We start from the raw sequence: 144,179 nt of genomic DNA on the forward strand, positions 1-144,179 counted from the left end.
TCATATTTTCAAGCTCTGACTCATCTCAGGTTAATTTGCATATGCTTCAAATCGGGTTTTTTTCCACAATAAAAGCACACAGAGCTATGGGGAATAAGTATTGCGGATGTGCTAGGGGCCATCTAGCATCCCATGTCCTCAGCTCTATACCCAAAATCCCGGTGACAGGTTCCCTTTAAGTTTTATTCACTCTGTTGTACAAGCCATGCTAAGACCTCATCAAATGTTATATAATAAGGTAATACCAACGGAAAAAGACTTTGCAACTAGTGTTAATAAAAGAAATGTTATTTTTGCACAGTGCTTAAGACCAGACCTACCTTCCTGACCAGAGGCATTTTCTGTTTTTCTTAGTACTTGCGTCTTCGAAATGTTCAAATTTAGAGTTTTGTATTCAGTTATTAAATTTTTTTTTGTTGAGGAGAAATACACAAGGCTTTTCTGGTATTTTATATTTTATATTGTTTTACGATAAATTTCATACCAGGGAAAATGTAAAAAAAAAAAGAAAAAGGTAAAAGTACCGGTAAGTCTCTTTTTCACACTTTTCTATCAATGGCACTAAGTGCAACTTAAATATTTCTTAAACGATCCCTTTTCCATCACTGTTCTATTGATATAGGGTATATATAATTTTTGGTTGGGAGTGGGTGGGGCAAGAAGCTGCAGTGTGGGCAAGTGGTGGAGTTGGCTTTATTATTATTATCATTTTTCATTTTACACTTTGTATCCCCCCCCCATAAGGTCATAGAAGATCTTTGGGGAGAGGCATTTTAATATTATGTTTTTTACTTATTACTTACAGTCAGGTCCATAAATATTGGGACATCGACACAATTCTAACATTTTTGGCTCTATACACCACCACAATTGATTTAAAAGATGTGCTTTAACTGCAGACTGTCAGCTTTAATTTGAGGGTATTTACATCCAAATCAGGTGAACGGTGTAGGAATTACAACAGTTTGCATATGTGCCTCCCACTTGTTAAGGGGCCAAAAGTAATGGGACAGAATAATAATCATAAATCAAACTTTCACTTTTTAATACTTGGTTGCAAATCCTTTGCAGTCAATTACAGCCTGAAGTCTGGAGCACATAGACATCACCAGACGCTGGGTTTCATCCCTGGTGATGCTCTGCCAGGCCTCTACTGCAACTGTCTTCAGTTCCTGCTTGTTTTTGCGGCATTTTCCCTTCAGTTTTGTCTTCAGCAAGTGAAATGCATGCTCAATCGGATTCAGGTCAGGTGATTGACTTGGCCATTGCATAACATTCCACTTCTTTCCCTTAAAAAACTCTTTGGTTGCTTTTGCAGTATGCTTTGGGTCATTGTCCATTTGCACTGTGAAGCACCATCCAATGAGTTCTGAAGCATTTGGCTAAATATGAGCAGATAATATTGTCCGAAACACTTCAGAATTCATTCTACTGCTTTTGTCAGCAGTCACATCATCAATAAATACAAGAGAATCAGTTCCATTGGCAGCCATACATGCCCACACCATGACACTACCACCACCATGCTTCCCTGATGAGGTGGTATGCTTAGGATCATGAGCAGTTCCTTTCCTTCTCCATACTCTTCTCTTCCCATCACTCTGGTACAAGTTGATTTTGGTCTCATCTGTCCATAGGATGTAGTTCCAGAACTGTAAAGGCTTTTTTAGATGTTGTTTGGTAAACTCTAATCTGGCCTTCCTGTTTTTGAGGCTCACCAATGGTTTACATCTTGTGGTGAACCCTCTGCATTCTCTCTGGTAAAGTCTTCTCTTGATTGTTGACTTTGACACACATGCACCTACCTCCTGGAGAGTGTTCTTGATCTGGCCAACTGCTGTGAAGAGTGTTTTCTTCACCAGGGAAAGAATTCTTCGGTCATCCACCACAGTTTTCCGTGGTCTTCCGGGTCTTTTGGTGTTGCTGAGCTCACCGGTGCGTTCCTTCTTTTCAAGAATGTTCCAAACAGTTGTTTTGGCCACGCCTAATGTTTGTGCTATCTCTCTGATGTTTTTTTTTTTTTTTTTTAGCCTTATGATGGCTTGCTTCACTGATAGTGACAGTTCTTTGGATCTCATCTTGAGAGTTGACAGCAACAGATTCCAAATGCAAATAGCACACTTGAAATGAACTCTGGACCTTTTATCTGCTCATTGTAATTGGGATAATGAGGGAATAACACACACCTGGCCTTGGAACACCCGAGAAGCCAATTGTACCATTACTTTTGGTCCCTTAACAAGTGGGAGGCACACATGTAAACTGTTGTAATTCCTACACCGTTCACCTGTTTTGGATGTAAATACCCTCAAATTAAAGCTGACAGTCTGCAGTTAAAGCACATCTTGTTTGTTTCATTTCAAATCCATTGTGGTGGTGTATAGAGCCAAAAATGTTAGAATTATGTCGATGTCCCAATATTTATGGACCTGACTGTATTTCTTTATTTCCCCTGTAACTGGGGCTGACATTTAAGCGTCACTTAGAGGGCAATACAGCCCTCCGATGTTGTAACAAGGCTGTTGAGCTTAGAAACCCACAGCTTCTGCAATTATCTGGCCCCCAGAGATGAAGTGATTGCTAGGACTGGAGCAGGAAACGGTATTTACGCTGTCTATTCTGCATACATCACTGGGGAAGGTAGGGATGGTAAAAAAAACTCTGCCTTCCATTTGGAGAGCCCTGCTCCTGCAGCTGCTGGACCTCTGCAGAGCTGCTAACTCTGTAAGGACTTCAGAAAAGTATTTGAGTGAAATGCGGACCGCCTGGGTGTATAAACGCTATGGGCGATCTGCGGCTGGTTAAAGGGGTATTCCGTTAGAACAGATAATTCACTATCCACTGGATGGGTGCTGACTGTGTTATTTTTTTTATTTTATTTTTTTTACAAAAATCTACTTTGACCATTCCAAGGAATACCAGGAGCAACAAAATTTTTCCTTTAGTCCTGCTGCATTGTAATTTAATACCAAATAAATACCAATGGCTTATTGGTTATGTTGTTAGGTTATCCTTTAAATGATCATTTTCTGCTGGTATTGTTGCTTGGATGAAATAATTTACCGGTAACGTTATCCTCTCTTGCCCTTTGCTTCAGATCTAATGGCTCGTATTGATGTTTGGTCATGGGGCCAAGCACACACCTATTTATTCAAGGATAACTCCTTTCTGTCTATAAATGAAATCAATGAGAACGATTTAGCAGGCCAGAATAATGATACCCAGGTTAATATTTATAGAAAGGAACATGCAAGGAGTGGTTGTTCTGATTTTGTTCTAATAGTCATAGATAGATCAGTTTATCAGCAACACTCGCTGCTAGAATTGTGGCTATTTCTATTACTAGATCATTACATTACCCGTGAGATAAGGTTCATTTGTTTAAGTAACTGTAGTTTCACTAAAGGGCCCTTTACACGGGCCGAGAATCTTAAAGATAATCGCTAACGAGCGTTCATAGGCGAAACGCTCATTCATCAGGTAATCCGGTCGTTTGTGCGGACAAAAAAACGTTGTTTTCCGGTGGCAGATCGTGATGTGTAAACATGATCTGCTGTGGGCAAACAACGAGTCAGTATAGGGAAGAGCAATTGCATTAGCGATTGCTCCTCCCCATACTCTGGAGGAGATCGCTGCATGTAAATACTGCTGTCTCCTTCACCAGTGAGCAGCAGATTGTCGAGAACGTTCGTAAATGTGCCACTGATTACCAATGAATGGGCAAACACTTGCTCATTGGATGTAAGAATCGTTGATGTGGACACCCATATCCTCATTTCTCGACAGCAGATTCCCCTGTGTAAGGGGAAGAGCAATAGCACTAGCAATCACCCCTCTCCATACAGCGATGATTGCTGCTCATAATCAGGCAATTATCGGGAAGTCGCCTTTACTTGTTACACATACTATATCTAGCCATGATTTGTATGGGTTTGTAAATTTGTGTGCATTTTAAAGCGGTTTTCTGAGATTTTTGAACGTCAGAGGATAGGTCATCCTCATCTTATGAGCTGTTTGTGAAGGCAACGGTGCTCACAGTAGTGCCACAGCCTTCCTGCAGCTTTGCCTAGGCCAGTGGCGTCACATTCATTGACCACATGGCCAAGGCTCAACTCAGCCTCATTGAAGTGAATGGGACTGAGCTCGGTACTAAGATCAGCCACTATACAATGTACAGCACTGTGCTGGGTGACCTGAGAAAAAGCAGTCTTGCTACTGCGAGTGCCCCTGCCTTCTCAAACAGCTGATTGGTGGGGGTCCTGGGTGTCAGACACCCACCGATCAGATGCTTTGTATAAAAGTCTCGAAAAAAAACCTTTATGCCATTGAATGGTTTTAAGGACATTTTATACAATTGAAATGGTCATCAACATACAAAACCTCGGCCTAAACCAATAAACCAGGCATGGCCAACCCGCGGCTCTCCAGCTGTTGTAAAACTACAACTCCCACCATGCCCTGCTGTAGGCTGATAGCTGTACATTGTCCGGGCATGATGGGAGTTGTAGTTTTTCAACAGCTGGAGAGCCTCAGGTTGGCCATCCCTGCAATTAAGGGTATAGGATCAAATATTGCAAGATGCAACACCTATAAGAAGAACCTAATACACAAGACTATAATAAACATAATTCATTTTTATTCACAAAATATATCATAAAAATAATTTAAAAAGTGGTAATACACAAGCAGTATAAATAGAGGGACTAACTCCACACAGACTATATCATAATCCATAATAATTTGTCTCTGGTGAGACCTTTACTCATTTATTATGACACATGTATGACTGTAACATAGTCTTCACTGCTTGTGTATTGCCAATATTTAAATTACTTTTATGATGTATTTTCTGGATAAAGATTAATTGTTTTTATTATAGTATTTTATAGTCTTTTAGGTGGACCTGGACAATTTTCGTTTTTGCATTTTCCTCCCCACCTTCCAAGAGCCATAAGTTTTTTAACTTTCAGTTCACATAGCCATATGTGTTTTTTTGTTTGTTTTTTGTGCTACAATCTGTTTTTTTTTTGGCATGATTTGGAAAACTGGAAAAAATTTTTATGGGGTACAAAAGAAAAAAGAATCACCACTCTGCCATGGTTTTTGGGGGTTTGTTTGTACTGTGTTCACTGAGCGCTAAAATGACATGACAGCCTTATTCTGTGGGTACATAAAACTCTTTTTTTTATTACTTTTATTCAAATTTTTTTGGGGGGGGGGAGGCAGGCGATCAAAAAGTGGCAAATAACACATTTTTATTTTTTTACTTGATGGCATCCACTGTGCAGGAAAAATATTTTTATATTTAAATAGTTTGGATATTTTCAGACGTGGTGATACAATTATGTTTTTTATTGTTTAGTTTTATATATCAAAATTGGAAAGGGGGTGATCTGAGTTTTTAATACTTTTAAAAATAATTTGTCCCCTCAGGGACTGTACAATAGACTGCCATAGAAAACTATGGCAGTCTATGAGATTTTTATTGGCTACACGCATGGCTTAACAGACAGCTTACTATGACAGTGCGAACGCTACCTTCTCTTCAGTGTTTACCTGCTCGCTGTCGCAACATCAGCGGCGAGCAGTGTAATTACAACTATAGCATCCCCATTCACTTCTATGGGATGGCTTCTGCCTGTTCAAGTGAATAGGACAGAGCCGCTTTCTCTTCAAACAGCTGATCATGGGGGTGCTGAATGTTCGATTCGCCATATTCTGACACATATAACTGTTTATATTTCTGTCTACAGAGTTACATGAACATTCTTTTTTATGGGGAAATCTTAAAGAGGTTGTCCAAAAAATTTTATTCTACAGTTTTCAAATCAGCACCTGGATCTGGATCTTTTGTGATTGCATGGAATTAAAAATGTATGATAGATACTGAGTTATTCAATAAAATCTATCTGTATAGCATCACCTGCTGTTTTCTCTTTTTCTAATTTCTCTGTCCTTCTCACTGAGATGGAAGCACACGCTCAGTTCCAGCCTTCAACTGCCACCAGTAGCAGCAGACAGGATATGCTCGCTGAGAAAGGACATGTCCCCTAAGCTGGAACAATGAATGGGGAGATCTCTGAATCCATGTCAGGCACAGGACTATTTCTAGCTTTGTTAGAAAGAGGTTGTCATGTACTAGATTGTGATTTGATGGGGTAACCCCTTTAAGTTTTTATTGATACCATTTTGGGGGTATGTATAACTTTGTTACCACTTATTACATTTTTTGGGAAGCAAAGAAACTGAAAGATATTGATTTGAGCATTTGGATTTGTTTCCATTATGGTGCTCACTGTCGACTTTAATATGTGCTATAAAGACTTTTATATTGTGATAGTTTGGTCATTTTTGGACGGGGCAATAACAATGATGTTTATTTTTTCGGTTTAATTTTATTTGTCAAATTGGTAAAAGGAGGTTATTTGAATTTTTAATGCTTTATATATTTTTTCTTTATTTGTTTACTTCATTTTTATTCCCCCAAGGTGACTTAAACAATGCAGTTGTTAGGTAGCTTGTACCATATACTGCAATAGTTTACCACTGAATTTTATGGTAAAATTACTGTGCTCCTATTAAGCCTTGTCGCATGAAGGGCTTTCCTATGGCAGGCCTAGGAGCATTAACACGCCTTCCAGCTGCTATAGTAACCAAACTGCTGACACTATTTTGTCGCGGGTGCTGTTCGGTCACCATGAGCAGCCAGCTTCAGGTGAATGATATCATGGTGGCAATTGACCACAGTAGCTGAATCGATAAATGTATGGAAGATGTTTCACAACCAGTTTAAGAGATCGGGAATGTCCAAGTCAGGAAAGGTAGGGGACCATGACACCAATTCAATAGACAGGTACTCTACCAATGTAGAGTGTACATTTCTGTATAAGTCTCGTTCAGCAGCAGTAAGTGAATATGAATATTTGATAATGAAGCTCTTGGCTTGAAGATATGCAAATGGTAAAAAGGAAAGGGCAGGGTACTTTTCCAGCAATGGCGGGTTTGTACTGATTTCATAATAAATTATAAATTGGTACAGTTGAGCAGAGATCGTGTATGCATCAGGTAGAAAGATGGGAATTGGGCAGCCTTATGAAAAGTTCAGTTGCCTCTAAGTCTGGGAGTAGGATTTGATTTAATGCAGTGTATTTATGAAATGAGGTGTACTGTGCCCAGTCTCATATCATTCTCAGTTGGGTCCCTAGCTAGAGCGATCTTATATCAATTAACTTTAGGCTACATCTGGGTTTGTTTGAGTAGTACTGAGCCAGAGCAACTGGACTTGTATTTTCACTTGAAGACATTACTCATGGAGGTAAGGTCTTGATTTCAATTTGCATGACTGAAGCTATTAGGTATGATTAAACTACAAAGGGACAGCATTGTAGGTGACCAACAGTAGATGATGCACTCATCTGCCACTTGCAATGCTGTTCTAACTCCTCTCCCAAAGCTGTTTTTTTTTTTTAACATCTAATGGCTTGAGTCATTAAAATTGAAATCAATATCTTAGCTCCATGAGGTCCTTGACCTCATGATGATTATGATAAACAGACTATACAGACTGAAGCATGAGTCATCAGTATTTATTGCTTGAAAGTTTTTGTGCAAGTCTTTCTAATTGAGAAAGCCAGTCGGACGACGACCAAAATGTTTTAAGAGAAAATATAAGTCCAGTTGTTCTGATTGATTACTACCGATATATTATGACCTGGATTATTGAAAACTTTCCCAGACAAAGTTGATTTTCTTCTCATCTCTGTGATGGAGATAAAGTGGCAATGCTTTTAAAATATACAACAATTTGTAAAGAAGTTTCCCTTGCGTCCTAACCAGCAGCACAATAATGGGGTATTTCTGTCCCTATGTGCTAGTAGGACAGATGGAATTTTTAATTTAATTAAAATAATTACTTACTAGAGACCCCTGAGCCTACATAAGGATACCTAGCCCCTTCTACCATGTATTTTTTTTCTGTCCTGTGTGGATTTAGACAAGGTTTTCTTTGTTTGCAGATTTATTGTCAGGTCTTCTTCTTCCAGTGTCTGTTATGAACTTTCCTCTAATGAGAAATATATCTCCATTCCCAAGATCTTTTAGGATGTCCTGAGATCTGTTTAGCCTAAAGAGATCAGAAAAGTTGAGATTTTATTACTTATTACGTAAATTCTATCCTGGGTAGATAGTTTAATTATGGCTGCCATTAGACTGCCTTACTTTGTTCAGAACTCAGGTCCACCCAATTTTGTTAGAGACTCGTTTAGAGAAGTGGCCACCTCTGAAGCTGATAACTCTGATCCTGTTGGATCAGATATTTGCATGTAGCATGGATCTCGCACTGCATGTTGAATTTACGATTCCCAGAAGAGACTGCTCTGTGGCAGTCAATTTGACTTCCACCACACAAGAGGGCCCATACTTCTTGTTAATTTCCCGTTATTGTGCTGCTGGTTAGGACGTAAGGGAATCATTGATTTCTAATGTTACTCTGTTTTCTCTTAGTCCTAACAGCAGCACAAGCTTGCCTCCCTAAGTATGTTATTTCTTTATAATAAACACATGGTAGGAGGGGCTAGGTATCCTTATATAGGCTCAGGGGTCTATAATTAGTAATTCCATCTACCCTACTCTACACAGGGACAGAAATACTCTACTATTGTGCTGCTGTTAGGACTAAAGGAAAACAGATTAACATAAGAAATCAATTATTTACCCTGCCAAAAAGGTCAAACATTATCCCTTTTATGCAGCGAGCAAGGTCTCAAGGGTTCTCATATATATTGATACATTAGCCAAATATAAACTGACAGGAGACATGGAGATAGGAGTAATCGTCATACCTAAATAAGTAAGTTCAACTGTCACGCTGACGGTCCATGCTCACTGCCGTCTTGCTGTTCTGGGCTGGTGCATTTGTCACTCTAACTCTCCCTGTGTGAATTGGGACTAGTGCTCAGTGAACTTTCCTTCAGCACTGTAGGAGTTAATCCTTCCCTCCTGCCTCTGTCCTGGTGCTGGTTAAGTTGCTGATCAACCTCACCTGAGCTTTAAGGTTTTCTAGTTGCTAGTAACCAGCTAAGGTGATCTCTTGTCTGAATTTCCATGTACTGTACCTGTTTGCTGATTCTGTTTCTTGCTGCCTGCCCTGTCCTTGGAACTGTGACCTGGACTACGTATGTACTCTGCCTGCCCCGATCTTGGAATTGTTATTTGGAATACGCAAGTACTCAGCCTGCCCTGATTTTGGACTGTGTTCAGATTACGATTTTTGCCTGAGTCCTTAGTGCTTTGCATCGGTGTCTCTGACCCCCGTGGGATAGCCTTCAATCACACCAAGACTATTTCAGGAGGTAGAGGCCTGCTTGGTTCCAGGCTGTGAAATCTAGATCCCTCATAGCGGTTAAAGGGTGAATACCAGCAAACTGCCAGGACGACACCTTTAGGTTTAGCCCAAAATCAAACTGGTTCACATCCACTGTCCTTTACACCAACATGAAGGGCAGCAAGAGTGGACTATCAATAAGACTTTGTGTTGAAATGCATAGGCCTTTTTGTTGTTTGTATCAATAAAACTGTGGATTTTATTTCCTTAATCTCAGGGCTGGATTTTTCAACTTTGGTTTACAAATTATCTTGGATCAAACCTCTGGAAGTTTTCACAGCACAAGGGCAGTATATCCTTAGGCTGAGTTTGATTCATTTGGTGTTTCAAATATGCAAGGGTGTCCTTACAGACTAGTATGTTTTTTATCCCCAAAGAGCTTTATTGGGCCCTTCAACTAGGGCTGCAGCTATCGACTATTTTTCTAATCGAGTATTCTATCGATTAATCCAAACAAAAAACAAAAAACAAATTAAAAGAACGTTTTTCTTTATAAACACTCATCAGCCCCCCGTGCCATCAGCTGCCCCCCCATGCCATCTGGTTCCCCTCTAGTGCCATCAGCTTCCCCCCCAGTGCCACCGGCTGCCCCCCAGTGCCATCAACTTCCCCCCTAGTGCCATCAGCTGCCCCCCTAGTGCCATCATGCCATCAGCTTCCTCCCCAGTGCCATCAGCTGCCCCCCAGTGCCACCTGCTTGCCCCCAGTGCTACCAGCTTGCCCCCAGTGCCACCAGATTTCCCCCCAGTGCCACCAGCTGCCGCCTAGTGCCACCAGCTCCCCCTCCTAGCCATGTCCCCAGCACCAGTACTTACCTTTCCTGTAGGGGTGCTGCTCCACAGCTCCTCCATCTTTTTCTCCGTGCGCTGCACTGTCATCCTGACGTCAGACAGTGTCGGGTCATAGTGCGCGCTTACGTGCTCTATGACCTGATGATGTGTCAGGATACAGTACAGTACAGCGCGGTGCAGGCCGGCGGGTGACCACGGAGCGGTGAGTAATAGCAAGCGCTTCACTCCACTTCGTGGTCACATGACACAAACTAATCCTCAATGCAAAAAATTAGCATAGAGGATTTTTTTGTGTCGAATAATCGTTTCAGCACTACCTTCAACATTAGGGCTTCACACTTCTACGCATGCAAAATTCAATGTATGTCCAGAGAGAGCTTCTATTTTCTGAAGGTCAATTAAAATAGCTCAGATTAGAGAGCATTAGCAAAATGTCATCTACGAATGCCCTGACTTTAGATCCCAATTTCCTGCCACTGTGATAAACATGCTACATGATGAAGTAGTGGGTCGATGGTTATATAAAAAAAAAAGGGGGATAAAGAGGACAAACCTGGCATGTACCTCTGAAGAGATCATTTGGGAGAATGTGTAGTGTCCCACTACGTAAAGGTGGGCACTACTAAGGGTTATGTTGCTCCCACCTCCTGTGGGAGAATGGTATTTTGTATTGCATTGTAATGCCATGTTAATTCCTGTGTACTAGGCCTGTCAGGGGTGTAGTTTCTCCTCCCAAGCTGTAGAGGGAGCTAGGGAACCCCCTAGTATATATAGTTAGGCCCAGACAGGAAGGAGTTAGTGCGGTATAGTCCAGGAGGTTAGTGAGTACAGTCTAGCCTGCCTGAGGGTTCCTGAGTAAAAGAAGCTCAGAAGTTGCACCAGGAGAAAAGTCTGCCTCCTGAGAAACCAAGTTCCTACAAAAGTACAGTGCAGAGCCAAGTTTATTCCAGCCAAACAGAGAGCTGAAGGGCAGAAGGAGATATTTAAAGCAAGGAGACATATACGAGAGGAAGTTTTCCCTAACCCAGGATAAAGCCAGCAATAGGGCATACGGGCCTTGGAGAAAGACAGACAGGATTCTGAGGAAAAGTGCAGCCTGATCTGTAAGTGTTTAACCCTCTGAGTATCTTGCAAAGAACATTGCCTGCAATTTGATGTAAAGCCTGCCTGTCACCATCTTATACATGTGGAACTGACCAAAGACTGTAAATAGTTAACCTGTTCAGTAAAAAGAAGTTTTGGTTCACTGCAACGTGTGTTCCTCACTTATTACTGCAAGAAATCGGTGTGCCACCGTTACCGGCACTGGCGTCACGAACCTTAAGGGATCTTGCCACAGGCACACTAAACCTACAACACCTAGGGCACCTCACCTACCACCTGGCCTGGTCCCTATACACAGAGAGTGCCCCAGAGGATCCATGTGCCACCCTCTCCATCACTGCTGTACGCTTGCCCAGGGTATATAAAAACTGTGAGTACCAAGAGCAACCCTCGTTTTGCCTATTAACCGTGACCTCACATTCGCTCACCCTGCAGGGCTGCGTACTGCAAATGTCCATGCCATCAAAAGTTAATACTGTTAGCTTCTTTGAGTGACTACTATATGTACCAAGTACAGTAAAAAGCAAGACAAAGTTTCGCCAGGACAAGGAGGCATAGTGAAAAGGCAAACAGACCTTGTCAAAGACCTTCTCTGTGTCCAAACTGAGAAGCATAGTGGGAAGCCAAGACCTGTCAAGGGCCAAAGCCATGACTGTTGTTAAGGAAGCCCTGTTGAGAATTATTAAAAATTGAGGGTAAAACCAACTGCATTCTGGTCACCAGAATCTTGGATAAGAGCTTAAAGTTCTGATTTAGAAGTGGTGGTAAGACAGGGGGTACTATAGGGTCACTGCTAGGCTTAAGAATTGATACCATGTGATCATCTGCAAAATCTGGTGGCATTATTTCCTTATATGCTAGTTTATACAATTTACTGAAGATAAGATTTAAGGAGAGCAGCTTGTAATATTTGTTAGACAAACATGTACCATGTGGAAAGGACTTTTATAGCTCGTCTAACCTCCTTCTTACGTTATGTCTCCAAGTTCTCACACAGATCATCTGTTTGGCTAGGCAGAGGGAGTGATCCCAAGAAATAATCAACGACAATCATATCCAATGGGGTGGCATTATATAGTAACTCATAGTATTTGTAGAGGGCATCAGCTATATTCCTATTGTTAAGGTATAGAATGTTGCTGTCAGTGCCCTTTAATGCTAGTATAGTATGTTGTAATTTAATTGGATGGGTAAGTTGAGCAAGCAAAGAACCAACCATGTTCCCCAATGATAATACATGTTTTGTAAGGCTGTACAATGCCACCGTGCATGGCCCTGCAAGAATGCATTAAAGAGGTTGTCTCACGTCAACAAATGGCATTTATGACGTAGACAAAGTTAATACAAGCCACTTACTAATGTAATGTGATTGTCCTTATTGCTTCCTTTGCTGGCTGGATTCTTTTTTCCATCACCTTATACACTGCTTGTTTCCAGGGGTTACAAGCACCCTACAATCCAGCAGCACTTGCCGTGCTTGCACACTATAGGAAAAAGTACTGTCCTCTCTAATGGCCAGGACCAGGGAAGCATGCATAGGCATGCATGTGCAGTAGCTTTCATCTCGGCCACCTCATATCTGTGCTGCAGTGTTGGCCTTGGACCTTTGACCCCTGGAAACAAGCAGTGTTTAATGCGATGGAAAAATGAGTCCAGCCTGATAAGGAGTCAATATGGACAATCACAATATATTAGTAAGTGCATTGTATTAACCGTCTCTGCATAATAAGTACCATTTGCTGAAAAGAGACAACCCCTTTAAAGAGTTTCTGTCACCCCACAAAACTCTTTTTTTTTTTTTTGGATAGTTATATTCCTTATAGCGCGATATAGGAGAATATAATAGTCTTACTTACTTTCATGCGGCCGATTCTTTAGAAAACGAAGTTTTATAATATGTAAATCAGGGCTCTACCAGCAAGTAGGGCGTCTACTTGCTGGTAGCCGCAGCAGAAAACCGCCCCCCTCGCCGTGTTGATTGACAGGGCCAGCCGGGATCTCCTCCTCCGGCCAGCCCTGTCAGTATTTGAAAAATCGCGCGCCTCTGGTCATTCGGCGCAGGCGCTCTGAGATGAGGAGGCTCGTCTCCTCAGCACTCCCTCAGTGCGCCTGCGCCGATGACGTCTTCTCTTTCGGTGATGTCATCGGCGCAGGCGCACTGAGGGAGTTCTGAGGAGACGAGCCTCCTCATCTCAGAGCGCCTGCGCCGAATGACCAGAGGCGCGCGATTTTTGAAATGCCGACAGGGCTGGCCGGAGGAGGAGATCCCGGCTGGCCCTGTCAATCAACACGGCGAGGGGGCGGTTTTCTGCTGCGGCTACCAGCAAGTAGACGCCCTACTTGCTGGTAGAGCCCTGATTTACATATTATAAAACTTCGTTTTCTAAAGAATCGGCCGCATGAAAGTAAGTAAGACTATTATATTCTCCTATATCGCGCTATAAGGAATATAACTATCCAAAAAAAAAAAAAGGAGTTTTGTGGGGTGACAGAAGCCCTTTAAGTAAAGGTTGTATTAGACAGCCTGATTCTGCCGGCGATTGTTGGGAAGGAAGCAATCCCTCCTGGCAATCACCTGCTCGCTTGCGGAGCAGACCACTGCTATTACACGCAGCAGTCTCCTCCTCAGTATGGGGAGGAGTGATCATTATGCCATCGCACTTCCCTATTCTGAATCATTGTTTGGCGGTGGCAGATCGTTATTAGACATGACGATCTGCCGCCTGCGAACAATAATTTTTAAACCTATTAAAAGATTTGACAGTATTAGGCCTCATGCACATGACCGCTGGATCCGCAATTGCTGAGATGCGGAACGGAGTCACTGAACGGAACACCGGAAGCACCACGGAGTGCTTCCGTGGTGTTTCTTTCTGTTGTTCCGCACCGCAAATAAATATGCACGGATGTTGCCCGAATTGCTGTCCCCAATGCACGGAACGGCCGCACAACGGCCGTGTGCATGCGGCCTTACACTGCCAGATGATCGCTTACAAGCGTTAGTAGTAACGCTCATTAGTGATCTGGCAGAAAATCTGCCCTTCTAATACAGGCTTAAGGAGTGTGCATCCTCATATCAACGTTTGTTTTCCTTTGATGGATTATCTAAGTGTATTTTCTGGGTGGTTAAAAGGTCACCATGAAGTGCTTGGAAATCAGTTGTGTTTGTGTAGGGTTTCTTTGCGATGAGCAACATAGCTGATTATTTGTCACATAATCACCTTGGAAGACGCCCAAAGGAGAGGAACATTTTGCACATGATCAATATTGTCGTCAATATAACTTCCCCAGTGTGTTTTCAAATAGTTCTGTCAAGACAAGAGGAAGGTGGAGATTCTCCAAATTCTACTCCTCTAGGCGACTGGGAGTAGATTCGAATCTAAGGCTATAGGAGACAAGAATGGGTTGTATCCTTACATCCTGAACAGTGGCAAACAAGGGAGTTAAAGCAAGTAGATAATCAATCAATACATGAATAACTGCACAGGCAAATAGTAGATATACTCCCTGTCATCCAGGTGAAGAACAGCTTACACTCTTAAAAGCACTGAAACTCCAGGTCATGGAATATTCAACCATCATCAACAAATATGCAAAAAAGATATACTGTATATGGCAACCATCTGCTATGTTGCCAATATTTGCATTTTCTGACAGCACACAACATTCAGTGTATAAAAATACAACTTAGTAAGTCATACACACTAACAGCTTCATGCAACTTTGCAGCAAACAGTGATTATATGCAAAAACAGCACAAAATTTGAAATTAGCTACTAAAATGCAAAGGAATGTGCCAACCAACTTTTGTATACAAATTTGGGGAATTATATAGGTTTACAAGTTTCCATCCCCTATACAAAATGTGGGGATCATTTACTATTCTGAAATACACCTAAATTAGTTGTATTTGAGTCACAGATAGTGGCGCAACGGTTAGTTGTGCCACTATTTGCGACTTTTCCCCGCTCATGCCAGGTCTAAAATTGCTGGCGGGGAAGGGGATGGGCTGGCAGGCCCTTCTCATTTATCATTTTCTATGCATGTTGGTGTAGAAAATGGTCTAAATGTAAGACAGCTTGAAAGCTGTCTTACATTTAGTATTGTGGCGAAAATAACCTCGCCACAGGGTTTTGGAGGGGCCTGTTTGCCAGCCTCTTGCCTCAGGATAAGGCCTCTTTCACACGACCGTTGTGTGCACCCGTGGCCGTTGTGCCGTTTTCCGTTTTTTTTCGCGGACCCCATGACTTTCAATGGGTCCGTGGAAAAAACGGAAAATGCACCGTTTTGCAGCCGCATCCGAGATCCGTGTTTCCTGGCCGTGAAAAAAATATGACCTGTCCTATTTTTTTCACGGCCAACGGTTCACGGACCCATTCAAGTCAATGGGTCCGTGAAAGAACACGGATGCACACAAGATTGGCATCCGTGTCCGTGATCCGTGGCCGTAGGTTAGTTTTTATACAGACGGATCCGAAGATCCGTCTGCATAAAAGCTTTTTCATAGCTGAGTTTTCACTTCGTGAAAACTCAGAACCGACAGTATATTCTAACACAGAAGCGTTCCCATGGTGATGGGGACGCTTCTAGTTAGAATACACTACAAACTGTGTACAAGACTGCCCCCTGCTGCCTGGCAGCACCCTATCTCTTACAGGGGGCCGTGATCAGCACAATTAACCCCTTCAGGTGCGGCACCTGAATGGGTTAATTGTACTCTCATATCCCCTGTAAGAGATCAGGGCTGCCAGGCAGCAGGGGGCAGACCCTCCCCAGTTTGAATATCATTGGTGGCCAGTGCGGCCCCCCCCCCCTCTATTGTAATTATTCGTTGGTGGCACAGTGTGCGCCCCCCCCCCCCCCTCTATTGTAATAATTCGTTGGTGGCACAGTGTGCGCCCCCCCCCCCTCTCTCCCTCTATTGTAATAAATCGTTGGTGGCACAGTGTGCGCCCCCCCCCCCTCTCTCCCTCTATTGTAATAATTCGTTGGTGGCACAGTGTGCGCCCCCCATCGGCCCCCCCTCCCTCTATAGCATTAACAACATTGGTGGCCAGTGTGCGGCCTCCCATCTTCCCCCCCCCCCCATCATTGGTGGCAGCGGAGTTCCGATCGGAGTCCCAGTTTAATCGCTGGGGCTCCGATCGGTAACCATGGCAACCAGGACTGTTGCCATGGTTACTTAGCAATAGTACAATAGTAGAAGATTCATACTTACCTGCTGCTGGCTGCTGCTGCGATGTTCGTGTCCGGCCGGGAGCTCCACCTACTGGTAAGTGACAGGGTCTGTGCGGCGCATTGCTAAATGAACTGTCACTTACCAGTAGGAGGAGCTCCCGGCCGGACACGCACATCGCAGCTCCCAGGTAAGTATTAATCTTTTACTATTGTACTATTGCTAGAACTCCGCTGCCACCAATGATGGGGGGGGGGGGGGAAGATGGGAGGCCGCACACTGGCCACCAATGTTGTTAATGCTATAGAGGGAGGGGGGGCCGATGGGGGGCGCACACTGTGCCACCAACGATTTATTACAATAGAGGGAGGAAGGGGGGGGGGGCGGGGTGGCGCACACTGTGCCACCAACGAATTATTACAATAGAGGGAGGAAGGGAGGGGGCCGCACTGGCCACCAATGATATTCAAACTGGGGAGGGGGGGGGTCTGCCCCCTGCTGCCTGGCAGCCCTGATCTCTTACAGGGGTATATGATAGTACAATTAACCCCTTCAGGTGCGGCACCTGAGGGGTTAATTGTGCTGATCATGGCCCCCTGTAAGAGATCGGATACTGCTAGGCAGCAGGGGGCAGTCATGTAAACAGTTTGTAGTATATTCTAACTAGAAGCGTCCCCATCACCATGGGAACGCCTCTGTGTTAGAATATACTGTCGGAAATGAGGTTTCACGATCTAACTCATATCCGACAGTATATTCTAACATAGAGGCGTTCCCATGGTGATGGGGACGCTTCAAGTTAAAATATACCATCGGATTGGAGAAAACTCCGATCCGATGGTATAAAAGGGACTCCAGACTTTACATTGAAAGTCAATGGGGACGGATCCGTTTGAAATGGCACCATATTGTGTCAACATCAAACGGATCCGTCCCCATTGACTTGCATTGTAATTCAGGACGGATCCGTTTGGCTCCGCACGGCCAGGCGGACACCAAAACGACTTTTTTTTCATGTCCGTGGATCCTCCAAAAATCAAGGAAGACCCACGGACGAAAAAACGGTCACGGATCACGGAAAAACGGGACCCCGTTTTGCGGACCGTGAAAATATACTGTCGTGTGCAATAAGCCTTATGGCCCATATACTAACTTTGAAGGAGAAGACAGACCGGCCGCACAGCTTAAATCTGTGGAACTGTTTTGAGCAGGAAAGCCATGCTTGCGGTCGGCCAAATGTGACTTCCACCCCTGCTCGGATCTGGGTGATTTTTGGATATGTTGTTCACCCAGATCAGAGCTATCCATGGATGTATACATTATGGGGATATGTGGGGTTTTGAGGTGTTTTCTGTGTTTTGGGAAAAATTTGTGTTTTCTGCCTGTGAGTGATTAAGTTAGCTCATTATGTTTGGTAATTGTATCACAGGCAGAGCCCAATGTGTTTTGGTAATTGTATTTTATTAATTACGTCACAGACCATGCCATTGTGTTAGTTAATTGCGTCAAAAACAATGCCAGTGTGTTTGTTAATTGCGTCACAGACAATGCCATTGTGGTTGTTGAATAGGGTTAGTTTTGTGTTTAAACTGTACAGGATTGGCTGCTATGTCATGTCCTCAGTATGTCATGTGTATATAAGTCAATGCTGTGTGTTCAATAAAGAGTTCCTGTTTTACCTTCAACATAGAGCCTCGTCTCATGTGTGTGGGGATTGCTATACGTGTATACTCCCCTGGCTATTACTCCTAGCTCTTGTAAGAGCTGTTCCTGTTCCTGGTTCCTGTGGTGGTATCGGTGTCGAGCGCAGTGCTTGGAGTCCTCAGGAGGCACTGGGAGCATCCATCAACGGAGGTACGCAGTTGGGGTGTCAGGAGATCCTTTACATTGGTGGAAAGCAGCGGGATCGTTCCCATAGCCAGAAGGACAGCTACAGGAGACACCATTCCATGGATTTTTACAATTTGAGGGCAACGCATGTCCTAGTACAGCGAGACACTAGGACATGCGGGACAAGAGACTCTCCACGGAAGACCAGTGGTTGCAGAAGCGAGTAGCCCTGCGGATGCCCTTCCTGGGAGAGCAGCCCCGGGAGGAATGGGTAAAGAAATTGGAACACCTAGCATGGCAGGAGCTGTGGCTGGAAGATGCCTACCAGGCGCTTTGGTGGTATGGGGCACAGTACCCACCCAGGACAGCTGAGCATGACAAGCCAGAGGGAGAGGATTTTGATGGTCCTGGCTTGTTATGGGAGACTTTTTCAGAGCTGGAGTTTGGGAGCCCTACACAAGCCCGGTTCCGTGATCTCTTGGAATGGAGGGAGAGCAGGTATGACTGGGATGACACTCATGAGATTGAGCAGGACCTGGTCCATCTGGTTACCCGGGAGATAGAACTGGAACAGGGCTATCAGCAGCTGTTCCACTCCTGTGAGAAGGCTCAGCAGGAGATCAGAGTGACAGACCCAGAGCCAGACCTCTTCAGCTGGGAAGATATTGTGGAGGTTTACTGGGAAGAACCCCCGGTGGCCGGTGGAGATGGGACCGAGGTCTCTCCACCAGTCCTGCAGGGAATTGGGAGCCCAGTCTCCATTCCCCAGCGGCAGGCTGAGTTACAGGGGGCAGAGACAGTAGGTCCTGTCCCCCAGCGTCAGAGTGTCCAGCAGGGAATAGAGAGCCCAGTCTCCTTTCCCCAGCAGCAGGACACTGTATTGGGAGCGGAGACGGTCGGTCACCCTCCCAGCGGCTGGGAGTATGTATGGGAGAGGAGCTCGTTACCCCCTCTCCCCAGTGGCAGCTTAACGCACCAGGGGGAGACAGTAAGCCCCACAACAGTGCAGATGGGACCGTGGTCTCTGCACTTACAGCACAGGGGGTAGGGACAGTCGGTCCTGTCCCCCAGCAACAGGGCTGTTTAGCCAAAGGGGAGACAGTCGGTCTCCCCCTCCAGCAGCAGAGCTGGGTATCCAAAGGGGAGACAGTCGGTCTCCCCCTCCAACAACCAGGCTCCAACCAGGCTTCTTCCGTGGTAGCGCTGGCACCAGGGCAAAGTACCGCTGATCCCTGCCCACAAAGCAACCTCCACTCCAAGCCAGGGAGCAACACAGAGACCGGGAGTACCAGTTACCAACATAACCTTGGTGGACTCACTGGACAGAGACAGGCTACCAAATTCAACAGGTCCAGTATTTGGTTGTGGGTGGACTGCCAGACTAACTCAGATACCGACCGGCGTTAGGTCAGGTATCTGGTTAGTCTTCCCTGGGAGGGGGAGATGTGTGGCGAAAATAACCTCGCCACTGGGTTTTGGAGGGGCCTGTTTGCCAGCCTCTTGCCTCAGGATTATGGCCCATATACTAACTTTGAAGGAGAAGACAGACCGGCCGCACAGCTTAAATCTGTGGAACTGTTTTGGGCAGGAAAGCCATGCTTGCGGTCGGCCAAATGTGACTTCCATGGAAGTCGGGAACCCCTGCTCGGATCTAGGTGATTTTTGGATATGTTGTTCACCCAGATCAGCGCTATCCATGGATGTATACATTATGGGGATATGTGGGGTTTTGAGGTGTTTTGGGAAAAATTTGTGTTTTCTGCCTGTGAGTAATTAAGTTAGCTCATTATGTTTGGTAATTGTATCACAGGCAGAGCCCAATGTGTTTTAGTAATTGTATTTTGTTAATTACGTCACAGACCATGCCATTGTGTTATTTAATTGCGTCAAAGACAATGCCAGTGTGTTTGTTAATTGCGTCACAGACAATGCCATTGTGGTTGTTGAATAGGGTTAGTTTTGTGTTTAAACTGTAAAGGATTGGCTGCTATGTCATGTCCTCAGTATGTCATGTGTAGATAAGTCAATGCTGTGTGTTCAATAAAGAGTTCCTGTTTTACCTTCAACATAGAGCCTCGTCTCATGTGTGTGGGGATTGCTATACGTGTATACTCCCCTGGCTATTACTCCTAGCTCTTGTAAGAGCTGTTCCTGTTCCTGGTTCCTGTGGTGGTATCGGTGTCGAGCGGAGTGCTTGGAGGCACTGGGAGCATCCATCAACGGAGGTACGCAGTTGGGGTGTCAGGAGATCCTTTACAAATATCAATTGGTTTTTATTGAAAGTTTTGCAGTTTACACGGATAAAAAGGTAAGGAACAGTGCAAAACAAGTAAACCAAAAACAAAGCAAAAGTAACACCTTATATCATGCCGCTCACACATAAAGCATATCAGCTACAGCTCCATCTGGTAGAGGAGTAGCATATTTGCAAGATAACCGTGGTAACCATTGGTTGTGGGCTTTTATCCTGGATCACAAGGATGGTGCATAAGACAGTTCACATTGCATATGGAAGTTAAGCAACTGGGCAACTTCGAGATAGTGGGCATATGAGGGAGTTTCTGGCTATGACTCTCCAGGGGGCAGTGAGGATTTGGGAAACCACCCATCTAAATTCAAGAGGGATAACCTCTATGCCTATACTTAATATAGCTAGTTCTGGGGTCAGTGGTATGATCAGGCCTGTTACCTCCTTAATCAGACCTGAGACACTTCTCCATAAAGCTGTTACAGATGGGCAGTACCACCACATCTGAGAAGGGGAACCCCTGCTTCCACATAGGTGCCAGCATAGGGGAGAATATGTGAGAGAAGTGTGCTATTCAATCCGGGGTCAAGTACGACCTCATTTGTATTTTTCTATTCTGCTCAGAGTTACTGTCAAATGTAGAGTAGTTAGCCATCTTTCCAATGGGAATCAACTACCTAGTTCTTGTTCACATATGATCATAACTAGAGATGAGCGAATCGAATCCCACGAAGTGGAATTTGATCCGAATTTCAGGATAAATTAGATTCGCCTCGAAGCCGAATTTCCTCGTGCTTTGTGTAAGCGAATCTATTTAACCTGAAATAGTGTAAAAAACAAAACAAATCATACTTACCTCCTCAACTTGCTTGCGGCAGGCCACCAGCAACCATCTTGATTGAAGATCTCGGCCGAAATCCAGTGCGCGGTGAGGTATGACGTCACCACTCCGGCCGACGTGATGACGTGATCTAGCAAGATTTTGCGTCACCTCTTCAAGCAAGATGGGGATGCAAATGGAGACGGTAAGTTTGATTTATTTATTTCTTTATGTTAAAAACAGTGTAAAATTACTCTCAGATGCCGCGATTATGTATGAACGTGCCATCTGAGGGAGATAATGATGGGGTCAGCGCTATCGCAGCTTCCTGTCATTGCACCCACTACTTACAAAAAAATGCACTTCGTGACAAAGTCATTCGTCACAGAGCGAATTTTTTGGTGAAATTCGGTGAATCAGCCGAATCGAACTTTTAGAAAATTCGCTCATATCTAATCATAAATATGGGTTTAATTGTAATCTCAGACGGTAGAATCCCTGAGTAGATTATAGATAAAATAGAGGTTTAAGGGACGCTGTCCCCGAAAAGTGAGTTCAGTTTACAGGACCTTTGAGAAGGGGTGGACAGATAATGTTTGATCTGAAGGTACTGGAAAAAGACCTTATTAGGGAGGTCAAACATAGAGTGGAGAGACTCAAAGTCAAGGAGATTCTCATCTTTATAGAGGTGACCTATGGTTAAAATACCCTTTTCTACCCAGATGGAGAGAGAGAGATTAGGGATTAGATATTGCAACACTGAGATTGGGAGGTCTATCCCCCGCAGGTCCAGACATTTGCTAGTCTGTAAGAGGTGTTTCCATGCAAAGATGGAGTCATGCATTGTGTCCAAAATGGGAGGGGTATTCGGATTACCTAATACATGAGCCGCTAGGAATGTTTTCAGGGATTTCCTTTTCACAAAATGTTCCTTAATCTGGATCATAAGCGCTTTCAGATTTTTGGGTGGATCCCAGTCCAACACAGCACGGATCTTCTCTGGATCCATACGAAAGCCTGAAGATGAGAGTAAGTAACCCAGGAATTGCACTTTCTGAACTGCAAATACACACTTCTCACCCCTTGCTATTATGGGCAGGTGCTTCAATCTTTTGATGCACCCTAATCAATAAATTTAAAGGGGTTCTGCAGTTTTTTAAACTGACGATCTATCCTCTGGATAGATCATCAGCATCTGATCGGTGGGGGTCCAACACCCGATACCCTCGACGATCAGCTGTTTGAGAAGGCAGCGGCGCTGGCAGTAGCGCCGCGGCCTTCTTGCTGTTTACTGCAGGCCCAGTGACGTCACGACTAGTATCAATGGCCTGGGTGGGGCTAAGCTCTGTTCACTTGAATGGCGTTTAGCCGTGCCCAGGCCAGTGATGCTAGTCGTGACGTCACTGGGCCTGCAGTAAACAGCGAGAAGGCTGCGGCACTACTGCCAGCGCCGCTGCCTTCTCAAACAGCTGATCGGCAGGGGTCCCTGGTGTCGGACCCCCACCGATCAGATGCTGATGATCTATCCAGAGGATAGATCATCAGTTTAAAAAACTACAAAACCCCTTTAATCAAAGAATAACATAGACACTCATCCACTTGGGACCACTTGGAGACCTTATTTATAAACACAATTTATTAGACAATAAAACACTAAAATCAATGAAATATATAAAAATGTATAAAAATTATATATATATATATATATATATACAGTACAGACCAAAAGTTTGGACACACCTTTTCATTCAAAGAGTTTTCTTTATTTTCATGACTATGAAAATTGTAGATTCACACTGAAGGCATCAAAACTATGAATTAACACATGTGGAATTATATACATAACAAACAAGTGTGAAACAACTGAAAATATGTCATATTCTAGGTTCTTCAAAGTAGCCACCTTTTGCTTTAATTACTGCTTTGCACAGTCTTGGCGTTCTCTTGATGAGCTTCAAGAGGTAGTCCCCTGAAATGGTTTTCTCTTCACAGGTGTGCCCTGTCAGGTTTAATAAGTGGGATTTCTTGCCTTATAAATGGGGTTGGAACCATCAGTGGCGTTGAGGAGAAGTCAGGTGGATACACAGCGGATAGTCCTACTGAATAGACTGCTAGAATTTGTATTATGGCAAGAAAAAAGCAGCTAAGTAAAGAAAAACGAGTGGCCATCATTACTTTAAGAAATGAAGGTCAGTCAGTCAGCCGAAAAATTGGGAAAACTTTGAAAGTAAGGGCTATTTGACCATGAAGGAGAGTGATGGGGTGCTGTGCCAGATGACCTGGCCTCCACAGTCACCGGACCTGAACCCAATCAAGATGGTTTGGGGTGAGCTGGACCGCAGAGTGAAGGCAAAAGGGCCAACAAGTGCTAAGCATCTCTGGGAACTCCTTCAAGACTGTTGGAAGACCATTTCAGGGGACAATTTCTTGAAGCTCATCAAGAGAATGCCAAGAGTGTGCAAAGCAGTAATCAAAGCAAAAGGTGGCTACTTTGAAGAACCTAGAATATGACATATTTTCAGTTGTTTCACACTTGTTTGTTATGTATATAATTCCACATGTGTTCATTCATAGTTTTGATGCCTTCATAGTCATGAAAATAAAGAAAATTCTTTGAATGAGAAGGTGTGTCCAAACTTTTGGTCTGCACTATATATATATATATATATATATATATATATATATATATTTAATAAAAACAATAGTAGAAGAAAGGGATACCCTGCAAGGATAATGATCCCAATAGATTATCATCTGATTGGCTTCAAATTGGTAAATCATACAATACTCTGAGATTTCTCAGATGATATTGACTTTGAATTGCCTCTCAGATGATATTAGGGGTCAATATTCAATCTAAAATACGCTACTGGATATATATAATCAATATCAATAGAGAGTGTAAATAAAATGTTGCTTGTTTCCCCTCTTGTAAACTTTCCTTCTACAGCAGGTACATATCCAAAAATTAAAAATATATCCTTTAGAGATATATGAATAACGCCAACTTTTCACAATTGTCCACTTTAGCATCCAGATATAAGTTGCTGCTTATTAGGAAATGGACTGCTTTTTAATGACAGTAGTATACTGCAGTTGATATGGTATTAAAGTTCTGAAATGTCCATTGTATTATAAGTAGTTGTTATTAGTTATAAAGTCTATTGTAATCAGACTTTATTTTGGGTGAGGTATAAACAAAGTTCCGATTGCTGTTTCTGGAATAAGTACTGCTTGTATGTATTTCAATTCACCTACAGTTCATAGTGCCATATATTATATCTTATCCATAGTTTGTACTCACTGTTAGATGAGGCAAGGATCCCCTTGTGGCGTCCCACGTGGTGGTTAATATAGTGTGCTTAGCTTAATTAGTACACTGTTTGGCACAAAAGATAGAAACTGATACACATAACTCTGTAGTTTAAGGATTTAGCGGTGTATGCTCGGCGTCCCATGTGTCCCAGGGAGCTGCGTTTCTGTGAAGCGCTTCCCCAATCTTTAGGTAGAGAATTGTATATCAGATCCATAATTAGTCTTAATAATGTCCATAATTCATAAGTGGACCTTGCAAGTGTATTCTAAACGCCAGACGCGTTTCGGAGTATGTCCTTACTCCTTCATCAGTGGCTACACTCGCTTAGAATATGTGGCAGATTTATATCCTTGGCCCTTAGTTTAGTTGAAAAAAGTGGAATGGATTTAAAGGGAACCTGTCACCGGGATTTTGTGTATAGAGCTGAGGACATGGGTTGCTAGATGGCCACTATAGAGGAATCAAAATACCATAGAATACTGTATATTAAAATTCATTCTATCCTTCCCCTAGAGATGGGAGATTAAAGAGACTAATTATTGATGAAAAAGTAGGGAGACACTTTTACAGTGACCTCCATATTACTCCCTATATCCATTATGTCCCATGACTCATCTCAGGGACAGGACTCATATCAGGTTAATTTACATATGTATCAAATCAGTTTTTTTACACAATAAAAGCACATAGAGCTATGGAGACTGGGTATTATGGATGTGCTAGAAGCCATCTAGCAACCCATGTCCTCAGCTCTATACACAAAATCCCGGTGACAGGTTCCCTTTAAGGATACAGATTACTTTGTCGTATAGCAATGTGGTTCTTATGCAGTTTCATGCATTTTTTTCATGTATTCATGTGTTTTATAGTCTATAGTATTTTAGTTAGCTTAGTTAGCTATAACATGCATCTGACATGGTTTTTTACATAATAATATTTGCTAACCTTAAAAAACTAAAGAAAAATAAATAAAAAAGAAAAATAAAGTCAAAAATATATAATCAGTGTCAAAAATACATTCAGTGGGACATAATGGATATAGGGAGTAATATGGAAGTCACTGTAAAAGTGTCTCCCTACTTTTTCATCAATAATTAGTCTCTTTAATCTCCCATCTCTAGGTGGATAGAATGAATTTTAATATATTCTATGGTATTTTGATTCCTCTATAGTGTAAATTCTGATTCCTCTGTAATATATAAATGGATAGGGAAAATGTCTGGAAAAATGTGAAGGGGTATGTTGACCCCTGTAATCTATTTATTATGCTGGAATAAAACACGCTTGGAGAAACTGATTGTATTCAAGTGATGTGTTCAAGCAGTGTTCAAGCATTCGATTTATTCTCTCTTAGGATCTGCAACACATGATCCTGCTGAGTCTCCATGTCTGGAAAATAAATTAGTATGTCAACCAGATACACAACAACAAACCTCTTTACCAGGCGGCTGATAATGTCATTTAGTGATGTGGGAGGGAACACCACACCGACAACAGGAGGGAAGGTAAAAGGAACTAGGCCTCAAAGCTAGGGAAAGGGAAACGGTCACCACCGATGGAAACCCTAATCCTATCCCTGACTCCTATTCGTATGAACGGACCTTGAGGGTAGGAATGTTCATACACAGGAACCTAAGACCCTGGAGAACCTGAATAGCCCTGGAGTAGAGACTGGGCTTGAGATGGCCAGTTCCTTCCAATATGAAAGAACCAGCGTCTCCCTGAGGCCTAGAAACAAAAGACAGAGGGAAAACAACAAAATATGAAAGGGAAGTAACAGTTAACTTCTGAAGTAAATGGACGAGCAGGAACTTAGAAGAGGACCACACACCAGCACTTCCAATACAAAACTGAAGCTATCAACCGCATAGCATGATGGGTGAAGCCAGACTAAATAGAGGAGTTGTAATGACCGCTAAGCTACACCTGAGACAAGAGGTGTGGTCATACCAGCAACAACACTGAAAACAAGTGATACTAAAGAGGCTGTCAGATCACATCACGTGCAGCCAGTCTCTTAGATCTTCGCAATGATTTTTTCTAAAATGGCTTAACATGCCTGCATGCAGCCAATCAGCAGCCAGCCCTGTGATGTCACAGCCCTATAAATATGTCAGCCATATTGGAGTCAGACATTTTCCATCTTTCTGAGTGCAGGCACAGATGTGAGAAGGCGCTAGGGACAGTAATTGAAAAAACCTGATTGTCAAAAGAAAACCTGAAAAAAACTATTTATAAGTGCAGGGTAAGGGTAGGAAGGAATTATTGCACAGCATCTTAGTGCAGGGAGAGACGTCAGAAGGCGATAGGGACAGTGCTAGAAACGCGATTTACAAGTGTTGGGAAAGATTATTTGGCGATCCAAATAGCCATTACACAGCTCTGTCATTCCAGCAATTTGTTCTTGGAGTACAAGTGCTATGTTAAAAAGCCTTTAGTGGTTTATATTTGTGGAAAAAGAAAAATATATTCTCAGTTCACTTCTGCAGTTATATGCGGTGAAAGCGTTTAGTGGTGTAATTCAGTACAAACAGAAAAATATATACGCAGTTCACTGTTGCGGTTATTTGTGGTGAAAGCAATTACTGGCCTATTTCAGTACAGAAAAAAATATATATACGCACTCCACTGTTGCAGTTATTTGTGGTTAAAGTGATTACTGGCATATTTCAGTACAGAAATCAAAATATATACGCACTCCACTGTTGCAGTTATTTGTGGTGAAAGCGATTACTGACCTATTTCAGTACAAAAAGAAAATATATACGCAGTGGCATATTTCTGTACAAACAGAAAAATATATACGCAGTTCACTTCTGCAGCTATATGTGGTGAAAGCGTTTAGTGGCCTATTTCATTACAAAAATTAAAATATATACGCAGTTCACTTCTGCAGTTATATGTGGTGAAAGCGTTTAGTGGCTTATTTCATTACAAAAATATAAATATATACGCAGTTCACTTCTGCAGTTATATGTGGTGAAAGTGTATAGTGGCGTATTTCAGTACAAAAAGAATTATATATACGCACTTCACTGTTACAGTTATCTGTGATAAAAGCGTTTAGTGACGTATTTCAATACAAACAGAAAAATATATACGCAGATCACTTCTGCAGCTATATGTGGTGAAAGCGTTTAGTGGCATATTTCATTACAAAAAGAAAAATATATACGCAGTTCACTTCTGCAGTTTTATGTGGTGAAAGCGTTTAGTGGCCTATTTCAGTACAAAAAGAATAATATATACGCACTTCACTGTTGCAGTTATTTTTGATGAAAGCGTTTAGTGGCCTATTTCAGTACGGAAAGAAAAATATACACTGCTCAAAAAAATAAAGGGAACACTTAAACAACACAATGTAACTCCAAGTCAATCACACTTCTGTGAAATCAAACTGTCCACTTAGGAAGCAACACTGAGTGACAATCAATTTTGCATGCTGTTGTGCAAATGGGATAGACAACAGGTGGAAATTATAGGCAATTAGCAAGACACCTCCAATAAAGGAGTGGTTCTGCAGGTGGTGACCACAGACCATTTCTCAGTTCCTATGCTTCCTGGCTGATGTTTTGGTCACTTTTGAATGCTGGCGGTGCTTTCACTCTAGTGGTAGCATGAGACGGAGTCTACAACCCACACAAGTGGCTCAGGTAGTGCAGCTTATCCAGGATGGCACATCAATGTGAGCTGTGGCAAGAAGGTTTGCTGTGTCTGTCAGCGTAGTGTCCAAAGCCTGGAGGCGCTACCAGGAGACAGGCCAGTACATCAGGAGACGTGGAGGAGGCCGTAGGAGGGCAACAACCCAGCTACCTCCGCCTTTGTGCAAGGAGGAACAGGAGGAGCACTGCCAGAGCCCTGCAAAATGACCTCCAGCAGGCCACAAATGTGCATGTGTCTGCTCAAACGGTCAGAAACAGACTCCATGAGGGTGATATGAGGGCCCGACGTCCACAGGTGGGGGTTGTGCTTACAGCCCAACACCGTGCAGGACGTTTGGCATTTGCCAGAGAACACCAAGATTGGCAAATTCGCCACTGGCGCCCTGTGCTCTTCACAGATGAAAGCAGGTTCACACTGAGCACATGTGACAGACATGACAGAGTCTGGAGACGCCGTGGAGAACGTTCTGCTGCCTGCAACATCCTCCAGCATGACCGATTTGGCATTGGGTCAGTAATGGTGTGGGGTGGCATTTCTTTGGAGGGCCGCACAGCCCTCCATGTGCTCGCCAGAGGTAGCCTGACTGCCATTAGGTACCGAGATGAGATCCTCAGACCTTTTGTGAGACCATATGCTGGTGCGGTTTGCCCTGGGTTCCTCCTAATGCAAGACAATGCTAGACCTCATGTGGCTGGAGTGTGTCAGCAGTTCCTGCAAGACGAAGGCATTGATGCTATGGACTGGCCCGCCCGTTCCCCAGACCTGAATCCAATTGAGCACATCTGGGACATCATGTCTTGCTCTATCCACCAACGTCACGTTGCACCACGTTGCACCACAGACTGTCCAGGAGTTGGCAGATGCTTTAGTCCAGGTCTGGGAGGATATTCCTCAGGAGACCGTCCGCCACCTCATCAGGAGCATGCACAGGCGTTGTAGGGAGGTCATACAGGCACGTGGAGGCCACACACACTACTGAGCCTCATTTTGACTTGTTTTAAGGACATTACATCAAAGTTGGATCAGCCTGTAGTGTGTTTTTCCACTTTAATTTTGAGTGTGACTCCAAATCCAGACCTCCATGGGTTGAAAAATTTGATTTCCATTTTTTTAATTTTGTGTGATTTTGTTGTCAGCACATTCAACTATGTAAAGAACAAAGTATTTCGGAAGAATATTTAATTAATTCAGATCTAGGATGTGTTATTTTTGTGTTCCCTTTATTTTTTTGAGCAGTGTATAAGCACTTCACTGTTGCAGTTATTTGTGGTGAAAGCGATTATTGGCATATTTCAGTACAGAAATAAAAATATATACGCACTCCACGCAGTTATTTGTGGTGAAAGCAATTGCTGTCCTATTTGAGTACAAAAAGAAAATGTATACACAGTTCACTTCTGCAGTCATATGTGGTGAAAGCGTTTAGTGGCGGATTTCAGTACAAAAAGAATAATATATACACACTTCACTGTTGCAGTTATTTGCGGTAAAAGCTTTTAGTGACGTATTTCAGTACAAAAATAAAAATATATACGCAGTTCACTTCTGCAGTTTTATGTGGTGAAAGATTTTAGTGCCTTATTTCAGTACAAACAGAAAAATATATACGCAGTTCACTTCTGTAGTTATATGCAGTGAAAGCGTTTTGTGGCATATTTCAGTACAAACAGAAATATATATACGCAGTTCACTTCTGCAGCTATATGTGGTGAAACCGTTTAGTGGCCTATTTCATAAAAAAAATAAAAATATGTACGCAGTTCACTTCTGCAGTTATATGTGGTAAAAGCGTTTAGTGGCGTATTTCAGTACAAAAAGAATAATATATACGCACGTCACTGTTGCAGTTATTTTTATTGAAAGCTTTTAGTGGCCTATTTCAGTACGGAAAGAAAAATATATACGCACTTCACTGTTGCAGTTATTTGTGGTGAAAGCAATTACTGGTCTATTACAGTACAGAAATAAAAATATATACGCACTCCACTGTTTCAGTTATTTGTGTTTAAAGCGATTATTGGCCTATTTCATTACAAAAAGAAAAATATATACGCACTCCACTTTTGCAGTTATTTGTGGTGAAAGCATTTAGTGGTTTATTTCAGTACAAAAAGAAAAATATATATGCAGTTCACTTCTCCAGTTATATGTGATGAAATATTTTAGTGGCGTATTTCAGTACAAACAGAAAAATATATACGCAATTCACTTCTGCAGCTATATGTTGTGAAAGCGTTTAGTGGTGTATTTCAGTACAAACAGAAAAATATATACGCAGTTCACTTCTGCAGCTATATTTGGTAAAAGCGTTTAGTGGCCTATTTCATTACAAAAAGAAAAATATATACGCAGTTCACTTCTGCAGTTATATGTGGTGAAATTGTTGAGTGTCGTATTTTAGCACAAAAAGAATGATATATACGCACTTCACTGTTGCAGTTATTTGTGGTGAAAGCAATTACTGGCCTATTTCAGTACAGAAATATCAATATATACGCACTCCACTGTTGCAGTTATTGGTGATGAAAGCGATTACTGGCCTATTTTAGTGCAAAAAGAAAAATATATACGCAGTTCACTTCTGCAGCAATATCTGGTTAAATTGTTTAGTGGCCTATTTCATTCCAAAAAGAAAGATATATACGCAGTTCACTTCTGCAGTTATATGTGGTGAAACCGTTTAGTGGCATTTTTCAATACAAAAAGAATAATATATACACACTTCACTGTTGCAGATTTTTGCGGTAAAAGCTTTTAGTGATGTATCTCAGTACAAAAAAATATATATATATACGCAGTTCACTTCTGCAGTTATATGTGATGAAATATTTTAGTGGAGTATTTCAGTACAAACAGAAAAATATATACGCAGTTCACTTCTGCAGCTATATTTTGTAAAAGCGTTTAGTGGCATATTTCATTACAAAAAGAAAAATATATACGCAGTTCACTTCTGCAGTTATATGTGGTGAAATCGTTTAGTGTCCTATTTGAGTACAAAAAGAATAATATATACGCACTTCACTGTTGCAGTTATTTTTGTTGAAAGCGTTTAGTGACCTATTTCAGTACGTAAAGAAAAATATATACACACTTCACTGTTGCAGTTATTTGTGGTGAAAGCAATTACTGCCCTATTTCAGTACAGAAATATCAATATATACGCACTCCACTGTTGCAGTTATTGGTGATGAAAGCGATTACTGGCCTATTTCAGTGCAAAAAGAAAAAGATATACGAATTTCACTGTTGCAGTTATTTGTGGTAAAAGCGTTTAGTGGCCTATTTCAGTACAGAAATAAAAATATATATGTACTCCACTGTTGCAGTTATTTGTGGTGAAAGCGATTACTGGCCTATTTCAGTACAAACAGAAAAATATATACGCAGTTCACTTCTGCAGCAATATCTGGTTAAATTGTTTAGTGGCCTATTTCATTCCAAAAAGAAAGATATATACGCAGTTCACTTCTGCAGTTATATGTGGTGAAACCGTTTAGTGGCGTATTTCAATACAAAAGGAATAATATATAAACACTTCACTGTTGCAGATTTTTGCGGTAAAAGCTTTTAGTGATGTATCTCAGTACAAAAATAAAAATATATACGCAGTTCACTTCTGCAGTTATATGTGATGAAATATTTTAGTGGTGTATTTCAGTACAAACAGAAAAATACATACGCAGTTCACTTCTGCAGCTATATTTGGTAAAAGCGTTTAGTGGCCTATTTCATTACAAAAAGAAAAATATATACGCAGTTCACTTCTGCAGTTATATGTGGTGAAATTGTTGAGTGTCGTATTTCAGCACAAAAAGAATGATATATACGCACTTCACTGTTGCAGTTATTTGTGGTGAAAGCAATTACTGGCCTATTTCAGTACAGAAATATCAATATATACGCAATCCACTGTTGCCGTTATTTGTGGTGAAAGCGATTACTGTTATATTTCAGTACAGAAATACAAATATATACGCACTACACTGTTGCATTTATTTGTGGTGAAAGAAATTACTGACCTATTTCAATACAATTTAAGAAAAATATATACACAGTTCACTTCTGCAGTAATATGTGTTGAAAGCGTTTAGTGGCCTATTTCAGTACAGAAATAAAAATATATACACTGTTGCAGTTATTTGTGGTGAAATAGATTACTGGCCTATTTCAGTACAGAAAGAAAAAGATATACGCAATTCACTGTTGCATTTATTTTGATTGAAAGCATTTAGTGGCCTATTTCAGTACAGAAATACAAATATATATGCACTTTACTGTTCCAGTTATTTGTGGTGAAAGCGATTACTGGCCAATTTCAGTACAGAAATAAAAATATATACGCACTCCACTGTTGCAGTTATTTGTGTTGAAAGCGATTACTGGCCTATTTCAGTACATTGAGGAGGACATTATTGACGTGCAGACACTACTCGATGATGATGGAGCCGATCGCACTTGGGAGCCGGGTGAAGAAGGGGCTTTGTCATCATCAGTAGAAGAGGGTGGAAGCTTGCCCAGCCAGCAAGTCGCTAGCGTGGCCGGGAGTAAGCAGGGTGGCAGCAGTGGGAGTGTTCCTGATGCTCCTGCTCCTTCCACTCCTCATCAGTCATTCTGTCAGCAGTCGATCACCGAAACGATTGCCAAGAGACAACAGTATGTGTGCACGCATCCAGCGGCGCAAAAGCTGAACGTGTTCCTGTCCAAGTTGCTGGTGCTGCAGTCCCTCCCTTTCCAAGTGGTGGACTCTGCACCTTTCAGAGAACTGATGGCTTGTGCCGAGCCGAGGTGTAGAGTCCCATTTCTTTGCAAAAAAGGCAGTACCAGCCCTGCACAAATTTGTAGAACAGAAGGTGGGCCAGTCCTTGAACCTGTCGTTGTCTGCCGAAGTGCACGGCAGCGCCGACGTGTGGAACTGTAACTATGGCCAGGGACAATACATGTCCTTTACGGCCCACTGGGTGAATGTGGTTCCTGAACAGCCACACCATCAACTTGGCCAGTTGACGCCGCTTCCGCTTCCAAGTTCTCACGCTGTTGTTCCTGCGACAATGCCTGCCTCTGCCTCCTCATCCTCAACCATGTCCTCAGCCTCCACTGCAGGAACAAGTCAAAGTGCCCCTCCAGCATATCACATGTGCAAGGCACGGCGGTGTCACGCTGTTCTGCACCTGGTTTGCCTTGGCGAACGGAGTCACACAGGGAAGGAACTGCTCTGTGTGATTACTCAAGAAATCGAATCGTGGCTTTCTCCACGAATAATAAAAGTACCATGGTCCGACAACGGGAAGAACATGGTGTTGGCACTGCGTAAAGGAAGGCTGAGCCATGCGCCCTGTATGGCACACGTGTTCAGTCTGGTTGTCAAGTGGTTCCTGAAGTCTTCCACCCACCTGCAAGACATCCTAAAAATGGCCAGGAAACTTTGCATGCACTTCAGCCACTCGTACACCACAAAGCACACCCTCCTTGAGCTGCAGCGGCAGAACAACATCCCCCAACATAGGCTGATATGCGACGTTTCCACCCGTTGGAATTCCACCCTCCATATGTTGGACCGACCATATGAAGAGAAAAAGGCCATCAACGATTTCTTGATGATGCAAGCGGATAGGAGTACTCCCCTGTGTAACTTCAATGTCAGCCAGTGGCAGCCCATGCGTGACACCTACCGTTTGCTCAGATTAGATAGGATTTCAACCCACCAATGCCTAATGCATCTGATTAGATCATCCATGCTACCTCACCCAAACCTTGAAAAAAGAGACCTGTTTCTTCTGGCTACCTGCCTCAGCTACTGATGCTGCCAGCTGCCTGATGCCACATATCTGATGCCAAGTGCTCCTTCTTTCACACACCTTCGTCAGTGGGTACTGGAATTGCCACCCACCGCCCCACTCTGTCGCCGGGTCACTTTTTGGTCTCTTAATGGTGCTGCTGCCATATCCACACTATGTCACTTTGCCACTCTGCGGTATCCTGATGCTGCTGCTGCCATACCCACACTATGTCACCTTGCAACTCTGTGGTATCCTGATGCTGCCGCGACATACACACTATGTCACCTTGACACTCTGCGGTATCCTCCTGATGCTGCTGCTGCCAACTCCAGACTCAGACTTCTCTTGATGCTGCTGCTTCTGCCGCCACCTCTAGGCTCGGTCATTGTACCACTCGGTGACCACCTCCTGATGTTGCTGCTGCTGCCACCTCCAGACTCGGTCATTCTGCCACTCGGTGGCCTCCTCCTGATGCTGCTGCTTCCATCTCCAGACTCAGTCATCGTGCCACTCGGTGGCCAACTCATATTGCTGTCAACTCCAGACTCGGTCATTGTGCCACTCGGTGGCCTCCTCATACTGCCTGCCAACTCCAGACTCGGTCACTGTGCCACTCGATGGCCTTCTCCTGATGCTGCTGCCGCCACCTCCAGACTCAGTCATTGTGCTACTTGGTGGCCTCCTAATAATGCTGCCAACTACAGACTCTGTCATTTTGCCACTCGGTGGCTGCCGCCACCTCCAGACTCGGTTATTGTGCCATTCAGTGGCCTTCTGCTGATGCTGTTGCTGCCACCTCCAGACTCGGTCATTGTGCCACTTGGTAGCTTTCTCCTGATGCAGCTGCTGCTGCCGCCACCTCCAGACTCGGTCATTGTGCCACTCGGTGGCCTTTTCCTGATGCTGCTGCTGCCGCCACCTCCAGACTCGGTCATTGTGCCACTCGGTGGCCTCCTTATACTACAGACTTGGTCATTTCTCCACTCGGTGGCCTTCTCCTGATGCTGTCAACTCCATACTCTGAGGTAGTGAGCCAAAAAAGGGGGACTGGTGGGTAGGGATACCCTCCAAATCCCGCCTCTTTTTTAGTAAACCCTTTTGGGCGCCAGTAGTGGTGGATTTAAAAATGGTGGATTTATGTTGGGCTGCTCAAGTGTGTAATAGGTTTTCGTTCGCGTTATGTTTGTAGAAGTGGGGATGGTATAGTGATGTGTATAGGGATATCAAATGTATAAGAAAAAAATGTATATATATACATACATGTACGTAAAAAAATCTGCATAAAAAGAGCAAGTGATAGTACACACATATAAATTCTGCTGAGAGAATAAAAAGATTGTACATAAAAGTGGGATCACTGCATACAGTCTCTATTGCCTAAGAGACTGTGTTCTGCAGCGTCGTACACAGTATGATGTGGTACAGTTAGACAGAACAATGGGTAAAAAGGTTCATACACTCACTAGGCCTCAATGCTACAAATAGATACTTGGCCAACAACACAGTCATGACACCAACCCAAAAATAATTCATCCTAAGATCCATAGAATTCATACTAGATCACAACTATTTTACATACAAAGACAACTTCTACATCCAAACCAAAGGAACAGCCATGGGCACTAAATTTGCACCCTCATATGCAAACTTATTCATGGGGGCTTTTGAGGGCCAACATGGTCTACTAGAGCACCCCAACATCAAATTTTACAAGAGATACATAGATGACATCATCTTCATCTGGCAAGGAAACAATAATGACCTAAAAACATTCGTACAGACCCTCAATCAAAACACTTGGAACATTAAACTCACACTAGAATCAGACCCGACTAACGCAGTTTTCCTAGACCTCCACCTCAACAGTGAAAACAACATTATCTCCACTAGCACACACTTCAAAAACTTAGACGCCAATAGCTTCCTTGATTTCAACAGTTGTCACTACTAGGGATGAGCGAACCCGAACTGTACATTTTCGTAAAAGTCCGGGTTCGGTGTTCAGCGCTTTCTTGGTGCTTTTTGAAAGGCTGCAAAGCAGCCAATAGACAAGCGTCATACTACTTGCCCCAAGAGGCCATCACAGCCAGCCATGGCTGTGATTTGCCAGTGCAGCATGTGACCCAGCCTCTATTTAAGCTGGAGTCACGTAGCGCCGCACGTCACTCTGCTCTGATCAGTGTAGGGAGAGGATGCAGCTGCTGCTGTTAGGGCGAGATTAGGCAGGGATTTATTTACTGAAGTGATCGATATACAGCTGTGTATCATACAACCTCTGCTATTCAATTGCTCACTGTTTTAAGGCTGCCCAGAGAGTTTTTCAGTCACTTTTTTCTTGGGTGATCGGCGGCCATTTTGTGTCTTGTGGTGCGCCAGCACAAGCTGCCACCAAGTCCATTTTTAACCATCAATAGTGTTTTTTTTTTTTTTTGCTATATCCTACATCAGGGGCTTGGCTGTGCTTGCTATTTTATTGAGGGGTAAAATACAATTGCCAAAATAGCAGTACCCTAAATTTGGTGTTTCAGCTGTGGCTAGCCAATTGTAATACTGTCTGCTGTCTGCCGAAGCACAGTTTTTGTTCTGGGTTGAATACAATTCCCAACTTAGCAATTCCCTAAATTAGTGGTTTCTGCTCTATCAGGCCAAGGTTAAATCTATCCATAAAAGGGTATATTAGATTGAAGGTGCGGATAGGGTCATCCTCAATAACTTTACATGCTACCGTGCATTTCCAAGTCTAATTCTGTCCGTAAAAGGGATACCTGTCATCCAGCGCCTAAATACTAGGCCTACAATTTATATTCAGCTAAATCTGTCGTTATTGCTGTGCCTGTATTAGTGTAATACGGTACCTAAATAGATAGCCAGATAGTGTTAGGTGCCTGTAAAAAAAGGCCTGAATTTGAATTCAATACATTGGGCCAAATATTTTTTTTCTTATTGTGGTGAACGGTAACAATGAGGAAAACATCTAGTAAGGGACGCGGACGCGGACAAGGTCGTGGTGGTGTCAGTGGACCCTCTGGTGCTGGGAGAGGACGTGGCCGTTCTGCCACAGCCACACGTCCTAGTGAACCAACTACCTCAGGTCCCAGTAGCCACCAGAATTTACAGCGATATTTGGTGGGGCCCAATGCCGTTCTAAGGATGGTAAGGCCTGAGCAGGTTCAGGCATTAGTCAATTGGGTGGCCGACAGTGGATCCAGCACGTTCACATTATCTCCCACCCAGTCTTCTGCAGAAAGCGCACAGATGGGGCATGAAAACCAAGCCCATCAGTCTGTCACATCACCCCCATGCATATCAGAGAAACTGTCTGAGCCTCAAGTTATGCAGCAGTCTCTTATGCTGTTTGAAGACTCTGCTGGCAGGGTTTCCCAAGGGCATCCACCTAGCCCTTCCGCAGGGGTGGAAGAGATAGAATGCACTAACGCACAACCACTTATGTTTCCTGATGAGGACATGGGAATACCACCTCAGCACGTCTCTGATGATGACGAAACACAGGTGCCAACTGCTGCGTCTTTCTGCAGTGTGCAGACTGAACAGGAGGTCAGGGAGGAAGACTGGGTGGAAGACAATGCAGGGGATGATGAGGTCCTAGACCCCACATGGAATGAAGGTCGTGCCACTGACTTTCAGAATTCGGAGGAAGAGGCAGTGGTGAGACCGAGCCAACAGCGTAGCAAAAGAGGGAGCAGTGTGCAAAAGCAGAACACCCGCCGCCAAGAGAGTCCGCCTGCTACTGGCCACTGCCATCTGGGACCGAGCACCCCAAAGGCAGCTTCAAGGAGTTCCCTGGCGGGGCAGTTCTTCAAACAATGTGCTGACCACAAGACCCGAGTGGTTTGCACGCTGTGCCATCAGAGCCTGAAGCGAGGCATTAACGTTCTTAACCTTAGCACAACCTGACCAGGCACCTGCATGCAAAGCATGAACTGCAGTCGAGTAAACACCTTAAAAACAAGGAACTCACTCAGGCTCCCCCTGCTACCTCTTCTGCTGCTGCCGCCACCTTGGCCTCTTCCTCCGCCTCTGGAGGAACGTTGGCACCTGCCGCCCAGCAAACAGAGGATGTACTACCAACACCACCACCTCCGTCACCAAGCATCTCAACCATGTCACACGGCAGCGTTCAGCTCTCCATCTCACAAACATTTGAGAGAAAGCGTAAATTCCCACCTAGCCACCCTCGATCCCTGGCCCTGAATGCCAGCATTTCTAAACTACTGGCCTATGAAATGCTGTCATTCAGGCTGGTGGACACAGACAGCTTCAAACAGCTCATGTCGCTTGCTGTCCCACAGTATGTTGTTCCCAGCCGCCACTACTTCTCCAAGAGAGCCGTGCCTTCCCTGCACAACCAAGTATCCGATAAAATCAAGTGTGCACTGCGCAACGCCATCTGTGGCAAGGTCCACCTAACCACAGATACGTGGACCAGTAAGCACGGCCAGGTACGCTATATCTCCCTTACTGCACACTGGGTAAATGTAGTGGCGACTGGGCCCCAGGCGGAGAGCTGTTTGGCGCACGTCCTTCCCCCGCCTGTTGCCTCCTCCTCCTACTCGGCTTCCTCCTCCTCTTCTTCCACCTGCTCATCCAGTCAGCCACACACCTTCACCACCAACTTCAGCACAGCCCGGGGTAAACGTCAGCAGGCCATTCTGAAACTCATATGTTTGGGGGACAGGCCCCACACCGCACAGGAGTTGTGGCGGGGTATAGAACAACAGACCGACGAGTGGTTGCTGCCGGTGAGCCTCAAGCCCGGCCTGGTGGTGTGCGATAATGGGCGAAATCTCGTTGCAGCTCTGGGACTAGCCGGTTTGACGCACATCCCTTGCCTGGCGCATGTGCTGAATTTGGTGGTGCAGAAGTTTATTCACATCTACCCCGACATGTCAGAGCTGCTGCATAAAGTGCGGGCCGTCTGTGCGCGCTTCCGGCGTTCACATCCTGCCGCTGCTCGCCTGTCTGCGCTACAGCGTAACTTCGGCCTTCCCGCTCACCACCTCATATGCGACGTGCCCACCAGGTGGAACTCCACCTTGCACATGCTGGACAGCTGCAGCACGCACGGGTCAGTCGCACTGCGGAACAGCACCACTTCACCACCAATGACTGGGCCTCCATGCGAGACCTGTGTGCCCTGTTGCGCTGTTTCGAGTACTCCACCAACATGGCCAGTGGCGATGACGCCGTTATCAGCATCACAATACCACTTCTATGTCTCCTTGAGAAAACACTTAGGGCGATGATGGAAGAGGAGGTGGCCCAGGAGGAGGAGGAGGAGGAAGAGGGGTCATTTTTAGCACTTTCAGGCCAGTCTCCTAGAAGTGACTCAGAGGGAGGTTTTTTGTAACAGCAGAGGCCAGGTACAAATGTGGCCAGACAGGGCCCACTACTGGAGGACGAGGAGGACGAGGATGAGGAGGAGGTGGAGGAGGATAAGGATGAAGCATGTTCACAGCGGGGTGGCACCCAACGCAGCTCGGGCCCATCACTGGTGCGTGGCTGGGGGGAAACGCAGGACGATGACGATACGCCTCCCACAGAGGACAGCTTGTCCTTACCTCTGGGCAGCCTGGCACACATGAGCGACTACATGCTGCAGTGCCTGCGCAATGACAGCAGAGTTGCCCACATTTTAACGTGTGCGGACTACTGGGTTGCCACCCTGCTGGATCCCCGGTACAAAGACAATGTGCCCACCTTACTTCCTGCACTGGAGCGTGATAGGAAGATGCGCGAGTACAAGCGCACGTTGGTAGACGTGCTACTGAGAGCATTCCCAAATGTCACAGTGGAACAAGTGGAAGCCCAAGGCGAAGGCAGAGGAGGAGCAAGAGGTCGCCAACGCAGCTATGTCACGGCCAGCTCCTCTGAGGGCAGGGTTAGCATGGCAGAGATGTGGAAAAGTTTTGTCACCACGCCACAGCTAATTGCACCACCACCTGATACGGAACGTGTTAGCAGGAGGCAACATTTCACTAACATGGTGTAACAGTACCTGTGCACACCCCTCCACGTACTGACTGATGGTTCGGCCCCATTCAACTTCTGGGTCTCCAAATTGTCCACGTGGCCAGAGCTAGCCTTTTATGCCTTGGAGGCGCTGGCCTGACCGGCAGCCAGCGTTTTGTCTGAACGTGTATTCAGCACGGCAGGGGGCATCATTACAGACAAACGCAGCCGCCTGTCTACAGCCAATGTGGACAAGCTGACGTTCATAAAAATGAACCAAGCATGGATCCCACAGGACCTGTCCATCCCTTGTGCAGATTAGACATTTATAACTACCTCCCCTTAACCATATATTATTGTACCCCAGGGCACTTCCTCATTCAATCCTTTTTTTATTTTCATTTTACCACCCAAAGTTGAATGAACCTCTCCTCTGTCTGGCTGCCGGGGCCTAAAAATATCTGACAGTGGCCTGTTCCAGTGTTGGGTGACATGAAGCCTGATTCTCTGCTATGACATGAAGCCTGATTCTCTGCTATGGGACCTCTCTCCTCTGTCTGGGTGCCGGGGCCTAAAAATATATGACAATGGCCTGTTCCAGTGGTGGGTGACATGAAGCCTGATTCTCTGCTATGGGACCTCTCACCTCTGTCTGGGTGCCGAGGCCTAAATATCTGACAATGGCCTGTTCCAGTGGTGGGTGACGTGAAGCCTGATTCTCTGCTATGACGTGAAGCCTGATTCTCTGCTATGACTTGAAGCCTGATTCTCTGCGAAAACATGAAGCCTGATTCTCTGCTATGGGACCTCTCTCCTCTATCTGGGTGCCGGGGCCTAAAAATATCTGAGAGTGGCCTGTTCCAGTGGTGGGTGACGTGAAGCCTGATTCTCTGCTATGCCATGAAGCCTGATTCTCTGCTATGACATGAAGCCTGATTCTCTGCTATGACATGAAGCCTGATTCTCTGCTATGACATGAAGCCTGATTCTCTGCTATGGGACCTCTCTCCTCTGTCTGGGTGCCTGGGCCTAAATATCTGACAATTGCCTGTTCCAGTGGTGGGTGACGTGAAGCCTGATTCTCTGCTATGACATGAAGCCTGATTCTCTGCTATGACATGAAGCCTGATTCTCTGCTATGACTTGAAGCCTGATTCTCTGCTATGACATGAAGCCTGATTCTCTGCTATGGGACCTCTCTCCTCTGTCTGGGTGCCGGGGCCTAAATATCTGACAATGGCCTGTTCCAGTGGTGGGTGACGTGAAGCCTGATTCTCTGCTATGACATGAAGCCTGATTCTCTGCCATGAGACCTCTCTCCAATTGATATTGGTTAATTTTAATTTATTTTATTTTTATTTTTATTCATTTCCCTATCCACATTTGTTTGCAGGGGATTTACCTACATTTTGCTGCCTTTTGCAGCCCTCTAGCCCTTTCCTGGGCTATTTTACAGCCTTTTTAGTGCCAAAAAGTTCGGGTCCCCATTGACTTCAATGGGGTTCGGGTTCGGGGCGAAGTTCGAGTCGAGTTCGGATCCCGAACCCGAATATTTCCGGGAAGTTCGTCCGAACTTCTCGAACCCGAACATCCAGGTGTTCGCTCAACTCTACAGTTTGACGAAACATATACCCCCTTACTACTAATGAGTCTTATGACTGTTTCTTCAGCTTTCATTCTTTCTTCTACATTCAAAAATTCCTTCTTTCTGATTCACTTTGCCAAACGTTGAATTTGAGCTACTAGGTTTATGACTGTATTCCATTTTGAACATCTCGCTAGTCTTTCATGTCATCTTGACACTTGGCAGCAGTGCTCAATGTTTGTACAACTTTTACTTCTGGATCACCCATAGACAATTCTGTGTAACCTTTACTGGGCGTCATTTCCTTTTCCCAAAGGAACTCTGGGCCTGTGAACCAGTTAGAATTTTTCAATTCTGTTACATTCAGGCCAATTGCAGCATGATCTGCTGGGTTATGCTTTGTGTCAATGTGATGCCAATGTTCCGGATTTGTTATTTCCTGAATTTTCTAAACTCTGTTGGCGACAAAGATATGGAATCTTCGAGCTTTGTTGTTTATGTATCCTAGGACGACTTGTGAATCTGTCCAAAAATATTCTTCATCTATTTTCAATTCCAATTCTTTTCCCAGAAACTTGCTTACTGATGCTGAAACTACGGCTGCTGTCAGTTTAAGTCTTGTTATTGTCTGAATACTGGTAGGTGTAACTCTGGCCTTCCCATAACCAGGGCACAGTGTATCTTTTCTTCTCCTATTACTCTGATATAGGAGCACTGACCATAACCATAACTACTGGCATCTAAAAAATTTGAAGTTCTTTTTTCTTGTACTTTCCGAAATCATGAGGTATCCGAACTTCAAGTTTTGCAAGTCTCTTATCCAACTCTCCCACCTTGGCCTTAAATTTTCAGATATGGGCTCGTCCCATCCCAACTTCTGTCTGCATAATTATTGTAGTATTTATCTTGCTCTGAGGATTACTGGGGCCAAGAATCTCTTCAATAGATACTTCAAAAAAGAACTTGTCATTCTCTACATTCCATCTCAATCCAAGTACGTTCTGAACTGGAAGATGATCATAATTGAGATCTACATTCTTCATTGTTGCTGCACATTCAGAGTCACTGATGGATTCCAGTACCTCTCTGTTGCTTGAGATAAATTTGTGAAGGCGCAGGTTTCCTCTTGCGCATAACTCTTGTCTTTCTTTCACTAGTTTGATTGCAGATTCTGTGGACTCTAGACTTATAAGACCATCATCTACATAAAAGTTTTTCTTCAGAAAATTTGCTGCTGATAGGCAATCCTTTTTATTCTGATTGGCTAGGTACTTCATACCATAATTGGCACAACCTGGAGACGATGTTGCTCCAAACAAGTGTACTTTCATTCTGTATTCTGCTGGCTCTGAATCTGTATCTCCGTCCTCCCATCATAGGAACCTCAAGAAGTCTTTATCTTCATTCTTCACATGAAACTGGTGGAACATGACCGCTTGGGATAGTTTCTGAATCTACAGAGTACTCCAGGCAGAGTGTTTGTAAGATCTGGTCCTTTTAGTAGATAATCGTTCAATGCAACACCAACGTTCTTTGCTGAGCAATTATTTACCTTGATGTGGGATGTACCACACTTCTCCTTCTTTAGGCTGATTATTAACTTTCTCTGCATGTCCTTCAAGGATGCCTTCCATGAATTTCAAATAACCATTCTTCAGTTTGGGATCTCTTACCATCCTTTTCCTCAAACATTTCAATCTTACTAGGGCAAGATTTCTGTTATTTGGCAGACAAGATCGTTCTCTAAAAGGTAAGGGCATTTCAAGATAACCTTGTTGATTCTGTTGAATATTTTCTTCTAGAGTGTGTACGAACTTTATGTCTTCTTGGGATACACTCTTTTCTTTAGAACTTATCTCTGCAAAGTCGGATTCAAGGATCTTGATTACTTTGGCTGGACTTACAGTTGGTAACTCTTAGACAGATATTAGATGACACAATCCTGTCACCTGTCTTGAGTTTGCGATCTGCTGTTTTTTTCCAACAACACCCCATGCTAGATCAGTTTGAACAGTGTAGGGTTTCCTCCTGTGATTACCTTTCGTGGTAACAAGGCTATGGGACAATTGTAACCTATCAACAGTCCAACACCAAACTCCTTCAGTGGGGACATTTCCTGAGATATGACATATAGGTGCTATCATTTATTGGCTGTTTCACAGGTTGGTTATGCGATCTCGATCTAGAGGTATATTGTCTTTTGTATAAGCTGGAGGTAGATCTAATGTGAAGTTTGAATAAAGTCCTCTAACTCTCAGTCCTTTGACCCTTTGACTGTTCACTAATGTGTCTCTCCCTGTCATTGTGGTGAGCTTGAGCTTCACTGGTTCTGTAGCCACTTGTAATTTCTTGCAAATTTCTTGATCAATGAAGGTGACGTCACTCTGGGCATCCAGTAGTGCATAGGCATAAACCTTCTTGTTCCTCCGTTTAGGATTTGAAATGCACACTGGTACAACCATTAATGTGCCATTACTTTCTCCTTCCCTCACTCTGCAAGAGAATACCGATACTTTCTTTCCTTCCTCAGTATCTTTAGGTTTTGAGGATTTATCTTTCTTTGGACGTATGTAGTAGTGTAGGATGACTTCCTTTGCAAATGCTGCATGTGGCCTTTTTCTTACACTCCTTAGCAACATGGCCTTTTCTTAGACAACCAAAACACAGTTAGTTCTCAAGTACAAACCTTTTATTTTCATCTGGGGGCTTCTAATTCAATTGTTGGCACTTGTGTATGGAGTGGTTCACTCCACAGAACATACACTTGAAGGTAGTCTGAAGATTTGTCGGTTCTGTCTCTCTACTGATCCCAGTAGTGACTTTGGACTTGCTCTCGCAGGTATCTGGACCTTTAGCTGCTGTGTTGGTTGCAAAGCTAGTTGCTCTTGCACGTCTTATCTCTCTTACAGGCCTTTCTTCGAAGGATTTTAAGGCGTAAGATGATGTTACTGGATTACATGCTATTCGTGCTTCCTTATTGACGAACTCAGAGAACTCTTTAAAACTTGCTCAATGATCATTTCAAAACTTGCCTTCCACTCTATGAACTTCAGTACGTCTCCTGAAAATATAGTAGGTTCCGGAACGGGAAGTCTAGCTAGGACTGTTCTCTGTGGTCTTGCTGGGACAATGGTTGTAACATTCTCCTGAGCATTGCCGTGGCATCTAGGAATAGAATCATCCGGTTCTATTTTCTCACTTAGTTCTGAATTAGGTGAGTCCCTTTCTTCTTCTTTTTCGGTAGAGATAGAGGGTAAACTCACACACCTTGTTCCTAAAATTGGACTAGGCCTCTCTTTGTTTTTCTGAGCAGGGATGGAATGATAATGATTTATTTTCTCACTTCAAGTTGGAGATTTCCTTCCATTCTCCTGGGCTTATGAAGGAAAGTAGGAGTCTGTTTCTTCACTTAGTACAGATTTGAACCTATGACTACTCTGACTCATATCCTCCTCATGTACTCTGAGTCTGGCTTCTATGATCTTAACTTCTTTCTGCATTTCCAGACTTTTTATCTGTTGGCGCTGTGCTTCCATTTCAGCTCCCATTTGATGGCGCTGTGCCTCCGTTTCAACTTCCATCTGATGGCGTTGTGCTTCCATTTCAGCTTCCATTTGATGGCGCTGTGCTTCCATTTGACAGCGCTGTGCTTCGATATCAGCTTCCATTTCAATTTCTGCTCTCTTAACAGCAAGTTGTTCAGACTAATTCCTTTCTTTTGGCTGAAGTATTTGAGGACTCTGATATATGGGTGGCACTTTTGCTAGCGAAGGAAGTCACACTTGAGATGGTGGTTCCCCCTAAGGACCTAGCATAGTCTCTCATAAAAAGCTCTTTCATTCTACTTCTTGCTTTAACTTCATCATAATTAGCTGCAGATTAAAGTTCTCTCATGAGCTTTACTAAATCTTTAGTGACTGCAGTACATGTGTCCATGTTCCTTACAATATCCTGAGAAGGTTTCTTAAACGACCGCAGGTTGACATATGCTGCCATAATAAGCTCTGATTCAGATTCTTCTACCGTCTCTACCATATCACTCAAGTTCCTTTTTATACTTTCTTGCTTTAGCTTTCTACGAATGTCTTTAATGTATGATTTCCACCTATCATACATCCTATATTTGTTTAAAGGGCAAGACTAATGCGGCATTAGCCTTTTCTACCTCAGACAGGTTCCTTTGCTCTTTAACTTCTACTCTATCTATTTTTGTATCCTCTAACAGTGGCATGGTAATACTAGGCTCAGACATTTTACTTTCAATGCTATCACAATCAATACAAATAATAAGATGCCTTTCACTTCAAATGCAATACTGACAAAATGCAGAAATAAACGACTTTCACTTTAAATGCAATACTGACGAAATGCAGAATTAAATGACTTTCACTTTAAATACTTTAGAGTCCATATACTACAAACTGTCCATATACTACAAAAAATGTCTCTTTTTGCCAAAGCCTATGTATATGCAATGATAAGTAATAAAAGGAAAGCTGTGACCTTATTCTGAAGAGCAGGAACAAATGTCAGTCTTAAATGAGACGTGTCTTTTCTTAATATACAAATTCTATTTTTCTGAATATGAAGCGATGCTCTGCGCTGACTTGTGATGTTCTGTGCAGACTTGCAATGTTTGCAATGCGCTGGCTTGGATATGCTGCTAGCGATGTTCTGTACTGACTTGCGATTCTTTGTGCTGACTTGCGATGTGCTGGCTTGATTACGCTGCTGCAGACCGTGGGCCTAGTGGCGTGAAACTAGCTGGCTGAAGTACGTGGTCTCTCCGTGGATATCGATGCGGGCACTCTTAGTCTGGACTTTGGCCTCCCACCATGCGTCTTTTTCTCTCTCTAGGGATCGCAGGAGAGTTGACACTCTTTCTCTGACTATTTTGCCTTTGCCGTTCCGCCACTTTAAGAGTCGGCTGCAGTTTGACTAATGCACACATTCTATGGCCTATTTGGTAGCTCCGCTGAGGTGTCTTTGCTTGCTCACTCAGTGAACAGTTGCTGCACTGCGGTATATGCTGGTACTCTGCTGCTCTAATGCGCTCTTTACTGTGCAAGTTGAGGAGCGCTATCGCTTCGCCCTCTGAGGGTAATAGTTCCACTGTCGCAGGTGCAGCACTATGAAGTGCCTTTTGAGCTGTGGCATTAGAAGAATTTTGATCTCTCTGACTTTTTAGTCTAACCAGACTGTTTATTACTCTGTAATTCCTCTAGTGCCGTTCTATGGAAACAGTAAGTTTAAAGAGCACACCAAATGCTTGAAATAACTTCTTTATTCACTTCAACTTTTCTACATATAACACTGCCGCCTCCGCAGAAGATAGTCCATGTACATAACACGTGTTGAAAAGGTATCACAAAATAGAGGTATGCATAAGATGGTGGTACAACTGTTGAATCTTGTCATTCAACATATAAAATGGTGGATATATTTCTCTCTTGAGTATCTGTACTCTCACTTTAAGTTATTTAAGCACTTTATGATCTTTCTGAGAGGTATATCTGAGGTCTAATAGTTCTATTTGCTGAATTTGGTCGCAATTTGCAATATGTAGTTAGCAGTAACTATTTGCAGATTGGTTGAGTATGATTTTGTATGGTTGTATGCAATTTGGATTGTAATATGGAATTTGAATGGTTTCAATTGTTTGCATGGTATTTGTAGTTTGCAATTGGTGGAACTGTAAGTTAACACACATATAACTGGTTTATTATACAGTTCTAATCATTATATTAACAGTAGTAACATTATATAACAGTTTTAAATACCTATTTTGGCCTCTCTGCTTCCATAAAACACAGCTCTTAGTGGAGTGAATGTCTGTTCAGCTTCTCTCTCTGGTGAATAATAATTCCAGCAGCTCCTGCTAGGGGAATTTGCCACACAAGCTGTGTGTGAGGCTGGCTGTAATTGGTCAAAACTCCTTGGCTGTGTAAGGCTGGCTAGGATTGGTGAAGACTCCTGCCCAGCAACAACAGTTTAACTCTTTGCTTTCTGTTGTTTCTGCTGTGTCATTGAGCTTACTTTACATTATATAATGAATCTTAAAGGCATATTATCTTTTCTGCTTCTGTGAACACAATATATAACAGTTATATGACATCCAAACATGAAATCACTGTAAATAACTCTGCCCTTGTCATTAACACACAAACATAGGAACTGTATTAAGGTTACTAGCAGGTCTAGCTGTATAAACATATAAGCTATATTAGCAACCTAGGACAGGTCTTAGCTGGCTAGCCACAGTGAGGTTTTAAGAAACTTTGAGGAATCAACACAGATGGTGAGTGGAGATAACGCTATTATCAGCGTAACCATCCCACTTCTGTGTCTACTCAAACACTCGCTGCACACAATTAAGGACGACGCTTTGCATGTGGAAGAGGTGAAAATGGGGGAAGACATTACACAGGGTGATAGCCAGACCACCCTCAGTTTGTCTTCTCAGCGTGAATTGGATGATGAAGAGGACGAAGAGGAGAAGGAGCAGGAGATGGTTGCCTCCGCTACAGAGGGTAGAACCCATAGAAGTTTATGTTCTGCGTGGGTGGCCAGGAGAGGAGGAAGAGGATGAGGAGATTGAGAGTCATCCTACTGATGATGACAGCGAAGTCTTGCCTGTTGTAACTCTACCTTTCCCGCGACCCACACGTTATACGCATTTTAGACAACACAGATTACTGGTTGTTCACCCTTCAAGACCCCCGCTACAAAGAGAACTTCTCATCACGCATTCCTCTGGTGGATAGGAAGAGCAAAATGGTTCAATACCAGAAGGTCCTTGTGGAAAAATTGCTCCAAAATCTTCCATCTGACAACGCTGGCGGCAGAGTCCATAGTTCCTTGGGCAACCGAGGAGGGGAGACAAGTGGAACACACAGCAGTTTCAACAGAGGCAGGGCAACTTCACCCTGATGTGCCTACTGTCACAAGGAGGGAAAAATTTTGGAAGATGGTGAAGTACATAGCAGACCGTGTCAGCATCCTCAATGATCCCTCAGTGCCTTACAACTACTGGGTGTCCAAGCTGGACACGTGGCACGAACTGGCGCTCTACGCCTTGGAGGTGCTGGCCTGCCCTGCCGCCAGCATTTTGCCTTAGTGCGTATTTAGTACTGCTGGTGGCATTATAACAGATAAGCGTAGCCGCCTGTCAACTGAAAATGCTAACAGGTTGACTCTTATAAAAATGAACAAGGCCTGGATTGACCCTGACTTCTCGACTCCACCAGAGGAAAGCTGATGAACATAAAGGCACTTTAAATGTGTTGTTTATAATGTACTGAATACAATGTATTCCCATGCACCCCTTCCACCACCAAAAAGGGTATATGGTTGAATCTTCCTTTTCTCAGCCTCATCCTTCTCCTCCTCTTCCATCATATCATCATGCTTATTCGTCGCAAATAATGCCCTCGCATACAATGTTTTACAGGTTCAGCTCACCTGCAGGCCCTCACATATAATGTTTTACAGGATCAGCTCAGCTGCAGGCCCTCATCTACAACCTTTTAGAAGGTCAGCTCACCAGCAGGCCCTCACCTACAATCTTTTACAGGGTCAGCTCACCTGCAGGCCCTCACATATAATGTTTTACAGGGTCAGCTCACCTGCAGACCCTCATCTACAACCTTTTAGAGGGTCAGCTCACCTGTAGGCGCTCGCATATAATGTTTTACAGGGTCAGCTCACCTGCAGGCACTCGCATAAATGTTTTACAGGGTCAGCTCACCAGCAGGCCCTCACCTACAATCTTTTACAGGGTCAGCTCACCTGCAGGTCCTCGCATATAATTATTTAGAGGGTCAGCTCACCAACAGGCCCTCACCTACAATCTTTTACAGAGTAAGCTCACTTGCAGGCCCTTGCATATAATATTTTACAGGGTCAGCTCACCTGCAGGTCCTCGCATATAATGTTTTACAGGGTCAGCTCAACTGCAGGCCCTTGCACATAATGTTTTACAGGGTCAACTTACCTGCAGGCCCTCGCACATGTTTTACAGGGTCAGCTCACCTGCAGGCCCTCGCATATAATGTTTTACAGGGTCAGCTCACCTACAGTCCATCGCATACAATGTTTTACAGGGTCAGCTCACCTGCAGGCCCTTATCTACAACCTTTTAGAGGGTCAGCTCACCTGCAGGCCCTCACCTGCAGGCCCTCGCATATAATGTTTTACAGGGTCAGCTCACCTGCAGGCCCTTGCATATAATTTTTTACAGGGTCAACTCACCTGCATGCCCTCGCATATAATGTTTTACAGGGTCAGCTCACCAGCAGGCCCTCACCTACAATCTTTTACAGGGTCAGCTCACCAGCAGACCCTCACCTACAATCTTTTACAGAGGATTGAGGGATTATACAAATTCTGCCATCTTGCCCTCAACATGAGCATTGCGGTCACCCAATGTCTGCAAGTCTCTCTTAATCTCTCTTAGCATACCTTGCATGTTGTTTCGTTACTAGGTTCTCAGGGAGTCCAGCAAGTGCCGCATAGTGTGTTCCGAGAGCGGTTGGAATGAGAAGATACATACAGTTTTTCTCTAGGCTCTGAGTGCGTGGCGGGTGATGAGTGCGCTGAGGAGCGCGTGGGCGTCTGGTCTGCTGCTAGGACCAAGGTTGGTGGAGTTGCCTTGTTGAAAAATTCCGTCAGCTTGGCAAGAGCTGCACGCTTCCTTAGCTTCCCCATCGTGTGTAGACCTGGTGAGGCACTGGATTTCTCACTCTGGGGTCCTGGGGTGGCTGATATGTGCCGAGGTGCGGGTGCTATGAGCGGAGCAAGCAGATCAAGCGGCCGGCGCCATTGCGTGCAGGCGATGCCCCTCAGCTGTCTTACATTTAAAATCTGCGTCTATTCAAGAATTTGGCAGATCTACCACCAGCGATGGGCCTTTAAGACTTAATAAATGTGCCTCAGTGATCCTAATTAAAATTGATAAATCCCTAAGCCAAATATAATGTGTTAACTAAGTTTGCTTTCAGAGGGGAAAAATGCAGATGCTTTATTAAGAACAGAATAGGGACAATGTAAAATGTAACCAATGTGTGTGTGGTGCAAGTGTTTGGTGCAACCTATCTGACACCACAATGTAGATGCTGGTATATGATACAGACCAGCGACTATAGACCGAACGGATGTGGGTGCTCACCTCTCGGTCCACCCAGACCGCACGGTAGACAAAAATAGTTATAACAAATAGAGGGGCACTCCATATAAGGGAACAGGAGACGGCAGTAAAAGACTAATATTTAATCTTAAATAATAGACATCGCATCAAACAATCATAAAAACATCCGTATAATGATACAATAAAAAAATAAAAAACAAGCATAGTGGAAAAGGGCCCTGACAGATTGCCAGATGATGGTAAAAGTTCAAGGGTTCATGAGTAGTGGACACTCCCCACAATGAAAATCATTCACAGCGGATCTTGATGCACCTATACAAGGCTCCAAGAGGCACAATCAGACAGCATCAAATAGGTGGTATGAATGTTATGAACTGTCCAACTTCGAAACTCCAGTGTAGAAGGACAAACAATTGTATCCAATCTTGGGAGGACTCTCTATTCAGATGGATAGATTATAGCAAAAAGTCTCTTACCCCATTCTGTCACTGGGCTCAGTATAGTGTATCAGAGAGGTAGCCGATCACAACTCAACGCGGCGTCCCACGTGGTATGGAGTCTGAACGTGACGTCTCACGTGACTCCTCGGCTGGGACGGTGGTGACGTAGTCAATCCTTCTTGGAGACGCAGCATCAATGCGAGACAAAATGTACAGGTCACACCGACCGTCGTTTTTTCCTCTTGATCACTTGTAGTTACTTGGGGGGAACGTCTCACTGTCCCAACTAGCCCAAACGCGTTTCAGGGTATACACCCCTTCCTCAGTGGTAAAGACAGTGAGCACTTTGCAGCATTTTATATCATCCCAAGAGACCAGCCATGGGTGGGGCTGATCTAATTGGGACATCATGAAAGCCCGGTATGGATTCAATTATATTCGGTTTCCCAAACAATACACCTATAAAAGCATCTAATCCTGTAACACTGATATCATGGATAATGCAAACATATTAAAAACATATATATAACAGTATGGATGTCAGAATCGTGAACATGATAAAAACGCACAAAAGACGCATATGGGATCACATGCGCTTTCAATGCACCTTAAATGCGTTTTATCAGGCAACAATAAAATCCTCTATTTGGGAAATCCAGAAGACATATAAGGTGGTGTCCCAGACCATATCACCATAGAGTATTTAATCATATAAAAATATAATCATAAATAATATAAACATGTCTAAAACATATAGATGGTACTACAGATGTAGTGATCATAAAAATAATAAAAAACGCACATGCGGTCAGATGCGTTTTCGATGCGTCTTTGATGCGTTTTTCTCAAAAACGATAAAAACCTCCATTTAGGAGGTCCAGAAGCCATACAGGGTGATTTCTTTTCATCAAATCAAGATTAGAACAGACTATATTCTTAAGGAAACATAAATCTCTGTCCGATTTCTACAGAGAGCCTATGTGGGTTGAAAAGGGAGGGGAGCAGGGCAGGGAGGAAGGAGCAGAGTGCTGAGGAACAGCCAAACTCTGGATCTCCATCACCACCCGGCTCACCCCCCATCCCTCAGAGGAATCCGAACAATTCCCATTCAGCATTCAAGCCCCTGGGAATCAGGGATTCGAATTCAAAAATACGGCGGGATTCCTGTCTAGACATAGCGGCCACATGGTTGCCACCTCTCCACGGTTTCTTGACTCTCTCCAATGCGAAAAAAGCCAAGGACGAGGGATCACAGTTATGTATGTCCTTAAAATGTTTTGAGATGGAGTGCAATACATAACCCTTTTTAATATTGGCCAGGTGTTCTGCCACTCTCTTCTTCAGTGTCCTCTTAGTCCTCCCTATGTATTATTTCCGACAACCACACTGTAACAGGTAGATGACATCAGTCGAATCACAGGTCAGGCATTCATTGATGTCAAACCTGAAAGAGTTCTGAGTCGAGGTAACACTGGTAGTTTTCCTCGCAAAGTTCGTCACCTTGCAATTCCCACACCGCCCACAGATGCTGGTATATGTCTGCTTTGTGTCATCACTCAAGTCCTGGATAGATCACTTTGTATTAAAGGGTTTCTGTCACCTGAAAAATGGATATTAAGATGGCTGACATTAGCGATCAGGTCGCGGTTGATGAGTCTCTCGTTGCGTTCAAGGGGAGACTCAGTTTCCGCCAATATATTCCCACAAAGCGGGCGAGGTATGGCGTGAAGCTATACAAAATTTGTGAGAGTACCTCAGGGTACACTTACAAATTTCGAGTGTACGAGGGGCGAGATTCCCGGATTCAACCCCCAGAATGTCCCCCCACTCTGGGTGTTACCGGGAAACTCGTGTGGGACCTTATGTACCCACTGCTGGATAACGGTTACCACTTGTACGTGGACAACTTTTATACCAGCATTCCCTTGTTCAGGTCCCTTGCCGCCAGATCCACGTTCGCTTGTGGGACCGTGCGGAAAAATCAACGCGGCCTCCCTGCCTACCCCCTCCAGGTACCTATCCCCAGGGGTGAGACCCGTGCACTTACCAGTGGAAACCTGTTGCTGGTCAGATATAAGGACAAGAGGGATGTCCTTATGCTGTCCACAATCCACGGTAACAGCACCACCCCTGTCCCTGTGCGAGGTACCGCGGCAACGGTCCTCAAGCCCGATTGTATTGTCGACTACAATCGGTATATGGGAGGAGTTGATCTCTCTGATCAAGTCCTCACGCCATATAACGCCATGCGCAAAACCCGGGCATGGTACAAAAAAGTTGCGGTCTACTTGGTGCAGGTTGCCATGTACAACTCTTTTGTACTATCCCGAAGCGCTGGCAGCACAGGGACATTCCTCCAATTCTATGAGGCAGTCCTCAAGGACCTGATCTTTTCGGACCGGGAAAGAGCAGGCCGGAGTACCTCGGGAATTGGAGGCGCCCGGATCGTCCCTGGCCAACACTTTCCAGGTGTGGTCCCCCATACTGGAAAGAAGGGACGAACCCAAAAAAAGTGCAGAGTGTGTCGCAGGAGGGGGATACGGAAGGACACCACCACTCAGTGCGACACTTGCCCCGATCATCCGGGCCTCTGCGTTATCGATTGCTTCAGGGAGTATCACACTTCCATGGAGTACTAAATTTTTATAATCCCCAACAGTCCACTAGAGAACATAAAAAACTATGGCTCTCAGACTTTGGAGACACGGAAACATTTTTTTTTCCCCAAAAAAATATTAGTTTTAGTGCAGGCATCCTCAAACTGCGGCCCTCCAGATGTTGTAAAACTATAACTCCCAGCATGCCCAGACAACCTACAGCCATCAGCAGGGCATGGTGGGAATTGTAGTTTTACAACATCTGGAGGGCCGCAGTTTTTAGGATGCCTGCTTAGTGTCTCCAAAGTCTGAGAACCATACATATTGGGCATCGTCGCGTGCGTAAAAGTCGTCGCTATAAAAATAACTTTTGCCCAAACGCCTCGGATGAACGGTGTTAAAAATATAAAATAAAAACTGTGCCAAAACACCCATTTTTGGGCAAAATTTCCATTTGAATCCTTTTTGCCGGTAATAAAGCAAGGGTTAACAGCCAAACAAAACTCAATATTTATGGCCCTGATTCTGTAGTTTGCAGAAACACCCCATATGTGGTCGTAAATGGCTATATAGCCGCATGGCAGGGCATAGAACGAAGGGAACTCCATATGGTTTCTAGAAGGCAGATTTTGATGGACAGTTTTTTTTTTGACACCATGTCCCATTAGAAGCCCCCCCTGATGTAGCCTAGACTAGAAACTCCAAAAAAGTGACCCCATCTAAGAAACTACACCCCTCAAGGTATTCAAAAGTTACTTTACAAACTATGTTAACCCTTTAGGTGTTCCACAAAACTAAATAGCGAATGTAGAAACAATTTTAGAATTTTTTTTTTGTTACATTGCCTCAAAAAAGAGTAATATAGAGCAACCAAAAATCAGATTTACCCCTAAAATAGTCCCAAAACAACAACCACCTTATCCCGTAGTTTCCAAGATGGGGTCACTTTTGTGGAGTTTCTACTCTAGGGGTGCATCAGGGGGCTTGAAAGGGTACATGGTGTAAATAAACCAGTCCAGCAAAATCTGCCTTCCAAAAACCATATGACGTTCCCCTTCTTCTATGTCCTGCCGTTTAGCCAAATAGTAGTTTACGACCACATATGGGGTGTTTCTGCAAACTACAGAATTGGGGCAACCCATTTTAAGTTTTTTTTGGCTGTTAACCCATTTTTTTCAGTAATAAAGTAAGGGTTAAAATGGAAAATTTTCCAAAAAAATGAAATTTCTAAATTGTTTCTCCATCTGCCATTAACTCTTGTGGAACACCTAAAGGGTTAACAAAGTTTGTAAACCCAGTTTTGAATACCTTGAGGGGTGTACTTTCTTAGATGGAGTCACTTTTTTGAAATGTCTATTCTAGGGGTGCAACGGGGGGCTTCAAATGGGACATGGTATAAACAAAACCAGTCCTGCAAAATCTGCCTTCCAAAACCCATATGGCGTTCCCCTCTTTCTATGTGCTCCCGTTTGGCCAAACAGTAGGTTATGACCACATATAGGGTGTTTTTGCAAACTACAGAATCAGGGCAACCCATATTGAGTTTTTTTTTGGCTGTTAACCCTTACTTTATTGCTGGAAAAAATGAGTTAAAATGGAAAATATTCCAAAAAATAGAAATTTCTAAATTGTTTCTCCATCTGCCATTAACTCTTGTGGAACACCTAAAGGGTTAACAAAGTTTGTAAACCCAGTTTTGAATACCTTGAGGGGTGTACTTTCTTAGATGGAGTCACTTTTTTGAAATTTCTATTCTAGGGGTGCAAGGGGGGGCTTGAAATGGGACATGGTATAAACAAAACCAGTCCTGCAAAATCTGCCGTTTGGCCAAACAGTAGTTTACGACCACATATGGGGTGTTTCTGCAAACTACAGAATCAGGGCAACCCATTTTGAGTTTTGTTTGGCAGTTAACCCTTGTTTTTTTCCAGGAAAAAATTGATTATATTGGAAAATTTTTCGAAAAATCTAAATTCTTTAAATTTATGTCCATTTGCCATGAAGTCTTGTGGAAGACCTAAAGGGTTAACAGAGTTTGTAAAAACAGTTTTGAAAACCTTGAGGGGTGTAGTTTCTAGAATGGGGTCATTTTTGGGTGGTTTCTATTATGTAAGCCTCACAAAGTGACTTCAAACCTGAACTGGTCCATAAAAAGTGGGATTTTGAAGATTTCTGAAAAATTTCTAAATTAGCTTCTAAACTTCTAAGCCTTGTAACATCCCCAAAAAATAAAATATCATTCCCAAAATGCTATAAACATGAAGTAGACATATGGGGAATGTAAAGTCATCACAATTTTTGGGGGTATTACTATGTATTACAGAAGTAGAGAAACTGAAACTTTGAAATTTGCAAATTTTTCAAAATTTTGGGTAAATATGGTATTTTTTTATGCAAAAAAATTAACTTTTTGGACCCAATTTTAGCAGTGTCATGAAGTACAATATGTGATGAAAAAACAATCTCAGAACGGCCTGGGTAAGTCAAGGCGTTTTAAAGTTATCAGCACTTAAAGTGACACTGGTCAGATTTGCAAAAAATGGCCAAGTCCTTAAGGTGAAATAGGGCTGAGTCCTTAAGGGGTTAAGAGGGTATCTCATACATTCTTGGCTACTAAAGTGCTGTCCTGTAAGGACCTATGAGATTCATCCTTGGTAGTAAAAGGGTTAAATTAATTGTTTAGGGACTGGGAAATCTTGTCTTTTTTCCCGTATAGTATATCGGTGATTATTCAAACGCGTCATCAGATCGGTAGACGTTTCCCCCACATATAACTGCACGGGCATGACAGAACATAAACTACAAAATTAGAGTTACATGTGAGATGGAAACGAATCGGATAGGAGACTCCTGTTACTGGATGGACAAATGCTCTACCTTTACACATCAACTTGCAATTGACGCAACTTAGGCAGGGAAAACTTCCCTTGCCAAGTGTAGTCAAAGCAGTTTGTGTCAGTCTGGATTTGGGACCAATGTCCGCTTTTACTAGCTGATCACGTAGATTTCTTGATCTGCAATACGAGAACAGTGGAGGAGATCTAAATTAAGGGACCTCACTCAAACATCTTCCCAGAATCCCCCAATGTCGTTTAATAATGCAATTGATGTCCTCACTCTGTTCAGTATATTTGGAAATAAAGGGGTCCCTGGTCCAGGACTTATTGATCTCCCTCCTCTCCAAAATACTATTTCTATCCATAGTGTGGATCTTGGCTATATGGGAATCAAGTAACTGGGAGGGATATCCCCTTTTCCGAATTTTTTTTGCCATTACATTTAGGGAATGATCCACAGTTTCTGGTTCAGAGACGACTCTTTCGACTCTGAGAAATTGAGAAAAGGGTAAATGTTTTATTATATTATAGGGGGCCTGAACCTGCAATTCTGTTTTGACTTTCTCATTATGGGGTAATAAGTGGAGATTGATGGATGACAACTTGATTTTATTTTACTTTTGCCATGGCTGCAACATAACAAAATGTGAGGAAAGTGATAGGGTCCAAAGACTTTCTGAATGCATTGTATATATTCATAAAGCCTTTACCTTTAGTTCTCCACACATGTCTTTTGATATAGTCAACCCAAGTTTCACCTCTTTAGCACAATGTCAGACAGCTTCACATATTCTGTAGTCTTCAGAAATACCATCTTAACATTCAGTGATGTACATCAAATGTGAAGGTTAGAGTGGGGAGAAACAATCTGCGTAAAAGTCAAATAAATCCAAAATAATAAAATCCAGGCATTCAGGGAGGCTGGTGGGATCAATAATTACTATAACGAGTGTTCATTCTCATAATGGATGAGGAGGCAGCAGCTTTCACTAAACAGCATTGCAAAAAGGATAGTGGTGGATCTGATGAGTATTTTTTTGGGGGGGGGGAAATAGTATTTATCATCTGTAAATTTCATAAAAATTGAAAACAAAAGCAAAACAATAATGGCTTTATACCAACAATACAGATTCTGAATACATAGAATGAATGGGTTATGCTGACCATCCTGGGGCACAAGGTATACGTCTGCCATGTTATATTCTCAGATATTGTAGGTTTTCCTAATTGCATTGCTGTGCTGCTTTACAGGCTCTGCTGCACTTACCACTCTGTCATGTATGGAGGATGCAGTGCCCATACTACATAAATTTGGTATCACCAAATAAACCATGGCAGAGTTAGTTGTGATTTTTTTCAAATGCACCCCACAAGCAACCCCCCCCCCCCCCATTTTCCAGTGCAATCTATGGTAAATAAAATAACTATTCAAAAATACAACTTGCCATGCAAAAAACATGCCATTATATGACTATGTAAATGAAAAATGTAAAAAGTTACAGTCTTGGAAGATGGGGAGAAAAAAAATTAAATGGCTGGGGTTAACCAAATTCTGGTGCCTCTTAATCCTACAGCATTTCCTCTGCTTTACAATATGTGCCCTGGCCAGCCTTCACTTCTCTTGTGGTTTGCTCTCTGATGCTTTCTATGATGATCTGTTTCTGACCCTATGCCTGGACCCTTATATAATGATTTTGTACTCACTGTCTCAGGGATCTCAAGTCTCCCGGACGTTCAGGGAGTCTCCCGCTATTAGATAGCAGCTCCCTGACACCGGCATGTGAGACAATATCTCCCCGGAAAGGTTTATCTCAGTCAGATAGCAGAGAAATAAGAGAAGTGACAGGACAGAGAGTTTAGATTACAGGTTGAATTAACCCTTTAGGGTCAAATTGGCTTCTCAAGGAGATATATATGTTAAAGGCATCCCTTCTTCTGTCTCATTCAGTAGCTATAGAACTATTGAGAGAGATGTATTTTTTTTAAATACATTTACACATTTAACCCTCCATTTTAATTCTATTATTTACCCCAGTGTTAAATTCACACCCCCTGGATGCTTGTTTTTTTCCTACAGTGGGGTAGATAATTACACACAGGGTTTTAAAGAATAAACTTCCTGACTCAGACTAAGAGCCGACTCAGCGAGTCAGCAAGTGAATGGAAGCATCCGCGCATGCGCATTGTGCAACCTAAGCTTCGGTTCACTTGCTTCTTGTCATCTCAGCGATAAATTCGATTCATGAATCGGTTCATGTGAAAGATCCGAACTTCCCATATCTAGTTTACTCGCAGTGCAAGAAGAAGCCGATGCCAGCTGTCTGCAACGGCGCATCAGGCTGAGCCTGTGCGCACGCGTGGGATCTCAAAGCGGGAGGAGGTGGAGGCGGCACTGAGGAGTAGAAGGCGGCGCTGGGCACGAACGGCGATGCGTGCGGCCGGGTACCATGCATCCACAGACCTCCCCTGCTTGGGCACCTTAATTCAATGATTGACAGGTTAGTAAAACCTGTTTTTCCGCAGAATAAAGCCACAAATAGCTTCTAAGGCCACCTTAGAAATCAGAATGCTGCCCTGGACATGAGCAGATGTTTAGCTCACAGGGCTTATAGGTGGTGACAGAATCCCTTTAATCATATACATAAATATGATAATTTGGGGCAGGGTAATGAGCCCAGTCCTCCACACCATAGAGCAAAGTGTGCAGATACTGCATATGTTTGGAAAATGTAATAAAAAGTTTGTGAAAGAAAAAAAAAGAAAACCTCCCTGAAATGAGAAGTGCACCTCCCTGAAATGAGGTTTTGCAGGTTGGGATGTCTGCTGTATGCAGCTTCTTAGGCTACTTTCACATATGCATTTATACTGCCCGGTATTGAGATCTGGCAGGGAATCTCAAAACCACAGCAAAACGCATCCATTTGAATAGTACAACCATCTGCATCCATTCAGAACGGATCCAGTTGTATTATATCAAAAATTCATAAACTGGAACCGGCACTAAAACCATTGTAAGTCAATGGGCGCTGGATCCGTTATACGGCTTGTTCAGCTTCCCATGCCGAACACAAAACCGCTGCTTGCACAACTCATTGGAAAAGCAGCCTATTGCATAGAAAGCGCTGTAGGTCAAATTTATCTTTCCCTGAATATGAAAGATCAGTGGCATAACAATAATCATAGCTTAGAAAGCAATTATTCATTGTGGCCAGTAGAGGTCAGTACAGTACAATCCATACTCAGCTCTAGCCTGAAATTATAAGATACTTTGTAACCAGTGCTGTTCACTAAATTTGTGCACTAACTGTCCAAGTTGGAAAAAAAATCAAAACAAACACTCAACCCCCCCCCCCCCCCCCCCAAAAAAAAAAAAGAAAATTTTTGAGGTTTTGAGTGACTGTATTTGAACTGTGTTCACGTGCCGTTTATTCCCCACCATTCCACACCTTAGAAGCTGCTCCTCAGAGTCCTGTCACACATTGCAGCTGTGCTAAAAAACGCACCAGAAAAACGCATTCGGATTTTTGGTGTCCTTTTTTTTGCCACATCCAAAGCGCAGCACACAAAGTGTGGCAGCAGCTTTAAATGGCAACTAGATAATTCAGTATATTGCACTCAGGCCATCATGGACAGCTCCCCAGGGAGTAACACAAGGATAAACTGCCTGATCCTTAGTAACATATGTTTGTGGTATGCCTAATAAGTGTTTTTTCTTCACTTACAGAGATATGACTTCAGGAGGGAGGAAAAGGTAAAAAGTTTTATTAGCAGTTTGACCTTGCAAAGCAGAGATCGGTGGAGGTTGGGACAAAGTGGGTAATCATACCTTTATGGCAGGTTTTATTATGGGCCCCTTTACATCCGCCAGATAATCACAGGAACACTCGTTAGCGATTATCTGGTGGTGTAAAGATGAGGCCGATTACCCTCTGTACAAGAGAAAGGCTTGTTCGCTTGTGCAGGCACCTACATTTTTGTTTGCTGACAGCAGATTGTACCATGTAAACATCACTCTGCTGATGGCAAACATTGGTTCTGTATGGGGACGAGCAATGGCATTAGCGATCACTCCTTCCCATACTGTGGAGGAGATTGCTGCATGTAAATGCAGCAGTCTCCTTCATTGATGAACAGGCGATTGCCAGGAAGTAACACTTCCTTCCCAACAATCGTCTGCTTAATTGTCTGGAGTAAAGGGACCTTAAGATGCAACAATTTGGGACAAAATTGTGCCACAATTCTGCAGTATATTTCAAACTATCCATTAGTTGGTATAAAGTTAAACAAAAGTGTTTATCTCTGCATCATATACATCGTCCAACCTCAGCCCCTGCGATAAATCTGGTGCACCAGAATGTACACCAGGATGAGTAAATCTGCTAGAAGACCTAGAACCTTTCTTGACATGTCAGTTTTAGCAACTACTTTTATGTAATAACAATTCTAGAGCATATTTTCTTATGAGTCTATGATATGCCATTCCTTTATTATTCCTTCTAGTAGTTATGAATACATTGCTAGTTTGCAGTGGGTGTTATCAGTTGGGGGGGGGGGGGGAGGGGGTCCGTGCACAATCTGACACTGGCAGCGCTGATTGGATAGTGTTAGGCTGTGCAGGAACACAACCGCAACTGGTAACCGCCACCTGGACCTTTACTGGAAACTGGTTGAAATTCCTTTATACCTTCTAGAAGAAATAATAACAAATGGTACAACATAGAATCATAAGAATAGATTATCCAGAATTATTACAGGGAGGGGGGTGCAAGTAGTTGGTAACTTACATATCAGGAGAGGTTACAGCTCCTCTTTAACTTAGTGCTGCTGTTTAGTACAGAAAGGCTCTTCCCATACCTGTAGACCCTGGACATAGATTGGAAAAAGTTCACAGATACAGGATTCACTTTGCATAGCCTACATGGGGCAAGGATATCTGGTAGATCTTCTGAGTGTCAGATATGGCTTATAAGGAAAGATATCCTTCAAGAATTGGTTATTACATCAAGTGTGCCAGTACCGATGCAGTATGTTTCTGAGCTCTTTATATCCTGCATTCAAAGTGGTAAAACTGTGTTTGCAAGTCGTATCTCTTTTCATCTTCTGTGTAAAAACTGTCCCTCTGGGTGTATATAGCAGGTTTGTTTGTAGCCCCCCCTCACACCCGTATTATGTTCTTGGGGTAATGTTTTTCATGGAAGTGTTGAGTATAAAATTTGTATTGGTTTGGGTTGGATTTTCATATTAGATATAAGCGAATTTCTTGAAATTCGTTTGGTCTCAGATTCTAACAAATTGATTTAAAAAAATTTAGGAAAAGATTTGAATTCAATAAAATATCATCCATCACTCTGGAGACGTATGACCACTTGGGACCACATTACCACCTCCACCAGCTGAGCTACAGACCATTACATCAGGTTAGGTACTAGTCTGTGCTAAATATAATTTTTGAAATAACATTTTCAACAGTTTTTTTTTTTTTTAATGGGCAGTTGCACACAGTCTGTGGCCACGCTACAGAGTTGAGTGACATTATTATGACCACCAGCTAGTATCCAGAGCAACCACTATGTGCAGCACAGACAGCGGCTAGACGAGCTGGGAGTAACTCAATAAGGTCCTGGTAGGTTGTCTCAGGTATGTGGAGCCATGCTGACTGCATTGCATCCCACAGCTACTGGAGGATCAGTGGGGGAGGATCCACAGAGCCAACACGACGATCGAGGTGGTCCCACAGATGCTCAGTTGCAGGGGCGGATGAAGTGCATGATAGGCCCGGGGCTGTCTACCCAACTTGGCCCCCCCCCCCCCCCTCCATTTTAGTTTAGTTTTTTTTTTTTTGTATGAAGAGGCTGTGGTGCTTCATGGGCGCCACAGTCTCTTCTTAGGCCATATGACATCTTCAGACTAAAAAAAAATACCCCAAATTGGGTCCTAAACTGAAAAATTTGGTCACCAAATTTAAAATACATATAATTGTAATAAAAAAGACATGGAGGAGAATACAGCACCACATACCTCTTACATCCAGTGACATCTCCTGTCATGTAGACCTTCTCTTTCCTCTTCTCCTCCATTTGACCCAGACCACCATGGCAAATTCTTTCAGCCGCATCTCGTCTCTACAGTTTGTAACACAGACACGTTAAATTTCTCAATTTTTCCATCAACCTCCTCATCCTGGTGTCCCCACAGTGTCATCCTGCCACCCCCAATACTGTGCCCGTTGTGCTTCCCAATGCTCCAGGAACTATACTGCTGAAAAAATAGTGACCCTAATAGACATAATTGGGGTAATTTATCAAACTGGTGTAAAGTAGAACTGGATTTCCAAAAGAGCTGTCAAATATGAAAGGTGGAATCTGATTGGCTGCTATGGGCAACTAAGCCAGTTCTGCGTTACACCAGTTTGATAAATTACCCCAAATGTTCCTATAATGTCCCCTAGAGACCCCCAGTAATAATAACACCCTATATTGTGCTCCTGGCAATAATCCCTGTATAGTGTCCCCAAAAATAATAAAATTGCCCCTACAGTGCCTCCCCAATAGCAACACCCCCATATAGTAATTTCCACCACAGTGCCCCCACATAGTAATCCCCCCATAGTAATTTGCCCCAAACTGCCCCCATATAGTAGTTTGCCCCCACACAGTAATTTGCCCTACACTGCCCCCACATAGTAATTTCCACCACACTTCCCCCACATAGTAATTTCCACCACACTGCCCCCACATAGTAATTTCCCCCCACGGTGCCCCCACATAGCAATTTGCCCCCACACTGTTCCCACATAGCAATTTACCCACACTGCCCCCACACAATAGTTTTCCCCACATAGTAATTTGCCCCTACATAGCAATTTCCCCACACTGTCCCCACATAGAAATTACCCCACACTGCCCCCACACAATAGTTTCCCCCACACTGCCCCCACATAGCAATTGGCCCCCACACTGCCCCATCTAGTAATTTGCCCCCACATAGTAATTTGTCCCCACATAGTATTCCCTCCCATAATAATTTGCCCCCACACTGCCCCCACATAGCAATTCCCCCCCCCCCAAAGTAGGCACATGAAATAAAAAAATAAAAAATGAACAAAAAAATTAAAAGATAAATACTCACCTATGTCCAGGGCCAGGCGCTTGCTCGCAGAGGAAGGCAGGATGAGTCAGGTGCGTCACAGTGCTGCGTCCAAACACAGGCCCGCGATGACGTCATCACACACGCCTGCGCCGGGATTTCTCTACCGCATAGGCCTCAGGCCTACAAGGCCTGAATCCTATGGCAGTGATCGGCGAGGGGACAGGGAGCTATGCGCTCCCGTGCCCCGCCGCAGTATGTGGGCGTTCGGGTCAGAGTTGGGCCCCCCAGCGGTGCTGGGCCCGGGGCTGCCAACCCGAACGTCCCTATTGTAATCCGCCACTGCTCAGTTGGGTTCAAGTCTGGGCAATTAGGGGGCCCAGGTAGTACTTGGAAGTCTGGCTAATGCTCTTCCAACCAAGTGCTTTTTATACAGCAAATACAGTTTTGTCTGGTACATTGCATTTTTATTTATTTTTTTCTCTAGTGAATGTAATAGGTAAAAAAGTCACATAAACAGTTATGTGTAAAAATAGCCAGACTCATGGTAATCATAAAATGGGGTTGGCCTTTAATGGAATCATAAATCACCATGCATATATTCCTTTTGAGTATGAATGAAGAATGAAGTTCAGATATGATCAGTCACCTTATCAGTTAGTGACTTTGCAAACTATAAGACTTATTGCTCCTTACATAAGGTCACGTTGTGCACACAGAAAGTGACTCTAATGTGAAAAATATAATGTGACATAGATGTCAATAATATCCCAGAAAAACAGGTTCCTCTACAAGTTGCTATCTCCTACTGTTAGCAGATAAATACATTTGTAATGCGTTAGCTGGCAAATGGAAAAGAAAAAAAATCGAGTCATCACATTTTAATGGCTAACTGAAAAGTTGCTGACAGCTAGCCATTTCTAGCTACTAATCTGTGATCTATATTCGGAAAGAATTTCATTATATATTAGGTGTGTTCTGTGTCTACAATCCTAGCCCACTGTACACTGCAACATGTAAACCCTTACCAACATCTGCCGTACATACGGTATATGGCGAATGTTGGGTCTTTGAAGATGGAGCCTGCCGAGTGCCTGATGTTTTACACAGCAGACACTCAGTGGCAAAGTTTGCTATCAGTAACAACGCCGATCACAGACTTTTAACCCCTCAGTTGCCGTGTTCACTTGTGACCACAGCACCTGTGCAGTCAGTTACTAGGAGTGCTCCGCTCCCAGTGACTGAACAGCTCCCCCGCGACAAGCTTCCACTTGGAACCGAATCCGAGTTCGGGAAATGGTTTTTTAGAGTACAAATTAATTTATGAAGTTATTACGCGAAGTCTCACGAGATCTCCTGCTCTGTACAGTATTGGAATGAAGTTTTATGCGACTAGACTTTGGATGTCTCATCCGAAGTCGATTCGCTCATCCCTAGTAATGACCCACAGAATGAAGTTAACATATCAGTTTAACAGCATAGGGAACGCTGTAAAAAACTAATTCCATAAAACTATGGTGAAATTGCTTTATTTCCCTAATTCCACCCAATTTAGAATTTATTTTTCCAGCTTCCCACTACATCATATGCAATATTAAATGGTCCCATTAGAAATTACAAGTACTATGGCTATGTGAATAATAAAAATGGCTCCAGGAAGCCAGGGAATAAAAAACAAAGCAGAAAAGTGATGCGCTAGGAAGGGGTTAGGGTGGTTTCACCGATAGTGTTTATTTTTTTATATTTGGCTGTTTTTCCTCCCTTTTTTAGCTTTCTTTTTTCAAAAAAGAAAGAAAAAAACACTAGAGCCCAATGTTTGCTTAAAGCCAATAGTGAAATATAAAATGCTTTTTTGATTGTGATATTTTTCTTCACTTTTAGTATTCTTTTGAGTCCATCCATGTCATTTTATTTTGTTTTTAATGCTGGAGGTGATCATGCGGCTGTAGGAGCGAGGAGATGGTTGTCAGAGAATGCTGGACTACCACCTGAAAAGGCAGAGATGGTTTATTATTTGCTGTCTTGATTGCTGTATAAATGGTGCTAGGTATACAGTTGGGGAAGGAGCCATGACAGTTCCTGCTTCAGTACCAGTAATCACGATTGCTGGGTGCTGGGTAACAGTAGAAGATGCTGGGTCTTAGTAGACCCAGATTAGGCTAAGTTCACACTTCAGTTATATGGTCACTTATTTCCATCAGTTATTGTAAGCCAAAACCAGGTGTGGGTCAAAAACACAGAACAGGAGGAAATACATTACATTATGCCTGTACATCATACATTATACCTTATATATGAGTAGGCTGGTTTTGGCTCACAATAAGGGCTAATTCAGACGGCCGTATGCTGCATTTCACAGAAAATCATAGGACATATTTCATTTGCATTTCACAGAAAATTATAGGACATAATTCATTTGTTTTACGGAGCCATGGAATGAAAGTAAAGGGCCCCACAGAAGTGAATGGGTGAGCATTTAATCTGCAAAAAAACGGATCCGCATGCGGCCACCTGAATGAGCCCTAACTGGTAGAAACAACTGACCAAATAACCGAAGTGTGAAATCAACCTAAAGGTTGGTTTACATGCGGTGACCAGAAAGCTGCTTGTTCAAATGAACGAGCGTTTCGATCATTCATCTGGTGATCAGTGGCACATTTAGGCGAGCAAATAGCCGGGAACGAGCATTCGCAGGAATGTTCGTTCCAGATAATCTACACGACAATTAGGCAGTGTGAATCCCCCTTAAATGGGTTGTCTGACTTCAGCAAATGGCATTTATCATGAAGAGAAAGTTAATACAAGGCACTTACTAATGTATTGTGATTATCCATATTGCCTCCTTTGCTGGCTGGATTCATTTTTCCGTCACATTATACACTGCTCGTATCCAGTGGTTATGACCACCCTGTAATCCAGCAGTGGTGGCCGTTCTTACACACTATAGGAAAAAGTGCTGGACTATGCGCCTTCCAGCGGTCCCAGCCACAAGAGATGCTGGTGCTTTTTTTTTATAGTGTGCAAGCACAGCCACTGCTGCTTGCACACTTGCTATGGACTGTATTAATATACTGGATTTCCAATTAAGTCACTCAGCCCCTCTTACCATCTCTAGATGGTCAGTTTGCTTCCTGTGTATCAACATTGCTAACGTTTAGTGCAGCGTATCACTTGATGTGTGTATAGGGTCACTGCAAAGTTGTCATGTTCCATGTTATGTCATTAGCATATTCCTGTGATATAGCTTATAGATTCCTGTTAAGGGCACTACACATATTCCACCACTAGATAGGGATAGCACTAATATATATATATATATATATATATATATATATAAACACTCACCTAAAGAATTATTAGGAACACCATACTAATACGGTGTTGGACCCCCTTTTGCCTTCAGAACTGCCTTAATTCTACGTGGCATTGATTCAACAAGGTGCTGATAGCATTCTTTAGAAATGTTGGCCCATATTGATAGGATAGCATCTTGCAGTTGATGGAGATTTGAGGGATGCACATCCAGGGCACGAAGCTCCCGTTCCACCACATCCCAAAGATGCTCTATTGGGTTGAGATCTGGTGACTGTGGGGGCCATTTTAGTACAGTGAACTCATTGTCATGTTCAAGAAACCAATTTGAAATGATTCGAGCTTTGTGACATGGTGCATTATCCTGCTGGAAGTAGCCATCAGAGGATGGATACATGTTCTCATTCTGTTTACACCAAATCGAGTCTTCAACAGTCCAATTTTGGTGAGCTTGTGCAAATTGTAGCCTCTTTTTCCTATTTGTAGTGGAGATGAGTGGTACCCGGTGGGGTCTTCTGCTGTTGTAGCCCATCCGCCTCAAGGTTGTGCGTGTTGTGGCTTCACAAATGCTTTGCTGCATACCTCGGTTGTAACGAGTGATTATTTCAGTCAACGTTGCTCTTCTATCAGCTTGAATCAGTCGGCCCATTCTCCTCTGACCTCTAGCATCCACAAGGCATTTTCGCCCACAGGACTGCCGCATACTGGATGTTTTTCCTTTTCACACCATTCTTTGTAAACCCTAGAAATGGTTGTGCGTGAAAATCCCAGTAACTGAGCAGATTGTGAAATACTCAGACCGGCCCGTCTGGCACCAACAACCATGCCACGCTCAAAATTGCTTAAATCACCTTTCTTTCCCATTCTGACATTCAGTTTGGAGTTCAGGAGATTGTATTGACCAGGACCACCCCCCTAAATGCATTGAAGCAACTGCCATGTGATTGGTTGACTAGATAATCGCATTAATGAAAAATAGAACAGGTGTTCCTAATAATTCTTTAGGTGAGTGTATATATATATATACAGGTGAAACTCGAAAAATTTGAATATCGTGCAAAAGTCCATTTATTTCAGTAATGCAAATAAAAAGGAATTGCATTAATGCAGCTTAAAATTAGAATTTTGTGAAAAGGTTTAATATTCTAGGCTCAAAGTGTCATACTCTAGTCAGCTAAATAATCCATATCCTCTGAGCAAAGGGTACCTCCAAATTTTGACTTTGGGGTTTCATAAGCTGTAAGCCATAATCATCCAAATTATAACAAATAAAGGCTTGAAATATCTCACTTTGCATGTAATGAGTCTCTCTCATATGTAAGTTTCATCTTTTAAGTTGCGTTACTGAAATAAATAAACTTTGCACAATATTCTTATTTTTCAAGTTTCACCTGTATATATAGCTCAGTTCAGGCCAAGTCTGGAAGTAGTAGTTGTAGGAGTGAGAGTGCAATTGCTAGCAGTGTTAGTGGAAGTCAGCTCAAGTGAGAAGGAGTGGATAAAGTCACAAAGGACTATAGCCAATTTATCAGGCATTAAGGACCTTTGGATTCAAGGTGAAGGATTTATTAGCTTCCGGCAGCCTCACCATTAATAAGCTGGAGAAAAAGGACCAGATTCAGGACTAAATACCAGTGAGTACACAACCTCCTACCATAGCCTGAGATATAGCCACATATATAGCCTGTTACCTGGATTTACAGCATTCAACCTCCATATACATGAGAGACTGTTTATATCTGGATGTAAATTGCTGTCAAGACCCTGCTTACAGTAAAGTTCTTAGTTGGATTCGAACCCTGTCTCATTCTTCCATCTCCATACTACAACCACTCTCATCATTTTGCACCACCAAGGTGCTGGTGTCACAATATTACCTAATTCAGGGGCCCAGCCACACAAGCACCCAGAAATCCAATCACCATCAAGGGCACCCCAGTCACCACCTGGCCGGTGTCCCCTGTAATCGTGTGCTCCGGAGAATCTAGTGCTGTTCTCCCCTTCACTGCAAGCCCGGCCCAGGGAGCGTCAAAACTGTGAGTAAAGAACTGTTATTATTCCTCGGTACACCTTCACCTCACAAGTTATCCCCCTGTGGCCAGTGCGTTGCATTAGTGCTGATGAGGAGGGCTACAAATTAATTTCTTTTATGGGCTGCTCAAAGCTGATGATAACTGCAATTAATATCATGCCATATGTTCTGCCTATTATACAGGCCGATGCAAAGTGAATGGGGAGGAATGATCGCTACCACAGTCACTGCTCCCTCATTCAGTTCTGTTGATTATTAGCAGCACACTGATTACACAGGGAAATGTGCTGACAATAATTGTACATCTTTCATCCTGATAAAACATGCAAATCAGTCGACAAACGAGTGATTCCTTGTTTATCAGCTGATCAGCGGCACTATTATACCGCCAGATATCAGGAATGAGCGCTCCTATGAAGACTTATTCCCAGTAATTGTCCCGAATATCGTGCAGTGTAATGATTTTTGACACATTCCTGCAGCATGGCCTTGAAACAGAAGATTCATACTTACCTGCTCCCTGCCGCTGTCTCCATCTTCCGGTCCCCGTGCTGTTCACATCTGGCTGGCTATAGTCACATGCTCCGCTCCAGCCAATGGCTTCAGTGGTGATGTGGCCACAAGCAGTGTTTCACCGCTGAAGTCAGTCATTTGCTGGAGAGGTGCTCTGGGACCGGAAGATGGAGACAGCGAGACAATAACCAGTAAGTACTTCCCTTCACTGCAGAGGACGGCGCTCACTGGTTATTACCGCCTCCTGTCCCCAGTTATGGGGGTCCTACAATAACCAGTAAGCACTTCCCTTCACTGCAGAGGACGGCGCTCACTGGTTATTACCGCCTCCTGTCCCCAGTTATGGGGGTCCTACAATAACCAGTAAGCACTTCCCTTCACTGCAGAGGATGACGCTCACTGGTTATTACTGCCTCCTGCACCCCTAGATATACTGTAGGTGCCCTACAATAACAAGTAAGCACTGTCCCTAAGGGCTCATGCACACGACCGCTGTTTTGGTCTGCATCCGAGCCGCATTTTTTGCAGCTCGGATGCTGACCAATTCACTTCAATGAGGCCTCAAAAAATGCAGACAGCACTCCATGTGCTGCCCACATCCATTGCTCCGTTCTGCAAAACAGTTCTGCAGCACACACAAGGCTGGTATCTGTGTTTTGCTGACCACAAAGCACAGTATGGTCATGTGCATGAGGCCTTACTAGTGGGGAAAGCACTTATTGGTTAACCCTTTAATAACAAGTCCTGAAAAAAACTTAATTACCAGTCACTTTGTGGCTTAGTGTACAGGGTTCAAAAAGTTGTAACTTTTTTAGTTGTTGGACTATCAAAATAACTTGCAGCTTTTTATTATATGACACAGGACTTTTTCATCTATTTTTTAGTTTTATATTAGTTTATTTTATACAGGAAACTGTACAAAAAATGTTTTAAGTCATTTTTATTCAAACTATAGCTCATTCTTTAACCCCTTAAGGACTCAGCCCTATTTCACCTTAAGGACTTGGCCATTTTTTGCAAATCTGACCAGTGTCACTTTATGTGTTGATAACTTTAAAACGCTTTGACTAATCCAGGCCATTCTGAGACAGTTTTTTCGTCACATATTGTACTTAATGACACTGGTAAAATGAGGTAAAAAAAAATCCTTTTTATTTATAAAAAATACCAAATTTACCAAAAATTTGTAAAAAATTGCAAATTTCCACGTTTCAATTTCTCTACTTTTATAATACATAGTAATACCTCCAAAAATAGTTATTACTTTACATTCTCCATATGTCTACTTTATGTTTGGATCATTTTGGGAATGATATTTTATTTTTTGGGGATGTTACAAGGCTTAGAATTTTAGAAGCAAATCTTGAAATTTTTCAGAAATTTTCAAAAACCCAATTTTTAAGGACCAGTTCAGGTCTGAAGTCACTTTGCGAGGTTTACATAATAGAAACCACCCAAAAATGACCCCATTCTAGAAACTACACCCCTTAAGGTATTCAAAACAGATTTTACAAACTTTGTTAACCCTTTAGGTGTTCCACAAGAATTAATGGAAAATAGAGATACAATTTCAAAATTTCACTTTTTTGGCAGATTTTCCATTTTAATAATTTTTTCCAGTTACAAAGCAAGGGTTAACAGCCAAACCAAACTCAATATTTATGGCCCTGATTCTGTAGTTTACAGAAACACCCCATATGTGGTCGTAAACCGCTGTACGGGCACATGGCAGGGCGCAGAAGGAAAGGAATGCCATACGGTTTTTGGAATGCAGGTTTTGCTGGACTGTTTTTTTTTTACACCATATCCCATTTGAAGCCCCCCTGATGCACCCTTAGAGTAGAAACTCCATAAAAGTGACCCCATCTAAGAAACTACACCCCTCAAGGTATTCAAAACTGATTTTACAAACGTCGTTAACCCTTTAAGGTGTTCCACAAGAATTAATGGAAAATAGAGATACAATTTCAAAATTTCACTTTTTTGGCAGATTTTCTATTTTAATATTTTTTTTCCAGTTACAAAGCAAGGGTTAACAGCCAAACCAAACTCAATATTTATGGCCCTGATTCTGTAGTTTACAGAAACACCCCATATGTGGTCGTAAACCGCTGTACGGGCACATGGCAGGGCGCAGAAGGAAAGGAATGCCATACGTTTTTTGGAAGGCAGGTTTTGCTGGACTGTTTTTTTTTGACACCATGCCCTATTTGAAGCCCCCCTGATGCACCCCTAGAGTAGAAACTCCATAAAAGTGACCCCATCTAAGAAACTACACCCCTCAAGGTATTCAAAACAGATTTTACAAACGTCGTTAACCCTTTAGGTGTTCTACAAGAGTTATTGGCAAATGGAGATGAAATTTCTGAATTTCAATCTTTTGGCAAATTTTCCATTTTAATCCATTTTTCCCAGTAACAAAGCAAGGGTTAACAGCCAAACAAAACTCAATATTTATGGCCCTGATTCTGTAGTTTACAGAAGCACCCCATATGTGGTCGTAAACTGCTGTACGGGCACACGGCAGGGCGCAAAAGGAAAGGAATGCCATACGGTTTTTGGAAGGCAGATTTTGCTGGACTGGTTTTTTTGACACCATGTCCCATTTGAAGCCCCCCTGATGCACCCCAAGATAACAAGAAATAGCTGTTTTGGCACCGTTTTTATTTTTTGCTATTTACAACATTCATCTGACAGGTTAGATCATGTGATATTTTTATAGACCAGGTTGTCACGGATGCGGCGATACCTAATATGTATACTTTTTTTTTATTTATGTAAGTTTTACACAATGATTTCTAAGAGCCATAATTTTTTCAGTTTTTGGGCGATTACCTTGGGTAGGGTATGATTTTTGCGGGATGAGATGACGGTTTTATTGGCACTATTATGGGGTGCATGTGACTTTTTGATCGCTTGCTATTACACTTTTTGTGATGTAAGGTGACAAAAAATGGCTTTTTTTACACCGTTTTTATTTTTATTTTTTTACGGTATTCAATTCACCTGAAGGGTTAGGTCATGTGATATTTTTATAGAGAAAGTTATTACGGACGCTGCGATACCCAATATGTTTATTTAGCACAGTTTTTATTTTTTATTTTTTACGGTGTTTATCTGAGGGGTTAGGTCATGTGATATTTTTATAGAGGCGGTCGATACGGACGCGGCGATACATAATATGTATACTTTTTTTTTATTTATGTACGTTTTTCACAATAATATCATTTTTAAAACAAAAAAAATGATGTTTTAGTGTCTCCATATTCTGAGCCATAGTTTTTTTTTTTTTTGGGCGATTGTCTTAGGTAGGGGCTCATTTTTTGCGGGATGAGGTGAAATTCGATTTTGGTGGCCAAACGCCTTTTTGATCGTTGGTGTTGTACTTTTTGTGATGTAAGGTGACAAAAAAATAGTTTATTTAGCACAGTTTTTATTTTTTATTTTTTACGGTGTTCATCTGAGGGGTTAGGTCATGTGATATGTTTATAGATCAGGTCGATACGGACGCGGCGATACCTAATATGTATGCTTTTTTTTTTTCTTTATTTTACCAATTGTTTTTTACTTTATTTGGGGAAAATGACGTTTTTGTTTATTTTTACTTGAAACTTTTCATTTTTTGGGGGGAAAACATTATTTTTTAAACTTTTTTTAAACTTATTTTTTTGTCCTACTTTGGGACTTCAACTTTTGGGGGTCTAATCCCTTTAACAATGTATTCCAATACTTCTGTATTGGAATGCATTGGCTGTATGAGTAATACTGTGTGTATTACTCATACAGCTTCCGGCCTGTGAGATCCAGGGGGCTGGATCTCACAGGCTCGTCACCGGAAGGCAGCGCGATGCCTTCCTTAGACATCGCGCTGCCTTCCATGCCATCGGGTCCCCCCTACAGCCGCATGGGGACCCGATGGCACCGCCACCCGCTGGATAAGGTAAAAAGCCGCAAACCGCAGGTCTGAATTGACCTGCGGTTTGCGGCGATCACCGACACGGGGGGGTCATGGGACCCCCCCCGGCGTTGTGACAGGATGCCCGCTGAATGATTTCAGCGGACATCCTGTTGCGATTAACCCCCGCCGCGCCGCAATCTCGATTTAAGGTTAGGACTTACCGGTACGCCCTGAGTCCTTAAGGACTCAGGAAACAGGGCGTACCGGTACGTCCTAAGTCCTTAAGGGGTTAAATAAGCAAATTATTATAATTAGTTCTCTATTTTGTTTTGAATCGTTTTATTATAAAATATGTATAGTTTCATGTGAATGAGATGATAATAGTGATGGTTTTGGTTGATGTGGCCATTTTTTTTCTTTTATGTATTTTATAATTTTTTCAATTTTTTTAAATTTATTTTTAAATAGATTTCTGCTACAAAAACACACAGACTTTTTTAGTTTCCTTTTTTTCCTTCTATTAGTATTTTTTTTAGATAATCACTTTATTACTTATTTTTAAAATATATTTTGCCACATATATCCTCCAAGAGGTTATAAAAAGGCTGTTGGGGAACAGTGAACAATTTTATTTTGTACTTTTTCCTTTTTATTGTATTTAATTTTTTACATTATTTGTTAAAATTATTATTTTTTTATATATTTTTGTAACACTATAAGCATTTTTGTAACACTGTATGTATGTTAAAAAGACCTCTGTGGGAAACTGAAATTTTTTTGCACTTTCCCTTTTTTTTTGCTTTTATTTGTATATTTTTTTATTTAATTGTTTTCAAATATTTTTTTGTCAAGGGGGTGGTGTGCTGTGAAACTTACTGTTAAAGAAGCAGACTGCTGTGAAGGGCAAAGTGAAGGGGCTGGGCTGCTAGAAGTAGATTTTTAACTTTATTTTTCAATCCCTGTTGGCTCAGGAGTGGGAGGGGCGTGTCTTAACCAGATCGGGGTCGTGTCCTTTTGAACAGCTTACTCTAAGACTGCAGACCTGTGCTGTCTGAGTGTGAGCTGCAGGAGAAAAGTCATCGTCCCTCCCACCTCTGCAGCTGACAGAAGTTAATTTTTAACTTAATTTTTTCAATCCCGAATGGCTGAGGAGTAGGATGGGGCGTGGCCTAACCAGATCAGGGGGTGGGGGGGTTGGCTTAGCAAGACCTAGAAGTTGATTTATAACTTTATTTTTCAATCCCTGTCGGCTGAGGAGTGGGAGGGGCGTGTCCTAACCAGATCGGGGGCTTGTCCTTTTGAACAGCTCACTCTAAGACAGCAGCACTGTGCTGTCTGAGTGTGAGCTGCAGGAAAAAAGTCATCGTCCCTCCCACCTCTGCAGCTGACAGAAGTTGATTTTTAACTTCATTTTTTCAATCCCAATTGGCTGAGGATTGGGATGGGGCATGGCCTAACCAGATCAGGGGCGTGGCTTAGCGGGACCTGGGAGCTGGGTTTTAAGTTCGTCTTTTGAGGGTGGACACATTGTGGCAGGGGACATGTCTGGGCTCCTTCCTGCAAGAGTGACCTTAATGGCTCATTTGCATACCAAATAAACTGTATTTTCGAGGATAAAAATATCTATTGCTGGAACAAAGGCACATCTTGAAATAAGGTACTATTAATAAGGTACTATAAATAAGTGCTATTAGGCCATGGCTTTACTTCAATAGCGATTATCCTGGTAACAGATTTCCTTTAACGCTGACCTACATCAGTGAAGAAAAATGGCTGGGTTGTTATGGAAACCTGGAGTAAAATTGTGTATGGGGAGGATAACGGCCTGCGAGCTTCTATTGTCTGATAAGGGTCATGTGACCAAGCTTCTATTGGCTAATGCATTTTTTGGGGAATATCTCAGGAACGGTACATCCTAGAGAGCTGAGACCTGGTCTGAAACCTTCCCGGACACCTGATGTACCTGTGTGCCAATTTTGCTGATTGTAAATGCGACGGTGCGGATTCCTTTAGCGAACATACATACATTCATACACTCAGCTTTATATATTAGATATTTGCCACATAATTTGTTCCCAAAAGATCCATGAAAGACCTTGGGGGGGACAGACTTTTTTTGTACTATTTCCACTGTAACTGGAGCATCCAAAGGAGCCCCAGTTACAGGGGAAACCATCCTGCTGGGTGGGGAAGTTGGGCTTCGTACAAGGAGGGCCGATCAGGGTCTACTGACCCTGCAGCTTTGCGCTCCTCTGCCCCCAAGACACCTGGCAATCACGTGATCGCTGGGTTTAAACTGCAGAGCACTGCTTGAGGAGAAGGCAGAAATGATGATAAACTGGGTGGAGTTAACCATTTATAAAGAGTGAGGATCCGTTCACTCAGTAGGCCACTGAGGAAGGGGTGTGAGACCCTGAAGCGCGTCTGGCGGTTGTTAGAGTGAGCGTTGATCCACCTAAAGCCAAAGAAAAGAAACAAAGCCGGCAAGGAAGTAAAGTAAAGCGGACAAAGTAGCGCTGATTTGAAAGCGGTCGCACAACAGTTACGTCACAAGAGCAAGCATCCGGTCCCCCTGGTTACTAGGTCACGTGGGACGCCACGTACAGGCAGAAGCACACCACGTGGGACGCTGCGGGTGTGCGGCCTCCTAGACCAACGCTGCAGGACTAGCAGTGAAGACGGGTAAGACCGGGCTCGGTTTAGAGCGTGAATATTACTGGTACTGTGTGTGTAAGCGGTATTGAGCCCACCATTACGGGCTATATATTGCAAGTGCACTGGACTGAATTGGGCCCTGTATTGCATCTCTGTTACCAATGGTTTGGTGGGCTATTGAATGAGAACTGTATAACATCACTATATCTGCTTAAAACAATTGACCTCAGCATCATAATATCTGGACACTTGCTGGATATTATATATTGTGGACCACCTCATTGATTGCGGACAACAATATAGGATTGGAACCATTAGCCATTACGCGGTTCCACTGCGGTTTATTGTAACTGAGTGTGCACTATATTGATTTGTTTATGAATCATATTTTATGTATGTTTTAGGGGTGTGTTCTTAAATATTTTAACACATTAAAGTGTATAATCACTATACTGCCTGGTGTTTCCTCTTGGAGTGTGCCCCCCCACACCTGTTGTTTGCATACATACATTCATACACTCAGCTTTATATATTAGATATTTGCCACATAATTTGTTCCCAAAAGATCCATGAAAGACCTTGGGGGGGACAGACTTTTTTTGTACTATTTCCACTGTAACTGGAGCATCCAAAGGAGCCCCAGTTACAGGGGAAACCATCCTGCTGGGTGGGGAAGTTGGGCTTCGTACAGGGAGGGCTGATCAGGGTCTACTGACCCTGCAGCTTTGCGCTCCTCTGCCCCCAAGACACCTGGCAATCACGTGATCGCTGGGTTTAAACTGCAGAGCACTGCTTGAGGAGAAGGCAGAAGCACTAATAAACTGCGCCTGCCTTCTCCTCGGCTCCCCCACTCTCACCAATAGCCAGGAACCCGTCCTGCTCCAGACTCCTTCTACAGTGCAGGGGCAGGAGCTGTCATCCTTCCCTGTGCGGCGCTCCAGGAAGAAACACAGCTGATCGAACAATTAGCTGTGTTTCTGTCTAGCAGGATGGAGGCTGAAAACCTTGGCTCTGGGGGCCACATGTGGCCCGTGGGCCGCAGGTTGTGCACCCCTGATATAAACTTTATCGCTGCTTTGGCCTGCAATCTCCTGCAGCTTATTTGACAGTAAACAGAGAATATGAATCAGCTCTGGCATACCCACTTCTCCAACCCCAGCGCTCTCCTGCCCTACAGGTGGGAGCCCTTCTTCTGCCATCTGCTTTTCCTCCTTTTCCACATTATCTAATATTGACGAGAATATGCCAGGAACATCCAGCTCCTCCTCTCTCTGCATCTTGCTGACTTTTCTAGGACATGGAGACTTTGAAGGATGATTTGGAAGAAGTAAAGCCAGCAAAAGATGAAGATGGTCATCATTAAGACCTGGCCCCTTTCACCCTAAGGGTTGCAGACTGGATGGTATTGGTTGGCACGCTGGCACTAGAATAATAAAGGCTTCTATCTTATTGGAATTGAATTACATTTACGGCTGATGTAGGAATAAGTAAATGTAGGAATAAATAAGTAAAAGTGATGCAGAATAAGTCTCCCTGCACTCTCCCTGCAGTCTCCCTGCACCCTCCCTGCACTCTCCCTCTCCAATATTCTTCTATTAATAATTTTTAGCAACACTGTCCGGAGTGCATGAAAGCTTGCCACGTCCCTCCCTATGTTCAGCTCAAAGGACAATGGCGGAGACTGCGCAGGATGAGGGGTTTATAGGGCTGTGACATTACAGGGAATGGCTATCTGCGCATTGGCTGGCTGCATGGCATTATAGGTGATCTCGCTTTCCCGGGCTTCTTATTTTCACTTTGTAACACGTGCAGCTGCCATTTTAGGAAAAACTGATTCGTTACCACGAAGAGTGAGGAAATTCGGATTCATTGTGAATCGAACTTTTAATTCCTCTTTGAATGCTTTACTTCGCTCAACACTAATTATAAACATAAATTTTACATTTGTAGACTATGTGGCCAATGCAGGAAGAACATCAATTTATGTTTACATTGTTTAATCTAATTTACAGATATAGCATCGCTAGCGCTCCCTTCAGAATCGCGGCAGCGCAAAGCGATTTCCAATTCAATTAGCAAACCCGAATCGCGTAAATAGCCATTGAGAAAATTCAGGGTGCAATGTTGGTTTGTGAACACCAGATGGCGCATGGAACTACAGTCAGTAGTGCAGGTAAAGTGCAGGTTATTTTCCTGCTGGAGACCCTTTCACTGCTGGTGCCTTTCACTGCGCCTCTGGTGGAGTACGTGTTTATTAACTAAAATCAGGACAATAGCTATCTTATTTAATCTGTTTTGTCCATAGTGATAGTGCCAACATTACAATAAAAGATGGACACTTTACTTTCAGTGAGTCCGCGATCCCGAGATAACACCTGGTGTTATCAAAATTCAATCCACTTGTACAGTCACAGATCTAAAGACATACTGTACATACGCACAGTCTTTTGTCATTCATGTCTTCTTTTTAATTTATGGTTTGTCCTTATGCACGTTTTTTATTCCCCTAACAGTGATTTGTTAATAACAGGGTAGGCTGAGACGCCCTATAAATAAATACCATACACTACTGACCCTATATGGAACACTAGATATACAGTATATAGTATATATGTTTTTCTGTGTTGGCTCCACTGCTTGTCTGTATTAGATCCTATTGTAGCCATACTGAGGGTGTAAAGTAACACCATATAGTGTTAAACAGACTCCCTCACTTGTTCACAAATAGCCAAAAATGTGATAATGAAGGGCGGCATTAGCATATAAATCGCGATTTGCATCTAAATACCTTCAGTGTTTAGGAAATAAGAAAGTTATTAGAGAATGTCCAAATTTCAAGTAATAAGATAGTTTTCTTCAAGTATGTCAGATACACAATCTATATTATTGCATTATCCTTTAAAGGGGTTCTGCACTTTCATTTAACTGATGATCTATCCTCTGGATAGATCATCAGCTTCTGATCGGCGGGGGTCCGACACCCGGGACCCCCGCCGATCAGCTGTTTGAGAAGGCAGCTGCGCGGCCTTCTCACTGTTTACCGCCGGGCTGCCGGCCCACTGACGTCACGACTAGTATCAACTAGCGTGGGAGTGGCTAAGCTCCATTCAAGTGAACAGAGCTTAGCCGCGCCCACGCTAGTTGATACTAGTCGTGACGTCAGTGGGCCGGCGGCCCGGCGGTAAACAGTGAGAAGGCCGCGGCGCTGCTGGAGCGCCGCTGCCTTCTCAAACAGCTGGTGTCGGACCCCCACCGATCAGAAGCTGATGATCTATCCAGAGGATAGATCATCAGTTAAATGAAAGTGCAGAACCCCTTTAAGTGTATAATGCTATTCTTAATGTTGGATCTCTTTCTCCACAATTGTGCAATGGAAACCTAATATGAATTATGATGTTAACACTGACACCATTAAAACAAATAATATTGTTAAATGAAAAACAAAAATAAATCAATACAGCTGCAGCGCTGCCGGCAAGGAATCAAAGAAATAATCAAAAGGCTTTGCTAAATACAAATGTATCCATACTGTACATGTTGTTTTTCGATACTGTATTAACATTTAGCCACTATAGGAACATAGCTAATAAATACACTCTGTATCCACTACATTACATATCTGTATACAACACTTCATTATATATCTGTACACACCGCTCTATTATATATCTGTATGCAGTAGACCGCAAAATATCCGGTACAATGTATCACCAGGTGTTATCCAAAACTAATCCACTTGTATCACAGATGTAAAGACATAATGGAGCGGTGTATACAGATATGTTATAGAGCTGCATATGCAAATATATAGTCTAATATTCTAGATGTACTGAATCATAATTGTGATCGATACATAAATATGTGAATGTAGTCCATTGTACAGTAGTTAGTCCTGTAGCTGTGCTTAGCATAAGCACAGCTACAGCTCCTAACAAAAAGAAAGAGTGCTTCAAACCATTGGACTCACAACTGCTGTGAGTAATCCCAACCCCCACAATTATCATCTATTGTTCTCAAAGAAAAAAAAAACGTAGGTCATATAGTACTTTCTTTAGTAACCAAATGTGTTACCCTAAACCAGAAATAGAGGTGGGAAGGGGATACTCTGTTTTATTCTTTTTATTTTATTTATCCATGGTATCTTTCTGAGTGTATATAGTATGTATACTAACCTAACCCCGCACCCTCAGAAATGATGAAGTGCCTGCCCTTCAAGTACAAGTGACACTGGAGCACTGCACTTTTATTAACCACAATAGACCACTCCCTCATAGTGATAACAGACAACCTGTAGCTTTGGATATGCTAAATATACACTCACCTAAAGAATTATTAGGAACACCTGTTCTATTTCTCATTAATGCAATTATCTAGTCAACCAATCACATGGCAGTTGCTCCAATGCATTTAGGGGGTTGGAACTCCAAACTGAATGTCAGAATGGGAAAGAAAGGTGAGTTAAGCAATTTTGAGCGTGGCATGGTTGTTGGTGCCAGACGGGCCGGTCTGAGTATTTCACAATCTGCTCAGTTACTGGGATTTTCACGCACAACCATTTCTGAGGGAGAGACAGACAACATAGACTATAAATAGTGAGAATATGCGCAGTGAGTGTAACATTCCCTGACGAAGAGTACCGTATGTACTCGAAACGCGTTGGAAGTTAGACCCTCACTGCCATCCGTATTTCACTTGCAGTGACGTCACCCGCTCAGACGTGAGCGTAAGCAAAAGGTAACGGGAGTATATCGCCACCGGCCGGGGCGTACTCCCAAACTTTAATATCATAAAATAGTCTATGCTGCAGCCATCTTCCCTGGGATCCGCTCTCCCTGTTCACCCCACATATAGAAGAGAAGCGAGGACCGCCGCACGATACATAACCACAGCACGGACACCTATGTCAAGGTAGGACTGAGACATATATAGATATCAATGCTGTTTTGTATATCTGTGTGATAGGTAGGAAGGTGTGACAAGCTGGCTATCTATTTATTGCAGTGTTACATTGTTTCATATTTAATTGTGTCTTGTACGGCTGGGCTGTATAAAGTCTTTTATAGCAGGAAACGGGACTGCTATAACACTGCAGCGGTATTTGATGTGGTTAAGCGCCAGTTGAGAACATTGCATAGTCCCCTGAAATGGTTTTCACTTCACAGGTGTGCCCTGTCAGGTTTAATAAGTGGGATTTCTTGCCTTATAAATGGGCTTGGGACCATCAGTAGCATTGAGGAGAAGTCAGGTGGATACACAGCTGATAGTCCTACTGAATAGACTGTTAGAATTTGTATTATGGCAAGAAAAAAGCAGCTAAGTAAAGAAAAACAAGTGGCCATCATTACTTTAAGAAATGAAAGTCAGTCAGTCAGCCGAAAAATTGGGAAAACTTTGAAAGTAAGAGCTATTTGACCATGAAGGAGAGTGATGGGGTGCTGCGCCAGATGACCTGGCCTCCACAGTCACCGGACCTGAACCCAATCGAGATGGTTTGGGGTGAGCTGGACCGCAGAGTGAAGGCAAAAGGGCCAACAAGTGCTAAGCATCTCTGGGTACTCCTTCAAGACTGTTGGATGACCATTTCAGGGGACTACCTCTTGAAGCTCATCAAGAGAATGCCAAGAGTGTGCAAAGCAGTAATCAAAGCAAAAGGTGGCTACTTTGAAGAACCTAGAATATGACATATTTTCAGTTGTTTCACACTTGTTTGTTATGTATATAATTCACCATGTGTTAATTCATGAAGAAGGCATTGGCTATTTGTTCAGTCCTATAAGACTACCCAACCCATAACCTCCACCCCTCACCCTCACCCCTATAAATAAACACACCACACCACTGCTTGGATTTAATCGGCCACAGCAGCCGTTTATTAAATAAATACAACATAAATATAACAGTTAAACCCATGACGAGGGAGGTCCTAGAAGCCCCAATAACTTTATAAACACTGGAACACCTGCGTCTCCATCTTGCCCCCAGCCGTTGAACCCAGCTCGGAGGCAGCAACTGATGGACGCGTAATTAGTTCCTACCAGCTCCTCAATGAGAGTCCAGCCCCTCCCGCGGGGCCCTCCCATCCTCAGGTACCACCATATTCCACCACTTCAAGGACCTCCCCCGCCTCCACGACTGCCGCGACATATCACAACACCAACCCTCACTACTTCCTCTTCCAATAGGGTCGGGCGGGTGGGCGATTCAGTCTCCTGGCCAACACTGCACTTACTTCCGCATTCTTCTTCCTTCTCCCCTCTGGCCACGCCCCCCGCCGCCCTAGCAACTCGCGCTTCTCTCCGCTCCCGCCCCCACACACTATTGACCCTTTCCTCACCTGGTCCTGTACAGCCAAGCTCCTTCATGAACGTCCTCCCCCACCGCTGCGCTCCAGTCCGGACTAACTTGAAGAAGGCATTGGCTATTTGTTCAGTCCTATAAGACTACCCAACCCATAACCTCCACCCCTCACCCTCACCCCTATAAATAAACACACCACACCACTGCTTGGATTTAATCGGCCACAGCAGCCGTTTATTAAATAAATACAACATAAATATAACAGTTAAACCCATGACGAGGGAGGTCCTAGAAGCCCCAATAACTTTATAAACACTGGAACACCTGCGTCTCCATCTTGCCCCCAGCCGTTGAACCCAGCTCGGAGGCAGCAACTGATGGACGCGTAATTAGTTCCTACCAGCTCCTCAATGAGAGTCCAGCCCCTCCCGCGGGGCCCTCCCATCCTCAGGTACCACCATATTCCACCACTTCAAGGACCTCCCCCGCCTCCAAGAACGCGCAGCTTGACCACCTCAACCCTGCGCGTCCCTCCACATCCGCAAAGCTGTCTCCACGCCACTCTGGAGCCCCAGAGCCCACAAATCAGTACCTACTGCATTCAGGTGCACTCCATCCGCTCTCCAAAACGCACCCTCACCCTTCTCCAATACCTCGTGCCGCACCACCACACCACCATTCCTTGCCATAAAACGGCCCACCGCTCTGTTTACCTTTATCCTAGCCTTATTAAGGCTCTCCACTGACCTCGCCCCTCTCCACACCTTCCGAGGTACAATGTCAGACCAGACAATGATCACTCCCGGAAACAACGCCCAAATCCTAAGTAAGTCAAACTTGACATCCCGAACTAATTCCCTAAACGGTCGCTTCCCTAAATCATTCCCCCCCACATGCAAAACCAACACATCAGGAGGACGATCCAAACGAACGAAATGATGCACCTCCCGCAACACTCCGCCCCACAACATACCTCTGACTCCTAACCACCTGACCGTAGCCAACTCCGGACTCACACCCAACTGCCGACCGCTCGGCCTCACATCCGCTCTAATTGCACCCCAGAACACATAGGAGTGCCCCAAAATCCACACCAACGCCGCCATCATTCGACCTGTAAACACAAAAGAACAAAATCAACATCACCTACCTACATCCTTAATCTACAACAATGCAGGCCGCACATATGATTTAAAACGAACCGACTCCCAACGCCCAATCCTCCTAATCACCTCCTCACTGGCGCCCCACCTGGCTGCCTCAGTTGCCGCACCAATTCTGAATGAATGCCCAGAATAATCCTTAACCGGCACTCCCAAAACCTTTAAACATTTTTTAAAGACCGCCAGAAACTGAAACCTAGACAAAAATGAACCGTCCTCATGCCTCAAAAACGGGACCTCGTTACTCTGCAGACCCGCACCATACGATCCCGCACACTTCACCGGGCACATACTACACCCCGGCACCGAAAACAACGTAAAACGCTGCCCCCTACCCTCCTGATCCGTCTTTGACCTGCGAATCCGGACATGTAACCTATCACCTACCAACTCAATATCATCACTCCTAAGCCCCCCCGCTCTCCTAACACTATCACACACCAACTCCCCCAAGCGAAACGCCCCAAAAAACGCTAAAGCAAACGCAGCTTTAAACAGCCCCAGCTCCCATCCTGAACTGCAAACACCACACAACTTATCACCCATTTGCACCAACAACTCAAAAGACACCGGCCTACGACAGTCCGGCACCTTGCCTGCACCCCTACGCCAACCTTTCAAAACCTGCCTAACCAGAAAACTCTTAGTCAAATCAGGTAACCCCCGCCACTTAAACCCAAACGCCATACCTGAAATAAGATGATTCACCTTTGACACCGACCACCCCTCACTCTTCAACTGTCCCAACAACATCAACAACCGCACATCGCCATCCACTCCACCGGCGCCCCAAGTCCCATTCCACGCCTCCCAGGTCGTCCACGCCTTACCATACTCCCTCCAAGTACCCGGACTCAACGAATCCCTCAACAACCCCATCACTTCTCCTCCAGGATCGCCCACAGCCATGACGGACACTCCAGACCCTCCACCTCCGCTTCTGGCGCAAGAAGCCAGAACCGCTCCCACTGTAAACGAGAAAGAGAATCCGCCACTGAATTAGCCACTCCAGCCACATGTTCAGCCACCAACCACACGTTAATTGACAAACAACGCAATACCAAAAACTGTAACAGCCTAACCACCAGCGGGGAAGATGCAGACAAACTGTTGATAGCCTGAACCACCCCCAAATTGTCACAATGAAAGCGCACCTTCCTGTTTCCCAATTTCTCGCCCCACAACACCACCGCCATTACAATGGGAAAGAGTTCTAACAAGGCCATGTTTTTTACCCACCCACGACTCACCCACGCCTCTGGCCACACGCCTGCACACCATTGTCCCTGGCAATAGGCCCCAAAACCCACCCCCCCTGACGCGTCTGTATATAACTCAAAGTCCACGCTGTCACACAACTCCCCCATCACCAAAGACCTACCATTATACTGACCCAAAAACTCCGCCCATACCCTCAAATCCCCTTTTAACTCTTTACGTAACCTGATAAAATGATACGGCGCCGATACTCCTGCCGTAGCCGCAGCCAATCTTCTACAAAAAATTCTACCCATAGGCATAATTTGACACGCAAAATTCAATTTACCTAACAATGACTGCAACTCCCACAACCTAATCTTCTCCCTCCCAATGGCCCTATCAATCTCCTGACGTAGATCCATCAACTTATCCTGGGGAAGCCTACACTCCATCCGTTCCGTATTTATAACAATCCCCAAAAAACACAATTCCGTCACCGGACCCAACGTCTTCTCCTGTGCCAACGGTACCCCAAAGCGCGCAAAAATCGACTGCACTGTATGCAGCAACAAAGAACAAACCCGTGAATTCGCCGGCCCTAAACATAAAAAGTCGTCTAAATAATGAATAACGGATGAACAACCTGAAACTTCCACCACTACCCATTCCAGAAAAGAGCTAAAAGTCTCAAAATAAGCACACGAAAGAGAGCAGCCCATCGGCAAGCACCTATCCACAAAATATTCCCCATCCCAAAAACAACCCAACAATCCCATGCTCTCTACGTGTACCGGAAGCAAGCGAAAAGCCGCCTCAACATCAACCTTAGCCATCAATGCCCCCTGCCCCAACCGCCTCACCCATTTTACAGCCGCATCAAATGAAGTATAGACCACCGAACAAAGTTCAGGATCTATTCCATCATTGACCGACGCACCTTTTGGGTAAGACAAGTGATGAATGAGCCGAAACTTGTTCGGCTCTTTCTTCGGCACCACCCCCAACGGAGACACCCTCAACCCCCCAATCGGCGGCTCCCTGAATGGACCCGCCATCCGCCCCAACTCCACTTCCTTCCTCAATTTCTCCGTTACTACTTCCGCATGAACAAGCGCAGACCTAAGATTCTTAGGAACCGTAGGCCCCGCCGTAACAACCGATGGAATCCGAAAACCAAACCTAAAGCCATCCCCCAACAAACCAGCCGCAACCCGATCCGGGTATCTATCTAGGAACACCTGCATCTCTTCCACCCGCACCGGCGTCCGTCCCTTTTCCAGAGCCACCCCCCCCCTTATTCCTTCCCCCTTTGAAACAACGGTTAGCTCCATGAGCTCCCCCACACCCCGTGCACTCGTGCTTAAATTTGCACTTGGCCCCAAATCTGCAATTTCCTTCGTTAAAAAGGAAGCACAACCCTTTTGCCGATGCCGCTGCCAACGCCCCCGGGGATGATCCCCCGGACTCCCCACGAAAGGACTGCCCCACCCTAGGAGACGCCGTCACTCTCAACCACAACCCAATATCCTTATGATCCCACCGGATATCAGGCCTCACCGCCTTACGCTGCCGGAACTGCTCATCGTACCTGAGCCAGCCCACCCCACCATAAACCCTATACGCCTCCCCAATAGCGTCTTGGTAGCAAAAAAGTGCCGAACAACATTCAGGAGACTTTTCACCAATGACACTTGCTAATATGGCAAACGCCTGAAGCCAATTAGCAAAGGTACGCGGGATCAAACGATGCCGCCGCTTCTCCTCCTCCTCCTTTTTTCCCTCATCCTTCTTACCCCTATCCAGATTGAACCTTTCTAATGGGAGCAGCGAGAATATCTCCACGTACTCACCTTTCCAGATCTTTTCCCTCACTTCTTGCTTCAAATGAGCCCCCAACGGCCCCTCAAAGCACACATACACCTCCCCACGAGCCCGATCATCTAACCTCTGCCCCTCCCCCTCTCCACCAGCCTGCGTCTCCACTGACACCGACCCCAACCCCGCCGCAGCCCCTTGCACACCAACCCCTGACCCCGGCACCACTCCCCAACCAGGCAACGGAGACCCGCCGCCAGCACCCATACCTGACAACCATCCCGCCAAACCACCCAAAAACTGCCCCAACCCTTTATTAAAATCCACCATGGTCCCCCCCCCCACCCACCGGGAGACCCTGCGCTAACATGGAGCCCCAAGCAATCTCACCAGGCACCACGGGCGCTGTGACTCCCGCTGCCGCAGATCCTGACTCCTGACGCACGGACACTGCACCATCATAACTCCTGGACGTCGACGGTTGCTCCTCCTGGACCACTTGCACGACCCTCTGCACCACACTGGCCGGACACCGGGACGAGGCCGCGGCCTCCGCCACTGCAAGGGGACCTTCTTCCACGCTGCTCACATCTTCTCTGGACCTGCGCTGGTATTCGTCCTCCCCCAGCGCAGTCCGAGGAACCCGGACTTCATCAAACAGCCGAGTGGACCGCCCGCTAAAGGAGGGACTGGGCCGGTCCACCGTTCCTGGTCCCGAATCCAGCTGCACAGCCGCAGGGAGCGGGGGAAGGGGCGTCCCACTCCTCACAGGGCCCCGCCGCGTAACGGGATTCCTCCCACGGCGAGAGCGGCTCGCAGAAGGCTGAGCGGCCGCCCTCCGCCGCTGAGGGTCCACAGGGGGGCTCCCTACTCGGCGCCGGGCCCGCGGGGTGACTTCAGGGCTTAGGCGCGCCGGTGGAATACTCCGCCGCGGCCGGGCAGCCCGAACATTAGGGGTAGCCACAGGAGCAGGAGAAACTATGCACGCACCAACCTGCTCCTGCAGCCAGCCAGGCCCCCGCACCTCCGCTTCTCTCCTCAGTCTCTCCAACATCTCCTCCACTGTCATTACAGGCGCTGACATGCTGCCGTCCGTCCGATTCAGTCTCCTGGCCAACACTGCACTTACTTCCGCATTCTTCTTCCTTCTCCCCTCTGGCCACGCCCCCCGCCGCCCTAGCAACTCGCGCTTCTCTCCGCTCCCGCCCCCACACACTATTGACCCTTTCCTCACCTGGTCCTGTACAGCCAAGCTCCTTCATGAACGTCCTCCCCCACCGCTGCGCTCCAGTCCGGACTAACTTAGTTTTGATGCCTTCATAGTCATGAAAATAAAGAAAACTCTTTGAATGAGAAGGTGTGTCCAAACTTTTGGTCTGTATTGTATATATATGTATATATATGTATATATATATATTTATACATAAATACAGTAGATACACTGTACAGTATATACACTCTAAACGTAAGCCATTCCAATATTCCAATTTCGAGTATTCCGCGCGGGTGCAATGCATGATGTGAACGCATTGCACCCGCACTGAATCCTGACCCATTCATTTCTATGGGGCTGTGCACACGAGCGGTGATTTTGACGCATCACTTGTGCGTTGCGTGAAAATCGCAGCATGCTCTATATTGTGCGTTTTCCACGCAACGCAGGCCCCATAGAAGTGAATGGGGCTGCGTGAAAATCGCAAGCATCCGCAAACAAGTGCGGATGCGGTGCGATTTTCATGCATGGTTGCTAGAAGACGATCGGGATGGAGACCCGATCATTATTATTTTCCCTTATAACATGGTTATAAGGGAAAATAATAGCATTCTGAATACAGAATGCATAGTACAATAGCGCCGGAGGTGTTTAAAAAATATAAAAAATAATTTAACTCAGATCCGACGTGATTGGGACGCTTCAAGTTAGAATATACTAAGAACTGTGTACATAACTGCCCCCTGCTGCCTGGCAGCACCCGATCTCTTACAGGGGGATGTGATCTGCACAATTAACCCCCCAGGTGCCGCACCTGAGGGGTTAATTGTGCGGATCTCAGCCCCCTGATCGGGTGCTGCCAGGCAGCAGGGGCCAGACCCCCCTCTCTCCCCAGTATTAAAAGCATTGGTGGCCAGTGCGGCCCCCCCTCCCTCCCCAGTATTAAAAGCATTGGTGGCCAGTGCGGCCCCCCTCCTTCCCTCCCTCCCCAGTATTAAAAGCATTGGTGGCCAGTGCGGCCCCCCCCTCCCTCCTCAGTATTAAAAGCATTGGTGGCAGTGTGGCCCCCCCTCCCTCCCCAGTATTAAAAGCATTGGTGGCCAGTGTGGCCCCCCCTCCCTCCCCAGTATTAAAAGAACTCTGGTGAACAGCTAACAGGGTTAAAAATAGGGCTGGAGGGGTTATAAATGAATAAAAAATAATTTAACTCACCTTAATCCACTTGTTCGCGCAGCCCGGCTTCTCTTCTGTCTTCTTCTGTGCTGTGCACAGGAAAAGGACCTGTGGTGACAGGGGGTTAATTGTGCGGATCACAGCCCCCTGTAAGAGATCGGGTGCTGCCAGGCAGCAGGGGGCAGTTATGTACACAGTTCTTAGTATATTCTAACTTGAAGCGTCCCCATCACTATGGGAATGCCTCTGTCGGATCTGTGTTTTCACGATCTAACTCAAATCCGATGGTATATTCTAACATAGAGGTGTTCCCATGGTGATGGGGTCGCTTCAAATTAAAATATACCATCGGATTGGAGAAAACTCAGATCCGATGGTATAATAGGGACTCCTGACTTTACATTGAAAGTCAATGGGGGACGGATCCGTTTACAATTGCAACAATATTGTGTCAATGTAAACTGATCCGTCCCCATTGACTTAACACCATATACAGCTGAGGTGCCATCGCCCGGCTCCTGTATAGTGTCGGGATGACTACGGGCTGTATCAGGAGCCGGATAGCGATATTAACTTTAACTCAACATCGCCATCTACTGGCATTGGTGTGTATTGATAGACTGGAGGAGATAAGATCGTGTTTAGTTAGTAACGAATTGCGAAATAAGGGAGCGGTAGCGATGACACATCTGTACCTTGCTATCTCAGTGGGAACTTTTGTTGTGGGATTAATAGGCATATGCCTTCCTGTAGTCAACCTGAAGAAAATGTATAATCCTTTGTGAAACTGTAAAATCAATATTTGTTACCTATAATACATTCTAAGAAGCATGACGACATCATTGATTAGGTTTGAAACTGTAAGAGAACAATAAATGAAAAATGATTGCACCAAGGTTATTGCATCATTTGTTATTAATGGTTAACTTGACATTATATATCTGATTTTACAGTTATCAAGAAGTTATGTAAAGAAATATAATGTTATATTCTACTGTTCACACTAGGGTTGAGCGAATCCATTCTAACGAATCGATTCATCTCATTAGCAATAGATCTTCACCTGTAGAGGCTGTCCCCTCAGGCGAAGAAACACCTAATGGCTTCTTGATTGACAGGGCTAGACATCTAGCCCGGCCCTGACAATCTGGTCCCTGCTATACTACTCCAAGTATTGAGACAAGCGCAGAAACTCAAATTTGGCTTTGGGAGCAATGACTGTTTAATACCCCAGAGTGGTATTACCATTTCTATACCCTGCTACTGTCTTAAATTGCTAACCACAATATCATCTGTGTATGGATTCCAGGTCCTTTGTCACTGTGCATTGATAATGTTGCTATGAAACTGTTTTGTACATGTAATATGCCTGGTTCACCAGCAGGTGGCAGCGGATATATGGCAGGGAGATCTTTATATAGAATGGAACTTACCATTCCATTCTCCCCCTTTTGGGCAGAAGTGGGCTAGTCCCATTTACTAGCAAGGGAGGGGCAGCAGGAAGTGTCTGGTTAGTCTAAGCCAGGGCAGCTTCATATGCTGACTTACCAAGATGTAGCAGTGAGGGGAGGCCCCCCTTCTGCAGCAGGAGTCCCTCCAGAGGGAAGCAGTTCATAGAGCACCTGACTCCTTACAGATTTACCTACAAAGTGTCAAGAGGGGGTCAACAGCCAAAGGCACCTCACTCCAAAGGTACTAGAACAGTCCTAAAGTCCAGCTGCTAGACTAAAGCTGAGTTTACCACAGCAGAAAGAGAGAAAATCAGAGTACTCAGATTTGCCTGCCAGTTTTTGCCAAAGCCTACTGGAACCAAGAGAAAGCCTGAATATTGTCTGGATACAAGTTGATGCAAGTAAAGCTGTTGAACTTTATAAAAGTCTGGACTCGACTATTTCTCCACCTCCACCTTTACTCTCCCCTTTATTGTTTCGGAGCCTAACCCTGGGGAGTAACGGTATCAAGATAGGAGCACCGTGACACACATGGAAAACTATTGAGGCCACAACACACCACTCAGCATTCCGATAAACCTGGGACACGATCGGCCCTGGGGGGCGGCATGTTGCAACTGTACATGCACTGCTACAGTCCTGCAGCAGAAGTACAGGGCCTAGATTGTCTAGATTAGCTAGCTCTGTCAATTAACAGGCAGATGAGTGCTTCGTCATCTGTGGGCACAGCGTCTACAGGTGAAGATCTCTTATTAATTAGACAAATTGATTTGCTCATCCCTAGTGCACACCAACTGATGGATATGGAATACTTGTTTTTAAAATACTGGAACAAAAAAAAAATACTAAAGGTGATTTCTAGTAAATATAAATCCCAGCAAAGGTTTTCTTGATCAATTTAGATTCAATTAAATTAACATCTTTTGTAGAAAATAAAATATAATATCAGTGTAATGACTGATGCAGTACAGACGGTTCAATCACACATATTAAACTGAAACACCAATAGGATTATCTCTCCAGATGTATTGCAGGTAGTGAGTCCAAGTTCCAGAATTCATTATTGCAATTTATGTCTAAGTTGTAACCTCATCATGAAGCTGCATCAAATCCTGATGCAAATTCCAAAATATAAAGTATCCATCTATGTTAGGATGTCAAGGTGTATATACAGAGAGAATGGTAACTGTACATAGTTAGTTATATATATAGTTAGAATGATGATCACCAATAATAATCTATATTAATCAATAATGCTGATAAAATGGACCCGTAAAAATCATGGTATATAACAAAGCATAATGGACCCCTTGGACTAAATGGAATAACAACAGAGGCCGTATTTACACCAACAAGGACTTGCCTGTGCCGCAGTTAGTAAGTTTTGAGAAACAATGTAGTAGTACACTAAGGGTAAACGGCACTATATCGTGCCTGTAGATAAGTGGTGTGTAAAGTAGGGGCTTGTGGTCCTCTTAACGTTAATAGTTTATTTCCATAAGGGGCATGCAGTCAGGTGTCCTTCAGGAGCGCTTGGATGGCGTGCGCTCCAAAGACCGGATATCGGTCAGAGTCTGGAGCGCATAGTGGCCAGAAGTGCGTTCCATTGACAGAAAGTAGGACTTAACTGCAGTGGATAGCAGTTTGGAGCGCATGGAAGCCAGAAATACGTTCCATAGACAGGAAGTAACTATAGAGTGCGGAATAGAGAGGAGGGGCATAGCGAAACAGGGACAAACAATGAGAAAATATGAACAGAAATAGCAAGTGTAGGAAAAGGTATAGATGAATGAGATAACTAAAGTAGAGAAAGAAAATGATAAAGGATACCCATATGCGGCACCGGGTCGCTCCATCCTCAATGCGCCTGCGCCGATGACGTCACATCTACACCCGGCGCAGGCGCATTGAGGATGGAGCGGCCGAGCGAGTGTCCGCCTCTCAGTGCGCCTGCGCCGACTGAAGACAGGTACGGCACAGGCGCCAGATTTTGAATGCAAACAGGGCCAGCAGAGAAAGATCCCGTCCGCTGGCCCTGTCAATCAACATGCAGAGGGGGCGTCTTTAGGATAGAAGGATGCGGCTGCTACCAGCAAGTAGCCGCCCTACTTGCTGGTAGCAAGGTAATTTGCATATTTTAAAAGTACGTTTTTAACATAATCTGCTGAACCGAAATGTTTAATTACAGTATGCATGCATAAATCGCAGTATAGGAATTATAAGTAACAAAAAAAAAAAAAAAACAGTTTAGTGGGGTGACAGAAGCCCTTTAAGGGGCCTGTAATAGAATAAGAAATAAACTGTTAGAGTCAATAAGAGTAAATATCCGAGCTCTGAATTGACATTATGACAAATCAAGTGGACTTGACAAATCAAGTGGACTTGACTGAGTGTACCTCTTGGGTCAGTAGTTACTCCTGTGCGCCACATCTATTGTTTTATTATTGTTTTTACTATTATGACAAATCACTTAACATATTTCCAAGTTAAATAAAGGTTGCTCAGGTGATCATACAGAAGAAAGAAATTCTGTATTTCATATTCCCTATTCATACCCTTGGGAGTAAGGCTTTGTAGACTGTGGATCCAAAAGGCTTCTCTCAGTTTAAGGGTTTTGGATCTATTACCCCTTCTGCGTGATGGTGGAACTTTCTTAATTACCTGGAATTTAAGTTGCGATATGGTGGTTTTGGCTTCATGGAAATGTGAAGGAATTAGAAGAAGTAAGTTCTGCCTTCTTATGGTTGATTTGTGTTGGCAAATTCTTTCTCTAACTTATTGCGAGGTCTCCCCCACATATATTAGGCCACAAGGGCATTTAATTAGATAAACTACGTAGTCGGAGTCACACGTGAAAAAGCCTCGAATCTCTATTGGTTTACCAGTGTGTGAATGGATAATAGTAGGGCCTCTCTGTATATTTGAACACTGGAAACAATGAAGACAAGGAAAAGTGATTTATAGGGAGAATTTATAAAAAGACCAGAAACTGTTAAGATAAAAAAGAAGAAACGCTCACCTCCACCAATCTCCCATCAACAAAAGAGGTTAATCTACCTCCAATCTCTTAATTTTGTAAACTGAACATACCGTATTTTTTATCCTATAAGATACACTGTTTTCCCCCAAAGTGGGGGGAAAATGTCAGTGCGTCTTATGGGGCGAATACTGATGAGCTTTTCCATTATTAAAGCTCTCATTAGTACAGGAGGAGCGGGGAGCAGTGAATGCAGCCCTCCCCATGTGGGCTCTGTACTCGCCACTTCCTGGCCTTCTCCTGCAGGCTCCTCATGCTCTGCTGTGACCTGCGCACAGCATAAGGACGTTTGCTCACTCAGCGCGGAAGGAAGACCAGGAAGAGCGCTTGATCTCAGGAGCAGCAGCCGGAGCAGGAGAGGTAAGTTGATTTCTTTTTTGTCTGATTAACATGGGAGTCTGATCTGAGGTCTGATTTGGGGACATGTTTACATTTTGGGGTCTGATGAGAGTTCTTGTTCACATTGGGGTCTGATCTGAGGTCTGAATGGGAGTCTTTTTGACATTGAGAGTCTGATCTGAGGTCTGATTGTGGGTCTTATTAACATCGGGGGGTCTGTGATGAGGCCTGGGGGTCTTATCAATATTGGGGGCCTGATCTGTGGTCTTATTAACATTGGGCGTTTGATTGGGGTTCTTAACGGAGTTCTGATTTACATTGGTGGTCTGATCTGAGGTCTAATAAAAAATATTTTATTCTTATTTTCCTCTCTAAAACCTAGGTACTATGGCAGTTGTGTCTTATAGGGTGAAAAATTTGGTAAATCATACAACCAAACCTGGCAGGAAATCTATCAAACTCACTCTGCTCTCTGGCAGCTAAATGGTTAAAGAAGATTTGTACCTTTGAAAATAGCTGACCTTTTGCATGTGCACTTGGCAGCTGAAGGCATCTGTGTTGGTCCCATGTTCATATGTGCCCACATTGCTAAGAAAAAGTAACCCGCCTCCAGCGATAGTATGACAAGAGGAATGAGCGAGTGGATTGTTTTTTTTATTACTCACAAAAGATGCTGAAAGTACTCCTCGTTCACATCTATTGGGCACGTCGGATTATGTTGGCTGATACTGCTTGCAGCTCTTCAACAATGATGCTTTAGAAGAAGAAATGTCCTGCTATTTCCAACATAATGGAGAAATATGCAGCAAGTCACGGATCTCACTGGCACAGGTTCATGAACTGTTTACGGAGGAGCGAACTATGAGCAAAGGGTTATCGCCACCACGTTCACCAGACTTGTCCACATGCAGTTTTTATCTGTGGGGAAATTGAAAACAGAAAGTGCCCGCTATCAACCCACATCCCCTGGATGAACTCAAGGAGAACATCACAAACACTATCCACAGAATCACTGATGAAGCGCTGCAAGCAGTATCGGCCAACAGAATGTGCCCAAAGATGCATAGACGTGAACGAGGACCACTTTCAGCATCTTTTGTGACTTGTGGGTAATTAAAAAAAAACTATCCACTTGCTCGTTCATCTTGTCATACTATCGCTGGAGATGGGCTCCTTTTTTTGTGGGCCACTCTGTATATGCAAATGAGCCTCTAGGAGCAATGGGGGCATTGTGTTACACACTCTATACCAAGCTTGCTGCAGCTTCTACCAAGCACACGCCTGCTGGCCCTTTGTCTGACTGAAAGACCTGTCTGCCAATGCTATTATTACAAGTAGCAGAAGCTGCAGCAGCCAATACAGTTTGATGAACATGTGCTGCTCTAATCTTACGCTAATCAGGAAATGGATACAATCACCTGGACAACCAGGTTCAAAATTGTCCTCCAAGTGTAAAAAAGATTACATTTGTGAAAAGTAATTTTCGGACAGCTTGTTCAGAGCAAGACACTGCTTCTTCTGATACTACTGTATGTGTATAAACACCGCAGGCATCTACGCCCAATAACAGGCTGTTTTTTATCACCATCAACCTTGCTTTTACCCATAGCCATATACAGCGAGGAACAGAAGTATTTGAACACCCTGTGATTTTGCAAGTTCTCCCACTTAGAAATCATGGAGGGGTCTGAAATTCACATTGTAGGTGCATTCCCACTCTGAGAGACAGAATAAAAAATAAATAAAAAAATCAGGAAATCACATTGTATGATTTTTAAAGAATTTATTTGTCTTGCACTGCTGAACATAAGTATTTGAACACCTGAGAAAATCAGTGTTAATAGAGAAAATCAGTGTTAATATTACAGAAGCCTTTGTTTGCAATTACAGAGGTCAAACGTTTCCTGTAGTTCTTGACCAGGTTTGCACACACTGCAACAGGGATTTTGGCCCACTCCCCCACACAGATCTCCTCTAGATCTGTCAGGTTTTGGGGCTGTCGCTGAGCAACACAGAGTTTTAGCTTCCTCCAACTCCAAAGATGTTCTATTGGATTTAGGTCTGGAGACTGGCTAGGCCATTCCAGAACCTTGATATGCTTCTTACGAAGCCACTCCTTGGTTATCCTGGCTGTGTGCTTTGGGTCGTTGTCATGTTGGAAGACCCAGCCACGACCCATCTTCAATGCTCTGACTGAGGGAAGGAAGTTGTTGCTAAAAATCTCACAATAAATGGCCCCATTCATCCTCTTCTTAATACAGTGCAATCATCCTGTCCCCTTCGCAGAAAAGCACCCCTAAAGCATGATGTTACCACCCCCATGCTTCACAGTAGGGATGGTGTTCTTGGGATGCAACTTATCCTTCTTTTTTCTCCAAACACGACGAGTGAAGTTTAGACTAAAAAGTTCTACTTTGGTCTCATCTGACCATATGACTTTCTCCCATGCCTCCTCTGGATCATCCAGATGCTGATTGGCAAACTTCAGATGGGCCTGGACATGTGATGACTTGAGCAGGGGTAATTTCCGTGCAAAGCATGATTTGAAACCATGATGGCGTAATGTTCTACCGACAGTGACCTTTAAAACTGTGGTCCCAGCTCTCTTCATGTCATTGACCAGCTCCTCCCTTGTAGTTCTGGGCTGATTCCTCACCTTTCTTATCATCAGTGATACCCCACGAGGTGAGATCTTGCATGGAGCCCCAGTCCGAGGGAGAATGACAGTCGTCTTTAGCCTCTTCTATTTTCTAACAATTGCTTCAACAGTTGATCTATTTTCACCAAGCTGCTTGGCAATTGCCCCGTAGCCCTTTCCAGCCTTGTGGAGGTCCACAATTTTGTCTCTGGTGTCTTTTGACAGCTCTTTGGTCTTGCCCATGGTAGTAGTTGGCATCTGACTGACTGTGGGGTGGACAGGGGCCTTTAAAGAGCTCAGACATGTGCTACTAAGATAGACTAATGAGTGGAGTAGAGGTGGACTTTTTAATGGCACAGTAAAAGGTCTTTATGTCATGGCGGGGAGTGAGGGAAACTCCCCACTGTACAATGGCGAATGTATGGGAATCCAACTAGGCCTGGATACCGGGATAAGGGAAGCAGATCACCTCCTAATGCCACCCTCATCCTGTCCCTGACCACCTAACTGTATGAGCCGGCCGCGATGGTAGGGGGGCTCATACTCTGGAACCTGGGACCTACTGACCCTAATGATCATTGAAATAGGAGTCAGGAACAAGAGACGACAGATTAATTCACAACACAGATGAACCGGAGTCTCCAGCCAGCCAAGAAACAAGAAAGGAGAAGACAGTAGCAGAAACCAGATTGGCAGGTAAGCAAGCATTCAGCGCAAACACCACACACTGGAACAACAGCACTTACCTGCCACAACAACTGGAGATGAGAACAGGAACCTGAAAGTATCCTTTCCTTCTCAATGCACCTTGATTCCTTTCTTGTCTCTGAAGACAGGCCTGTAGAACTATCAATGATACACACAGTATGATGTCAAAAACAGCTCTGTTTTAATCTTGACCATATGGGCCTTTTATACATCCATCCATACATACAAGAAACAGCTGTGGCTCACATTACAATAGTGCTGACTAGAAGCAGTTTCTTATACAGACAGGTCAATGTAAATATATTCACCCTCTAGTATGATGTCACCCAACCTCCTGTCCTTCATACAGATCATATAGCTTATTCTATTTAACCCTTTAATCCCCACTTAAGTCATGAATATGACTTATCTTTTTTCTCTCATAGAGAGGTAAGTAGCATATGATTGTCCGGGGTCTGTGGGTTTTGGACACATTACATAAAACATCTGTATGAGGGAAGGGATACATTGGATACAACAACATATGACAATCAAGGAAGCAATTATAATTATAATACTGATCAATAATGTTCTTAACCAACTCAAATCCGGCAGCCAGCTCAATAACCAGTCCCACCAAGAGGATGAATCAACATCTTTCTTGATATCATTAGCAATTTCATGTAAGGCTTGAATATGGGACTAGATTGATCTGGAATGGTCAGATAAATTAAAGCAACACATTCCTTTAAAATCGTGACATCCTATATTATGTTTAAGTATTAGATAATCCACAGCAAATCTAGTTACTAGCACTGCTCCTCTTACGCCTTGTATATCTAAAATCATGTCTGATAAGGCGATAGAGGTATGATTCAGAGATTTAGCCAAGTCACATGCAATAGAATTTATAGTACGAGTATTATATATAGCCAGTCCAGGCACTCCTAATATAGAGGCGCCCAAACTTGTATATTCTGTACAGCTGAGAAGGGGTAAAGTAGAGTCACAGTCTTCTGATAAAGTCTTGGTAACTGATCTGTAAGCTCTCCTGATAGGGGGTTGACTGGGAAGGGCCAAAGTCAGCCTGGATAACACACAGGGACCTCCAATAACATTAGCAGGAATGTAATTGTAAGTGTTGTTACCACAAGACAAAAAACATCCCTTAGGGAGCATTATATTATAGATAAAACTGGGAGTCACAATGGTCTCATTACAACTCATGGAATTATCCAGGGAGCTAGAAAGCCTACTATTCTTTTTACAAGTGTCGTCAATAAAATCATATACACTATTCTTAGGTAATCCACTTTTTATGTCTCTACCATCACAATATAAAGTCATATCCTTGGAAAAGGTAAAACAAGTCTCTGCTGCAGTCACGTTAATAGTAGTTATTCTAATATTATCCCTGCTATTTCCTAATTTCTGACACTCCCCACAGAAGTCATACAAGGGAATAAAAGATTGTGTATTGTTAGCCATCAACCAGACTTCAAGGAGGGATTCATCGGGTGTAGGCACAGCAATAACACGTTTGTATAAGATCCCGTGGACTCTGTAAGTCTTTAAGGCACAATGAACTAACATTTAGGGCATTTGCCATCCTGAATATACTATTCTGTTCAGAATAAAAGGGGACGGGAGCAAAGGGATCTTGCTCCTGAGTTTTCTTGTATACTGACTGATTATTTGCTGCACCGCAGAAGAAACTCATCTCCTCTGGGTGATAAATACATGTAGTAATAAGCCAGACTGGCAAGAAAACACAAAGATTAATAATTATCAGCAGACAAACAAATCTCCCAGAATATTGTGGGGTCATCATCTTCAGCCTGTGGCAAGGCACTTTTCAGGGAAACTTCTTCTGAGCTCCCCTCTTTGTTCAGGGAATTCACACCTGCTTCACCCTCTTTGTCTTTGTCCGGAGAAGAAGCCTCAGGGACCCTTTTCACTCTGCTAGCGTGAATCCAGATTGGAGCCTCTTCTGTGAGAATCGCTGTTCTGGTGACTGCTACCACTCGGGTGGGTGGTCCAAACGGGAACTCAGTCTGTTTTTGTCTTTTTGCCAGGCGCTGGACTATCACCACGTCTCCTGGTTGGAAAGGATGTGTAGGTTCCTGTAGAGAGAAAGGAGAGGCACGAGCAACATCTCGTTCAATTTGATCTAAATTTTCTACAAGTTTCCTCACATATTCTGCCTGTACTACTTCTAGATCCCCTTTTTCTATCACGGGGGCCTTTAGACCCCAAGGGGTGGGGAAGGGTCTCCCCATTAGGACCTCAAATGGTGAGTAACCAGTATTCTTATTAGGCTGCATCCTAATTTCTGCTAGGGCTATAGGCAAAAACTTTTTCCAATTAGTGAATGTGCCTCCAGTAATTTTCCTTATTTTTTCTTTAATTGTTCTATTCATTCTTTCTACTTCCCCTGAACTCTGCGGGTGATAAGGAAGATGAAACTTCCAGTCAATCCTAAGGGCTTTGGAAAGCTCCTTACATACCCTGGATGCAAAAGCTGGGCCATTATCTGAGTCAATTTGAACAGGACAACCCCATCTGGGGATGATCTCTTGTAACAAAATTTTTACCACAATTTGTGTGGTTTCATTGGTGGTAGGAAAGACCTCCGGCCATCTAGAGAACATATCCACAATTACAAGGGCATACTCCTGCTTTCTTCCTGTCTTTGGGATATGTGTGAAGTCAATTTGTAAGTGAGTGAATGGTGAAGTCGGGTAATTCAGATGCTGATGTTGGGCCTTCTTTGAATTATTTGGGTTGTTTCTGAGACATATAATACACCGTGAAACATAAGATTGTACCTTTGATCTAAGACCTGGTATAAAAAAATCTCTCCGAATGAGGTCAGTGGTTGTCTGTAGAGTTGAGCGAACACCTGGATGTTCGGGTTCGAGAAGTTCGGAAATGTTCGGGTTCGGGATCCGAAACCGAACCCTATTGAAGTCAATGGGGACCCGAACTTTTTGTCACTAAAAAGGCTGTAAAACAGCCCAGGAAAGGGCTAGAGGGCTGCAAAAGGCAATAAAATGTAGGTAAACCCCCTGCAAACAAATGTGGATAGGGAAATGAATAAAAATAAAAATAAAATAAATAAAAATTAACCAATATCAATTGGAGAGAGGTCCCATAGCAGAGAATCAGGCTTCATGTCATAGCAGAGAATCAGGCTTCATGTCACCCACCACTGGAACAGGCCATTGTCAGATATTTTTAGGCCCCGGCACCCAGACAGAGGAGAGAGGTCCCATAGCAGAGATTCAGGCTTAATGTCATAGCAGAGAATCAGGCTTCATGTCACCCAACACTGGAACAGGCCACTGTCAGATATTTTTAGGCCCCGGCACCCAGACAGAGGAGAGAGGTCCCATAGCAGAGATTCAGGCTTCATGTCACAGCAGAGAATCATGCTTCATGTCACCCAACACTGGAACAGGCCATTGTCAGATATTTTTAGGCCCCGGGGCACCCAGACAGTGGAGAGAGGTCCCATAGCAGAGAATCAGGCTTCATGTCATAGCAGAGAATTATGTTTCATGTCACCCAACACTGGAACAGGCCACTGTCAGATATTTTTAGGCCCCGGCACCCAGACAGAGGAGAGAGGTCCCATAGCAGAGAATCAGGCTTCATGTCATAGCAGAGAATCATGCTCAGGGATCTCAAGTCTCCCGGACGTTCAGGGATTCTCCCGCTATTAGATAGCAGCTCCCTGACACCCGCATGTGAAACAATATATCCCCTGAAAGGTTTATTGATAGCAGAGCAGAGAGATAAGAGAAGTGACAGGACAGAGTTTAGATTACAGGTTGAATTAACCCTTTAGGGTCAAATTGGCTTCTCAAGGAAATATCTATGTTAAAGGCATCCCTTCTTCTGTCTCATTCAGTAGCTATATATCTATTGAGAGAGATAAAACATTTTTAAATACATTTACACATTTAACCCTCCATTTTAAATATATTATTTACCCCAGTGTTAAATTCACACCCCCTGGATGCTTGTTTTTTTCCTACAGTGGGGTAGATAATTACACACAGGGTTTTAAAGAATAAACTTCCTGACTCAGACCAAGAGCCGACTCAGCGAGTCAGCAAGTGAATCGAAGCATCCGCGTATGCGCATTGCGCAACCTAAACTTCGGTTCACTTGCTTCTTGTCAGCTCAGCGAATGAACCTAAGATTCGATTCATGAATCGGATCATTTGAATTAACTGATTCAAATGAACCGATTCATGTGAAAGATCCGAACTTCCCATCTCTAGTTTACTCGCAGTAAACCTTTCCGGCAACCTGTAGCAGTGTCCCCTACTTGGCACAGTGCAAGAAGAAGCCGATGCCAGCAGTCCGCAATGGCGCATCAGGCTGAGCCTGTGCGCACGCGTGGGATCTCAAAGCGGGAGGAGGGGGAGGGAGAGGCGGCGCTGGGCACGAACGGCGATGCGTGCGACCAGGCACCATGCATCCACAGACCTCCCCTGCTTAGGCACCTTAATTCAATGATTGACAGGTTAGTAAAACCTGTTTTTCCGCAGAATAAAGCAACAAATAGCTTTTATAAGGCCACCTTAGAAATCAGAATGCTACCCTGGGCATGAGCATATGTTTAGCTCACAGGGCTTATAGGTGGTGACAGAATCCCTTTAATCATATACATAAATATGATAATTTGGGGCAGGGTAATGAGCCCAGTCCTCCACACCATATAGCAAAGTGTGCAGATACTGCATATGTTTGGAAAATGTAATAAAAAGTTTGTGAAAGAAAAAAAAAAGAAAACCTCCCTGAAATGAGAAGTGCACCTCCCTGAAATGAGTTTTTGCAGGTTGGGATGTCTGCATGCTTCATGTCACCCCCACTTTCAGATATTTTTAGGCCCCGGCACCCAGACAGAGGAGAGAGGTCCCATAGCAGAGAATCAGGCTTCATGTCATAGCAGAGAATCAGGCTTCATGTCACCCACCACTGGAACAGGCCATTGTCAGATATTTTTAGGCCCCGACACCCAGACAGAGGAGAGAGGTCCCATAGCAGAGATTCAGGCTTCATGTCATAGCAGAGAATCATGCTTCATGTCACCCAACACTGGAACAGGCCACTGTCAGATATTTAGGCCCCGGCACCCAGACAGAGGAGAGAGGTCCCATTGCAGAGAAGCAGGCTTCATGTCACCCACCACTGGGACAGGCCACTGTCAGATATTTAGGCCCCGGCACCCAGACAGAGGAGAATAGTCCCATTGCAGAGAATCAGGCTTCATGTCACCCACCACTGGAACAGGCCACTCTCAGATTTTTAGGCCCCGGCACCCAGACGGAGGAGAGTTTCATTCAACTTTGGGTTGCCCCGCAATATAATGGTAAAATTAAAAAAAGAGGATTGAATGAAGTGCCCTGGAGTACAAGAATATATTGTTAAGGGGATGTAGTTATAAATGTCTAATCTGCACAAGGGATGGACAGGTCCTGTGGGATCCATGCCTGGTTCATTTTGTCTGTAATGACGCACCCTGCCATGCTGAATACACGTTCAGACAAAACGCTGGCCGCCGGGCAGGCCAGGACCTCCAAGGCATAAAAGGCTAGCTCTGGCCACGTGGACAATTTGGAGACCCAGAAGTTGAATGGGGCCGAACCATCAGTCAGTACGTGGAGGGGTGTGCACACGTACTGTTCCACCATGTTAGTGAAATGCTGCCTCCTGCTAACACGTTCCATATCAGGTGGTGGTGCAGTTAGCTGTGGCCGGGTGACAAAACTTTTCCACATCTCTGCCATGCTAACCCTGCCCTCAGAGGAGCTGGCCGTGACACAGCTGCGTTGGCGACCTCTTGCTCCTCCTCGGCCTTCGCCTTGGGCTTCCACTTGTTCCCCTGTGACATTTGGGAATGCTCTCAGTAGCGCGTCTACCAACGTGCGCTTGTACTCGCGCATCTTCCTATCACGCTCCAGTGCAGGAAGTAAGGTGGGCACATTGTCTTTGTACCGGGGATCCAGCAGGGTGGCAACCCAGTAGTCCGCACACGTTAAAATGTGGGCAACTCTGCTGTCGTTGCGCAGGCACTGCAGCATGTAGTCGCTCATGTGTGCCAGGCTGCCCAGAGGTAAGGACAAGATGCTCTCTGTGGGAGGCGTATAGTCATCGTCCTGCGTTTCCCCCCAGCCACGCACCAGTGATGGGCCCGAGCTGCGTTGGGTGCCACCCCGCTGTTAAAAATGCTTCATCCTCCTCCACCTCCTCCTCATCCTCGTCCTCCTCGTCCTCCAGTAGTGGGCCCTGTCTGGCCACATTTGTACCTGGCCTCTGCTGTTGCAAAAAACCTCCCTCTGAGTCACTTCTAAGAGACTGGCCTGAAAGTGCTAAAAATGACCCCTCTTCCTTCTCCTCCTCCTCCTGGGCCACCTCCTCTTCCATCATTGCCCTAAGTGTTTTCTCAAGGAGACATAGAAGTGGTATTATGACGCTGATAACGGCATCATCGCCACTGGCCATGTTGGTGGAGTACTCAAAACAGTGCAACAGGGCACACAGGTCTCGCATGGAGGCTCAGTCATTGGTGGTGAAGTGGTGCTGTTCCGCAGTGCGACTGACCCGTGCGTGCTGCAGCTGAAACTCCACTTTGGCCTGCTGCTGCTCGCACAGTCTGTCCAGCATGTGCAAGGTGGTAAGCAAGGTGGAGTTCCACCTGGTGGGCACATCGCATATGAGGCGGTGAGCTGGAAGGCTGAAGTTACGCTGTAGCGCAGACAGACAGTGTGCAGTTAGGGAGATATAGCGTCCCTGGCCTTGCTTACTGGTCCACGTATCTGTGGTTAGGTGGACCTTGCCACAGATGGCATTCCGCAGTGCACACTTGATTTTATCGGATACTTGGTTGTGCAGGGAAGGCACTTCTCTCTTGGAGAAGTAGTGGCGGCTGGGAACAACATACTGTGGGACAGCAAGCGACATGAGCTGTTTGAAGCTGTCTGTGTCCACCAGCCTGAATGACAGCATTTCATAGGCCAGTAGTTTAGAAATGCAGGCATTCAGGGCCAGGGATCGAGGGTGGCTAGGTGGGAATTTACGCTTTCTCTCAAATGTTTGTGAGATTGAGAGCTGAACACTGCCGTGTGACATGGTTGAGATGCTTGGTGACGGAGGTGGTGGTGCTGGTGGTACATCCTCTGTTTGCTGGGCGGCAGGTGCCAACGTTCCTCCAGAGGAGGAGGAAGAGGCCGAGGCAGCAGCAGAAGAGGTAGCAGGGGGAGCCTGAGTGAGTTCCTTGTTTTCAAGGTGTTTACTCCACTGCAGTTCATGCTTTGCATGCAGGTGCCTGGTCATGCAGGTTGCGCTAAGGTTCAGAACGTTAATGCCTCGCTTCAGGCTCTGATGGCACAGCGTGCAAACCACTCGGGTCTTGTCATCAGCACATTGTTTGAAGAACTGCCACGCCAGGGAACTCCTTGAAGCTGCCTTTGGGGTGCTTGGTCCCAGATGGCGGTGGCCAGTAGCAGGCGGACTCTCTTGGCGGCGGGTGTTTTTCCCACTGCTTCCTCTTTTGCTACGCTGTTGGCTCGCTCTCACCACTGCCTCTTCCTCCGAACTCTGAAAGTCAGTGGCACGACCTTCATTCCATGTGGGGTCTAGGACCTCATCGTCCCCTGCATCGTCTTCCACCCAGTCTTCCTCCCTGACCTACTGTTCAGTCTGCACACTGCAGAAAGACGCAGCAGTTGGCACCTGTGTTTTGTCATCATCAGAGACGTGCTGAGGTGGTATTCTCATGTCCTCATCATCAGGAAACATAAGTGGTTGTGCGTCAGTGCATTCTATGTCTTCCACTGCTGGGGAATGGCTAGGTGGATGCCCTTGGGAAACCCTGCCAGCAGAGTCTTCAAACAGCATAAGAGACTGCTGCATAAGTTGAGGCTCAGACAGTTTCCCTGATATGCATGGGGGTGATGTGACAGACTGATGGGCTTGGTTTTCAGGCGCCATCTGTGCGCTTTCTGCAGAAGACTGGGTGGGAGATAATGTGAACGTGCTGGATCCACTGTCGGCCACCCAATTGACTAATGCCTGTACCTGCTCAGGCCTTACCATCCTTAGAACGGCATTGGGCCCCACCAAATATCGCTGTAAATTCTGGCGTCTACTGGGACCTGAGGTAGTTGGTACACTAGGACGTGTGGCTGTGGCAGAACGGCCACGTCCTCTCCCAGCACCAGAGGGTCCACTAACACCACCACGACCATGTCCGCGTCTGCGTCCGCGTCCCTTACTAGATGTTTTCCTCATTGTTACCGTTCACCACAATAAGAAAAAAATTATTTGGCCCAATGTATTGAATTCAAATTCAGGCCTTTTTTTTTACAGGCACCTAACACTATCTGGCTATCTACTTAGGTACCGTATTACACTAATACAGGCACAGCAGTAACCACAGATTTAGCTGAATATAAATTGTAGGCCTAGTATTTAGGCGCTGGATGACAGGTATACGTTTACGGACAGAATTAGACTTGGTGATGCACGGTAGCGTTTAAAGTTATTGAGAATGACCCTATCCGCACCTTCAATCTAATATACCCTTTTATGGATAGATTTAAACTTGGCCTGATACAGCAGAAACCACTGATTTAGGGAATTGCTAAGTTGGGAATTGTATTTCAACCCAGAACAAAAACTGTGCTTTGGCGGACACTAAATAACTTTACCAGCCACAGCAGTAAACACAGAATTAGCTGAATATAAATTGTAGGCCTATTATTTAGGCGCTGGATGACAGGTATACGTTTACAAACAGAATTAGACTTGGAGATGCACGGTAGCGTTTGAAGCTATTGAGAATGACCCTATCCGCACCTTCAATCTAATATACCCTTTTATGGATAGATTCAAACTTGGCCTGATACAGCAGAAACCACTGATTTAGGGAATTGCTAAGTTGGGAATTGTATTTCAACCCAGAAAAAAATATATCCTTTGCCAGACAGCAGACAGTATTACAATTGGCTAGCCACAGCTGAAACACCAGATTTAGGGTACTTCTATTTTGGCAATTGTATTTCACCCCTCAATAAAATAGCAAGCACAGCCAAGCCCCTGATGTAGGATATAGCAAAAAAAAAAAAAAACACACACTATTGATGGTTAAATTTACTTGGTGGCAGCTTGTGCTGGTGCACCACAAGACACAAAATGGCCGCCGATCACCCCAGAAAAAAGTGACAGAAAAACGCTCTGGGCAGCCTCAAAACAGTGAGCAATTAAATAGCAGAGGTTGAATGATACACAGCTGTACATCGATCACTTCAGTAATTGTTTTTGAAGACTAAATCACTGCCTAATCTCGCCCTAACAGCTGCCTCCTATTCCTACACTTATCAGAGCAGAGTGACGTGCGGAGCTACGTGACTCCAGCTTAAATAGAGGCTGGGTCACATGCTGCACTGGCCAATCACAGCCATGTCAATAGTAGGCATGGCTGTGATGGCCTCTTGGGGCAAGTAGTATGACGCTTGTTGATTGGCTGCTTTGCAGCCTTTCAAAAAGCGCCAAGAAAGCGCCGAACACCGAACCCGAACCCTGACTTTTACGAAAATGTTCAGGTTCGAGTCCGTGTCACGAACACCCCAAAATTCGGTACGAACCCGAACTCATCCCTAGTTGCCTGTGCTCCCCTATGGCCAAGACCATGATATTGTGCAATTAAAATCGGGACGCTTGCAACTGGGATACATGGTTTCCCCTCTTAGCAGATAAGACCCGTATTAGGGTCTTGTACTGCACCTACCGACTGCCATTCTATTTTGTCACTACTGGTAGCCAAATCCTGGAGGCTGAGCTATAGATTGTCAGTAAGGGTAATTTCTGGAACTAGGGAGGGCATTTGAACTGTTGCTGCCGTTCTAATAGCAGCCTCTTTTGCTGCCTGATCAGCTAAAGCATTCCCTTTAGCCATGTGCGTTTGGAGACCAGTATGTGCCTTACAATGGATAATAGCAACTTTGCTTGGTAATTGGATGGCAGCCAGGAGATCATGTACTAGGGTACATAGCTGCAGCTATGAAGCCTCTCCTCTGCCAGATTACCCCATGATCATGTACAACCCCAAAGGCATTGGAATCGGTGTATACATTTACACAGGGGCGTAACTAGAAGTGACTAGGCCCCACAGCAAATATTTGTAAGGGCCCCACCAGCGCGCTTCGCACCTCCCTCCTCCTGTGTAAACCCCACTCCTTTGGCGCAGTGTAGCGGTATACTGTATATTGTGTGGCACAGTGTAGAGGTATACTGTATATTTTGGGGCACAGTGTAGAGGTATACTGTATATTGTGTGGCACAGTGTAGAGGTATACTGTATATTGTGTGGCACAGTGTAGAGGTATACTGTATATTGTGTGGCACAGTGTAGAGGTATACTGTATATTGTGGGGCACAGTGTAGAGGTATACTGTATATTGTGGGGCACAGTGTAGAGGTATACTGTATATTGTGGGGCACAGTGGATGCTATATGTGTATAACATAAACATATTTCATATGAAAACTTACAGTTACTTGACCCTTGGGGATCTCGGACGCCACTTCCACAATTGGCCGGGTGGCTCGGCGGAGCTGATGTTGTGCTTTATCCTAATGAGAAAGATTTCATAATAAGGATTTGGAGAAGGGGCAGAGGGATAGCAGAGCAGGGAGAGGCTGGTGCTGCTACTAGGGGGTCATACCATGGGGGAGTAATAAAGCCCACTATAATGCCCCCCCCCAGTAGTAATAATTCTCCTTATAATGTGACAGTGCAAAAATACCACCTTGTAATGCCCCCAGTTGAGCTAATGTCCCCATAGTGCCCCCATAGTGCCCCCATAATGTCCCAGTATAAAATACCCCTATATAGTTCCCCCAGTAAATTCCCCCATAGTGCTCCTCTCCCCCCTTCCTGCTAGTGCCCCCCATAATGTACCAGTATAAAATGCCCCATATATAGTGCCCCAGTAGATGCCAATCAGTGTCCGGCCTCTGATAGGCTGCCGGCCTAGTGTCCCCCATAATGCCCCCCAATAATGTGCCAGTAAGTGTCCCCATAGATGCCCCCCCATCATGTGCCAGTATCAAGTGCCTCTCTCCTCCCCCCCACATGTCCCAGTATCATAGTGCCATCTCCCCCCCCATGTGCCAGTATCAAGTGCCTCTCTCCTTCCCACCCCCCATGTGCCAGTATCAGGTGCCAACCCCCCTCCCCCCAGGTGCTAGTATCAGGTGCTTCTCCCCCCCCCCCATGTGCCAAACCCCCCATGTGCCAGTATCATAGTGCCAAACCCACCCATGTGCCAGTATCAAGTGCCAACCCCCCCCCACATGCCAGTATCAAGTGCCTCTCTCCTCTCCCCCATGTCCCAGTATCATAGTGCCATCTCCCCCCCCCACAAAAAAAATGCCAGTATCAAGTGCCTCTCCCCCCCCCCTATGTGCCAGTATCAGGTGCCAACCCCCCTCCCCCCCAGGTGCCAGTATCAGGTGCTTCCCCCCCCCATGTGCCAGTATCAGGTGCCAACCCCCCTCCCCTCCCAGGTGTCAGTATCAAGTGCCTCTCTTCTCCCCCCCATGTCCCAGTATCATAGTGCCATCTCCCCCCCACAAAAAAAGTGCCAGTATCAAGTGCCTCTCTCCCTCCCCCCCATGTGCCAGTATCAGGTGCCTCCCCCCCCATGTGCCAGTATCAGGTGCCAACCCCCCCTCCCCCCCAGGTGCCAGTATCAGGTGCCACCCCCTCTCCCCCCCATGTGCCAGTATCAGGTGCCTCCCCCCCCCATGTGCCAGTATCAGGTGCCAACCCCCCCCCCTCCCAGGTGCCAGTATCAAGTGCTTCCCGCTCCCCCCATGGCAGTAACAGTCGGGTATTAAAAAATAATAATAAACACTTCTACTTCCTGTGTCCCGCCCTGTATGTCCATTTATGGAGTCAGTGCTTGTATTTCAGAAAAGTTTCTGCTGGGATTCGAACCCACGACCTTCTGTATCAGAGGCAAAGCACTTAACCACAAGACCATAAGAGGTGCCTTGCTGCTGACTGAAAAAATATGAGACTTCTACTGTTATAGCTGGCTAAGTGTACATCTATACACATGACAGCTGCTCATATATAGAGATATAGCAGAGCTGAGTGTGCTGGGACAGCTGTCATATAGAGATATAGCAGTGCTGGGTGTGTTGGGGCAGCTGTCATGTGTATAGATGTACACTTAGCCAGCTATAACAGTAGAAGTCTCATATTTTTTTAGTCAGTGGTTCGAATCCCAGACACATCAGGAGACTTTAGGAGACAGTAAGATTAGATCACATTAGCCAGGGGGCCTGGTCAGCCGCTGCTGCTGTGAAGGGGCCCTGAACATTAAGACAAGAATCGATATTTAACTAACTTGAAAATAAGCACACGCTGCCGGGGCGCCAGGCCCCCTTGGCAGCCCGGGCCCCGAAGCAGCTGCTTCCCCTGCTTCCCTGGTAGTTACGCCACTGCATTAACATATTTCCCCTCAAAAAGACAACAAGCTCTAGTGAGGGCAATCAGTTCAGCTGCTTGGGCTGACTGAAAAGGTATAGGATTCAATTCCAGTATAACATTAGGGAGCTGAACCACAGCGTATCCTGCATGATAAGTGTTGTCATTAGGGCGGGAACAGGATCCATCCACAAAAATATCAGGTGCTCCTTCAATGGGTGTGGACTGTAAGTCAGGCCTAGGTGAGGTATGTTCATGTATATGTTCAGTACATGCATGGGGAGGAGGCAAATCATCCTGCTCGCCCTTGTAGCCAAGTAGGGCATTCAGTATAGCCATTGGACCGAATGTGGGTGCTGAGTATTGGACCGAATGTGGGTGCTGATATGAAGTTTAGGATTAGATAGCAACAAAACTTCATATCCACTCAGTCTTTGTGCTGACATATGTTGCGCATGTATGTTCTTCAATAGGGCCTGAACATTGTGTGAGGTATGCAGAGTGGTGGGATGACCTAGGGTGATAGGCGTGGCCATCTCAGCGACCATAGCACAGGCTGCCAAACTCCGGAGACACGCAGGCATTCCCTGAACTTGTACAGGAACCACTTTTGAGAAAAAGCAACAGGGCGGAATTTACCTCCATGATCTTGCGCCAGGACTCCAGCCATGGTTTTACAATTGTCCCTGGCAAATAAGTGAAACATCACACTATAGTTGGGTAGGCCCGAACCAGGACTTGAAACCATTGCACATTTCAAATGACTAAAAGCTTGTAACATTTCATCAGACCATTTAATGAAGTTAGGCATCTCAGTATTAGTGGCTTGTCTCAGAATATTATCATAGTAGGAACAATCAGCAATCCATTGGCGGCAGTAACCAATCATGCCAAGAAAGGTCAATATGTCTTTTTTTGTTTGTGGGCGGGGCAGACCCAGTACGGCGGTAATTCTGGCATGGCTGATTTTCCTCTCACCTTTACTGAGAACAAAGCCCAAAAACTCAACACGTTCCATACACCATTGTAATTTGTTCCTAGAAACTTTGTGACCACTTTGACATAATCACAGTAATAAACTAACACAGTCTGCCTGGCAGTCCTCCCGAGTAGAACTACATATGAGGAGATCGTCCACATATTGTAGAAGGACAGAACCATGAAGGGCAGTCCAAGGGCGCAGTGTAACTTGGAGGACAATGGAGTAGACTACTGGGGAGTCTACATAACCCTGAGGCATTCTACACCAAGTATACTGGCAAAATTTAAATGTGAAGGCAAAAAGTGTCCGTGTCTCTTTGTCAACTGGGACAGAAAAAAATGCATTCTTTAAATCAATAACAGAGAAAAACTCTGCATGGGCAGGAATAGCTGATAGCAGAGATGGTACGTCTGGAACCACAGGGGCTATGGGTATGATCTGTGCATTTACCGCTCTAAGATCCTGGACAAACCTAAAGGTATTATCTGCCTTTCTCACTAGGTTGATAGGTGTATTATAGGGGGAGATAATTTCCTCAATAACCCCTGCCTCTAGGAATTCCATCAACATAGACTCAATCCTCTTTTCTTTTTCTGGGGAAAGGGGGTATTGTTTAATGTAAACAGGTGCAGCGCTTGACTTAAGCATTGCCTTATATGGTGTACAAGAGATAAGGCCAACATCTTGGTCAGTATTTGCCCAAACCTCAGGAGGTACCGGATCCTGAGGTTGGCATTCCAAATATAAAAAACAATTATCCTTTGGTACATGAATGGGCATAACTGAGGATGTGTCCCGTCTTGCTAATCCCCAACTGCAACTTGAACAGAACAAACAAATCTCTCCCTAATAAATTCACAGGACAATTTGGAATGATCCTAAAACTGTGTGTGAACATTGACTGGTGCTGGTATGGATGTTGGATCAAGAGGGGAGGAGTTTTATAAGATCTGGTCAGTATCCCATTAATTCTCACAGAGGGCTCAGCATTCTCTCTTGGACCACTATAATAATCCTCACATATAGTACTACTAGTAGCACCAGAATCCACAAGAAAAGGGAGAGGACGTCCCTCTATGGTTAACACAATCACTGGTGATTCATTATAGTGGTTTGTGATGAGAGTGAATGCTGGGATACTGTCCCCTGGGCATCCTCATTGTGATGTCTGCTGCCCCCAGGCTACGGGAAAACGAGGGGTATTATTCTGGGGCTGTGGCAGTGGTGGGGGAAGATCTCGGATCTGAGCTTGTGGGTAAGGTTGGGTGCCTTGAGCTTGGGTATCATTTGGGGCATGTTGCTTGAGTGGGTAAGGGCATCGACTGATCCAGTGGTCAGTCTTACCACAATTAAAGCAACCTGAAGGACGATTTCTATTATTCCCTCCTCTCGCAGAGCATGGCCCTCTACCCCTTCTTCTGCCACTTCCCCTATTGAGCTGATTTGAGGGACAATTCCTATCCTGAGTTTGGTAATGGGCCTCTTTAGGTCTTACTATTTCAAAACAACCCGCCGTATCTTTCTCTAGTAACTTATTTTGGAATTGATCTTTATTAAGACTAGGCCATTCGGAGATCATTTGCTTAACAGTAAGCTAGAGATGTGGCTGTAGATTGGTAAGGAAAGTCTGAAAGAGCATAGAATGCATATTATCCTGAATACTCATTCCTGCCTCCAGAGTCCAAACTTCATTGAACCTCTTCCAAAAGTCTATAACAGACTCTCCTGATTTTTGTTTACAAGCTACAGCAGTCGGCAATGAGGACCTAGTCTGAAAACACCTCTCCATTTCACACTTAATTTCTTCCCACATTGTGTCTATGAATGCCTCAGTATTTAATTAAAATTTTCCAGCCGGCGTATTCGGAGGCTCTATAGTGCTTATAGGGGAATTGTGTCCAACTATCCCATCTATTATAAGGCGCATATCCCCCTGAGTCAGACATCTCCCTTTACAAGCTCTCTTCAAATAATGAAATGTTCCAGATGAAAATGAAGAGGGTTTAGGGCAGTGTTTAACAATCTTATTAATTTCATCTACTTCAATAGGTTTCTTTAACAAGGTGTCCCCTACAGTCATAAAAGGGAACTGTTCCTCAAGGTCACTGTCATCATCATGATGCGGTATACACTCACCTTAAGAATTATTAGGAACACCTGTTCTATTTCTCATTAATGCAATTATCTAGTCAACCAATCACATGTCAGTTGCTTCAATGCATTTAGGGGGGTGGTCCTGGTCAAGACAATCTCCTGAACTCCAAACTGAATGTCAGAATAGGAAATAAAGGTGATTTAAGCAATTTTGAGCGTGGCATGGTTGTTGGTGCCAGACGGGCCGGTCTGAGTATTTCACAATCTGCTCAGTTACTGGGATTTTCACGCACAACCATTTCTAGGGTTTACAAAGAATGGTGTGAAAAGGGAAAAACATCCAGTATGCGGCAGTCCTGTGGGCAAAAATGCCTTGTGGATGCTAGAGGTCAGAGGAGAATGGGCCGACTGATTCAAGCTGATAGAAGAGCAACGTTGACTGAAATAACCACTCGTTACAACCGAGGTATGCAGCGAAGCATTTGTGAAGCCACAACACGCACAACCTTGAGGCGGATAGGCTACAACAGCAGAAGACCCCACCGGGTACCACTCATCTCCACTACAAATAGGAAAAAGAGGCTACAATTTGCACGAGCTCACCAAAATTGGACTGTTGAAGACTGGAAAAATGTTGCCTGGTCTGATGAGTCTCGATTTCTGTTGAGACATTCAAAAAGTAGAGTCCGAATTTGGCGTAAACAGAATGAGAACATGTATCCATCCTCTGATGGCTACTTTCAGCAGGATAATGCACCATGTCACAAAGCTCGAATCATTTCAAATTGGTTTCTTGAACATGACAATGAGTTCACTGTACTAAAATGGCCCCCACAGTCACCAGATCTCAACCCAATAGAGCATCTTTGGGATGTGGTGGAACGGGAGCATCGTGCCCTGGATGTGCATCCCTCAAATCTCCATCAACTGCAAGATGCTATCCTATCAATATGGGCCAACATTTCTAAAGAATGCTATCAGCACCTTGTTGAATCAATGCCACATAGAATTAAGGCAGTTCTGAAGGCAAAAGGGGGTCCAACACCGTATTAGTATGGTGTTCCTAATAATTATTTAGGTGAGTGTATATGTGTTATATATTTATATTTATATATTACACTACCAATCTTTTACAGTTATGTCTTCTATTCATTCGAGTTCTGAGCTTTTATGAGTGTGGTAGCTATTGGTTAAAATGAACCTATGGAGCCATTCACTATACTCTAAAGACGTTTTTTATTGGATGAATCTATTGAGCTAATTTTTAGGAAATATTACTGCTTTTAGACTCACGATCACTTCTAATTTTATATTTTACATTATATTTTTTATATACAATTATATGTCATATTCTTCACTATTGGAATCTAACACCACCTCATTCATCGATAACGCTTTACTCTCGGTGGGCTATAGGTTTGGGGTATCTCCTTTAACCTGTAAAAGCATTTATCTACATCTGACTACTTCTAACACTACGGATTTCTCCATCTTCAAAACCTATCACTCAGGGATTGGTGCCTATTTATTGGTCATTTTTTAGGCTGATCTGAAGTGATTTTGAGCCCTGTCCCCTCAGGGCGTCAACATCTTCCATTCTTTCAGCCAGAATTTATTTGTATCCTACTGATGTACAGGTGTAATACCTTACTCTGACTACTTGTGCTGCCTTCCACCTCCCCACCAACTCTCCCACCTCTTTGTTTCTCATTCACCACCTTGGCGCTCCTCTTTCTCACTTTATATTTTGAGAGCCTCCAAAATATATCTAAGAAACCCTCTTTTTTCATTTGTTTTCTTTGCTGATAGCTAGGAGTCACTTTGGAGCTAAATGACTGTATCATTAGTGTTATCTAAAAGGAAAGTGCCTCTTACACGATAGCTGTAGTCACCTGTAACTATTCTTTACAAGTGCACGTAGATGTTGCTGTAAAGTGCATCAAAGTTTTGTTGCATTTTTGTACAGTACAGACCAACAGTTTGGACACACCTTCTCATTCAAAGAGTTTTCTTTATTTTCATGACTATGAAAATTGTAGATTCACACTGAAGGCATCAAAACTATGAATTAACACATGTGGAATTATATACATAACAAACAAGTGTGAAACAACTGAAAATATGTCATATTCTAGGTTCTTCAAAGTAGCCACCTTTTGCTTTGATTACTGCTTTGCACACTCTTGGCATTCTCTTGATGAGCTTCAAGAGGTAGTCCCCTGAAATGGTTTTCACTTCACAGGTGTGCCCTGTCAGGTTTAATAAGTGGGATTTCTTGCCTTATAAATGGGGTTAGGACCATCAGTTGCGTTGAGGAGAAGTCAGGTGGATACACAGCTGATAGTCCTACTGAATAGACTGTTAGAATTTGTATTATGGCAAGAAAAAAGCAGCTAAGTAAAGAAAAACGAGTGGCCATCATTACTTCAAGAAATGAAGGTCAGTCAGTCAGCCGACAAATTGGGAAAACTTTGAAAGTAAGGGCTATTTGACCATGAAGGAGAGTGATGGGGTGCTGCGCCAGATGACCTGGCCTCCACAGTCACCGGACCTGAACCCAATCGAGATGTTTTGGGGTGAGCTGGACCGCAGAGTGAAGGCAAAAGGGCCAACAAGTGCTAAGCATCTCTGGGAACTCCTTCAAGACTGTTTGAAGACCATTTCAGGGGACTACTTCTTGAAGCTCATCAATAGAATGCCAAGAGTGTGCAAAGCAGTAATCAAAGCAAAAGTTGGCTACTTTGAAAAACCTAGAATATGACATATTTTCAGTTGTTTCACACTTGTTTGTTATGTATATAATTCCACATGTGTTAATTAATAGTTTTGATGCCTTCATAGTCATGAAAATAAAGAAAACTCTTTGAATGAGAAGGTGTGTCCAAACTTTTGGTCTGTACTGTACATCTAGCTGTAGTGAAATCCTCTGTGCCTTGCTTGGCAAAGGGGCATGGTTTAATGAGAAAGGTATGGGGTTTAATGTGAAAGAGATATGGTATAATGAAAAAGGGGCGTGGTTTAGTGGAGCCACAGGTATGCCACTATAGTCATAAAAACCTACAACGACCTCATACTATCAACAATTGCCCCCAGATCAAAACAATATTAAATCCTAAACCAAAATAAGAAGCTGGCCATCAGTCATCATGACGGAGTTGTTCTATTAATGGTGTGTTTCAGGTGATTCTTGTTACTTATTTAGAATCCGCCTCTTCCTATATATACCCCTAATTTACTTGAGTAATCACCTTCTGATGAAGCCTGAGGGGCGAAACACGTGTCGAGGTGCTAGTGCGTGGTGTGACATCTCAGTGTATCGCACATCATGTCTGTGGATAGGTTGCTGTAGTCTCTCTTCCTGAGTAGTTGTTTACCTTGGTTTATATGCACATGTGCTGTGTGGAACATCTGATTAGTAATATAATTTCTTTGTGTTATCTGGTGTATGTTCAATATAGCACACTTGTTGATTATACTATTACTGCCCTGGTAGAGTATAGCAATTAGAGCCTTTTGGATTGCAGAGAACTAACAGGCCAACCACCCAACCGCATGTCTTTCCCGCCTACCCAAATAACGACAGAGGCAACTGGTTTTGTTGGAGTGAGGGTCGGTCACAGCTTTATTTATCTTTTAATTGTTCTCACAAAACCACCAAACTTTATCAAGTGCCCAAAAACTACTTCCAGGAGTGTGAGAAGTGATAAGTCCGCCTTCTCCTCCGCTCTTAGTATTTTATTTCAACCGACCTCCACGGAGGAGCCTGTGTACCTCTACACGGCGCTCCGACCCCCACCCAACATAAACGGTTCTACTGTGTCTTGAATGCCAGACAGAAAAATATCCAGGCCAATATCATTCAAGTGTACCCCAGCAGGTCGCATCAGGCACTGGTTATCCCCCTCAAGCGGGTGATGACGGACCAACACACCCCCACGGGAGCGAACAAAAGAGGGCCTAGCCTGAACAGTGTATCCCTGGCACCCTGCCAAGTAACTCTGGAGACCATCTCTGACCAAACCAGTTTCTGAAAAAAAGGTGGGAATTCTCTCTAAATCAGCTCCAATGAGGGTAATGAGCTCTGCAACCTTGAGCATGCAGGTAGTTCCCTCCGGCATAAATCACTAAAATAACTGGGGGTTGTACCACCTTACTGAGGTTAACATTTGAAACACCTCATGTGACCAGGGATAAACATCTTGATAAAACCCTGCCCATGGGCAAGCGAAAACCAGGAGCCCAAGGAGGGACTGGAGCTGCTTGAAGGTGACAGATTTTACCGAGCAAAACCTTCAATAAAGGCGAGGAGTCTGGACAACTTATCCTGGAGAATCAATAAACCATTAAAAATGAGAAAATCATCCAGGTAATGAATGATGGAACGAGAACCAGTCTCGTTAGCGAATGACCCATTACAGAAAGGAACTAAATGATTTAAAAAAAAAAAAAAGTGTCAGGAAATGGTGTGACCCATGGGGAGAAGAGTGTATCCACCATGAAACCCAGCAGATGGTAACAATCCAGGTGCACCGGAAGCAGACTGAAGGCCGCTGCAATATCCAATTCCCCCCCCCCCCCAAAAGTCCCCTTTGCCTGCCTCCCTGATTAAGGTGCTCCTGTCAAAGGAAACGTAGGAAACCGAAGCATCGTCTTTTGAAATACCGTCATTGACCCAAGCTCCCTTGGGGAAGGAGAGACGAAACTTCCAAATCTCCCGCTTGGGGACAAGTTCCAAAAGGGAAACCCGGATGTTAGAAAAAGGGGGGTGAGGTAAATGGGCCAAGTATTCTTCCCCAATTAAACCTTCAGAATTTTTTTATTTTTTTTGCAAAACGTGTGGTTAGCCCTTTGCGGAGAATAAATTATCAGCATGAGTAGGGGGAACTGGAAATAAAAAGGGATGAAAAAAACGGTGGTAAAAACCAAAGCGCAGTTGAGCAGCGGCTCCTTTATTGTGGTACTGGTAGAGCAACAGGGACATCGCAGCAATGCTCAACGGAGTCTTTCCCACTAGTTTGCGCTGAGGGTCTGGGGGCTGCAAGTCAGGAACAACAGATGGCCGGATGGGTTCCGCCACATACAGAGCATTCGTGTTTGTACTTACATAGTGTTAAGAATTTGCTATGGCCCTCGTTATAGAGCCAGCAAGCTCCCGGTCTGCGAAGGACCACAGGCCCCTAACCGCTGGAGGAGGAGGCAGGAGCCGCAGCTGGAAAGCCAATTGTCTACGGAATTCTACTTCTTACTGCCACCAAGCAGATCCCACATGTAAATATATAGAATCCATGTAAACAAATAACTCTGAACAGCGTTCTGGATGTCGCTGCCCCATAACATAGCCTAACACTGAGAAAGCCTGTAACCAATTACCCATGGTGTAAGCCACCTTAGGCCGTTGATCGGTAAATCTATCAGGGTTGTGTTTTTTGTCAACCGTGTGCTGGTCGACTGTAATCAAGAACATATGTCGACATACTGGTTGTTCGAAATTTTTGTTTTATCTCAATGTCCAAATGAGCTCCCATTAGGGAGAGACCGAAAATAGAGACTCTTTATGATTGCTGGCCCTAGGTGGCTGAACACCCGGGGCAGTGGGCTTAAGGGGGCACAAGAGAACCACCTGTATCCAATTGAGACAGCAATGCCTTAAGGGCAGGGACTAACTGCTGACCCATTGAAGCCGAACCGCAAGTCCCGGTGAAATTAAACTCACCACCAGACGAAGTAGATAGAGGCACAGGAACATTTGGAGGAACTGGCTCCTGGACTGCGCTGACCCGACTGGCCCCGCGGAACGACCTTCTGGCAGAGTGCGTAGACTCCCGCCTTTGGCGTAAATTGGACCTGCCAGAACTGGCGCTGCAGGAGCTGACATCCGAGGAAGAAGGTGACCGCCAACGCAAGGACAACTATGTGGTTCCGTGGAGATGACCTTGAACGGGGTTTCTTCCTGAGCCTGCACAGGGGCTAGGATAGGGGCTGAAGGAGGGGTGCAGCTGATGCATTGGTAACCAGTGAGATATTCCCAGCGGACTTCACAGAAGCAGCCTTGGGGGGAATAGGCTCCTCAGCAGAGGAGGAGGCTGTAGGGTTATTACCCATTACTTGGGGGAGAACTGGAGGCTGGAGGGAACTGTGGCCGGTCAGTGCAGAGAGCACAGGAGCGGGAGTGCACAAGGCGGGGCCAAAGAACGCAGGGCCGGCAGTACGGCAGAGGTACCAGCAAGCGTGCTGGATACAGCGTCCCTTCGTTTACCAGAGCGGGATACTTTACTGAGGGAGGACAGGGGCTGGCTGGGGCTTAAACAACATGGTGGACGGGTGCGCCGAGCGGTCCGCCGGCCACTATTTGAGGAAGATGCTGGTGGAGCAGGAGGGGGCTCCTGCAATCCAGCCAGCAATCGGGACAAGAATCCCGGTCCTCAGCTTGAACCTTGGCAGAAATTACTGCCAGGATTACCTTCTCGTCGACCATACCAGCAGCAGAAAATTCCTGGTGAAGGTTCCAGTGAAAATAGACCAAGATGGGGTAAGCCCTCCTAATAATTAACTCTAGGGAAGGGGGGGGGGGGGGGGGGCAGGGGCGACCATCTAGACTGCACCAGAAGGGGAGGGGGAAGGGAGGAGTGCCCAGCAACACAAAACAGGCAGCAGCAGTAACTAAAGGAAAAAACAACCCCCTGCGGGCCAAACCACCATGCCTCAGCAGGAAGACATGATAATTTAACCTATTGGCTACCAATCCAGTCTCTGCAGTCAAAAACGCCTTCACTATGTGCTGTGGCGTTAATTATATTATCTATATATTCAGCTCTATATATTCAGCTAGAGGTAGAGTATAGTATTTAGGGCCTTTTGTATTATTTATGTATTTAGCTTTATATATTCAGCTTGATATATCTGTTCTGGGCTTATACCTTTTGTTGCCTTGGTAGAGGGTAACAATTGAGGCTTTTTGTATTTTCCATGTATTCAGCTTTATGTATGCAGCTTGATATATTTGTCTTAGGCCTATACCCTGCTATAATATTTGTGATATCAAGTGCTTTATCTGATTTATGTGCCTCATGTAATTTTTTCTGTATCACTTTCCATCGTGCCTTTTTTTTCTTATTATTCTAATTATAGTTATGTATTTTGATTAAATAAAGATTATTATATATTTTAGAGTTATAGTCCCATTGATCTTCTTATGGTTTAGGATTTAATGGCATGATCACCATGTTACACCATGATCACCATAATCACCATGTTGCACCAAAATTGCACAACAATTCTGCCATAAAATTCAGACTCATAGTAACTCTATGTCTACAGGGTGACACTGGTCGCGACCAGAATAGCAGAGCAGCGATAATCCTGTAGAAATTAACACGATCGCAGCATGAGTCACAAAAATTCAACACTGCTGGGCTTTTTGTGACTCGCACTGTGATCCCATTAATTTCCATGGGATCACTGCTACTCTGCAATCATGGCCATGACAGCTGTCGCAGTGTAGTCTTAGCCTAAGGCCCCTTGCAGACGAATGTTCCTCCCGCAGCGAGTCTGCATCGCAGCACCCGGCCTGACCTCCCAGCGCTGCCGGGGGTCACATAGCATTATATTAATTTCTGATGCTATGTAACCCTTACAGTTCTGGAATGTATTGGATAACACTGGCATAATGCTGCCAGTGTTATCCAATACATTCCAGAACTGTAAGGGTTACATAGCATCAGAAATCAATATAATGCTATGTGAATCTCGTCAGTGCTGGGAGGTCAGGCCGGGTGCTGCGATGCAGACTCGCTGCGGGAGGAACGCTCGTCTGCAAGGGGCCTAAAGCTGCTTTCACACAGTGTTAGATCAGTGATTTCCATTGTGAACCAAAACCAGGTGGGGCTTAAAAACACAGAACAGTGCAAATTTTTCCATCATACCTGTTGCATGTGTGCTTTTAAAATATGCAAATGAGCCTCTAGGGGCAATGGTGGCCTTGCCTTTACACCTAGAGGCTCTGCTCTCTCTGCAACTGCCGCGCCCTCTGCACTTTGACTGACAAGGACAGGCAGTGAAAACATCATCACGCCTATCTCTGTCAATCAAACTGAAGAGGGTGCAACAGTTGCAAAGAAAGTAGAGGTGGGACGACAAATCCGTCGAATCCACAAATCCCTCGAATCCCGACCTCATTTACAAGATTTGAATCCCAGGCATAGTCGTCTTTTTCGCTGTCCTCAGGACAGCAATACAGATGCCTTGCCTGTGCTGCAGCATGTCTGCTGGGATTCAAACCCACAACCTTCCGTATCAGAGGCAAGGCACTTGCCCACACAGCTATAAGAGCTGCATAGCTACTTACTTAAAAAAATATGAGACTTCTACTGTAGACTCTGTTATAGCTGTTATAGCCAGTGTACATCTATACACATGACAGCTGCCCCAGCACACTCAGCTCTACTATATCTCTATATATGACAGCTGCCCCAGCACACTCAGCTCTGCTATATCTCTATATATGACAGCTGCCCCAGCACACTTAGCTCTGCTACATCCATACACATGACAGCTGCCCCTGCAAACTGAGCTCTGCTATATCTATATATCTCTAAGTATTACTATACGGTAGATAGATATATAGAGATATAGCAGAGCTGAGTGTGCTGGGGCAGCTGTCATGTGTATAGATGTAGCAGGGCTGGGTGTGCTGGGGCAGCTATCATATATAGAGATATAGCAGGGCTAAGTGTGCTGCAGCAGCTTTCATATATAGAGATATAGCAGAGCTGAGTGTGCTGGGGCAGCTGTCATGTGTATAGATGTAGCAGAGCTGGGTGTGCTGGGGCAGCTGTAATGTGTATAGATGTAGCAGAGCTAAGTGTGCTGTGGCAGCTATCATATATAGAGATATAGCAGAGCTGAGTGTGCTTGGGCAGCTGTCATGTGTATGGATGTACACTGGCTATCAAAGCTATAACAGAGTCTACAGTAGAAGTCTCCAAGTTTTTTTATTTTTTATTTATTCGTGGGTTTGAATCCCAGCAGAAACTTTTCTGAAATACAAGCTAAATTAGAATACACTGGGTGTCCCCAAGCACTGACTCCAGGGGCAGATATACCGCCTGTGCAGCTGGTTCAGCTGCACAGGGGCCCAGTGTGCAAGGGGCCCATACAACTTGGACTGGTCCACTGGTGAGGTGAGGAGGGCCCCCTTCCTGAACTTCAGACTGAAAGATAATGTGCTGCTCAGGGGCTGATTCATAGGAGGGCTGACAGGTTTTAGTGCAATCATCTCTCCTGCTCAGTAAGGCTGTGCCCACAGGGTCTGATTTTACAAAATCATGGCAAAAAAACACTGCATTTTGCCACGATTTTCTCAAAAATAGGACCTTGTGGACCCAACCTTACTGACCAGGAGAGCTGATTGGTCTAAAAACTGTCACTCAAAAGTGCTGACAGCCTCTCCTCCAATGGGCCAGCACTGCTAATTAGTGAGGAAGGAAGGACCCACTGCTGCTGTGTGGAGACGGAGCGCTGCTACTGAGAGGGGGAGGATCCTGAGCCTGCTACTGAGAGGGGGAGGAGCCTGAGCCTGCTACTGATAGAGGAAGGAGCCTGAGCCTGCTACTGAGAGAGGGAGGAGTCTGAGCCTGCTACTGAGAGGGGAGGAGCCTGAGCCTGCTACTGAGGAGGGAGGAGCCTGAGCCTGCTACTGAGAGGGAAAGGAGCCTGAGCTTGCTGGTGAGAGGGGGAGGAGCCTGAGCCTGCTACTGAGAGGGGGAGGAGCCTGAGCCTGCTACTGAGAGGGGGAGGAGCCTGAGCCTACTACTGAGAGGGGAGGAGCCTGAGCCTGCTACTGAGAGGGAAAGGAGCCTGAGCTTGCTAGTGAGAGGGGGAGGAGCCTGAGCCTGCTACTGAGAGGGGGAGGAGCCTGAGCCTGCTACTGAGAGGGGAAGAGCCTGAGCCTGCTCCTGAGAGGGGAGGAGCCTGAGTATGCTACTGAGAGAGGAGGAGCCTGAGCCTGCTACTGAGAGGGGGAGGAGCCTAACCATGCTACTGAGAGGGGGAGGAGCCTGCGCCTGCTACTGAGAGGGGGAGGAGCCTGGCTGATCACACTAGAACCAGCAATACAGAGCCAGGAGGTGAGGAAGGGATCTGTATGTAATGTAGTGTAAAATAGTTCCTGCATGTGTGACAGTGTGTATATGTGACTGCATGTGTACAAGTGTATGTGAGTGCATGTGTGACAGTGTATGTGATTGACTGCATGTGTACAAGTGTATGTGAGTGACTGCATGTGTACAAGTGTATGTGAGTGGCTGCATGTGTACAAGTGTATGTGAGTGCATGTGTGACAGTGCATGTGAGTGACTGCATGTGTGACAGTGTATGTGAGTGACTGCATGTGTGACAGTGTATGTCAGTGACTGCATGTGTATGTGAGTGACTGCATGTGTGACAGTGTATGTCAGGGACTGCATGTGTGACAGTGTATGTGAGTGACTGCATGTGTGACCGTGTATGTGAGTGACTGCATGTGTGACCGTGTATGTGAGTGACTGCATGTGTGACAGTGTATGTGAGTGACTGCATGTGTGACAGTGTATGTGAGGGACTGCATGTGTGACAGTGTATGTGAGGGACTGCATGTGTGACAGTGTACATGAGTGACTACATGTGTGACAGTGTATGTGAGTGACTGCATGTGTGACAGTGTATGTGAGGGACTGCATGTGTGACAGTGTATGTGAGTGCATGTGTGACAGTGTATGTGAGTGCATGTGTGACAGTGTATGTGAGTGACTGCATGTGTGACAGTGTATGTGAGTGACTGCATGTGTGACAGTGTATGTGAGTGACTGCATGTGTGACAGTGTATGTGAGTGACTGCATGTGTGACAGTGTATGTGAGTGACTGCATGTGTGACAGTGTATGTGAGTGACTGCATGTGTGACAGTGTATGTGAGTGACTGCATGTGTGACAGTGTATGTGAGTGACTGCATGTGTGACAGTGTATGTGAGTGACTGCATGTGTGACAGTGTATATGAGTGACTGCATGTGTGACAGTGTATGTGAGTGATTGCATGTGTGACAGTGTATGTGAGTGACTGCATGTTTGACAGTGTATGTGAGTGACTGCATGTTTGACAGTGTATGTGAGTGACTGCATGTGTGAAAGTGTATGTGAGTGCATGTGTGACAGTGTATGTGAGTGCATGTGCGACAGTGTATGTGAGTGACTGCATGTGTGAAAGTGTGTGAGTGCATGTGTGACAGTGTATGTGAGTGCATGTGTGACAGTGTATGTGAGTGACTGCATGTGTGACAGTGTATGTCAGGGACTGCATGTGTGACAGTGCCTGCATGTGTACAATTGTGTATGTGAGGGCTTGCATATGTGACAGTGTGTGTGACAGTGCCTGCATGTGTGAGGATGTGTGAAAAAGAGCTGTTGTATGTATGACAGTCCAGTATGTCCAAAACAATGATAAAATGGCTGCGTCCGATTGTGGCAGGCATCGGAATGGACCGATTCCCTGCTACAGCCACTGATACCTTTGATGCCTGGCTATTTGAAGGATAGTCGCACAGTGCTTCAGAATTTTTATAACTTTAAGTGGAGTGAAGAATATATTTGGGTTGCGGCTGATATTACCGCGCTATACACTCACCTAAAGAATTATTTGGAACACCATACTAATACGGTGTTGGACCCCCTTTTGCCTTCAGAACTGCCATAATTCTACATGGCATTGATTCAACAAGGTGCTGATAGCATTCTTTAGAAATGTTGGCCCATATTGATAGGATAGCATCTTGCAGTTAATGGAGATTTGAGGGATGCACATCCAGGGCACGAAGCTCCCGTTCCACCACATCCCAAAGATGCTCTATTGGGTTGAGATATGGTGACTGTGGGGGCCATTTTAGTACAGTGAACTCATTGTCATGTTCAAGAAACCAATTTGAAATGATTCGAGCTTTGTGACATGGTGCATTATCCTGCTGGAAGTAGCCATCAGAGGATGGATACATGTTCTCATTCTGTTTACGCCAAATTCGGACTCTACCATTTGAATGTCTCAACAGAAATCGAGACTCATCAGACCAGGCAACATTTTTCCAGTCTTCAACAGTCTAATTTTGGTGAGCTCGTGCAAATTGTAGGCTCTTTTTCCTATTTGTAGTGGAGATGAGTGGTACCCGGTGGGGTCTTCTGCTGTTGTAGCCAATCCGCCTCAAGGTTGCGCAAGTTGTGGCTTCACAAATGCTTTGCTGCATACCTCGGTTATAAAGAGTGGTTATTTCAGTCAACGTTGCTCTTCTATAAGCTTGAATCAGTCGGCCCATTCTCCTCTGACCTCTAGCATCCACAAGGCATTTTTGCCCACAGGACTGCCGCATACTGGATGTTTTTCCCTTTTCACACCATTCTTTGTAAACCCTAGAAATGGTTGTGCGTGAAAATCCCAGTAACTGAGCAGATTGTGAAATACTCCGACCGGCCCGTCTGGCACCAACAACCATGCCACGCTCAAAATTGCTTAAATCACCTTTCTTTCCCATTCTGACATTCAGTTTGGAGTTCAGGAGATTGTCTTGACCAGGACCACACCCCTAAATGCATTGAAGCAACTGCCATGTGATTGGTTGACTAGATAATTGCATTAATGAGAAATAGAACAGGTGTTCCTAATAATTCTTTAGGTGAGTGTATACTAACATTCCTCAGGATTCAGCCATCGTGGCTCTTAAATGTTTTCTGACGCACTATAGCGACTATACTGTGGAACTGCAGGATTTCTTGTGCATATGTGTGGATTTTCTGATGAGACATAATTTCTTTATGTTCAATAGGAAATACTATCTCCAAATGTCAGGTTTTTCAATGGGGGCCAAACACTCACCATTTATTGCAAACATATACATGGCGTGGTGGGAGCGACATTTTCTGTTTCTTGATGACAACCCCTTTGCTGGCTCTATTAAATGGTATGGACATTATATAGATGATATGCTGTGGGTTTGGCAGGGGGGGGGGGGGATAGGGTGACCCAGTGCATCAAGTATCTTAATAACTGTACAGATTCCATCAAACTCACTTATATTAGCGATTCAGCTAAAATTGATTTTCTTGATTTACATTTGGAATCGGACATCTCTGAGGGATTGGTCACTACCTGTACCTTTAGAAAAAAGACATCTGGGAACACCATTCTTCTTGCCTCCTCCTGCCACCCACCGCATGTCATAAATAACATACCAAAGGGGAAAATGATTAGAGCTAGACGTAATTGCTCTACAGAGGGGTTGTTCTTAAAAGAAACAGAGATTATTACACAGAGGCTCCTGAGCAGAGGCTATACACGCCAGAACATTAATAAAGGCGTTGAGTTTGCCAGATTGAAAGATAGGGAATCTCTGATCTTTCCTCAGACCTTGAAAAAATCCTATAGATGTCAAAAAAGTAAAAAAAGCGAAGACCTTACTGAGGAGGACACAAAAAACCTACAGTTTTTATTACTAACTACAGTAGAGAATATCCACACATGCAGAATTATCCGTAAACATCTCCCTGTGGATGAGGAGTGAGAGATGTGGTGTCTGCGGGTATCAGGTGTATATCCAAGAAAGCACCTACGGTGGGAAAAAAACTCAGCCCCAGCCTGTTTACTGATACCATTCCTCGGGCATGTTCCTGGCCAAAAACTACTGGCAATTATAAATTAAGAAATGCATATGCTGCCGATACATGTGTGTCACTAAGGAGGTCACATCTACAGTGAATAACAACAGATACGCTCTAAAACAATATATCAACTGTAATACGGAGTTTGTTGTGTATGTTATTACATGCAGAAATTGTAAAGTTCAATATGTTGGATGCACTGTAAATGAGCTGAAAATACAGATCAGAAAACATCTTAGTGATATTCCTCATTTTCAGACTCGCAATGTATCGGCTGCGACTTTCCACTTCGCCACTGTTCACAGAGGTGACACATCTGCGTTTTGTGCACAGGGGATTGAAGTGGTTTCATTGCCCATAAGAGGAGGGGACCGCAGACAAAAACTCCTTAGCAGGGAGACCTTTTGGATGTTTTCACTTGATACCTGCATGCCAAAGGGGTTAAATAGAAAACATGACCTCACTTTGCAATACAACTAGGGCTACTTTCACACCGGCGTTTCGGTGTCCGCCTGTGAGGTCCGTTTTGGGGCTCTCACGGGCGGCCCTGGGCGGATCGGTTTGGCCCCAATGCATTCTGGATGGATGCGGATCCGTTCGGAGTGCATCAGTTTGGCTCCGTTCCGCCTCCATTCCGCTCTGGAGGCGGACACCGGGGCGCTGCTTGCAGCGTTTCGGTGTCCGCCTGGCCGTGCGGAGCCAAACGGATCCGTCCCCACTGACCCATACTGCAAGTCAGGACGGATCCGTTTGACGTTGACACAATATGGTGCAATTGCGAGCGGATCAGTCCCCTGTTGACTTTCGGTGTGGGGTTGGGACGGATCCGTCTGACTAACAATTGGACTTAGACTTTTTTACATAGAATGCGGACGGCAGACGGATCCGCACCTAACGCAGGTGTGAAAGTGGCCTAAGATATGTTCATTATGTGTATGTATGCATCACCTGTGATACTAGATCTCCTCCCCTGGACCGCTGAATGGTTCCCATTCCAGGCTCCAGGTGCGGACACTTTGCTGATTAGAGGGGGTTGGACCTTGTGCTACATAAAAAGGAATGGTTTTAATATGTGTGTTATGTCTTGATGAAGGGCTGGATTCTTCAGCCCGAAACATGTTACTGTACACCTTTTTCCTGTGATTTTGGTGGATTTTATATGATGAGCCAATAAAGAACAATTTTTTACTCCACAAGAAGCTGGATTCTCTCTTTCTTTATGACAGTCCAGTATGTGTGTTAGGGCTCATTCAGATGGCCGTATGAAGGAGTCCGCATCTGTTCCGCAATTTTGCAGAATGGGTTTTGATTCCATTGATTTCAACAGGTACACGAAGATGCGGGCAGCTCATTGTGTGTTGTCCGCAGCTCCGCAAAAACGATAGAACATGTCCTATTTTTGTCCGCAATTGCAGACAAGAATAGGGATTTTCTATCATAGGACGCAAGCGGCCAGTCTCCATATTTAGTGGATCCGCGATTTGCGGACTGTAAAGCACAGCCGTCTAAATGGGCCCTTAGGCTGGCGCCACCTTGTGGCACATTGTGCAGCCAAAGATTGCAGCGACACTACGATACATCACAACTAGTAAAAGTAAATGGGGCCGTGACCTGACGGTCACAAAAATCCAACCTGCTGAATTTCTTTCAACTTTTAGATTGTGATTTTAAGACATTTTAAGGTCACAATGCAACCCCATTCATTTTAACTCAATGCATCGCAGCATTGTGCTGCTGTGATCTTTGGTTGCATGACACATTGTTGCCCAAAAGCACTGTGCAGCCTTAACCCCTTAAGGACGCAGGGCGTACCGGTCCGCCCTATTTCCCGAGTCCTTAAGGACTCAGGGCGTACCGGTACGTCCTAACTTTAAATCGCGATTCCGGCACCGCGGGGGTTAATCGGAACGGGATGCAGGCTGAAATCGGAACGGGATGCAGGCTGTCACAACGCCAGGGGGGGTCATGTGACCCCCCCGTATCGGCGATCATCGCAAAACGCAGGTCAATTCAGACCTGCGGTTTGCTGCGCTTTCTGCAGTTTCTGATCCCCGCTGTCCCTGCACCCGCTGCACCCCTGCATGATTTTTTGCCGGCGGGTAGTGCAGGGGGGGGGGAGTTGTGGGCGGTGGGGGCGGTGCGGGAGGCGGGCGGTGCGGCAGGCGGGATCGCGATCCCCCGCTGACCTCCTCTTGAAAATTCGTTGGTGACCAGTGGGTATACCAGGGTGTCAGCACATTGCGGACACCCTGGTATAAACGGCTGACATCTGTGCAGATGTCAGCCATTTAACCCTTTCCATACCGCGGTCCGTACGGACCGCTGTATGGAAAAAGTTAACAGTAAGAGGGAGCTCCCTCCTTCTCCCATCGGGGGGCTGCTGTGCCTTTGCAGCCCCCCGATGGAGAGGGAGAGAGCCCCCAGACAGCCCCCAGACAGCTCCCCTCCTTACCCTTCCCCGTCTGCGAAGTTCTGACCACTACTGAGCAGACGGGGAAGGTTCCCATGGCAACAGGACGCCGTCTCAGGCATCCTGCTGTCCATGGTGCTGAATAGATCTGTGCTAAAGGCAGAGATCTGTTCAGACAAAGTGTAAGTAAAATACAGTACAAAACACTATATGGTGTACTGTACTGTATTATACAGACATCAGACCCACTGGATCTTCAAGAACCAAGTGGGTCTGGGTAAAAAAAAAAAGTAAAAAAAAGTGAAAAAAAAGTAAAAATCAAAAAACACATTTATCACTGATTAAAAATGAAAAAAATAAAATTCCCTACACATGTTTGGTATCGCCGCGTCCGTAACGACCTGATCTATAAAACGATCATGTTACTTTCCCCGCACGGTGAACGCCATAAAAATAAAAAAATATAAACTATTAGGAAATTGAAATTTTGCCCACCTTACTTCCCAAAAAAGGTAATAAAAGTGATCAAAAAAGTCACATGTATGCCAAAATAGTACCAATCAAACCATCATCTCATCCCGCAAAAATCATACCCTACCCAAGACAATCGCCCAAAAACTGAAAAAACTATGGCTCTTAGACTATTGAAGCACTAAAACATGATTTTTTTTGTTTCAAAAATGAAATCATTGTGTAAAACTTAAATAAAAAAAAAAAAGCATACATATTAGGTATCGCCGCGTCCGTATCAACCGGCTCTATAAAAATATCACATGACCTAACCCCTTAGGTGACCACCGTAAAAAAATAAAAATAAAAACGGTGTAAAAAAAGCAATTTTTTGTCATCTTACGTCACAAAAAGTGTAATAGCAAGCGATCAAAAAGCCATATGCACCCCAAAATAGTGCCAGTAAAACCGTCATCTCATCCCGCAAAAGATGAGAACCTACTTAAGATAATCGCCCAAAAACTGAAAAAACTATGGCTCTTAGACTATGGAGACACTAAAACTTTTTTTTGTTCTAAAAATGAAATCATTGTGTAAAACTTACATAAATAAAAAAAATTGTATACATATTAGGTATCGCCGCGTCCGTGACAACCTGCTCTATAAAATTACCACATGATCTAACCTGTCAGATGAATGTTATAAATAACAAAAAATAAAAACGGTGCCAAAACAGCTATTTCTTGTTATCTTGCCTCACAAAAAGTGTAATATAGAGCAACCAAAAATCATATGTACCCTAAACTAGTACCAACAATACTGCCACCCTATCCCGTAGTTTCTAAAATGGGGCCACTTTTTTTGAGTTTCTACTGTAGGGGTGCATCAGGGGGGCTTCAAATGGGACATGGTGTCAAAAAAAACCAGTCCAGCAAAATCTGCCTTCCAAAAACCGTATGGCATTCCTTTCCTTCTGCGCCCTGCCGTGTGCCCGTACAGCAGTTTACGACCACATATGGGGTGTTTCTGTAAACTACAGAATCAGGGCCATAAATAATGAGTTTTGTTTGGCTGTTAACCCTTGCTTTGTAACTGGAAAAAAAAAATTAAAATGGAAAATCTGCCAAGAAAGTGAAATTTTGAAATCGTATCCCTATTTTACATTAAATCTTGTGCAACACCTAAAGGGTTAACAAAGTTTGTAAAATATGTTTTGAATACCTTGAGGGGTGTAGTTTCTTAGATGGGGTCACTTTTATGGAGTTTCTACTTTAGGGGTGCATCAGGGGGGCTTCAAATGGGACATGGTGTCAAAAAACCAGTCCAGCAAAATCTGGCTTCCAAAAACCATACGGCGCACCTTTCCCTCTACGCCCTACTGTGTGCCCGTACAGTAGTTTACGGCCACATATGGGGCGTTTCTGTAAACGGCAGAGTCAGGGCAATAAAGATACAGTCTTGTTTGGCTGTTAACCCTTGCTTTGTTAGTGGAAAAAATGGATTAAAATGGAAAATTAGGCAGAAAAATGAAATTCTCAAATTTCATCCCCATTTGCCAATAACTCTTGTGCAACACCTAAAGGGTTAACGAAGTTTGTAAAATCAGTTTTGAGTACCTTGAGGGGTTTAGTTTATAGAATCTGGTCATTTGGGCGGTTTCTATTATGTAAGCCTCGCAAAGTGACTTCAGACCTGTAGTGGTCCCTAAAAATTGGGTTTTTGTAAATTTCTGAAAAATTTCAAGATTTGCTTCTAAACTTCTAAGCCTTGTAACATCCCCAAAAAATAAAATATCATTCCCAAAATGCTACAAACATGAAGTAGACATATGGAGAATGTAAAGTCATCACAATTTTTGGGGGTATTACTATGTATTACAGAAGTAGAGAAACTGAAACTTTGAAATTTGCAAATTTTTCAAAATTTTTGGTAAATATGGTATTTTTTTATGCAAAAAAATTAACTTTTTGGACCCAATTTTAGCAGTGTCATGAAGTACAATATGTGACGAAAAAACAATCTCAGAACGGCCTGGGTAAGTCAAAGCGTTTTAAAGTTATCAGCACTTAAAGTGACACTGGTCAGATTTGCAAAAAATCCTTAAGGGGTTAAAGGGGTCACTGTATCTATTATTTTTTTTTCATTTTCCCCCTTTTTCATTGTTACTGTACTTATTAAATGTTGCTTCCTGGGCCAGCCCTGCGCTCCTGGTCCTTATATGCTGCTTTACATCTGTATGTGTGGTTTGGGGAGGGGGGGCACATTCTTTGCACAGGGCCCCTCTGAGGTCTGTGTCCGCCCCTGACTGACTCCATATATGGACATAGCTATATATGGAGTCAGAGCAGGGACTCCTAGCCGACTCTCACTGAGGGATTCTCTCACTGTATTAGATCGAGCCGAGCACACAGGGTTAGGGTGCTCGCTAAACATTAGCGATGACGTCATCAAGCCGTATAGCGCGGGACACAGGCCGGAAGAGGCCTGCATCGCATCGCTGACGTGGAGTTAATTTTTATTTATTTATTAATTAATTAATTTTTTAATACCGGACTGTTACTGCCACATAGGGGGAGCGGGAAACACTTGATACTGGCTCATGGGGGGGGGTGGCACTTTATACTGGCACATGGGGGGGTTTGGCACTATGATACTGGCACATGGGGGGTGGGTGGCAAGGAGAGAGGCACTTGATACTGGTACATGGGGTGGGGGAGATGGCACTATGATACTGGCACATGGGGGGGTGGGAAGGAGAGAGGCACTTGACACTGGCACATTAGGGGGGCGAGATGGCACTATGATACTTGGACATGGGGGTGGGACGAGAGAGGCACTTGATACTGGCACATGATGGAGGGGGGCATCTATGGGGATACTTACTGGCACATTATTGGGGGGCACTATGGGGGCATCTACTGAGGCCACAAAGAAGGGGTATTTTATATGGGGGGCTCTGTGTGATACTAGTATTATCAGGGGGTTTATCTGTTTCTGCAGTATAGTATTGGGGAGCACAGCGGCACAGTATTGGGGGTGGTAGGATGATTTGTCCAGAAGATGCGAGGATGATGGAAAAGTAGTAAACTAAGATTTTTTTTTTGTCAAACTGCAGAAACGAAAAATGGGTGAAAAATGGTGGTCTGGTCTGAAAGGAGAAGATGAGGAAAGAGGACATCTACATCAAAGAGACGTCACTGGATGTAAGAGGTATGTGTGCTGTATTACCCTGTATTTCCAATTTTTTTCTAATCAGAATACTTTGTTAAAAAAGTAAGGACTCTTTATTTTTTCATATTAAAAGAATATTGAGTTTGGATCAGTTTGTTTCTTACACTGTTCACACAATTCTTATGTATAGGATTCGTAGGATTCGTAGGATTCGTAGGATTCGAGATTCGAAAGATTCAAGAACCTTTTCGGATTCGGATAAAAAAAAAATTGGATTCGTCCCACCTCTAAAAGAAAGCAAAGCCTCTACGAGTAACAGCAATACCCCCGTTGCTCCTAGAAACTAATTTGCATAAAAACATTGGGGGTAAATTATGACCAGATATACGTACAGTTGCAAGAAAAAGTATGTGAACCCTTTGGAATGATATGGATTTCTGCACAAATTGGTCATAAAATATGATCTGATCTTATTCTAAGTCGCAACAATAGACAATCACAGTCTTCCTAAACTAATAACACACAAAGAATTAAATGTTACCATGTTTTTATTGAACACACCATGTAAACATTCACAGTGCAGGTGGAAAAAGTATGTGAACCCCTAGACTAATGACATCTCCAAGAGCTAATTGGAGTGAGGTGTCAGCCAACTGGAGTCCAATCAATGAGATGAGATTGGAGGTGTTGGTTACAGCTGCCCTGCCCTATAAAAAAACACACACCAGTTCTGGGTTTGCTTTTCACAAGAAGCATTGCCTGATGTGAATGATGCCTCGCACAAAAGAGCTCACAGAAGACCTACGATTAATAATTGTTGACTTGCATAAAGCTGGAAAGGGTTATAAAAGTATCTCCAAAAGCCTTGCTGTTCATCAGTCCACAGTAAGACCAATTGTCTATAAATGGAGAAAGTTCAGCACTGCTGCTACTCTCCCTAGGAGTGGCCGTCCTGTAAAGATGACTGCAAGAGCACAGTGCAGACTGCTCAATGAGGTGAAGAAGAATCCTAGAGTGTCAGCTAAAGACTTACAAAAGTCTCTGGCATATGCTTACATCCCTGTTAGCGAATCTACGATACGTAAAACACTAAACAAGAATGGATTTCATGGGAGGATACCACAGAGGAAGCCACTGCTGTCCAAAAAAAACATTGCTGCACGTTTACAGTTGCACAAGAGCACCTGGATGTTCCACAGCAGTAGTGGCAAAATATTCTATGGACAGATGAAACCAAAGTTGAGTTGTTTGGAAGAAACACACAACACTATGTGTGGAGAAAAAGAGGCACAGCACACCAACATCAAAACCTCATCCCAACTGTGAAGTATGGTGGTGGGGGCATCATGGTTTGGGGCTGCTTTGCTGCGTCAGGGGCTGGACGGATTGCTATCATCGAAGGAAAAATGAATTCCCAAGTTTATCAAGACATTTTGCAGGAGAACTTAAGGCCATCTGTCCACCAGCTGAAACTCAACAGAAGATGGGTGTTGCAACAGGACAACGACCCAAAGCATAGAAGTAAATCAACAACAGAATGGCTTAAACAGAAGAAAATACGCCTTCTGGAGTGGCCCAGTCAGAGTCCTGACCTCAACCCGATTGACATGACCTCAAGAAAGCGATTCACACCAGACATCCCAAGAATATTGCTGAACTGAAACAGTTCTGTAAAGAGAATGGTCAAGAATTACTCCTGACCGTTGTGCACGTCTGATCTGCAACTACAGGAAACGTTTGGTTGAAGTTATTGCTGCCAAAGGAGGTTCAACCAGTTATTAAATCCAAGGGTTCACATACTTTTTCCACCTGCACTGTGAATGTTTACATGGTGTGTTCAATAAAAACATGGTAACATTTAAATCTTTGTGTGTTATTAGTTTAAGCAGACTGTGATTGTCTATTGTTGTGATTTAGATGAAGATCAGATCACATTTTATGACCAATTTGTGCAGAAATCCATATCATTCCAAAGGGTTCACATACTTTTTCTTGCAACTGTATATCTGGCAAAGATTCTGTCACAGGCCATGGTGCAGAATCTGCAACATCTTCCCCGCTAACACCAGGTCTTAAAAAGTGGGGGTGCCATTGGTGGAGTCTCATTTCTATGCCTGATTTAGGCGTAGAAAATGGTTTTGGAAGCGGTCTTAAATTTAGAATCGGCACTGGAGGCCAAAGTTATGTAGAGGCCGGCGCTTTGGCGATCCACCTCCAGCTATAGAACTTATTAAGACCGGCGTCTAAAACGTCAGTCTTTATAAATGTGCCCCCTCATTTTTCTCAGCAATGAAGGCAAATATGAACATACGACAAACACAGATGCCTTCAGCTGCCAAGTACACATGTAACAGGTCAGCAAGTTACATAGGTACAAAACTGCTGACAGATGCCCTTTAAATGTATGTCATTTATAGGATTAGTAAATCTGCCCCAGTGTCTCAGCGAAGACTATTTATCTGAAAGAAGAAAAAAATGCATTTGGAGCTCTCTTTTTGCTCCCCATTCTGTACTGATATCTAGAGACTGGCAGCATTCATGAATAATTCCTGGAAAGAGAATTAAATATTGCATAATGAAAAGTTACGCAATTTTCCAATACACTTTCTGTATCAATTTCTTGTTTTCAGGACCTCTGCCTGCAGTCACTCGATAGGAACCTTTGTTGTTTACTGTCAGGGGATACAAATCTCTCCAGATTACTTCTTATTTCAGTCTTATAAACAATATGATTTACGGTTTCTGCAAACTCAAAAGCGGCTTATAGGATTAATGAAATCATACAGAGTCTCTGGAGAACAGGGGCTCAGGAGGTGTTATCGAGGTAAGCCTTGTAACCAGGTAATGGCAAGATATTAGACAACATCCTCTCATTTTCCACTTACCAGGAATTTGTAAGGCTACACATTTATGGGTTTAAAATGTATCATATGTCTGCAAATTCCAAGTATATAACAAACGTACATAATATACAGGAGCCGACTACACTTTTCGGTAGAGGATAGATGTACCAAAAGGATTTTTTGGCATACTTTTCAGTAATAATGTGGCAGATTTTGAGTACTAATTCTATAGATGGCATGAACTTAGGCTGTCCAGACCTGTACCACATTTATTACAGTGGCTCAGGCAGAATAATAAATTAGGTGCAGGGCTAGACACATTTGTCTAATTTTATATCAACTATTGTTTGGCTTTCTCAGACAGAATTTTATGGCAGAATTATGGCACAATTTTGGTGTAAAATAGCATGTTACACCTTGCACTTTTTTGTTAAAGGGGTTTTCCAGGAGTTTTACACTGATGACCTATCCTCTGGATAGGTCATCAGTATCTGATCATTGAAAGTCCAACAGCCAGGACCCTCACAGATCAGCTGTTTGAATATGCAGTGGTGCTCACAGTGGCGCTCACAGTAGTGCCGCAGCCTTCTCTAGCTTTTCCTAGGCCATGTGATGTCACATTCAGCAGTCACATGTCCTAGACACAGCTCAGCCCAATTGAAGTGAATGAAACTGAGCTCCGATACTAAGCACAGCCACTATCTAATGGACGGCGCTGTGCTCGGTGAGCTGAAAAAGTAAGTAGAGCATATTGTAACAAAGGCACAGTTCTAAGATATATGCAATCCTTTCTTAATAGCAGTATAGAAGCAGTAGTGATGGTAATTGTAGGATTCCCTTTCTCTTTGTCTATAAAGAATTCTGTAAATCTTTAAGCAAAACCACTGAAGTTAGGTACTTATTAACTTTTGCAGTTCCTGGACTGAGGGGTGCAGAACTTGTATACGGGTGGCCAACCCATCTCACAGTTTGGAAAATGCTTTAGCAGTATTCCCTCTCCACAGCAGCAAAGTCTTACTGCCATAAATGTGCACAATACTTTGCCGTCTGAGTCTAATGCACAGCCTTGTGGCTTCTAGACCATCTAAGATGTCTGATCTCTTTCCTTCAGGAATACTTTGGTAGCAGTGTTGCTTCCCTGGCAGCTGTAGTCTCAGAGACAGAGGTTCTCTGATCCTGGACCTAGTTCATGCAGGCGCTCTCAACACAAATGGCCCTCCTGTAGCTTATCGTCAGACTAGGCAACACTAAACTCTTAACCAGGGGGCAGAACCAGTCCATCACCCTGTTAACCTAAACACAGTCTACCAAATATTAACTGTTAGTTTGCCAATACATTGCTAGTGAGTTCACATAAACACAATAAATCACAACATTTAACTTAAGAACATTGCATCAACTCTTTTAGCATTGTTTAACCCTTTGCCATAGTCCTCTGGGGTACTACGGAAACACACATGCAGTTTTTGTGAGCCAAAGGCAGAAGGATCCAGCAGGAAAAAGAAGAATAAATCACTCCCTTATAATTTCCATTCCCTTCTAATTCAGTCCTGGCTTTAGTTCAACAAACAGCACGAAAACCTGCCGCAAAAACGTCTTAGGCCCTGTGAACACAGAGGGGGTCATTTACAAATATAAAATACACCTAAATTAGGCATATTTCCTCTTCCTCCTCCCCCCAGCCACCATCCTCCTGTGACTCCTCTTCAAACTCCCGCTGACTTGTCTCAGATAGAGTAGCCTCCCCTGGGAATTCCTTCAGCATTGCGACTTCCTCATCTTCGAGCTCCTGCTCCTCGACGGCTTGATCAATGACACGACGCAATGCGCGCTCCAGAAAGAAGGCGTAAGGTATGATGTCACTGATGGCGCCATGGCTGCAACCGACCAGTTTGGTGATCTCAACAAATGGCCACAGAAGTCTGCATGCGTTGCGCATGAGCAGCCACTGGCACGTTGAAAAGAAACCAAGCTCCCCAGAACCTGTCCTGCTGCAGAGTTCGTACAGGTAGTCGTTAACGGCACGTTGCTGCTGGAGCAGCCTATCAAGCATATACAAGGTGGAGTTCCAGTGCGTCGGGCTGTCACAAATCAGATGTCTGACGGGCAGGTGGTGTCGCTGCTGAACGTCAGCAAGTATTTGGCAACGAATCGCTGCACGACTAAGTTCAGGACGTGTGCCATGCACGGCATGTGTGTCAATTTGCCCTGTTTCAGCGCGGTCAGCAGATTGGCACCGTTGTCGCACACCACTTTACCAACTGTCAAATTGAGCGGGGTTAGCCACTGATTGGCCTGTGACCGCTGAGCTGAAAGCAGTGCAGGACTGGTGTGGCTCTTGGCTTCCAGGCACAAAAGCCGCAGCACAGCATGGCAACATCTCACCTGGCACGTCGAATAGGTTCTGGGGAGCTTGGGGGGTGCAGCGGAAGAGGCGGTAGCAGTGGAAAAGGAAGAGTCAGCCGAGAAGGAGACAGAGGATGGAGTAGGAGGAGGAGAAGAAGAGCCAGGCCTGCATGCAATCCATGGCGGTAAAACAAAATCCACACGGGAGCCACGAATTACATGCTTGAATGCTGTCAGAAGGTTCACCCAGTGGGCAGTAAAAGTTATGTACCTTCCGTGCCCGTGTTTGCTAGACCACGTGTCTGTAGTCAGATGTATCTTGGCACAGACACTGTGTGCCAGAGATATATTCACCTGCCGCTGAACGTGGCCATATAGCTCTGAGATGCCCTTCTGGGAGAAAGATTTCCTTCCGGGGACCTTCCATGGTGGTGTGCCAATGGCCACACATTTTCTAAAGGCCTCTGAGTCCACCAGTTTATATGGCAGTAGTTGGCGGGCTAGCAGTTCCGACAAGCCAGTGGTTAGCCGTTGGGCAAGAGGGTTATCCGGCGTCATCAACTTTTTACGCTTGAACATTTGGGCCACGGAAGCCTTTCTTCTGCCAGATGAATGTGATGACAGCACGATGGAAGGTGGAGTGGAGGACAAATGGGAGGAGGAGAGAGGAGAAGAGGAAGAGGCAGGATGTGGAGCATCGGGAGTGTTGCTTTGTGGGTTCTGACGGCATTGCTCCCACTGGGCTCGGTGATGGGAGGCCAGATGCCTTCTTAAGGCGTCGTCCCTAGGTGAGTGTTGGGCTTACCGCGACTTATGCCTGCTTCTCCTGCTTCTCTGCTGCTCCGTCTCTCCCTCTGAACTCCCCTCCTCTTCCCCTCTTGTGGGCACCTACGTGACGTCCATTGACACGTCATCATCGTCACCTTCACCACCACTGACATTTGAGATCTCGGAGTAGGCAGCAACAGCGGTGACCTCCCTCCTTGGGACATCATGTCAAGAATGGCTGCGCATCGGTAAGGTCTGGGAATGGATGGGAAAATAATTCCTCTGACTCGAGTGGAGGGGCTATAGTGGTGTCTTTGGGGGTGCACACAGCAGAGAGTGAGGAGGGTGCAGATACAGAGGATGGGGACAGTGCAAAAGCGGAAGGCTGAATGAGCGTCCTTTGAAGTAATCGCACACGCCTTCTCCAACTTCCCACTTAGGCTTAGGCCTGGTGCCCCTGAGTCAGTATTTTGTGGAAGCAGGTAGCTTGCAGGCCTCAATCAATCCCCTTAATCAGTATGCAGGTATATCGCAGGCCTCAATCAATATTTGGTGGAAGTAGGTATAATAAACCCCTTAATCAGTATTTTGTGGAAGCAGGTATGTCACAGCCCTCAATCAGCATTTGGTGGAAGCAGGTATATCAAACCCCTTAATCATTTTGTGGAAGCAGGTATCTCGCAGGCCTCAATCAATATTTGGTGGAAGCAGGTATATTAATCTCCTTAATTAGTATTTTGTGAAAGCAAGTATATCGCAGGCCTCAATCAATATTTGGTGGAAGCAGGTATATCGAACCCCTTAATCAGTATTTTGTGGAAGCAGGTATATCGCAGGTCTCAATCAATATTTGGTGGAAGCAGGTATATCGAACCCCTTAATCAGTATTTTGTGGAAGCAGGTATATCGCAGGTCTCAATCAATATTTGGTGGAAACAGGTATATCGAACCCCTTAATCAGTATTTTGTGGAAGCAGGTATATCGCAGGCCTCAATCAATATTTGGTGAAAACAGGTATGGTATATCAAACCCCTTAATCAGTATTTTGTAAAAGCAAGTATATCGCAGGGCTCAATCTATATTTGGTGGAAGCAGGTATATCGAACCCCTTAATCAGTATTTTGTGGAAGCAGGTATATCGCAGGTCTCAATCAATATTTGGTGGAAACAGGTATATCGAACCCCTTAATCAGTATTTTGTAGAAGCAGGTATATCGCAGGCCTCAATTAATATTTGGTGGAACCAGGTATATCAATCTCCTTAATCAGTATTTTGTGGAAGCAGGTATATCACAGCCCTCAATAAATATTTGGTGGAAGCAGGTATATCATATATAAAGAGAGGCTGAGCACTCTCCAGATGGACCACACAAAGACTAATTCAAAAATATTCAAAAATATTAATAGTATTTATTACACCAATATATAGATCAAGTCAAAATAAAATAAACAATATAACAAAATACACAATAAAAAATGTTCAATATTAAAAATATTCAGATTAAGAGCAACATCATAAATAGATGGATATGCAATGGCATGCAAAGGGGGCTTAGTCCAACTCAGATAAATGAATATGTCCTGATTGGATATAAAATCGATGACAATTCGATGTTGGATGATCGACAGTATGAAGATTAATTTATATTGAATAAATGTTCTAATATTCAAATGAATGTCCGGACTAAAATTCGATATTTTCTTTCGATTATTATTTTCGATTATAACAACATATTCGATCAATATCCCCAGTATGGCAAAATGAATATCACACTTGCAATTGCTGTCTGACTAAAGCACACAGTGGCGTCCCACGTGGCTAATGGAGTCAGATTCGGCGGTACCTGTTAGTAGAGATTCAGCAGGAGCAGTGTGAGCGAGTTGATAGCCCTCAGTGTAGAGATTCTCCGATGTGGGAGCTTTGATTGTAACTCTATCGATGTAAGGGTCAGAATATTCGCTATATGCCAAAAAAGTTCATCAGGGTAAAAGCATCAGTTCAAGTTGTCAGGGTCAGGACGTCCATCAGCTGATGTGCGGGTCTTTTGAAACCAGACGCGTTTCGGGGTCTTTTCCTAACCCCCTTATCCTTTTGAATGGGTGTGTCATTAGGCTTAGTAGCACCCACTCATAGCTACAGGCGTCAGTGAGCCACCATACTCTTTATAGCAGGTATATCAAACCCCTTTATCAGTATTTTGTGGAAGCAGGTATATCGCAGCACTCAATGACTATTTTGTGGAAGCAGGTATATCAAACCCCTTAATCAGTATTTTGTAAAAGCAAGTATATCGCAGGCCTCAATGTATATTTGGTGGAAGCAGGTATATCAAACCCCTTTATCAGTATTTTGTGGAAGCAGGTAGTTTGCAGGCCTCAATCAATCCCCTTAATCAGTATGCAGGTATATTGCAGGCCTCAATCAATATTTGGTGGAAGCAGGTATAATAAACCCCTTAATCAGTATTTTGTGGAAGCAGGTATGTCACAGCCCTCAATCAGTATTTGGTGGAAGCAGGTATATCAAACCCCTTAATCATTTTGTGGAAGCAGGTATCTCGCAGGCCTCAATCAATATTTGGTGGAAGCAGGTATATTAATCCCCTTAATTAGTATTTTGTGAAAGCAATTATATCGCAGGACTCAATCAATATTTGGTGGAAACAGGTATATCGAACCCCTTAATCAGTATTTTGTGGAAGCAGGTATATCGCAGGCCTCAATCAATATTTGGTGAAAACAGGTATGGTATATCAAACCCCTTAATCAGTATTTTGTAAAAGCAAGTATATCGCAGGGCTCAATCTATATTTGGTGGAAGCAGGTATATCGAACCCCTTAATCAGTATTTTGTGGAAGCAGGTATTGTAACAGTACAGCCTGGATCACAGCGGCTCCCTGTGACGATACGCTGACTTGCGCTCCAGCGTGGAACGCACCGGCCGTCTGCGATGATACGCTGGCTTGCGTTCCAGCGTGGAACGCAGCGACCGCCTGTGTTGTTACGCTGGCTTGCGCTCCAGCGTGGAACGCAGTGGCTGCTGGGCCCTCCTGTGACTCCGCCCACTTACCGTCCGGCCCTTAAATAGAAGACAGGTGCTAAGCAGGGTGTTCCACTAATGGAGTGCGCACCCTGCTAGCTCCACTGCATCTGAGGACTCTGTCCACATATCCAGACCTGGATCCCTAACAACAGCGTGAAGGACTGCTTACCTTCTTGCCACTGGCTTCCTCTGCTGGCTTCCTAGCCAGGACCAACTAACCGCAAGTATATGCCTGTTACCTGCTCTGATTAATGTCCTGGAACTCTGAGTGGGGTGGTTCCTGACTGGTGTGAGACGATACTCCCAAACCAACTCTGAACCTACTGCATACTATATACTAAACTGTGGACATGCTCTGAACCTACTGCATACTATATACTAAACTGTGGACATGCTCTGAACCTACTGCATACTATATACTAAACTGTGGACATGCTATACTAACTGTGAACCTACTGCATACTATATACTAAACTGTGGACATGCTATGCTAACTCTGAACCTACTGCATACTATATACTAAACTGTGGACATGCTATACTAACTCTGAACCTACTGCATACTATATACTAAACTGTGGACATGTTCTGAACCTACTGCATACTATAAGACGAAAAAATGGTGGATGGAGTGTTAGAAATTTAAAGATAATGGCGCTCTCACTAACAATTTAATGAACAAAATAGCAAATTTGGGAGAGCTTTAAAATATAACTTTTACTGGTAGTTTATATAAAATATATAGCGCCACAAACAGATACTTGCGATATGGCTAGAATGTATGGAACAGTCTTACCATTCAGACGCCCCCTGATAGGGATCAGCCTAGCGTGGTGGAGATAATACCGCGTCTGGGCCGAGGGTTAGATGTAGTCGTAGGTAAGTTCAGATTGTAGACTGGTGCAGGGAACCGTTGTCCCTAAAAAGCCCTAATGGGGGAGGGGGCAGCGCTGTATTTCACCTGCCTATCTACACAGAGTTCCTACCCCGCAAGGGGCGGCCCTGTCCGGATACCTTACCCTAGATAAGGCGGGTATCCCTAATGTTGCCCTATAGGATGGTTCCCAACGTGTCACGTTTCAGGTGATAAATCATCAGGGGAAGAGATCCAAAAAATGTGCAAATATAATCCTCTGAACTGTGCACAAGCTTATACTAACTTGTGACTCCTGTAATACTGGGAGACCTTCCTCTCCAGCAGTAATACTAAATAGATGGATAGCGGTAAATGATTTTGTTACCCCAAACTCTCCGCCCAAGACTGAGAGAGACGCCTGGGGTACATACTGAGTAACCGCGAATCCCACAGCCAAGAACAAGGGCAGTGGGATAATAGTGCATGTCCATTGCTTCCGCAGTTGAGATCCTAACTGACCAACAAGGTGCGTTACATATTAGTGGAACCCACATGGATCCAGCGGAGGTTGCAGGTCACCTCGTCACCCTCACTAAGAGGGTGGAGACCCTCAATGTGACTATACAACATCTCCAGCTAGAAAACCAGGCAATACGGCAACTTGTCACTCAGGGGCCAGGACACCCCCGTGATGGACCAGAACCCAAGGTCAGCCCACCTGAGATATTCGCGGGTGACCGAAGGCAGTTCAGGGATTTCCTGAACGCGTGCAAACTAATGTTTGAGCTGCAGCACCGGACTTACCCAACTGACAGAACAAAAGTACTTACCATGATCTCATACCTCAGGGGGGAGCCCAGAGCATGGGCCAATACTTATTTAGAAAAAGAAGACCCAGTCCTGGAATCCTTCCCTCTGTTCCTTGAAAAAATGGCCCTTCTCTACGAGGACCATAGTAAACAGCTGACCGCTGAGACCGCTATTCGCAGCCTTAAACAAGGGAGACGACCTGTAGAGGACTTTATTGCGGAATACACTCGCTGGGCCCGGGAGACTGAATGGAATGACCTCACCCTTAGGAATCAGTTTCGCCTAGGTCTTTCCGAGGCCCTGAAGGACGAATTAGCCCGAGGAGAATTACCACTTACACTTAATGCCTTGATGCAGAAGGCCACCACCATTGACAGACGGCTGAGGGAACGCAGAGCCGAGAGAGTCTCAGGCTTCACACCCAACCCAAGACCGTCCAGCCAGGGTCCTGCTGTAGAGATGATGGAGATTGGGGCGATCCGAGGTCCTCTGACCGAGAGAGAGAAAGCCAGGAGACGTAACCTCAACCTCTGTTTATATTGTGCGTCTGCTGACCATACCGTTGACGGATGCCCCGCGATAGGTAAGAAGTGCGAAGGTAAGAGCGGCACGTCTTGTACCTTGGGCAGTACAAAAAATAGTACTGGTGGTTACATATACACGTCTCTCACCTTACAGTGGGACCAAAACCGGATTATCGTTGAAGCCATGGTGGACACGGGAGCTTCGGGGAATTTTATCGATATGCATCTGGTTGAGCGAAATAAAATTCCCCACATGAGAAAAAACGTTCCGATATCCGTGAGTTTCATTGACGGTACCACTTCTAGTCCTATCCACAGTCAGACTCAACCCCTCATGGTGACATGTGAAAATAACCACACAGAATTCTTATCCTTTGATATCATACACTCTCCATTGTTTCCCGTGATTCTTGGGTTGCCATGGTTGCAAATACACCAGCCAACCCTCCTATGGAAACAGGGGAGAGTTCAGTTTACGTCACCTTATTGTATGGAGACCTGCT

This window comes from Bufo bufo, chromosome 9, assembly GCF_905171765.1.
Source record: "Bufo bufo chromosome 9, aBufBuf1.1, whole genome shotgun sequence".
NCBI classification, from domain to species: domain Eukaryota; kingdom Metazoa; phylum Chordata; class Amphibia; order Anura; family Bufonidae; genus Bufo; species Bufo bufo.